This window comes from Bombina bombina, chromosome 1, assembly GCF_027579735.1.
Source record: "Bombina bombina isolate aBomBom1 chromosome 1, aBomBom1.pri, whole genome shotgun sequence".
Classification (NCBI taxonomy): domain Eukaryota; kingdom Metazoa; phylum Chordata; class Amphibia; order Anura; family Bombinatoridae; genus Bombina; species Bombina bombina.
Window position 1 is genome coordinate 1515991350 of NC_069499.1, and position 144179 is coordinate 1516135528.

The window sequence follows — 144179 nt, forward strand, 5'->3', positions numbered from 1 at the left end:
TGGGTTAATAGCTTAATTAGGTTTATTGTGTTGTGGGGGAATGACAGTTTAGGGGTTAATAGGTTAATTAGTTACTTTGCAATGTGGGGGTGGCGGATTAGGGGTTTATACATTTATTAGGTAGATTTGTAATGTGGGTGAATGGCGGATTAGGGGTTAATACATTTATTAGGTAGTTTGCGATGTGGGGGTTGGCGTATTTGGGGTTAATATATTTTATTAGTTATTACAGTGGGGATGGCGGTTTACAGGTAGATATTGCGCATGCGTTAGGTGTTTGTTAGTACTTTCAGGGAGTTACGGTGCTCACAAATTCAGCACAAGGCTTGCTGCGCCTGCCTATGTGTGGCGAGGTGAGAATGGAGTAAAATTTCTCAATTTTTACTGCGTAAGTTCTTGCACTGAATAGGTGATACCGACTTGTGACACGGTTCTATGTTAGTTTATGGGAGTAAAATTAACGGGCGACAGGTGAAATATACGTGCCACATTAATATGCGGCGCCGTATATGTGATATCAATACAGGACTAAAAACCAGCGTCGCCGGCATTTGCGTGCGACGCCCCATATGTAATCTCGCCCTTAGTTCTCAGGTATTCTATGACAGAAGTGCTGCACATTCACAGATTAGACATTTTGCTGACTTTTTGGCAGCTAAGTAGTGACAATGTTCTTGATGATGTGTTCACCAATGTAATGTCTTCAACTTGACTTATATATATATATTCCTTCCTAACTTTTAGTTTAAAGCAATTTAATATTAAAGAAAAAAATGGTGATATGTTTGGTACACACTCAAAAAGAAAAAAGAAAAAAAAACCAGGAACTGTTTTAACTCTTGTTAAAATCTAGATAGCGATTTTGGACTTGGACCTTTATGGGGAGATCTTTATTATATTAAAATAATGAAATAGAAATAGGGAAATAAGATATTTTAATAAATGTAAGTAAATAAATGCAGTCAGATGTTTAATTAATTCAATGCTTTCAGCAAATAGACCTTTGAGGTCATTAACACTAATACCGGCCTCACTAGATCTGAACAAGTCACAGTCAGAAATGAGATTAGAATCTGCAAAGAAAGTTCTCCTCTAAAGAAAGGCTCAGTGAGGCGTGATCTTCCCCTGTAATTAAACAAATTGTAATTGTAATTACTTTTCTAATGTGCCCCTATCTGAAAACAGATTATACATCCTGAAAAAGAGAACCAAGCATTGTAAGAATGAATATTGTCTGCAGGCATCACATTTCTTCATTCCTTTAGCTTACTATCTACGTTTAAATCAGGCATTTAGCATTCATCAAAATTGTATCCAAATATAATGTAATATTAGTTATAATACATAGCAAGAGTAACATTATTTACTTTTAGTTAGTTTAATTAATAATTAATATTACTCTTTCGTTGTATATTTAATGTTTCCATAATGTGCCATAAGATAACTAATTCTTCATGTGTGCTAACCCGACACTGTGTTAGTCATAAAGCACAAAACCTGAAGCGCATTACCCATATTTTACATTCCAATGTTTTTCACATGGATTTTTTTTATTTTTAAATATATATTTCTTTATGAATCAGATAATATTAATGTAATATATATATATATATATATATATATAGCTTCAAAACTTATTAGAAAAGATAATGTGCCACAGTAGAGCTATATGAGTTACTGTGTAAAGATGGGGGATTTCAGCACTCTATAGAACTTCATTATAACCAGGTAGGAGCTTGGCTTGAAGCTATTAGGAGACATATACACGGATGCACATAGGTTCAGATATCATGACAGGTTTATTTACAAAAGTAGCAAACATACTGAAAAGACATTTGCATCTTGTCTAGGTACTAAATAAATATATTACTACCACTGCAGTGGGATAATGAAACACATTATCTATCGTAACATATTGCTGGAGTAGCAACATTGAATCGATACATGCTAAGCAGGGAGAAATAGCTATTTACCAAACAGATTGACTATAATCATATATACAACCTGATTAAAAGTCCTCCTTATGGTTTCAGAGGAATGAAAAACCCCCACTGGTTCATAAGGAGTCCGTTTCTGCCTGGGCCCAGGCTCCAAATGAAGAAAAGAGTGTTTAGAGGAAATGTTTCAAAACTTTTTCTTTGCTTGTAATCCAGACCTTTGTAATAGGACTTGTGTGCTAGGGCTCGGAGGTAAGAACGTCCTCTCTAGCTAGCATGGATTGCGATACTTTGTTGCAGACTGTTGTTGCATATAGCCCACGACAAATGCAGCTTTCCAGGAAACTGCGGTAAGTAGCAGTCCGGGTATTTGCACCAATATTCTCCTCCGGATCTCTGCGATAAGTAGCGGTCCGGGTATCTGTATTAATGCTCACCTCCGGATCCTTTTTTCCACCGCAGTTGAAAACTTCAGTCTCTCGTTCGGGTATGGATACTGAGGTTACATGCAGAGTCGGGACAGGTACTTCCGACGTAAGACTGCTTGCACAAATAAATCTGTTTATAAAATCAGGTGGTGCTGCTTCTTTCCTGTGACTTTTGTATTTTTGGATACGGTGCAGTATCCTGGAAGCTTGCACACCTCCCTGTTCCCAGGTGCTGGAAATCCTTGTTACTTTGCTATAAGGTAACATATACAGAAATAGTCATCAGAAACACAGGCAGCTGTTAGTAGTGGTAACATATACAGAAATAGTCATAAGAAACACAGGCAGCTGTTAGTAGCGGTAACATATATAGAAATAGTCATTAGAAACACAGGCAGCTGTTACTAGCGGTAACATATACAGAAATAGTCATCAGAAACACAGGCAGCTGTTGGTAGTGGTAACATATACAAAAATATTCATCAGAAACACAGGCAGCTGTTACTAGCGGTAACATATATAGAAATAGTCATTAGAAACACAGGCAGCTGTTACTAGCGGTAACATATACAGAAATAGTCATCAGAAACACAGGCAGCTGTTACTAGCAGTAACATATACAGAAATAATCATCAGAAACACAGGCAACTGTTAGTAGTGGTAACATATAGAAATAGTCATTAGAAACACAAGCAGCTGTTACTAGTGGTAACATATACAGAAATAGTCATCAGGGACACAGGCAGCTGTTACTAGCAGTAACATATACAGAAATAATCATCAGAAACACAGGCAACTGTTAGTAGTGGTAACATATAGAAATAATCATTAGAAACACAAGCAGCTGTTACTAGCGGTAACATATACAGAAATAGTCATCAGAAACACAGGCAGCTATTACTAGCGGTAACTATATACAGAAATAGTCATCGAAAGACAGGCAGCTGTTTCTAGCAGTAACATATACAGAAATAATCATCAGAAACACAGGCAACTGTTAGTAGTGGTAACATATAGAAATAGTCATTAGAAACACAAGCAGCTGTTACTAGCGGTAACATATACAGAAATAGTCATCAGGGACACAGGCAGCTGTTAGTAGTGGTAACATATACATAAAAAGTCATGAGAAATACAGGCAGCTGTTACTAGCAGTAACATACAGGTGAAACTCGAAAAATTAGAATATTGTGCAAAAGTTAATTTATTTCACTAATGCAACTTAAAAGGTGAAACTAATATATGAGATAGACTCCTAACATGCAAAGCATGACAGTTCAAGCTGTGATTTGTCTAAATTGTGATGATTATGGCTTACAGCTCATGAAAACCCCAAATCCACAATCTCAGAAAATTAGAATGTTACATGCAATCAATAAAACAAGGATTGTACATACCTGTAAAACAATATCGGACCTCTGAAAAGTATAAGCATGCATACTGTATATACTCAGTACTTGGTTTGGGCCCCTTTTGCAGAAATTACTGCCTCAAAGCGGTGTGGCATGGAAGCTATCAGCCTATGGCACTGCTGAGGTGTTATGGAAGACCAGGATGCTTCAATAGCAGCCTTCAGCTCTTCTGCATTGTTCGGTATCATGTCTCTCATCTTTCTCTTTGCAATGCCCCATAGATTCTCTATGGGGTTCAGGTCAGGCGAGTTTGCTGGCCAATCAAATACAGTAATCCCATGGTCATTGAACCAGGTTTTGGTGCTTTTGGCAGTGTGGGCAGGTGCCAAGTCCTGCTGTAAAATGAAGTCAGCTTCCCTATAGAGCTTGTCTGCGGAAGGAAGCATTAAGTACTCTGAAATCTCCTGGTAGATGTCTGCATTGACCCTGGACTTAATGAAGCACAGTGGACCAACACCAGCAAATGACATGGCTCCCCAAATCAACACAGACTGCATCTTGCAGTGTGTGCCTCTCAATTCTTCCTCCATACTCTGGGTCTTTGGTTTCCAGATAAGATGCAAAAGTTGCTATCATCAGAATAGAGGACTTTGGTCAACTGAGGAACAGACCAGGTCTGTTTTTCTTTAGCCCAGGTAAAACGCTTCTGACGTTGTTTGCTGTTCAGGAGTGGCTTGACAAGAGGAATACAACATTTGAAGCCCATGTCCAGGATCCGTCTGTGTGTGATGGCTATTGTGAAAGTCCCGACACTTTTGAATGGCCTTTCCTGACAATCCTCTCCAGGCTGCGGTCATCCCTGCTGCTTGTGCACATTTTTCTTCCACACTTTTACTTTCCACATAACTTTCTATTAATGTGCTTTGATACAGCACTTTGGGAACATCCAACTTATTTTGCAATTACCTTTTGAGGCTTTCCCTCCTTATGGAGGGTCTCAATGATGGTTTTCTGCACAACTGTCAGGTCAGCAGTCTTTCCCATGATTGTGATTCCTACTGAACCAGACTGAGAGACCATTTAAAGGCTCAGGAACCCTTTGCAGGTGTTATGTATTAATTAGCTGATTAGAGTGGGACACTTTGAGTCTAGAATAGTGCATCTTTTCACAATATTCTAATTTTCTGAGATTGTAGATTTGGGGTTTCATGAGCTGTAAGCAATAATCATCCCAATTATGACAAATCACAGCTTGAACTATCTTGCTTTGCATGTAATGAGTCTATCTCATATATTAGTTTCACCTTTTAAGTTGCATTAGTGAAATAAATGAACTTTTGCACGATATTTTAATTTTTCGAGTTTCACCTGTATATAGAAATAGTCATCAGAAACACAGGCAGCTGTTAGTAGCGGTAACATATACAGAAATAGTCATCAGAAACACAGGCAGCTGTTAGTAGCGGTAACATATACAGAAATAGTCATCAGAAACACAGCTAGCTATTACTAGCGGTAACATATACAGAAATATTCATCAGAAACACAGGCAGCTGTTACTAGCAGTAACATATACAGAAATAATCATCAAAAACACTGGCACCTGTTACTAGCGGTAACTATATACAGAAATAGTCATCAGAAACAGGCAGCTGTTACTAGCTGTAACATATACAGAAATAGTCATCAGAAACACAGGCAGCTGTTAGTAGTGGTAACATACACAGAAATAGTCAGCAGGGACACAGGCAGCTGTTAGTAGTGGTAGCATATACAGAAATAGACATCAGAAACACAGGCACCCGTTAGTAGTGTTAACATATACATAAATAGTCATCAGAAACACAGGCAGCTGTTACTAGCGGTAACATATACAGAAATAGTCATCAGAAACACAGGCAGCTGTTACTAGTGGTAACATATATAGAAATAGTCAGCAGGCACACAGGCAGCTGCTAGTAGCGGTAACATATTCAGAAATAGTCAGCAGGCACACAGGCAGCTGTTAGTAGTGGTAAGATATACAGAAATATTCATCAGAAGCACAGGCAGCTGTTACTAGCGGTATCATATATAGAAATAGTCATCAGAAAAACAGGCAGCTGTTACTAGCAGTAACATATACAGAAATAATCATCAGAAACACAGGCAGCTGCTACTAGCGGTAACATATACAGAAATAGTCATCAGAAACACATGCAGCTGTTACTAGCTGTAACATATACAGAAATAGTCATCAGAAACACAGCCAGCTGTAAGTAGTGGTAACATATACAGAAATAATCATCAGAAACACAGGCAGCTGTTACTAGCGGTAACATATACAGAAATAGTCATCAGAAACACAGGCAGCTGTTACTAGCTGTAACATATACAGAAATAGTCATCAGAAACACAGGCAGCTGTAAGTAGTGGTAACATATACATAAATAGTCATCAGAAACACAGGCAGCTGATAGTAGCGGTAACATATACAGAAATAGTAATCAGAAACCCAGGCAGCTTTTAGTAGTGGTAACATATACAGAAATAGTCATCAGAAACACAGGCACCTGTTACTAGCGGTAACTATATACAGAAATAGTCATCGAAACACAGGCAGCTGTTAGTAGCGGTAACATATACATAAATAGTAATCAGAAACACAGGCACCTGTTACTAGCGGTAACTATATATAGAAATAGTCATCGAAACACAGGCAGCTGTTAGTAGCGGTAACATAGACAGAAGTAGTCATCAGAAACACAGGCACCTGTTACTAGCGGTAACTATATACAAAAATAGTCATCAGAAACACAAGCAGCTGTTACTAGCGGTAACATTTATAGAAATAGTCATTAGAAATACAGGCAGCTGTTACTAACGGTAACTATATACAGATATTATCATCAGAAACACAGGCAGCTGTTAGGAGGGGTAACATATACATAAATAGTCATCAGAAACACAGGCAGTTGTTAGTAGTGGTAACATATAAATAAATAGTCACCAGAAACACAGGCTGCTGTTACTAGTGGTAACATATACAGAAATAGTCATCAGAAACACAGGCACCTGTTACTAGCGGTAAATATATACAGAAATAGTCATCAGAAACACAGGCACCTGTTACTAGCGGTAACTATGTACAGAAATAGTAATCAGAAACACAGGCAGCTGTTAGTAGCGGTAACATATACAGAAGTAGTCATCAGAAACACAGGCACCTGTTACTAGCGGTAACTATATACAGAAATAGCCATCAGAAACACAGGCAGCTGTTAGTAGCGTTAACGTATACAGAAATAGTCATCAGAAACACAGGCAGCTGTTACTAGCGGTAACATATACAGAAATAGTCATTAGAAATACAGGCAGCTGTTAATAGTGGTAACTATATACAGAAATAGTCATCAGAAACACAGGCAGCTGTTACTAGCGGTAAATATATACAGAAATATTCATCAGAAACACAGGCAGCTGTTAGTAGCAGTAACATATAGAAATAGAGCTTGTTTCCATTGAGCCATAAATATTTTTGCACAAGGTTGTAAAACTAAATAAATGCTTTCAGGAGCCGTTAAGCTTATCAACAGTCTCCAATGGTGCTATTTACACAGTTACTGGCAGCTGGAGTCCCCACCATCATAAAAAAATGATGCATCCCATACAAAATAATAGAAGCCAAAAGTGCTCATTTTATACCAAGTTTCCACTGAATGCACAAAAAAGTTAAAAACGGTTGGAAGCTGTCGATAAAGTGTCTAACCTTTTGGCATGCTCAACTAGACGTGAAAAAGAGAGGGAAAAACGCTTTATAAGGGAATTTTTCCATTGAGATATTAAAGTTTTCAAACAATACAAGTGTTTCACTTTATACATTTATTGTTATTACTAATATTAATTGCTGGTCCGGGTATAAGACTAGTAGGAATTATGTTCCTATTTAAATAGGAATATGTATTTACATATAAAAATATAATCAAGCACATATCTCCATAATTCCATGTCGGCCTCTACCTAAGGCAGAACTAAATGTTACATATATCAATCTAAAATAATACCAAATAAATGTTTTGTGATTAAATAAAACATATTTCATTTCATTTTTTAAAGGAATTCAATGTATCTTTGTTTTTGTTTTTCTCAAGAGGTGATCACAGATAAGGAGCGAAAGCTTTAAACGTCAATTTTGTAGTGTAAGGTCGGCTTACCATAGCAATGATCTCTTATGTCTCGATTTTTTAGAAATCTGACGTTGGATGGAAGTGTTAACATATACAGAAATAGTCATCAGAAACACAGGCAGCTGTTACTAGCGGTAACATATACAGAAATAGTCATCAGAAACACAGGCAGCTGTTACTAGCGGTAACATATACAGAAATAGTCATAAGAAACACAGACAGCTGTTACTAGCGGTAACATATACAGAAATAGTCATCAGAAACAAAGGCAGCTGTTAGTAGTGGTAATATATAAAGAAATATTCATCAGAAACACAGGCAGCTGTAAGTAGCGGTAACATATACAGAAATAGTCATCAGAAACACAGGCAGCTGTTAGTAGTGGTAACATATACAGAAATAGTCATCAGAAACACAGGCAGCTGTAAGTAGCGGTAACATATACAGAAATAGTAATCAGAAACACAGACAGCTGTAAGTAGTGGTAACATATACAGAAATAGTCATCAGAAACACAGGCAGCTGTTAGTAGCGGTAACATATACAGAAATATTAACCAGAAACACAGGCACCTGTTACTAGTGGTAACTATACAGAAATAGTCATCAGAAACACAGGCAGCTGTAAGTAGTGGTAACATATACATAAATAGTCATCAGAAACACAGGCAGCTGATAGTAGCGGTAACATATACAGAAATAGTAATAAGAAACACAGGCAGCTGTTAGTAGTGGTAACATATACATAAATAGTCATCAGAAACACAGGCAGCTGTTACTAGTGGTAACATATACAGAAATAGTCATCAGAAACACATGCAGCTGTTACTAGTAATAACTATATACAGAAATAGTCATCAGAAACACAGGCACCTGTTACTAGTGGTAACTATATACAGAAATAATCATCAGACACACAGGCAGCTTTTAGTAGCGGTAACATATACAGAAATAGTCATCAGAAACACAGGCATCTGTTACTAGCGGTAACTATATACAGAAATAGTCATCGAAAGACAGGCAGCTGTTAGTAGCGGTAACATATACAGAAATAGTAATCAGAAACACAAGCAGCTGTTACTAGCGGTAACATTTATAGAAATAGTCATTAGAAATACAGGCAGCTGTTACTAGCGGTAACTATATACAGAAATAATCATCAGAAACACAGGCACCTGTTACTAACGGTAACTATATACAGAAATAGTCATCAGAAACACAGGCAGCTGTTAGTAGGGATAACATACACATAAATAGTCATAAGAAACACAGGCAGCTGTTAGTAGTGGTAACATATACATGAATAGTCACCAGAAACACAGGCACCTGTTACTAGCGGTAACTATATATAGAAATAGTCATCAGAAACACAGGCAGCTGTTATTAGCGGTAACATATACAGAAATAGTCATCAGAAACACAGGCACCTGTTACTAGCGGTAACTATATACAGAAATAGTCATCAGAAACACAGGCAGCTGTTAGTAGCGGTAACATATACAGAAATAGTCATCAGAAACACATGCAGCTGTTACTAGTAATAACTATATACAGAAATAGTCATCAGAAACACAGGCACCTGTTACTAGTGGTAACTATATACAGAAATAATCATCAGACACACAGGCAGCTGTTAGTAGCGGTAACATATACAGAAATAGTCATCAGAAACACAGGCATCTGTTACTAGCGGTAACTATATACAGAAATAGTCATCGAAAGACAGGCAGCTGTTAGTAGCAGTAACATATACAGAAATAGTAATCAGAAACACAAGCAGCTGTTACTAGCGGTAACATTTATAGAAATAGTCATTAGAAATACAGGCAGCTGTTACTAGCGGTAACTATATACAGAAATAATCATCAGAAACACAGGCACCTGTTACTAGCGGTAACATATACAGAAATAGTCGTCAGAAACACAGGCAGCTGTTACTAGCGGTAACATATACAGAAATAGTCATCAGAAACACAGGCAGCTGTAAGTAGTGGTAATATATACAGAAATATTCATCAGAAACACAGGCAGCTGTAAGTAGTGGTAACATATACAGAAATAGTCATCAGAAACACAGGCAGCTGTTAGTAGTGGTAACATATACAGAAATAGTCATCAGAAACACAGGCAGCTGTAAGTAGCGGTAACATATACAGAAATAGTAATCAGAAACACAGACAGCTGTAAGTAGTGGTAACATATACAGAAATAGTCATCAGAAACACAGGCAGCTGTAAGTAGTAGTAACATATACAGAAATAGTCATCAGAAACACAGGCAGCTGTTAGTAGCGGTAACATATACAGAAATATTAACCAGAAACACAGGCACCTGTTACTAGCGGTAACTATACAGAAATAGTCATCAGAAACACAGGCAGCTGTAAGTAGTGGTAACATATACATAAATAGTCATCAGAAACACAGGCAGCTGATAGTAGCGGTAACATATACAGAAATAGTAATAAGAAACACAGGCAGCTGTTAGTAGTGGTAACATATACATAAATAGTCATCAGAAACACAGGCAGCTGTTACTAGTGGTAACATATACAGAAATAGTCATCAGAAACACATGCAGCTGTTACTAGTAATAACTATAAACAGAAATAGTCATCAGAAACACAGGCACCTGTTACTAGTGGTAACTATATACAGAAATAATCATCAGACACACAGGCAGCTGTTAGTAGCGGTAACATATACAGAAATAGTCATCAGAAACACAGGCATCTGTTACTAGCGGTAATTATATACAGAAATAGTCATTGAAAGACAGGCAGCTGTTAGTAGCAGTAACATATACAGAAATAGTAATCAGAAACACAAGCAGCTGTTACTAGTGGTAACATTTATAGAAATAGTCATTAGAAATACAGGCAGCTGTTACTAGCGGTAACTATATACAGAAATAATCATCAGAAACACAGGCACCTTTTACTAATGGTAACTATATACAGAAATAGTCATCAGAAACACAGGCAGCTGTTAGTAGGGATAACATATACATAAATAGTCATCAGAAACACAGGCAGCTGTTAGTAGTGGTAACATATACATGAATAGTCACCAGAAACACAGGCAGCTGTTACTAGTGGTAACTTATACAGAAATAGTCATCAGAAACACAGGCACCTGTTACTAGCGGCAACTATATACAGAAATAGTCATCAGAAACACAGGCAGCTGTTATTAGCGGTAACATATACAGAAATAGTCATCAGAAACACAGGCACCTGTTACTAGCGGTAACTATATACAGAAATAGTCATCAGAAACACATGCAGCTGTTACTAGTAATAACTATATACAGAAATAGTCATCAGAAACACAGGCACCTGTTACTAGTGGTAACTATATACAGAAATAATCATCAGACACACAGGCAGCTGTTAGTAGCAGTAACATATACAGAAATAGTAATCAGAAACACAGGCATCTGTTACTAGCGGTAACTATATACAGAAATAGTCATCAGAAACACAGGCACCTGTTACTAGTGGTAACTATATACAGAAATAATCATCAGACACACAGGCAGCTGTTAGTAGCGGTAACATATACAGAAATAGTAATCAGAAACACAAGCAGCTGTTACTAGCGATAACATTTATAGAAATAGTCATTAGAAATACAGGCAGCTGTTACTAGCGGTAACTATATAAAGAAATAATCATCAGAAACACAGGCACCTGTTACTAACCCTAACTATATACAGAAATAGTCATCAGAAACACAGGCAGCTGTTAGTAGGGATAACATCTACATAAATAGTCATCAGAAACACAGGCAGCTATTAGTAGTGGTAACATATACATGAATAGTCACCAGAAACACAGGCAGCTGTTACTAGTGGTAACATATACAGAAATAGTCATCAGAAACACAGGCACCTGTTACTAGCGGTAACTATATACAGAAATAGTCATCAGAAACACAGGCAGCTGTTATTAGCGGTAACATATACAGAAATAGTCATCAGAAACACAGGCACCTGTTACTAGCGGTAACATATACAGAAATAGTCATTAGAAACACAGGCAGCTGTTACTAGCAGTAACATATATAGAAATAGTCATTAGAAATACAGGCAGCTGTTACTAGTGGTAACTATATACAGAAATAATCATCAGAAACACAGGCACCTGTTACTAGCGGTAACTATATACAGAAATAGTGATCAGAAACACAGGCAGCTGTTAGTGGTGGTAACATATACAGAAATAGTCATCAGAAACGCAGGCACCTGTTGCTAGTGGTAACTATATACAGAAATAGTCATCAGAAACACAGGCAGCTGTTAGTAGCGGTAACATATGCAGAAATAGTCATCAGAAACACAGGCAGCTGTAAGTAGCGGTAACATATACAGAAATAGTCATCAGAAACACAGGCACCTGTTACTAGCGGTAACTATATACAGAAATAGTGATCAGAAACACAGGCAGCTGTTAGTGGTGGTAACATATACAGAAATAGTCATCAGAAACACAGGCACCTGTTGCTAGTGGTAACTATATACAGAAATAGTGATCAGAAACACAGGCAGCTGTTAGTAGTGGTAACATATACAGAAATAGTCATCAGAAACACAGGCAGCTGTTAGTAGCAGTAACATATAGAAATAGAGCTCGTTTCCATTGAGCCATAAATATTTTTGCACAAGGTTGTAAAACAAAATAAATGCTTTCAGGAGCTGTTACGCTTATCACCAGTCTCCAATGGTGCTATTTACACAGTTACTGGCAGCTGGAGTCCCCACCATCAAAAAAATAATTATGCATCCCATACAAAATAATAAAAGCCGAAAGTGCTCATTTTATACCAAGTTTCCACTGAATGCACAAAAAAGTTTAAAACGGTTGGAAGCTGTCGATAAAGTGTCTAACCTTTTGGCATGCTCAACTAGACGTGAAAAAGAGAGGGAAAAACGCTTTATAAGGGAATTTTTCCATTGAGATATTAAAGTTTTCAAAAAATACAAGTGTTTCACTTTATACATTTATTGTTATTACTAATATTAATTGCTGGTCCGGGTATAAGACTAGTAGGAATTATGTTCCTATTTAAATAGTAATATGTATTTACATATAAAAATATAATCAAGCACATATCTCCATAATTCCATCTTGGCCTATACCTAAGGCAGCACTAAATATTACATATATCAATCTAAAATAATACCAAATAAATGTTTTTTGACTAAATAATACAAAATACAAAAGAGGGAAAGACTATGTATCTCACTGAAAAACAGCAAATAAGTGTATAGATATTGTAGTAATAGTCCTTACACTCGCAGCATAAGATAGATCCTCTGTGTAAATATATTGACACAAGCAAACAAAGTTTGTGGGTAGTGCGTGTGAGTAAGAAGCCAAGAAGATCATACCACTGTTGCCATAGCAAATATCCTTACCGGATTATCCTCAGGGACCTACGATACACGGCATCACAATACCTCTCCAAGTACTCGTCTCGTTCGGTGTTGTTTGCTAGGCGTCCTGGTAGGTATGATCAGCTGCTCCGACGTTCCAATTCCCCGCCTCCATTGGCAGACTGCCTCCCATAGGCCGGCTTTCTCCTGTCACTCACCCACAGTGAATCACCAATAGATCTCTTTCCGATACTCCTCCAACTGCTGCAGTGTATTAGCACACACCTCCCCACAGCACTGAATCCAGGTAAGACTTGCGTTAGATGCAAATAAGTAAGAAGAAAAAATTCCTGGATAGATCCATACGTTAAAAAGTTCCTTTATTGATACATATTAAAAAGAAGAAATGAATCAGGCACACAAGAAAATTAGCAGCCAGGTGTGGCACTGATGGCTTACGCGTTTCGGCTGGTAGCCGTAATCATAGCCTGTAGTGCTAAGTGTCACACCCCTATACATACTAGTCATCTAAAATCTGATTGGATAAAATGTAAATTAACACACCTGTGCGCTAAATAGACTTGTACTCTTGATTGAGCATAGAACCGATGCAGAATAATAGTATTAAAGGTGTATACACATTCCATATGGGGGCATATGCAGACATAAATCATATAACTAAATGATAGATAATATAAATGGGAGCATACTGAAAAATACAATACAATTAAAGAAAGAGATAAGACAAAAAATGCAAAAGAAAGAATGGAAAGCTAATATGAACAATTACCCAGTGAGAGATAAATACAGGAACAGATAAACCTCCATGATATGCGTAATATATATACAGAAATGTAAAAAACACACTGTCTAAGATAGTCACAGATATAAATAAAATGATAAATACATAACGTTAAAAAAAAATGGTAAATATATGTATAATACAACCCACATGAAGCTAACATGCATAGGAAAAAAGTGGATCATCAAACAGTAAATACAAATGATACAGAAATAGACATTTGGAAATTCCATAGGTTGAATTACAAGAGGTTCATAATATCATACTTGGAGTTGAGGCCACTGGGAATCCTGGGAATCCTGGTTTCCAGTGTGGAGATCCAAAAAGCTTCCCTCAACTCCAACATACGATCTATAGAACCACCCCTTTTCGGTTTGTGCACCTTCTCAATAGCACACCATGAGAAGCTGGCAAGATTACCACCATGGTATACCCAAAAATGTTGCACAACTGGAGTGCTAGACTTTGCTCTGGAAAATGAAGAGAGGTGCTCCCTAATTCTGGTATTGACATCCCTAGTGGTGAGCCCTATGTATTGAATTTTTCATTGTGAGCAGTTTAACAGATATATAACATCTTTGCAGGTGCAATTGAGACAGGTTTTGATGTTATAAGTTTTCCCTGTGACAGAACTAGAAAATGTATTCCCAATCCTAACATAGTCACAAGGTTTACACCTGTTGTGCCCACACTTATACATGCCCTGATGTCTCATCCAAGCACTGGGGTTACTAGTATTTGTAGGTAGCATAGTAGGTGATAAGAGAGAGCCCAAGGTTGGACCTTTTCTATAAGCACACCTAACTCCTTATTTTATATTGTTGACCAATTTGTCGTCTGCTTGGAGTATTTTAAAAGCTTTACGTACAATTGAGCATATATCTTTGTACTGGCCACTGTGTGTGGTTACAAAGGTGACCCTATTTGTTGATAGTGCAGTATTGTCATTTGGTTTTTCCTTGTTCTTTTTAAGAAGACTATCTCTAGTTATGCTAATTACAGACTGTTTTGCCCTATAAATAGCTTTTTTAGGGTACTTTCTCTGGTGAAGTCTAGTTTCAAGATCACTTGCTAGTTCCCTGAAATCATTCTCATCAGAACAATTTCTTTTAAGTCGGATCATTTCTCCTTTGGCAATAGCCTCTGGTACATGTTTCGGATGGCAGCTTGTACCATAAAGGACTGAATTCCCTGATATCAGTTTTCTGTAAGACACAGTCTTAACTCTCCCATCAGGAAGCCCCATAAGTGTCACATCCAAATAGTGGATAGTAGTCTCGTTAAATTCAAAGTGAATTTAAGGTTCATGTCATTGTGATTAAGGTATGAGCAGAATTCTTCAGCTTGTACCCGTGTCCCTGTCCATATAAAGATGAGATCGTCTATGTATCTCTTATACAGAGACACATAGACGCCCCCATCGCCGTTCCACATCTTTGGAGATAGTACACCCCCTCAAACATAAAATAGTTGTGGGTTAGAAGAAAGCCCACTACCTTAACAATGAAAATCTTGAAAGATTCTGAGTAGTCAGTGAAATTCTCTAAGAAGAAGCAAATGACTCAGAGAAACATGTACTGTCTAAGATAGTCACAGATATAAATAAAATGATAAATACATAACGTTGGTCAACACTGTAAAAGAAGGAGTTAGGTGTGCTTATAGAAAAGGTCCAACCTTGGGCTCTCTCTTATCACCTACTATGCTACCTACAAATACTAGTAACCCCAGTGCTTGGATGAGAAATCAGGGCATGTATAAGTGTGGGCACAACAGGTGTAAACCTTGTGACTATGTTAGGATTGGAAATACATTTTCTAGTTCTGTCACAGGGAAAACTTATAACATCAAAACCTGTCTCAATTGCACCTGCAAAGATGTTATATATCTGTTAAACCACTCACAATGCAAAATTCAATACATAGGGCTCACCACTAGGGATGTCAATACTAGAATTAGGGAGCGCCTCTCTTCATTTTCCAGAGCAAAGTCTAGCACTACAGTTGTGCAACATTTTGGGGTATACCATGGTGGTAATCTTGCCAGCTTCTCATGGTGTGCTATCGAGAAGGTGCACAAACCGAAAAGGGGTGGTTCTATAGATCGTATGTTGGAGTTGAGGGAAGCTTTTTGGATCTTCACACTGGAAACCAGGATTCCCAGTGGCCTCAACTCCAAGTATGATATTATGAACCTCTGGTAATTCAACCTATGGAATCTCCAAATGTCTATTTCTGTATCATTTGTATTTACTGTTTGATGATCCACTTTTTTCCTATGCATGTTAGCTTCATGTGGGTTGTATTATACATATATTTACCATTTTTTTTAACGTTATGTATTTATCATTTTATTTATATCTGTGACTATCTTAGACAGTACATGTTTCTCTGAGTCAGGATCCCTTTTTCTGTGACTATAAACTATGTGTTTTTTACATTTCTGTATATATATTACGCATATCATGGAGGTTTATCTGTTCCTATATTTATCTCTCACTGGGTAATTGTTCAAATTAGCTTTCCATTCTTTCTTTTGCATTTTTTGTCTTATTTCTTTCTTTAATTGTATTGTATTTTTCAGTATGCTCCCATTTATATTATCTATCATTTAGTTATATGATTTATGTCTGCATATGCCCCCATATGGAATGTGTATACACCTTTAATACTATTATTCTGCATCGGTTCTATGCTCAATCAAGAGTACAAGTCTATTTAGCGCACAGGTGTGTTAATTTACATTTTATCCAATCAGATTTAGATGACTAGTATGTATAGGGGTGTGACACTTAGCACTACAGGCTATGATTACGGCTACCAGTCGAAACGCGTAAGCCATCAGTGCCACACCTGGCTGCTAATTTTCTTGTGTGCCTGTTTCATTTCTTCTTTTTAATATGTATCAATAAAGGAACTTTTTAACGTATGGATGTATCCAGGCATTTTTTCTTCTTACTTATTTGCATCTAACGCCAGTCTTACCTGGATTCAGTGCTGTGGGGAGGTGTGTGCTAATACACTGCAGCAGTTGGAGGAGTATCGGAAAGAGATCTATTGGTGATTCGCTGTGGGTGAGTGACAGGAGCAAGCCGGCCTATGGGAGGCAGTCCGCCAATGGAGGCGGGGAATTGGAACGTCGGAGCAGCTGATCATACCTACCAGGATGCCTAGCAAACAACACCAGACGAGACGAGCACTTGGAGAGGTATTGTGATGCCCGTGTATCTTAGGTCCCTGAGGATAATCCGGTAAGGATATTTGGTATGGCAACAGTGGTATGATCTTCTTGGCTTCTTACTCACACGCACTACCCACGAACTTTGTTTGCTTGTGTCAATATATTTACACGGAGGATCTATCTTATGCTGCGAGTGTAAGGACTATTACTACAATATCTATACACTTATTTGCTGTTTTTCAGTGAGATACAGAGTATTTCCCTCTTTTGTATTTTGTATTATTTGAGTACCTTACTGGCGGTACTATCACTCTGTTCTCACATTTTTTGCACACACCCAGGGACTTATCGCTGACTCAACCCCCCACAGTAAAATGGAAGAAATGGCACTTTCACATATACAACCGACCAATCAGATGTTTTATTCCCTATTGCCCTATACAGCTAGACAAGAAGGGACTGTCAATTGTGATGTTCTATTTTCTGAAGACAAAAGTGTTTTGGCACTCAGCACACTCTTTGAAATGATGGAAAACTTGTTGGTTAAAGAATCAAAGATCCAATGGGACATTTGGACATTAGAGAAGTACAGATCACTAAAGATGATCCCTAGGGGTTTCCGCATTTTCAAATTTTCTACTTTTGATGTGGACTGTAATGAGAAAGATTTCATAGATGAGTGGAATCAAGTTTTGTCCAACTGCTCTTTGAATCTAATGTTACTTATGCTGCAGTTTAAGACCAAACAACTAGATAAAATTAAAGTAGAGATAGCTGAAATGCAGGCAGAACTTAACATACGTAGTTCAGCAGCAGAATTTGCAAAATTTGACAACATATTAAGGGGTATTCTAGCCACTAGCAGGTCTTCTATCATGGAGAGGAAACACACAAAATTTCTTATGGATAAACATGATTATATGACCAACTCCGTATACATTTGGAACAAAAAACAAAGGGGCTTACTCAGACCTAATCAACCCAGATTTGGGAGGAGAAGGGGTAACAGAAACCGACAGAGACAAAATACAAATTCCAAAAATGTGACCTTCACAGGCAGTGATACAGAGTATAGTACTGATGGTAGTGATGAGGCACTTAACTCGAGTGTGAGTAACAATATAAAAAGAGTAGACAAAAATTCTGTCCATACTGTGGAATCACAGGGTGCTTCTGTACATTCCAATACAATAAGTGCTCACAGCACTGCTGCGATGCACCCTGAGAAACCACAGCAGACGGTAAGAATGAAACAAAATTTCAATTATTCTAGTGATCACTCAGAGGCAACAATTAGTGCACCACAGTACCCTGTTACACAATATACAGGCAATCAGGGCCTCATGGAGCAGGATTTTCCCCAGGAACAAACAACACACAAAGGGGGGGGGGCACTATTGCCAAGACACAGGATCACAACAACCTGCAGGGGCAGCAAAGGTATCAATTAAGGCAGGTGAAACCAACCACAAAGTACAAATAGACACCACATACAGTAATGTGATTAATTTATCATCTACACCTTTAACTAGAGATCAGCTAAGAGTTCTCAGCTTGGGCCTAAACTTTGCCCCTACAAATGATTTTGATGTATTCAAGACTCTTTTAGATCTGAATAAATTTGTCAGAAATGTAACTTTGAAAAAGTATTTTGCTAATTCTTCAGAATATAGTCAAACTACATATGCAGATGTCACAGATACCCATACAGAATCTTTAACATTTTCTCAATCTTGTGATGTTGTTTCTTTACAACAATTACAAATGGAAACCATGAATGACACCCAGAGTACACTAAGTAGGGGTCCCACTATGAAAAACAAGTCTTCCTTTTACCCTATACACATTCGAGGTAATGTCATAGAAACGTTCTATAATAGGGTTGAAAGGGACTTGATTGCCTTAAAAAGTTCTAACAAAAGGCCCAAGAATAACCTAAGCTTCAGGGAAAGGACAGCAGTCAAAGAGTTAAAAGAGAACACAAGCATTACCATACGTAAAGCCGATAAAGGTGGTATGACAGTTGTCCTGGACCGGGAAGCTTATGTCACTGAGGCCATTAGACAATTAGGCAATAGTGAGGACTATTCCATCCTCAAGGGGGACCCTACCTCTATATTCAGGAGGGAACATGTGGACATTTTGGATGAGGGAGTTGAACAGGGGTACATAGATTCAGCTACTTTTTCATACTTGGTACCGGATTTTCCGAAAATTCCCCTGTTCCATCACTTTCCAAAGGTCCACAAGTCCCTCACTGAAGTCAAGGGGCGACCCATTGTTAGTGGAGTTGACTCCCTCCTTTGTAATCTATCTGAGTGGGTAGACTGCATTCTACAGCCACTTGTGACCTCACTACCATCATATTTGTGTGACACCAAGCATTTATTACAGCTTGCTGAAGAGGTAGTCTGGACACCACAATCCAAGTGGATTACTGTAGATGCAGCCTCATTGTACTCCTGTATACCGCACTGCAAAGGTCTTGAAGCCATTTGCTTCTTCTTAGAGAATTTCACTGACTACTCAGAATCTTTCAAAATTTTCATTGTTAAGGTAGTGGGCTTTCTTCTAACCCACAACTATTTTATGTTTGAGGGGGTGTACTATCTCCAAAGATGTGGAACGGCGATGGGGGCGTCTATGTGTCTCTGTATAAGAGACATAGACGATCTCATCTTTATATGGACAGGGACATGGGTACAAGCTGAAGAATTCTGCTCATACCTTAATCACAATGACATGAACCTTAAATTCACTTTTGAATTTAACGAGACTACTATCCACTATTTGGATGTGACACTTATGGGGCTTCCTGATGGGAGAGTTAAGACTGTGTCTTACAGAAAACCGATATCAGGGAATTCAGTCCTTTATGGTACAAGCTGCCATCCGAAACATGTACCAGAGGCTATTGCCAAAGGAGAAATGATCCGACTTAAAAGAAATTGTTCTGATGAGAATGATTTCAGGGAACTAGCAAGTGATCTTGAAACTAGAATTCACCAGAGAAAGTACCCTAAAAAAGCTATTTATAGGGCAAAACAGTCTGTAATTAGCATAACTAGAGATAGTCTTCTTAAACAGAACAAGGAAAAACCAAATGACAATACTGCACTATCAACAAATAGGGTCACCTTTGTAACCACACACAGTGGCCAGTACAAAGATATATGCTCAATTAGACGTAAACATTTTAAAATACTCCAAGCAGACGACAAATTGGTCAACACTGTAAAAGAAGGAGTTAGGTGTGCTTATAGAAAAGGTCCAACCTTGGGCTCTCTCTTATCACCTACTATGCTACCTACAAATACTAGTAACCCCAGTGCTTGGATGAGACATCAGGGCATGTATAAGTGTGGGCACAACAGGTGTAAACCTTGTGACTATGTTAGGATTGGGAATACATTTTCTAGTTCTGTCACAGGGAAAACTTATAACATCAAAACCTGTCTCAATTGCACCTGCAAAGATGTTATATATCTTTTAAACTGCTCACAATGCAAAATTCAATACATAGGGCTCACCACTAGGGATGTCAATACTAGAATTAGGGAGCACCTCTCTTCATTTTCCAGAGCAAAGTCTAGCACTCCAGTTGTGCAACATTTTGGGGTATACCATGGTGGTAATCTTGCCAGCTTCTCATGGTGTGCTATCGAGAAGGTGCACAAACCGAAAAGGGGTGGTTCTATAGATCGTATGTTGGAGTTGAGGGAAGCTTTTTGGATCTTCACACTGGAAACCAGGATTCCCAGTGGCCTCAACTCCAAGTATGATATTATGAACCTCTGGTAATTCAACCTATGAAATTTCCAAATGTCTATTTCTGTATCATTTGTATTTACTGTTTGATGATCCACTTTTTTCCTATGCATGTTAGCTTCATGTGGGTTGTATTATACATATATTTACCATTTTTTTTTTAACGTTATGTATTTATCATTTTATTTATATCTGTGACTATCTTAGACAGTACATGTTTCTCTGAGTCAGTATCCCATTTTCTGTGACTATAAACTATGTGTTTTTTACATTTCTGTATATATATTACGCATATCATGGAGGTTTATCTGTTCCTGTATTTATCTCTCACTGGGTAATTGTTCATATTAGTTTTCCATTCTTTCTTTTGCATTTTTTGTCTTATTTCTTTCTTTAATTGTATTGTATTTTTCAGTATGCTCCCATTTATATTATCTATCATTTAGTTATATGATTTATGTCTGCATATGCCCCCATATGGAATGTGTATACACCTTTAATACTATTATTCTGCATCGGTTCTATGCTCAATCAAGAGTACAAGTCTATTTAGCGCACAGGTGTGTTAATTTACATTTTATCCAATCAGATTTTAGATGACTAGTATGTATAGGGGTGTGACACTTAGCACTACAGGCTATGATTACGGCTACCAGTCGAAACGCGTAAGCCATCAGTGCCACACCTGGCTGCTAATTTTCTTGTGTGCCTGTTTCATTTCTTCTTTTTAATATGTATCAATAAAGGAACTTTTTAACGTATGGATGTATCCAGGAATTTTTTCTTCTTACTTATTTGCATCTAACGCCAGTCTTACCTGGATTCAGTGCTGTGGGGAGGTGTGTGCTAATACACTGCAGCAGTTGGAGGAGTATCGGAAAGAGATCTATTGGTGATTCGCTGTGGGTGAGTGACAGGAGCAAGCCGGCCTATGGGAGGCAGTCCGCCAATGGAGGCGGGGAATTGGAACGTTGGAGCAGCTGATCATACCTACCAGGACGCCTAGCAAACAACACCGGACGAGACGAGCACTTGGAGAGGTATTGTGATGCCCGTGTATCGTAGGTCCCTGAGGATAATCCGGTAAGGATATTTGCTATGGCAACAGTGGTATGATCTTCTTGGCTTCTTACTCACACGCACTACCCACGAACTTTGTTTGCTTGTGTCAATATATTTACACGGAGGATCTATCTTATGCTGCGAGTGTAAGGACTATTACTACAATATCTATACACTTATTTGCTGTTTTTCAGTGAGATACAGAGTATTTCCCTCTTTTGTATTTTGTATTATTTGAGTACCTTACTGGCGGTACTATCACTCTGTTCTCACATTTTTTGCACACACCCAGGGACTTATCGCTGACTCAACCCCCCACAGTAAAATGGAAGAAACGGCACTTTCACATATACAACCGACCAATCAGATGTTTTATTCCCTATTGCCCTATACAGCTAGACAAGAAGGGACTGTCAATTGTGATGTTCTATTTTCTGAAGACAAAAGTGTTTTGGCACTCAGCACACTCTTTGAAATGATGGAAAACTTGTTGGTTAAAGAATCAAAGATCCAATGGGACATTTGGACATTAGAGAAGTACAGATCACTAAAGATGATCCCTAGGGGTTTCTGCATTTTCAAATTTTCTACTTTTGATGTGGACTGTAATGAGAAAGATTTCATAGATGAGTGGAATCAAGTTTTGTCCAACTGCTCTTTGAATCTAATGTTACTTATGCTGCAGTTTAAGACCAAACAACTAGATAAAATTAAAGTAGAGATAGCTGAAATGCAGGCAGAACTTAACATACGTAGTTCAGCAGCAGAATTTGCAAAATTTGACAACATATTAAGGGGTATTCTAGCCACTAGCAGGTCTTCTATCATGGAGAGGAAACACACAAAATTTCTTATGGATAAACATGATTATATGACCAACTCCGTATACATTTGGAACAAAAAACAAAGGGGCTTACTCAGACCTAATCAACCCAGATTTGGGAGGAGAAGGGGTAACAGAAACCGACAGAGACAAAATACAAATTCCAAAAATGTGACCTTCACAGGCAGTGATACAGAGTATAGTACTGATGGTAGTGATGAGGCACTTAACTCGAGTGTGAGTAACAATATAAAAAGAGTAGACAAAAATTCTGTCCATACTGTGGAATCACAGGGTGCTTCTGTACATTCCAATACAATAAGTGCTCACAGCACTGCTGCGATGCACCCTGAGAAACCACAGCAGACGGTAAGAATGAAACAAAATTTCAATTATTCTAGTGATCACTCAGAGGCAACAATTAGTGCACCACAGTACCCTGTTACACAATATACAGGCAATCAGGGCCTCATGGAGCAGGTTTTTCCCCAGGAACAAACAACACACAAAGGGGGGGGGGGCACTATTGCCAAGACACAGGATCACAACAACCTGCAGGGGCAGCAAAGGTATCAATTAAGGCAGGTGAAACCAACCACAAAGTACAAATAGACACCACATACAGTAATGTGATTAATTTATCATCTACACCTTTAACTAGAGATCAGCTAAGAGTTCTCAGCTTGGGCCTAAACTTTGCCCCTACAAATGATTTTGATGTATTCAAGACTCTTTTAGATCTGAATAAATTTGTCAGAAATGTAACTTTGAAAAAGTATTTTGCTAATTCTTCAGAATATAGTCAAACTACATATGCAGATGTCACAGATACCCATACAGAATCTTTAACATTTTCTCAATCTTGTGATGTTGTTTCTTTACAACAATTACAAATGGAAACCATGAATGACACCCAGAGTACACTAAGTAGGGGTCCCACTATGAAAAACAAGTCTTCCTTTTACCCTATACACATTCGAGGTAATGTCATAGAAACGTTCTATAATAGGGTTGAAAGGGACTTGATTGCCTTAAAAAGTTCTAACAAAAGGCCCAAGAATAACCTAAGCTTCAGGGAAAGGACAGCAGTCAAAGAGTTAAAAGAGAACACAAGCATTACCATACGTAAAGCCGATAAAGGTGGTATGACAGTTGTCCTGGACCGGGAAGCTTATGTCACTGAGGCCATTAGACAATTAGGCAATAGTGAGGACTATTCCATCCTCAAGGGGGACCCTACCTCTATATTCAGGAGGGAACATGTGGACATTTTGGATGAGGGAGTTGAACAGGGGTACATAGATTCAGCTACTTTTTCATACTTGGTACCGGATTTTCCGAAAATTCCCCTGTTCCATCACTTTCCAAAGGTCCACAAGTCCCTCACTGAAGTCAAGGGGCGACCCATTGTTAGTGGAGTTGACTCCCTCCTTTGTAATCTATCTGAGTGGGTAGACTGCATTCTACAGCCACTTGTGACCTCACTACCATCATATTTGTGTGACACCAAGCATTTATTACAGCTTGCTGAAGAGGTAGTCTGGACACCACAATCCAAGTGGATTACTGTAGATGCAGCCTCATTGTACTCCTGTATACCGCACTGCAAAGGTCTTGAAGCCATTTGCTTCTTCTTAGAGAATTTCACTGACTACTCAGAATCTTTCAAAATTTTCATTGTTAAGGTAGTGGGCTTTCTTCTAACCCACAACTATTTTATGTTTGAGGGGGGTGTACTATCTCCAAAGATGTGGAACGGCGATGGGGGCGTCTATGTGTCTCTGTATAAGAGACATAGACGATCTCATCTTTATATGGACAGGGACATTGGTACAAGCTGAAGAATTCTGCTCATACCTTAATCACAATGACATGAACCTTAAATTCACTTTTGAATTTAACGAGACTACTATCCACTATTTGGATGTGACACTTATGGGGCTTCCTGATGGGAGAGTTAAGACTGTGTCTTACAGAAAACCGATATCAGGGAATTCAGTCCTTTATGGTACAAGCTGCCATCCGAAACATGTACCAGAGGCTATTGCCAAAGGAGAAATGATCCGACTTAAAAGAAATTGTTCTGATGAGAATGATTTCAGGGAACTAGCAAGTGATCTTGAAACTAGAATTCACCAGAGAAAGTACCCTAAAAAAGCTATTTATAGGGCAAAACAGTCTGTAATTAGCATAACTAGAGATAGTCTTCTTAAACAGAACAAGGAAAAACCAAATGACAATACTGCACTATCAACAAATAGGGTCACCTTTGTAACCACACACAGTGGCCAGTACAAAGATATATGCTCAATTAGACGTAAACATTTTAAAATACTCCAAGCAGACGACAAATTGGTCAACACTGTAAAAGAAGGAGTTAGGTGTGCTTATAGAAAAGGTCCAACCTTGGGCTCTCTCTTATCACCTACTATGCTACCTACAAATACTAGTAACCCCAGTGCTTGGATGAGACATCAGGGCATGTATAAGTGTGGGCACAACAGGTGTAAACCTTGTGACTATGTTAGGATTGGGAATACATTTTCTAGTTCTGTCACAGGGAAAACTTATAACATCAAAACCTGTCTCAATTGCACCTGCAAAGATGTTATATATCTTTTAAACTGCTCACAATGCAAAATTCAATACATAGGGCTCACCACTAGGGATGTCAATACTAGAATTAGGGAGCACCTCTCTTCATTTTCCAGAGCAAAGTCTAGCACTCCAGTTGTGCAACATTTTGGGGTATACCATGGTGGTAATCTTGCCAGCTTCTCATGGTGTGCTATCGAGAAGGTGCACAAACCGAAAAGGGGTGGTTCTATAGATCGTATGTTGGAGTTGAGGGAAGCTTTTTGGATCTTCACACTGGAAACCAGGATTCCCAGTGGCCTCAACTCCAAGTATGATATTATGAACCTCTGGTAATTCAACCTATGAAATTTCCAAATGTCTATTTCTGTATCATTTGTATTTACTGTTTGATGATCCACTTTTTTCCTATGCATGTTAGCTTCATGTGGGTTGTATTATACATATATTTACCATTTTTTTTTTAACGTTATGTATTTATCATTTGTTACGGTTGCCTCCAGGCTGGCTGGAAGTTGGAGCCGTAGAAAAGGATGCTCCTAGCGCTCACCAAAGGAGCAGCAGCACCGTAGACACTCTAACTGCTGCGTAGCCACCATAAGTAATGCAGACTCTATGAACCACCGCTGCTGGGCTGGTATCTCGCCGTCTGCTCTGCGCCCTGGACCTACGACCAGGCTCCAGTAGGCGAACCTCTTCCTTCTGTAGCAATCCCTGTAGCTAAGGGAGTATGAAAAACATAGCAATCCCTGTAGTGATTATAAGCTGTCCCCTACAAACATGAGTCAAAGCTGCAAGTTAGAGGGTCAAAAATAGGTCTGATGTGCTGGAGCACACAGCCTCCTTTTTATTGAGGTTACATGCAAACAGGACACTCTCTGGGGGAGGCATAAAATCCCCCATCACACATTTGATATTAGATAGAGAGACACTCCCTTTGACAGGCCACAACATTTACTTCAGCAGATAACATTACACACAATAAAACAATGCAGTCCACCTTATCAATACTAGTCTGATTAGACAATGTTAAAGTTGATCACTAAACCTAATTAGAGCTAATCCCAGCAGACTTGTATTTAGAATAGGTTTCTTGAAGCTGAACAAAATTTAACTCTTAATGGCACACAATGAAACTGAACCAAGTGGGAGAAAGCCAGGGACAAGTCATTTCACAGGTCTGGGGACATAGTCTTAAAGGGGGCATTGTTTACCAAAGTCACAATATGTCCCCAGACGGTTCCCAAAGGGCCACACACACCCAACAAAAGTCAATATACTCTCAGGGGCACAATCTTCCAGGGGCCATAGTCCATGAGGAAGGAGGCTGGCAAATAGGCTTCTCCAAAAATCCAGGGAAGCAGGGCAACCTTCCATTTAAAGGGCCAGTCACAAATAGCAGTTTGTAACATATCTCCCCTTTTGGAGGGAGACTAACAAGGCACCTGACCTTCTGTCGGTCAGTGCCTAAGTTAGTCTTGCAACCCACCCACAAATAAACACTAGCAGCAAAGCAGCCCCCCCACAACAAGTAGCACTGGCCTGTAGGTTCCAGGTTATAGGATGAAAGTGTAGCATCCTCTGCCTTCCTGGCGCAGCTGGGCAAATAGCTGATGGTACTTGGGGGGCAGAGGCCAGCGGCACTCTGCCCTGGTGCCAGCGCTTCTGCTGGGGTGAGGGGTTTGCAGGCCAGTCCTGTAACAAAGGGATCTGTAGGGCAGAGGCCAGCAGCGCTCTGTCCTGATGCCAGCTCTTCTGCTGGGGGAATTGGGGCATAGTCCTGCCCGGTGGCAAAGGGAACGTGGGGGTCAGTGGGGGTTAACATCTCCACTGTTAACCCTGGGCCCAAGTTAGGAGTTAGCTGGGGAGGGGGAGATTGGCTTACCTCCTCCTCCTGATACTCCGGCGGCCGTTGGGAAGGGAGGGTCGATGCTCTCCTCTTCCTGTGGAACATGCTGCGGCTGGGGAGAGAGACCGGTTGTCTCCTCTCCCTGGAAGGCACACTCCGGCTGGGGAGGGAGGTCGATGCTCTCCCCCTCCCTGTAGCTGGGTCTGTCGCTGGGGATCTGGGCCGCCTGCTCAGCATCCCTGTAGGGCCGGTAGAGAGACTGCGGTCCCATCTCCACCTGCCTGCTGGGGGTCCTCCCAGGACCAGGTCTATGAGGCCTGCTACCTCTGGTATCTCTGGTTGGGGTTGGGGGAAGGAGACCGGTTGTCTCTTCCCTCTGCACAGTATACTGCCGCTGGGGAGGGAGGTCGCTGCTCTCCTCTCCCTGTGGAACATGCTGCGGCTGGGGAGAGAGACCAGGTGTCCATACCCTCAAACTCCACAGTTGGCGCTCAAAGGCTCGTGCCGCTTTGTTCTCCGTATCCAATTCCCGGATGATGCGACTGACTACCTCCTGCGCAGGGTCTGGACCATATCGGACTAGCCGCCTCTTTACTTCTGGAACGAAATCCGCGCCCTCATAGCGACGGATCCGGTTGAGGTGCTCTTCACATGGTTCTGACCAGTATCTTGTCAGCTCCATGCTGCTGTAGGTAGGGACGCTACGCAGTGGCTAGCGTTGCCCTCAATTACTCTCCTACGATACCAGTGCTGTTGTGGTGCTGCTCCTTGCGCTAGGACGCCAATCCCACTGCTGCCGCCAAATGTTACGGTTGCCTCCAGGCTGGCTGGAAGTTGGACCGTAGAAAAGGATGCTCCTAGCGCTCACCAAAGGAGCAGCAGCACCGTAGACACTCTAACTGCTGCGTAGCCACCATAAGTAATGCAGACTCTATGAACCACCGCTGCTGGGCTGGTATCTCGCCGTCTGCTCTGCGCCCTGGACCTACGACCAGGCTCCAGTAGGCGAACCTCTTCCTTCTGTAGCAATCCCTGTAGCTAAGGGAGTATGAAAAACATAGCAATCCCTGTAGTGATTATAAGCTGTCCCCTACAAACATGAGTCAAAGCTGCAAGTTAGAGGGTCAAAAATAGGTCTGATGTGCTGGAGCACACAGCCTCCTTTTTATTGAGGTTACATGCAAACAGGACACTCTCAGGGGGAGGCATAAAATCCCCCATCACACATTTGATATTAGATAGAGAGACACTCCCTTTGACAGGCCACAACATTTACTTCAGCAGATAACATTACACACAATAAAACAATGCAGTCCACCTTATCAATACTAGTCTGATTAGACAATGGGAAAGTTGATCACTAAACCTAATTAGAGCTAATCCCAGCAGACTTGTATTTAGAATAGGTTTCTTGAAGCTGAACAAAATTTAACTCTTAATGGCACACAATGAAACTGAACCAAGTGGGAGAAAGCCAGGGACAAGTCATTTCACAGGTCTGGGGACATAGTCTTAAAGGGGGCATTGTTCACCAAAGTCACAATATGTCCCCAGACGGTTCCCAAAGGGCCACACACACCCAACAAAAGTCAATATACTCTCAGGGGCACAATCTTCCAGGGGCCATAGTCATGAGGAAGGAGGCTGGCAAATAGGCTTCTCCAAAATCCAGGGAAGCAGGGCAACCTTCTATTTAAAGGGCCAGTCACAAATAGCAGTTTGTAACATCATTTTATTTATATCTGTGACTATCTTAGACAGTACATGTTTCTCTGAGTCAGTATCCCATTTTCTGTGACTATAAACTATGTGTTTTTTACATTTCTGTATATATATTACGCATATCATGGAGGTTTATCTGTTCCTGTATTTATCTCTCACTGGGTAATTGTTCATATTAGCTTTCCATTCTTTCTTTTGCATTTTTTGTCTTATTTCTTTCTTTAATTGTATTGTATTTTTCAGTATGCTCCCATTTATATTATCTATCATTTAGTTATATGATTTATGTCTGCATATGCCCCCATATGGAATGTGTATACACCTTTAATACTATTATTCTGCATCAGTTCTATGCTCAATCAAGAGTACAAGTCTATTTAGCACACAGGTGTGTTAATTTACATTTTATCCAATCAGATTTTAGATGACTAGTATGTATAGGGGTGTGACACTTAGCACTACAGGCTATGATTACGGCTACCAGCCGAAACGCGTAAGCCATCAGTGCCACACCTGGCTGCTAATTTTCTTGTGTGCCTGTTTCATTTCTTCTTTTTAATATGTATCAATAAAGGAACTTTTTAACATATGGATGTATCCAGGAATTTTTTCTTCTTACTTTTTTGATTAAATAAAACATATTTCATTTCATTTTTTAAAGGAATTCAAAGTATCTTTTGTTTTTGTTTTTCTCAAGAGTTGATCACAGATAAGGAGCGCAGGCTTTAAACGTCAATTTTGTAGTGTAAGGTCGACTTACCATAGCAATTAATTCTTATGGCTCGATATTTTAAAAATCTGACGTCGGATGGAAGTGTTAACACAACGTTAACTTACACCTTCAGGAAAAGAGCGACTGCTCGCACTGCGCAAAATATTTAAATTGAAACCTGGTACTAAAATGAAGCCATACACTACTTTTAGCTGTCTGCAACTTAGGTAGCTCTAATTTTAACAACTCAATGGAAATGAGACCATCGTCAGTATTTGGAGGAACGTAGTTAGGGCTAATGGTAATACAGGAAAGCAGAACTTCAATTATTTTTTATATTAAAAATCCTAAAACACTGTCTATCTGAGCTAAATAGAGTACTGATCATTGTTATTTCTTTCTTATGCATAGCATTAGTAACTGCTCCTTTAACTGGCTATTGCTATTCAGTTTTCTTGTGAACTTTAATAACATTTATTATTTAATGTAATTAGTTAACAGATTTATTGAAGCAGTGTATAACCACTTTGTAATGGACTCGGTAAAACAATTTGCTTAGAAATAATGCTCTGGATTATTGTAGGATGACTGTATCAGTTCTATTAATATTTTTCTCTGATTCCTTGATGTCACAACATTGCAAGTAGAAAATTCTCCAATTCAAGTTGTAATACAAACACATGTGTGCTAGAATAACATCATTTTAGGTGAGATAAGAAATGCAATATTAACAATTGGTGCACTATTTAGCTACAATAAATGGTGGATTTGAAAGAAATATTGTATCATTTATTAAGTATTTCTAAATTGAAACCTGGTACTAAAATGAAGCCATACACTACTTTTAGCTGTCTGCAACTTAGGTAGCTCTAATTTTAACAACTCAATGGAAATGAGACCATCATCAGTATTTGGAGGAACGTAGTTAGGGCTAATGGTAATACAGGAAAGCAGAACTTCAATTATTTTTTATATTAAAAATCCTAAAACACTGTCTATCTGAGCTAAATAGAGTACTGATCATTGTTATTTCTTTCTTATGCATAGCATTAGTAACTGCTCCTTTAACTGGCTATTGCTATTCAGTTTTCTTGTGAACTTTAATAACATTTATTATTTAATGTAATTAGTTAACAGATTTATTGAAGCAGTGTATAACCACTTTGTAATGGACTCGGTAAAACAATTTGCTTAGAAATAATGCTCTGGATTATTGTAGGATGACTGTATCAGTTCTATTAATATTTTTCTCTGATTCCTTGATGTCACAACATTGCAAGTAGAAAATTCTCCAATTCAAGTTGTAATACAAACACGTGTGCTAGAATAACATCATTTTAGGTGAGATAAGAAATGCAATATTAACAATTGATGCACTATTTAGCTACAATAAATGGTGGATTTGAAAGAAATATTGTATCATTTATTAAGTATTTATACAATAATGAATTTTCACTTTCCAACATCTAAACCATTTGCATTACATAAAGGGATATTAGCCTTAGGTTTGATTCGATCACTTTATTATTGCTTAATAAATAAAATAACAGAATTGTTGCAATAACATGGAGGAATTAAATGACCATACTGTATATAGAGGTATATCATTGGGCTTTGCTCACAAAATACAATTGGCAACTACACTGTTAATGTTTTTATATTAAATACCATACAAGAGACTAAGCAGAACAAGAAAAACCCTTTCTTAAGATTCAAAAGTTATCCTTGTTTTTTAAAATGATTGACATCAAAAAGCAAATAAACAAAAAACAGTATTTGCCTCGAAAAATAAATTGAAGTTTCTAAAGACATTGGGGGATATTTATCAAAGCCTCAACTATGCTGCATTCGCCGGCACCAATACGCTCACCTAACATCGCCTAACATCGCGGCCGCAGACCTGAATACGCTCTCCATATTTATAAAAAATGCCAGCAAAAAAAACGCACACCAAGTACGGGACGATGAGCATCGGAACAGTTACCGATCTCGCGTCTATTCGGCTTTTTACCAACTTTATTTATACCCTGTCACTAAACGCCACTGCTACACTAAAATGTTTAACCCTTATCCCGCCGCTCCCGACCCTGCCGCAACCTAAATAAAGTTATTAACCCCTATCCCGCCGCTCCCAGCCCCCGCCGCCACTAAATAAACGTATTAACCCCTATCCCGCCGCTCCCGGACCCCGCCGCCACTCAATAAAATTATTAACCCCTAAACTTCTGTCCTCCCACATCCCTACCACCAACTAAATCTATTAACCCCTAAACCGCCAGCCCCCCACATCGCCATAAACTAAATTAAGCAATTAACCCCTAAACCTAACAACCTGCTAACTTTAAGTTAAAATTACAACATCCCTATCTTCAAATAAATTTAAACCTACCTTTAGAATTCAAAATAAACTATTTTAAACTAATTATTAACCTACCCTAACTATTATACTACAATTAAATTAAACTACCAATTAAAGTAAATTAAATGTTAAAAAACCCTAACCCTACTCAAATTAATTACCAAAAAAAATAAATGCTAAGTTACAAAAAATAAAAAACACTAAATTACGGAAAAAAAACACATTATCAAAAATAAAAAAGAATTACACCTAATCTAACAGCCCTATCAAAATAAAAAGCCCCCCCAAAATAAAAAAACCCTAGCCTACAATAAACTACCAATGGCCCTTAAAAGGGCCTTTTGTGGGGCATTGCCCCAAAGAAATCAGCTCTTTTACCTGTAAAAAAAATACAAACACCCCCCAACAGTAAAACCCACCACCCAACCAACCAACCCCCCCAAATAAAAACCCTATCTAAAATAACCTAAGCTCCCCATTGCCCTGAAAAGGGCATTTGTATGGGCATTGCCCTTAAATGTGCATTTAGCTCTTTTACCTGCCCAGACCCGACTCTAAAAATAAAACCCACCCATAAAACCCTTAAAAAACCTAACACTAACCCCCAACGATCCACTTACAGTTATTGAAGTCCCGCTTTATTGATCCATCCAGCTGGCAAGAAGTCTTTATCCAGACGGCATCTTCTATCTTCATCCATCCGGCACGGAGCGGGTCCATCCTGAAGACATTCAGCGCGGAGCTCCTCTTCAATATGGTTGCCGCCATAAACTGGAACTTGAATGCAAGTGACATCATCCAAGATGGTGTCCCTTGCATTCCTATTGGCTGAAAGGTTCCAATCAGCCAATAGGATTAGAGCTGCTAAAATCCTATTGGCTGTTCCAATCAGCCAATAGGATTTGAGCAGCTCTCATCCTATTGGCTGTTCCAATCAGCCAATTGAGCTCTCATCCTATTGGCTGATTGGAGCTTGCATTCAAGTTCCAGTTTACGGCAGCGGCCATATTGAAGAGGAGCTCCACGCTGGATGTCTGCAGGATGGACCCGCTCCGCATGGATGAAGATAGAAGATGACGTCTGGATGAAGACTTCGCTGGCTGGATGAAGATGGAAGAGGCCGCCCGGATGAAGACTTCTTGCTAGCTGGATGATACTTCAAGTAGGACTTCAATAACTGTAAGTGGATCGTCAGGGGTTAGTGTTAGGTTTTTTAAGGGTTTTTTGGGTGGGTTTTATTTTTAGAGTAGGGTCTGGGCAGGTAAAAGAGCTAAATGCCCTTTTAAGGGCAATTCCCATACAAATGCCCTTTTCAGGGCAATGGGGAGCTTAGGTTATTTTAGATATGGTTTATATTTTGGGGGTTGGTTGGTTGGGTGGTGGGTTTTACTGTTGGGAGGTGTTTGTATTTTTTTTTACAGGTAAAAGAGCTAATTTCTTTTGGGCAATGCTCCACAAATGGCACTTTTAAGGGAAATTGGTAGTTTATTGTATGCTAGGTTTTTTTTTTTTGTGGGGGGGGGGTTATTTTGATAGGGCTGTTAGATTAGGTGTAATTCTTTTTTATTTTTAATAATGTGTTGGTTTTTTTTGTAATTTAGTGTTTTTTATTTTTTGTAACTTAGCGTTTATTTTTTTGCAATTTAGTAAATTTTAATAAGGTTTAATAGTATATTTAATTAATTTGAGTAGGATTAGGGTTTTTTAATATGTAATTTAGTTCATTTAATTGGTAGTTTAATTTACTTGTAGTATAATAGTTAGGGTAGGTTAATTAATAGTTTAAAAATAGTTTATTTTAATTCTACAGGTAAGTTTTAATTTATATTAAGATAGGGATGTTGCAATTTTAATTTAAAGTTAGCGGGTTGTTAGGTTTAGGGGTTAATTGCTTAATTTAGTTTATGGCGATGTGGGGGGCTGGCGGTTTAGGGGTTAATAAGTTTATTTAGTGGCGGTGGGGTCCAGGAGCGGCTGGGTAGGGGTTAATGCTTTTATTTAGGTTGCGGCGGGGTCTGGGAGCGGTGGAATAGGGGTTAATAAATTTTATTTAGGTGGCAGCAGATTAGGGGTGTTTAGACTCAGGGTTTATGTTAGGGTGTTAGGTGTAAATGTTTTCTACCATATAAATCAATGGGATATCTGGCAGCATCGAACATAAGCTTTCGCTGCTTTCAGACTCCCATTGATTCCTATGGCATTCGCGGCCTCCAGGGTGGCAGATCGAAAACCGGGTACGCTGGGCCGGGAATAGCCGCAAGCGTACCTGTTAACTATTTGCTAACTTTGAAAAAGTGTCAAATAGAGCCAAATGTGTATTCTGAACATCTGTAATGACGTAAGCATCGATTTGCGTCGGATTGAGACTGGCGAATCGTATTTTCATGTCACAAATGTCAACATTTACCGGTCTGTAGGCTTTGATGACTAGGTAGGATGAAGCTCGCAACAATTACTCTGCGAAATTCCGGCGTATTTGCGGTTGACGGCTTGATAAATATCCCCCATTGGCTTAGATTAAACAAATCAAACTTAATAGCTCAAAACCAGGTGGTTTGAAAACCTCAGAAATGTAAAAGAAAAATGAAAGGACAGTTTACTTGAAAATATTTATTGTTTAAAAAGACAGATAATCCCTTTATTACCCATTCCCCAGTTTTGCATAACCAACACTGTTACATTAATACACTTTTAACCTCTGTGATTCCCTTGTATCTAAGCCTTTGCAGACTATCCCCTTATATTTTAGTTCTTTTGACAGACTTGCATTTCAGCCAATCAGTGCCCTCTCATAAGTAACTCCACAGGGTTGATCACAATTTTATTTATATAGCACACATGAACTAACGCCTTCTAGCTGTGAAAAACTGTAAAACTGCATTGAGTTAAGACAGTCTTTAAGGGCTTAGAAATTAGCATATAACCCAGGCAGGTTTAGCTTTTAACTAAGAATACCAAGAGAACAATGCATATTTGATGATAAAAGTGAATTGGAAAGTTATTTAAAATTGCATGCCCTATCTGAATCATGAAGTATAATTTTAACTTGACTCTCCCTTTAACTCACTATAAAATGAATCACTCACTGATAGCGGTAATGTTGCGTATTGGTCATGTTGTCAATGTTTTTGATTAGCTGTGGAGGCAATAGAGTTGCGATTTAAGGCAAAAAGAGGTTGAAAACGCTATTTTAGATTTGCACGGTTATTTTGCTAGGTGCACCGATTCTGGTGTTTGTTGATCGACATTCATTATTGGTAGTTCAGAGTGCTGGTATAGGAAAATAAAAAGTGATCCAGCTTGGCTGTTTTAGACATAGAAGGATTATGATTACTTTTCTAATTAAAAAGTCTGTTTCAATTTTTTCTGATATTGAAAAAAAAATTCAGATTTTTTTTTTAAAGATTGGAATCTACCGCAATATTTAATTCAAAAGTTATAGAAATCCTGCAAGAATTTTTTTAAAGCAGCCATAAATAAAAAGTTAACTCAGAAACAAGTATCAAGAGATTTATACATATAAGGGAAAGCTATTTGACATACAGAGACATAAATAACCACAAACATTCGTCACAAAATGATTTCCTATATCTGGACATGGGAATTAGTTTGATAACGAAAATCTATTTGTCAATTATTTCCTATGGGGAAGGTTTCCAGGACAGGCTTAAATAAAGTCATAATACTAGATAGTGCTAGTGCTACAAGACAGCAGCAACACAAATATCATTTTTGTTTACTTTTCTTTTGATGGGGTCAGGATTGTCAAAGAAAAAGTGATGCTTATAGTACTTATTGGCTGACATATGAATCAATCATGTGATGAGGACTGGATCTTTATTGAATTGTTTAAAACTGTGAATTTGAAGCATTTCCAACCTTCAAACAAGCCTTTCCCATCTTTAGAGAACATTTTTAAACCATTTTTTAGCCACTAAGCAATTTATCCTTAGGGATGAGTTATGCACAGACCGGCAATTCGATTTATTAAAAAAAAAACAAAAAAAACCCAACTATTTAAACAGCTTTAACGTCATATATTTTCATGTAAAAAAGACTAATTAGAACATAATTAAAAGGACATGACTGTCATAACTGAACTTTTATGATTCAGAATGAGCATGCAAGTTTAAGAGATTTTTCAAATACTTCTATTATCAAATTTTTTAGCTATATTGATATCCCTTTGCAGGTGAAAATTAAATAGGGGTCAATTTCAATCCTTCCAATTTCGTTTATCAACATTTTTTTGGCTCCTGATCCATGTTTTACAAGTTCTGAGATGTCACAATCCAAGCAATACCAACATTTCCATATTATATTGAGAAAAGTTCTGATCCTTTCCAAGCAGATAGTGGGAAAATTACCAATACAATGCATGGACAGCAATGGCTTCAGTGATCACAACCCTCCGGAGACAGTTTTTTGCACTTTATTTCAGCAATTTGAATTCAAGACACAAAGGGTATAGATAAAGTGTGAAACTGGACTTTTCTTCATGTTTCTGTGTATTCCAAGGCGATTTGGAATATTTATATTATTGTCTGCAGGTGCAATACACTATGGAACAGTCACAGATATAGCAGACGCCCCTCTTTATAATTTTTTGTTTTATTTCATACTTTGGTACTATAAAGTAAAGTATTCTTGTTTTTTAGAACGGGTTTCTCTTGGCAATCACACTCTCAATAAGTATTTGCCATTCAGTCTTGTTTGTTTAAAAGTGCTATCTTCTTACAGGTATAGAAATACGGCAAAGAAAAGCCCTGTTCTGTACAGCAGTGTTTCTTAAAGGGACACTGAACCCAACATTTTTCTGTTGTGATTCAGATAGAGCATGCAATTTTAAACAACTTTCGAATGTACTTCTATTATACATTTTTCTTTATTCTCTTTGTAGCTTTTGTTGAAAAACAGGGACGTATGCTTAGGAGCCGGCCCATTTCTGGAGCACTATATGGCAGCAGTTTTGCAAGAATGTTATCCATTTGCAGGAGCACTAGATGGCAGCACTATTTCCTGCCATGTAGTGCGCCAGATGCCTACCTAAGTATCTCTTCAACAAAGAATATCATGGGAACAAAGCAAATTTTTTGTGTGTTTCATATCCCTTTAATATACTGTACTGTTCTTCTTGATTTTAGATGATCATCTCTCCAAAATAAAAAGATATGCGGCTAGATTACGAGTTTTGCGTTAGAGGCTGTGCGGTGCTAACGAGCAGTTTATGCTCACTGCTCACTTACAGACAGCGCTGGTATTACGGGTTTTTACAAACCAGACAAGAAGTGAACATTGAGCAAAATTTTGCTCCTTACCGCACTCCAATACCAGCGCTGCTTACATTAGCGGTGAGCTGGTGTAACGTGCTTGTGCACGATTTCCCCATAGGAATCAACGGGGAGAGCCGGCTGAAAAAAACTCTAACACCTGCAAAAAAGCAGCGTAAAACTCCTTAACGCAGCCCCATTGATTCCTATGGGGAAATAAAATTTACGTTTACACCTAACACCCTAACATGAACCCCGAGTCTAAACACCCCTAATCTTACACTTATTAACCCCTAATCTGCCGCCCCCAACATCGGCGACACCTACATTATATTATTAACCCCAAATCTGCCGCTCCGGACATCGCCACCACCTACATTATAGTTATGAACCCCTAATTTGCCGCCCCCGACATCGCCGACAACTACATTATATTATTAACCCTAATCTGCCGCTCCGGACACCGCCGCCACCTACATTATAGTTATGAACCCCTAATCTGCTGCCCCCAACATTGCCGACACCTACCTAATATTTATTAACCCCTAATCTGCTGCCCCCAATGTTGCCGCCACCTACCTACACTTATTAACCCCTAATCTGCAGCCCCCAACGTCGCCGCCACTATATTAAATGTATTAACCCCTAAACCTAAGTCTAACCCTAACACCCCTAACTTAAATATAATTTAAATAAATCTAAATAACATTAGTTTTATTACCTAAATAATTCCTATTTAAAAATAAATACTTACCTGCAAAATAAACCCTAAGCTAGCTACAATATAACTAATAGTTACATTGTATCTAGCTTAGGGTTTATTTTTATTTTACAGTCAAGTTTGTATTTATTTTAACTAGGTACAATAGTTATTAAATAGTTATTAACTATTTAATAACTCCCTAGCTAAAATAAATACAAAAGTACCTGTAAAATAAAACCTGACCTAAGTTACAATTACACCTAACACTACACTATAATTAAATTAATTCCCTAAATTAAATACAATTAAATACAATTAAATAAAATTAGCTAAAATACAAAAACAAACAAACACTAAATTACAGAAAATAATAAACAAATTACAAGATTTTTAAACTAATTACACCTAATCTAATCCCCCTAACAAAATAAAAAAGCCCCCCAAAATAAGTAAAACCCTACCCTACACTAAATTACAAATAGCCCTTAAAAGGGCTTTTTGCAGGGCATTGCCCCAAAGTAATCAGCTCTTTTACCTGTGAAAAAAATTACAAATCCCCCCCAACATTAAAACCCACCACCCACAATTCGTTGAGGACTTCAGCCCGGTTGGATGAAGGATTCTCACAGTAAGGTGATCTTCAAGGGGTTAGTGTTAGGTTTTTTTAAGGGGGTATTGGGTGGGTTTTAGAGTAGGGTTGGTTGTGTGGGTGGTGGGTTTTAATGTTAGGGGGATTTGTAATTCTTTTTTACAGGTAAAAGAGCTGATTACTTTGGGGCAATGCCCCGCAAAAGGCCCTTTTAAGGGCTATTTGTAATTTAGTGTAGAGTAGGGCTTTTTTATTTTGGGGGGCTTTTTTATTTTGTTAGGGGGATTAGATTAGGTGTAATTAGTTTAAAAATCTTGTAATTTGTTTATTATTTTCTGTAATTTAGTGTTTGTTTTTTTTGTACTTTAGCTAATTGTATTTAATTTTATTTAATTGTATTTAATTTAGGGAATTAATTTAATTATAGTGTAGTGTTAAATGTAATTGTAACTTAGGTTAGGTTTTATTTTACAGGTACTTTTGTATATATTTTAGCTAGGGAGTTATTAAATAGTTAAAAAACTATTTAGGAACTATTCTACCTAGTTAAAATAAATACAAACTTGCCTGTAAAATAAAAATAAACCCTAAGCTAGATGCAATGTAACTATTAATTATATTGTAGCTAGCTTAGGGTTTATTTTATAGGTAAGTATTTAGTTTTAAATAGGAATAATTTAGTTAATGATAGGAATTTTATTTAGATTTATTGTAATTATATTTAAGTTAGGGGGTGTTAGGGTTAGACTTAGATTTAGGGGTTAATAACTTAAATATAGTGGGGGCGACATTGTGCAGCAGATTAGGGGTTAATAAACGTAGATAGGTGACGGCGATGTTAGGGACGGCAGATTAGGGGTTAATAATATTTAACTAATGTTTGCGAGGCGGGAGTGCAGCAGTTTAGGGGTTAATATATTTATTATAATGGCGACGATGTCCGGTTCAGCAGATTAGGGGTTAAACATTTTATTTTAGTGTTTGCAATGCGGGAGGGCCTCGGTTTAGGGGCTAATAGGTAGTTTATGGGTGTTAGTGTACTTTTTAGCACTTTAGTTAAGAGTTTTAAGTTACGGCGTTGTACCATAAAACTCTTAACTACTGACTTTAAAATGCGGTTCCAGTCTTGACAGGAGTTGCTCTACCGCTCACTTTTTGTCAGACCGGCGCTATGCAAGTCCCATTGAAAAAATAGGATACGCAATTTACGTAAGTGGATTTGCAGTATTTCCAAGTCTGGCCAAAAAAGTGAGCGATACACCTGTACCTGCAAGACTCATAATACCAGCGGGCGTTAAAAAGCAGCATTAGGACCGGCCAATGCTGCTTTTTAAGCCTAACTCAAAACTTGTAATCTAGCCGATGGTTTCTTAATAAAATTAAAACAAAAAAAATTTGAACATTAGCCCTTTTAACCCCTTTGTAATTTCAATGACCGACATTAATAGTCGGTAGTTCTGAGTGCAAGCAACAGCACATTAATACAATGCTCTAACACATCACAGCATTTTATTTTTGCTTGTTTATGCCTCTTTAATTCATTTTAAAATTAGTGCCGCCAAATTTGGGAAGGCCGGACCAAATGCCATATTGTTGCTTTTAAAATTATTTTTAGTAATTGACCTTATGAATGAAGTGCTTAATATGCATATTTATTAGGGATTTCCCACAATGTACATTTAGGCACATGCTGGATACCCTGGCATGTTAATAGTGAACTATTTGAATTATGTTCTCTCTTAAAGTGTAGCGATATTGTGTGAATTAGGGTCTTCTATTGCTCACAAGAAAAAGTGATCTTTGAGGGGTCTAGTAGTTAAACCTACATATTGTTTATAGCACCCTCTACAGGCCAAAAGGTTATTACAGAATTTGTATTGCAAGTAATATGCTGTCTAATATTATATGATTTTCCAATTACAAATATTGCATATGTACAGGATTTGCACCTAATTCTACCACATTTGTAAAAAACCTGTTTTTTCTTTTTTGCATTTTGGTAACATAGAAGGTGACCGTGACATGTTCCCTAAGGTTTTAGCCCTCCTTGTCATCTGTTTTAAGAATTGGCAAGGAATTACGAATTATATCACAAATCTGATTATATTCCTTACTAAAGGTAGTAATACATTTAGGTTTCTTTCTAGAATGATACTCCTTCCTTTTGTACTTAAAAACGTCTAGGTTGTCAACATACTTCCTGGTTTCATCTAATAACTTCCTTTGATATCCCCTATCCACAAACCTATCTGTCAATGCTCCTGCATGATAATCATATTTACTTGATCTTGTAAAATTCATTTTAACAAGCATATATTGACTTTTTTGATTGGCATTTATAGTGTGTTTGGGGTGACATGACTTGGCATTCAAAATCGTATTTCCAACTGTTTCTTTCTGAAATAATTTAACCTCAAAACATTCAGTAACTTTGTCTAAACTCAACTTGATATCCAGAAAGGAAAGGGATTATTTACTACAAATGTAAGTGAACCTCGGATTCATATCATTATCCTGTAAATATTCTAAAAAGTGGTAAATTTCTTCCTCAGGTCCTTTCCATATAAACCAAAAGTCATCAATGTAGCGACCAAAATACAAGATATGTTCATGGAAGAGATTTCCATCACCAAACACATAAAAAAACTTCCACCAACCTAAATATAGGTTGGCGTAGGAGGGAGCAAATCTGGCCCAAATAGCTGGAGAAAAGAAATCCCCATCGAATAGAAAAAAGTTATGAGTCAACAAATACTCAATAGATCTCAAAATGAATTGCTTTAACCCTTCATCATACAAAGAGTAGTTGTTCAGAATTTTTTTTATAACTTTAAGACCCTTATCATGTGGGATTGAAGTATATAGTGAAACCAGATCTACAGATAAGAAGGTGAAATCTTCCTTCCACCTAATTGCCTCAATTTGTCTGATAATATCACTAGTATCCTTAATGTAACTCATTAAATTTGCTCTGATTGGACGCCCAGGGGGATTAGTTCGATGTTTGTGTATCTTTGGTAAGTAAGGAAGTATTGCCACTTTGGTGTTAGTGTTTCACTAAAAAATCAAATTTTTTCTGTGTTATCAAACCATTCATATTTGCCTATTCACTATTCTATTTAAGGGGCATATTTATCAATGTGCGAGTAGACATGATACGAAGTAGCGTATCATGTCCGCCGCAAATTGATAAATGCTGACAGCATTCTTGTGAACTGCTAGTACAATGCCGCCCCCTGCAGATTCACGGCCAATCGGCCACTAGCAGGCAGTGTCAATCAACCCAATCGTATTCGATCGGGTTAATTTCTGTCTGCGGCCTCAGAGCAGGTGGACAAGTTATGGAGCAGCAGTCTTTAGACCGTTGCTTCATAACTTCTATTTCTGGTGAGCCTGAAGGCTTGCCGGAAACAAGGGGCATCAAGCTGCATACGGAGCTTGATAAATCAGCCCCTAAGACTCTTTTATACTGAAAAATGGGATTCCTAGGCAATTTACTGTAAACTTCCCTATCTGAAAGCTGCCTAGTAGCTTCTGTAAAATAATCACTTTGATTTAAAACAACTATATTACCACCTTTATCTTTGGCACAAATGACTAATTCATCATTTGATTGCAGCTGTTGAGCGGCAAAAATTAATCTTAAGTTAAATGATCTTTTCTGTGGTCTGACCAATCAATACCCTCATGTAATTTTTTTTTTTTCCAAAAATGTTTGAGAATTTCTTTTTTCTTTTCACAATTAAACAGATAATAATCAAATACTATTGTATACAAGATGTCAACTTGTAAATATTTGCATGGATACTTTTTGTTGTATCAAAACAATTACAATTAACTAATTGTATGTCACATTATCGATGGAATTCAGCAATATATCCAGTATGGGCATTTATATTGTGGATCTCGGTGATATTGAACATACGTACATAATACATTCTTTGTTTTCACAATAGCATATCAGTGTTAGGTCTGCTCTCAGATCATAGGGTAAGGGGTGGGTGGTAGGAGAAGAAACAGGAGGGAGAAGGGAGATAAGGAAAGAAAAAATGGAGGGGGGATAGGAGAGGAAAAAAAAAGGGAAGTAGAAAATCCTCCTTTCTACGTATAAAGAAAGACCAAAGCGGCAATTAAAAATCTTATTATTTGTGTAGACAGGTGTCCCATATTAGTCAATAAGTGTCCATCTGATCAATCGAGTAGAAAAAATATCTCTCCATGCTGGCCATGTAGTCAACCACTGTGCTAATTTCTGAAAGATGCGGGGGTTCAGGGGATTTCCACGCTCGGGCGATGCACAACTTAACTGCTGTGAATATGTATATCAGCAATCTCCTTGACATTTGCGGCGTAGTATTTTCTATTATACAGTATGTAACAAGGCTTTGGCAGGCGATAGTGTAGAGGTAAGTTTCAAGGAATTGCATAATCTCTCAATTTCACTCCTTAGTGGGAATAACCTCGGGCACTCCCACCAAATGTGCAGGTCTGTGCCCACTGCTCCGCATCCACGCCAGCACAAAGGCGAGGTCGTGGGGTACATTTTGGCAAGTCTGGCTGGGGTTCTATGCCATTTCAATAGTACTTTTATGTATACTTCTAGCATAGTGACACAATGAATGGTCTTTTTAGTTAGTGAAATAGCATCGTCCCTGTCTTGGTCAGAAAAATTTGTACCTATTTCCCTATTCCACGCTTTATGTTGCCACGGCACACCCTGGGTAAGATCTGACAAGATTAAATTGTAATGAATTGTAAGCGGTTTGGAGTGTTTGGACCCACTTCTCCAGCTGATCTCCCATGGAGTAGGCCTCCTGATAGAATTTGTGAGAAATCCCCAGGTCCTCAGAAAGCTAAGGACTGTGAAGGATTAAAAAGGTAGACAGGAAGGAGCTGGCTCGAACCTGGTAGGTACCAGGTTCTTTTCTCTTATCGAACCTGGTAGGCACCAGGTTCGTATTCAGTGTTAGGTTTTGGTCAAACAAATTCTCAATAGCCAAGAACCCCTTCAATCTCCATTCTCTCGAATCGATATTTTTAAGATCCCAAAATAAACCCGCCAAATAATGTACTGGCGAAGGGTGGGGAGCAATTAACAGTCAGCTCCTCAAGGATTGCCACATTGAAAGGTTGTTTTGCACTACAATATTGTGAAGATGAGGCATGAGCTTTCTTACATTGGGGACCCAGATTGAATCAGAAAGTCCTAAATTGTCTGGTATCCCCGCAGCTTCCAGAAGGTACCAGCCTGGTTTATCCTCTTTAAAACACCATGCTGTAACAAGAGATAGCCGTGCTGCTTCATAATGGGTAAAGATGTTAGGGGCCGCTATGCCCCCACAGGGTATGGCCTCTGCAGCGTGTTATAGGCTATTCTATGTGCTTTATTTTGCCATATATAGTTAGAAAATAGTTTGTGTATTTGAAAAAGGATAGAGTGCAGGACATTAAGCGGAATGCAGAAAAACAAGTATAGCACCTTCGGGATCAAGGACATTTTAACTGAGGCCACCCTCCCCAACCAGGAAAGTTCTTTAAAGTCCCATTTCTCCAGTAATTGCTTAAGATTGGAAATTAATGAGTCATAATTGTCACAAATTATCTGATCCGGTTTGACACTTAGGAGTATACCTAGGTGCTTAAGGTTCTGTGTTGACCAGGTAAACGGGAAGAGGGACTGGAGTCTTAGTAAAGTGGAATGTTCAATCTGGATGGGATATCCTTCTGTCTTTTTATAGTTAATTTTATAGAAGCTTATTTCACCAAACTGGCGAATCATGTTGAAGACTGCTGGCATGGAGGTCAGTGGTTCCGTTAGAAGCAAGGTAACATCATCCACGAATAGGACTATTTTCTCAAAGGGAGTTAAAAGAGGAACCCCAGTGATCAGATCGGATTGTCTGATCCCTTGGGCAAAAGGCTCCATCACTAGTGCGAAAATGAGTGGTGAAAGTAGACATCCCTGCCTAGTCCCAGAACTGAGTATAAGGTTTTAACTGCCAGGATAAAGGGTTCAGGGAACCCAAAAGAGCGAAGAACCTCCCAGATATAGTCCCATCTGACCCTGTCGATGGCCTTTTCAGAGTCCAACAACAGGGCCACCATAGGGATGTTCAGCTTTTGAGCTTCATTGAAGACTGAAATCAGTCTTCTGGTGTTATCCGGACCTTGTCTTCCCATCGTGAATCCAACTTTATCATAGTGTATTATTGTCGGTATCAGGTGGACAATCCTATTTGCTATAAGCTTTGAATAAAGCTTAGTATCTAGATTAATAAGAGATATGGGACGGTAATTACTACATTCAGTCTGATCTTTTCCTGGCTTTGGTCGGGGAATGATGTGGCCTCTAAAAATTCCTTACAAATCCTCCCTGTTTCCCTGATCTCATTAAAAAGGTTTCTCAATACTGTAACTATTTGCAGTTTCAGTTTCTTGTAAAACGTCCCTGTGAAGCCATCTAGCCAGGGGGCCTTGTTATTTTGAAATTGTTTCAGGACTTCCTCAACCTCTTCTAGTGAGAATGACTGCATTAGTGCCTATCCTCTCTCCTCTGATAACTGAGGTAAGTTCAAGGCTGTTAGGAAGTTTGAGATGTCCTGAGGTGATGCTGCCTTGGGGCGTTCATGCCTTTCAATATCATACAGCTTTGAATAGAATTCAGCAAACATTGTCCCAATATCTGCAGGAGTGTATGCAGTCCGTCCCTCATGTGATAAAGAGGGAATTCTTGCTGCTGCCGCTCTCTGCCTAAGTTTTTTTGCTAAAAGCGAATCTGCCTTGTTGCTTTTAGAATACATAAGCTGTTTAAACATTGTTGCGACCTCTTGGACTCTTTCAGTTTCTCTTTCCTTGATAATCACCTTTGTCTAAAAGAATTAGTGTAGGGTTAATTTTATTTTAGGAGTTCACACATCAAATTGCCTAAGGGTTGCTCGTCTATCTCTTTTGATCTTTGCCAGTTTACAGATGCAGAAACCCCGGATATAGGCCTTGAAAGCTGCCCATCTAGTTTGTTGGGAGGTTCCCTCTTCTGGATTATTTCGAAATAAATCAATGGTTGCCTCTTGAAGAGACCCTAGAAACAGGGGGGTCAGCCCAAAGGAATTGAGGGAATTTCCATCCCATTCTGGATGTTAATGCCGTGTTCCCAGGTAAGGTGATGGTTACTGCATTATGATCTGACCACGGACAAGAGAAGATTTAACAGTTTGGATGCCATTTAGAGTCCAAGAGTCGGTAAAAAAAATAGTCTATTCGGGAATAAGATCTATGTGTTGGAGATAGATATGAATAATCTCTATCTGTAGGATGTAAGGAACGACAAATGTCGAAGAGTTGGTACTGATACACCAAGTCCCGAAACTGGGGCAGATTAATTAATATATGCATCACTAGAGCCTGGTTTGGAGAATGTCTTGTCAAGATCTGGATCCCATATTAAGTTAAAATCTCCCCCTAGGAGGAGGGTTCCCTGTTTAATTTTATCAACCAGATCCAACCTTCATGTCATTTTTTCAGTTCTAACTCAACTGTTTTCTGAAACACTTCCACTGCACTAGAACGAGTCTGTACTGTGTAAAAATCTGATCTCCTTCTCAATCTTGCATTGTATACATTAGATACCAAAGCCTCAGCTCCAGAACCAACATTTTCCTTTTCTATGGATAATAAATCCAACTCCGCAAATTTATCAGAAAAATCCTAACCTGTATTTGTAGTCTGCTCCCCTTAATTTTCTGAAAGATATTCCTTGGTACTTTCTGAGCTCAAAAATGCTTTTAAAAACTAAAGATCTCACAGACCTATTCAGATCAATTATAGTATGAAAGAGATTAAAGTGTGTGGTAGGAGAAAGATTTAATCCTAGAGATAGAACTCAAACCTAAACATTTGTTAATTGGTAAACAGATACATTTATTACATTGCTCACATCTAGATGTATTTCTTTGGTTGAGTCATTTTCTTTCTCTGCAGATATCTGTGTGTTTTGTTTTGTTTTGTGCTGTTTGCTGTGTCCCATTTTTTTATGTGTGTTTACAACCTCCTCTATGTATTTTTTTTGGTTTGGTGGGCCCCTCTTCTATATGTGAGACAGATTCTCCTGAGGTATCTAGATCTAGAGTCATAATCATATTCAGTGTCTATATCCACAAACAACTTTTTTCATAGAATCACTCTCCCTTCTCCTGGAGAATCTACCTCTCCTCCTACCCTCTGAAACAGACCATCTATACACTTTAAAATGATCATAGTCCTGTTAAACCCTTAAAATTTACTTGCTCTTGTACTGCCATAGATTTTCTTTCAACTCTGTAATTACTTGCTTTATTTTATCATCCTAAAGCTTAAAGTCCGGTACATCTGATAAAGTGCTCAGGTAATCCTGCAGTCTCTGTTTATCCTTAGATTCAAACACAATTGTTTTTTATGCTCACTCAACAAATCAATAAGAGCTAATGAGCAATCAGTGAGAATAGTATTCCACTTTGCAATAAACTCAGAATCAGTCACAACAAATGAAGGAAATTTTCTTATCGGTAGACCTCTCGGTATCCATTTAGCCTTTTTTATATATTGAAAAAGTGTTTATGTGCAGTTCAAGTCTAGAGTCCTGTTTCAAAAGTTTATCCATCTTAAAAAAATAAACTATCCAGATTCCAATTTAAATTTCATCGCTATTAAATAAATCTTCACAGTCACTGTACTCTTCCACAATATTTTGAAAAATAAATCCTGAAGTTGCCATGTTAGTACATGTTCTTTATCATGCCATCAGAAACAAAGAGACTAATTAAGTACAATACTCAATTTCACAATAAGAAGTTGACTTGCAAGGCATAAGCTCTCTATTACTTGGCTAATTCATACAGTTTGCACAAAAGAACATACATCAAGCATCCATGCAGCTTACCCTGATAAGTGAAATCCAACAACAGTAAAGTAGCAAAGAGCAGCACTCAAAGATGATCACCTTGATTGGTATGATGCCAGGAGAGGTTAGACATCTTCATGCTGTCACTTACATACACTTGTGTGATATCCGTTTCTTCGATGATGATGTCACTATCCATGTCGGTAATAGAAAAAACTAGGTATGGCGCCTAGTAGTGACTCCTAGCTCCCTTACTAGCCAATCTTTCCCTAAGATTGACATCTTGTTAAAACAAAATACAGAAATATAAAAGTAAAGGAGCGCTATAAGCTCAGGGGTCTAGGAGGGCAATGATTCTTATTGACTCTTATTTTTTAAAAAACAGATGATATTTATTTAAGTTAAAAATATAAACAGTGTATCAATATAAAACTCAATATAAAAATCGGGACGTCTCCCTTGTATTAGTTGGGATAGCGCTAAATTGTATCAGTGAATAATTTGCAACAAATATATACTATTGCAACAAATATAAACTATTTTTCAATATGCATATGTCATAGATATATGGTTACAATAAATGCAACAATAAATAAAAACAATAAAACAAAGTGTATTCCACCTTCAAACCTCAGTTTTCTGGAAAGTTCATTTGCAAACTCTTTAGAGACCCAGAGTTCATAACTCTAATACAGTCATTGATAGCACGTGAAAAGTCTTTCTATGGAATTTAACATGTACTTCAATGTTCCAGGGTATATATATTTTCAATTTCAAGTCAGTGCGTCTGACCAATAAGACAATAAACACTTTTGTGCTTCTGGTGATAGTGAAAATAAGCTTACCGGGATCTTCAGACATGCTATCCATGTCGGACCAAGCACTCCACCCGTGCACAAAAAAAAATTTGTAACATCAACAGTGACTGCACTCAGCTCCAGATGAAATACCTATTGGCCAATATTGAAAACATCAACATTAATGTATTAAAGAAAGTCAATAAACGTACACATACAATCCAAATGGGTCAAACATGTTTCTTATGTAAATACTGTAATTCCTCAATGACACTTACTATTTTATTATTATTTTTATACTTTATTTATGAATTCCCAACATATTCAACAGTGCTGTCCATGGGTACAATTCACTTAAATACAACTATGATATCAAACTTCTAAAATGCAAGACAAAATTTTACAAGCACATACAGGAGGAATTGATGGCCTTATCCCCATGGGAACTTACAATCTAGTAGGGTAGGAGGTTGAGAAACAAGAGGTGAGGACTGCAAGATTGAGAAAGATGTTAATGCAGAGTTATTTGAGGGAAATGCTAGGTAATTAAAATTAATTTATTACTGAGTTGGGTGGTAGGCATCTCTGAAAAAAAAGTCTTCAGGGAGCAATTAAAGGAAGTAAGATTAGGGCAAAGCCTGACAGCACGAGGGAGAGTGTTCTAGAGGGTAGGTGCTGCATGACAGAAGTCCTGCAGTCTAGCATGGGAAGAGGTGATAGTCGAAGATGTAAGGAGCAGGTCATTGTTGGATCTTAGTGGGTGGGCTGGAGTATACTTGTTGATTAGAGAGAATAGGTAGTGGGGAACGGCGTTGGTTAGAGCTTTGTATGTAAGGGTGAGGATTTTGAATTTAATTCTGCTGTGAATGGGGAGCCAATGAAGGGACTCGCAGAGAGGTGCAGCAGATACAGAGCGACGGGAAAGGTGCATTAGCCTGGCAGAAGCATTTAGGATGGATTGAAGGAGAAGAGTAAGGCCAGTAAGTAGTATTGCAGTAGTCAAGTCTGGAAATAACAAGGGAGTGGATTATTTTCTTTGTGGTGTTAGCACTCAGAAAAGTGCGAATCTTGGAAATATTGCGTAGGTGGTTGTGGCAGGATGAAGAAACCAATTGGATGTGGGGGACAAAGGATAGATTTGAGTCAAGTGTGACTCTGAGGCAGTGCACTTGGGGTGATGGGGAGATGGTGATGCCGTCATCAGGGATAGAAAAGTCAGAAGTAACTGTAAAGCTTGAGGGGGGGATAAGAAGGAGCTAAGTCTTGGACATGTTCTTTAGGTGGTGAGAGGCCACCCAGGAAGAAATACCAGATAAGCAGTCACTGACATGAGAAAGGACAGAGGGAGAGAGATCAGGGGTGGAGAGGTAGATCTGGGTGTCATCAGCATAGAGGTGATATTTGAAGCTGTAACTGGTGATAAGTTTACCCAGTGAAGAAGTATAAATGGAGAAGAGTAGAGGACCCAGAACAGATCCTTGAGGTACTGCAACAGACAGAGGCATTAGAGAGGAGGAGTCACCAGCAAATGACACAGAAAAATACCAGTGAGAAAGATAATAGTGAAATAAAGAGCAGTGCCACAGAGGCCTAAAGAGCTAAGGGTCTGTAGGAGGAGGGAGTGGTCAACTGTGTCAAAGGCAGCAGAGAGTTCAAGTAAGATAAGTATAGAGTAGTGGCAATTACTTTTAGCAGAAATAAGATTGTTAGTAACCTTGGTAAGGGCGTGAGGAAGATAGTAACGAAGAAACTTCATTCTCAGTGGCTAGATAGATGATGCAGAGGGTAGCAGAGAAAGTAACTGGGCCTGTTGTAAGTTTGAAGGATGGTGTTGGGATGTTGCTTCGGATAGTATGTGTTTTGTTTAAAAAGTAGTCTGCCAGGTCTTGAGCACTAAAGACAGACCGGGGGTGGAGCAGGTGGGTAGAGAAAAGATTTAAAGGTGGATAAGTGTCAGGGTTGTTGGAAGTACTGTTCCTTTAATTAATTGTTGACCAATCACAAGCTTCTTACCCTCATAAATCACCTGTCCACTAAGCACTCATTGCTTAGTATTTTGTTATTCAGACCTAGAGTAACACTGAGCCTTGTTAATTCACTTTTGATTTCCTTGCTAACGCTATTCCTGCTCTACCTAGGATTCCTGCACAGCATCTAAGACTTTGTGACACCAACTTTACCCATTCTCTCAGTAAGACTTAATACCTTTGTGTTCTGGTATCCTGATACTTTGGAATAACATCTTAGGGGAGAGAGGACTCTGCGGATATCCAGTAGCGCTCCGGTTCTGACTTCCAGAGGATTCATGTAAGTGGCAGAGGTTACAAATCTTTCTATACCAAGGACTGATTTTTCAAGTTCGTGATGTGTTAATCTTATGCAAACATTTAATAACTTACTGTTTGTGATCCTATCCGGAGTTACCGGAGCAGGCATGACGTCACTCTGCTAGCTTGCTTGATCTCCTTCAGTGAGTCTCCTCCCCGCTTCCAGCAGTCTGAACCGGAACTGTCAGGATCTCTGTCAATCACGCACTCAGCGTGTCAAGGTACTTTTTCCCTGTCGACTGTTTAAACCACTCGTTCTTGAAGCACTCTCCTTTCTTTTGCAGTACAGGAGATATTGATGTTTTGAACTATTCTTATGCACATTGTTATATTTAAGTCTCATATTGGAAAGTTTCTCCACTCATTCTCTGTAAACCTACTGCGGATGGTTTCCAGCCTCACTACTAGTCTCATACTTCTGGAAAGTTTCACCACATACTCTTTTATATATAAGATACCTGTTTGCTTGCATTTCACATCTTTTGATTAATTTTGATAGTATCTTAGTACAGCATATATTAATGAAATTGCTACATATGCTCAACTCATTCTATCTCAAATTAATGCACAGCTTCCATTTGATTACACTAAAGAATTGTGTATTCACCAGAAGCAGTGCTACAAACCACATTTACTAATCTAGCACAGGTTGATTATATGCAAAGAATAAAGAGGATATAATAACACAGTTTATCCTAAGGCTAACTGTTACAATAAGAGTCGTTTAGGGTTTGAGGAAAGAGTAGATATGAGAGAAGAGAAGTAGGTTTGCTTGGCTAAGTGAAGGGCAGAAGTGTATGAACGACGAATAAACTTATAGTGGATGAAATCAGGTTCAGATTGAGTTTTCCTCCAGACACGCTTAGCAGTACGGGAGCATTTTCGCAAATAGCATGTTTGCTGTGAGTGCCAGGGCTGTAACTTACTGTGTGATGTTTTGCGCAGTTGGGTAGGGGCAAGTGTGTTTAGAGCAGAGGAGAGAGTTTTGTTATAGTGGGTTGTAGCGAGGTCAGGGCAGGTTATAATGAAAGTGTGAGGGAGGAGATCTTGAATGATTTTTGAAAATTGGAGTGGATCCATAGCGTGTAGATGGAGAAGTGGGTTTAGCTGTAGATATTATAGGTGACCAGGTGATCGTCTAAAATGGGAAAAGGGGTGCAGGTGAGGTCAGATATACAGCAGAGGTAGGAAAATACCAGGTCGATGGAGTGTCCATCACGGTGAGTAGGGAATTGGGTGGATTGTGAGACACTAAAGGAGGATGTGAGTGAAGGAAGTTTAGAGACAGCAGGGGCAGATGAGTTGTCAATGGGAATGTTGAAGTCCCCAAGAATTAGGGTTGCTAGGGGCCAAAGTTGTCAAGGAATTACTATGGCAACTTACTAGCAAATTAAAATATGTATGTATATGAAATATATATATTTATGTGTTTATATATCTATATATACACATATTAACATAAATATATATGTGTATAAGCATATACATTTATATTTACAGTGATAACACAGTCCCCATAGACTGCAACGTAAAGGCACTTTTCAGTGCCATTTATTTTTCTAACACCCCATATCCCCTCACTTAATTTATCCCCTTATAACTGTTTTGTGCAGTTTTTTGTTAATAAATGAAGATGCTCATATTTTTTTATTTTAATAAAGCAACTATCCACTTTATTTGGGGGGCTATTGGGGAACATTTTATTCAATTCACCAGAGGTCTGACCTCTGGTTAATTGTGCTAAGCGCAAAAGTTCTCCCAAAAGCTTGTGGGAGCATTAACCAGCTACTTGTAATGGCTAGTTATTTAGCGTGTGCCTGTAAATGGGCAAATGCTCCTTCATGGGTGCACGTTAAAATTTGTAATCTAGCTCTAAATAGGTTATTTTCTTAAAAGGGCTTTTTTTTTTACTGTGCATCAGAAATGTTATGCTTTCTTAGACCAATTATAAACCAACCATGTGGCTCTTAGTATACCAAATAAAAATAAATACCAAGTACAGACAAATTGGAAATTTTAACATTTCATATGATTTCAATTTTTATTAGGGAAAATTGGAGTAAGTTAAAAATAATCACATCTCTTGCACAGGCTATTAAACTGGCTATACGTTCTCTGTTAGTTTGATTAATTTTTACTATAATCACCCAATAAATATTTAAATGGGCCTATTGGCTATAAATGAAAAAGAAAAACCATGTTAATTTGTCATCTAAACACATTCATTTGATTTCGAGTTACTTAACCCCTTTATTGCAAAGGGGGTAAGCTACAACATATCTGGTATCAATGCAAACCAATGCCGCCTGCTTTGGCATTGAATGGGTTCATATTGCAACCATAAGCTAGCTTTCTGTACCTGCCAGCTACAGTCTGCCAGGAAAGCAACTGCACTACCTTATCCAAGACGGGACACAAGCTTTATGAAATGAATGAAACCATTGCTTCTAATTAAACCTGAGAGAGACTCAACAACCATTCTACAGTTTTGAGGCTGAAAAATATAAAAATAAAGACTTGTTCAAATTAGCAATGAGAAGTTAGAAACATTGACAGACTAACCAGCAGTTAAAAAAAATAATAATAATTTCTTGTCTATAGTAAGGTTATTTTAGTTTATAAACCTCTCCTATGTTAGCCACAGGAGGTCGCCTGTAAAATAAATTATACTAAGCTGTGTGTGATAATTAACTGCATTAGCAAATATCTTGGAACAGAGAACCTCTGTTTTCTCAGTATTTTGACTAATAAAAGCATGAATTTGTTCAACAAATGATCATTTAGGTTCTGGAATGCTGTGAATTTTGGAGGGACACTGAGTAAAAGAATATTGTAGGTTGGCTAACAGTTTCCTTACAAAAACAAGCTGTTTAACAGGTTGGCAATATATTACAATCTTATTCACAGTTTTTAAAAACTGCAGCTATTTGAAAACAAATACAATATTGATAATTTCAACTGTGCTCTTGTTATCTTTTTGAGGGGGGAAAAAACCCCTAAATGGTTTATCTTTAGTTAAGAAAACAGAGAAAAAACAACAGCATGATTCTGTCCAATGTTTCCACTATTGGATTGTGGGTACCAGTTGGATGAAAATGTTATTTATATTCAAAAAAAAATTACAGTCAATCTCTGATCAGTTAATCTGTTAAAAAATGCAGTAAATTCTTCAAAAGTATTTGTCAAAAATGTGGTTTAGTAAAAGCTCCTGCATAAAATACAAAAACATCAATTACTACTGATTGATATAATTAATATAATTATTTTTATTACAAATATAATAACTAAATAAATATTTAATTTTTTTTTAAATAAAGAGGTTTATGTGTTCAAAAGTATTTGTCAAAAATGTGGTTTAGTAAAAGCTCCTGCATAAAATACAAAAACATCAATTACTACTGATTGATATAATTAATATAATTATTTTTATTACAAATATAATAACTAAATAAATATTTAATTTTTTTTAAATAAAGAGGTTTATGTGTTGAATTGTGAATCATTAGTAGCACAAAATTGTTTTTTATTTTAACTTTTTTCTATTTATTTTTAGACAAATCATTAATGTAAATATTTTATGGTACGTTTAATTTAAGGGAAGCTATGACATTATAATGGAAGAGTGTAATTATGAGTAGATAATAATTATTTAGGGCCACATTATGAGTGGAGTGCAAAGCTATAATGGGCTTATCACAGGTTTTTTTGCTTGTTGGGTTTACCGCTGGTATTACAAGTTGAAAGTAAACGTGATCACAAGAACAACTGCGATTTACGCAAAAATGATTACCGCGACTTCAGAGCTCTGGTTAACTGTTTCACGAAAATAAAAAGTTGCACAAAACACATCAAAAAGACATTACAAAGTATAGTTACACTTATAATAACACTATCTAATAAAATTATTCAAATATTGCACACAAATGTTATAAGGCGCAAAGATATGAGATCTCAGGTGTTAGAAGAAAAAAGGCAGGTAAATGGCTTTAACATTGAAAAACATACATATACATCTCTAAAGATGTATATGTATGTATGTAAATATATATATATATTTATATATATATATATATATATATATATATACTGTATGTATTTATGTATTTATACTTGTATATATGTATTTACAGACATAAATACACATAAATGCATATGTACAAATATATAGATAAATATATATATATATATATATATATATATATATATTTAGAGAGAGAGCGAGAGAGAGAGCGAGAGAGAGACCGAGAGAGAGAGAGAGAGAGAGAGAGAGAGAGGTATAGATATATATTGTACCAAAAGGCTTCAGGTATATATAGAAATATTTATTTATGAATAAATAGAACATATTCTTCTATGTGAAAAAACATTAGATTGTGAAATATTCATATTTTCATGTCGGGTTAGTACACATGAGAATATACAATCAGGTTTAAGCAAGAGTGGGGTGTTTTTTCCCCAATATTTTTGCTATATTTACTTCTATGGGGGAGTATTTGAACGTGCATTTGTTGAGTTAGCAAAAACAGTTTACTTTTAGTGATGTAGCAAACTTAAAATTTTCCCTTCGCGAACAGCGAACACGAACGTCCGCAACTGTTCGCGAACGGGCGAACCGCCATTGACTTCAATAGGCAGGCGAACTTTAAAACCCACAGGGACTCTTTCTGGCCACAATAGTGATGGAAAATTTGTTTCAAGGGTACTAACACCTGGACTGTGGCATGCCGGAGGGGGATCCATGGCAAAACTCCCACGCAAAATTACATAGTTGATGCAGAGTCTGGTTTTAATCCATAAAGGGCATAAATCACCTAACATTGCTAAATTGTTTGGAATAACGTGCTTTAAAACATCAGGTATGATGTTGTATCGATCAGGTAGTGTAAGGGTTACGCCCGCTTCTCAATGACAGACCAAACTCCCCGTTTAACGCACCGCAAACAACCACAAACAGTCCATTTGCACAACCGCAAACTCCCCATTTGCACAAGGTTGGATACCAAGCTAGCCATGTCCCGTTCCTTGTCCTCACTGATGTCATTGAAGGTCTCTTCCTCCACCCAGCCACATACAACACCAAGTGTCCCCGAAAGGTGACAACAAGCCCCCTGCGACGCCTGCTGTGTTTGGTCTTCTACCTCCTCAAAGCCACCTTCCTCCTCTGACTCCTCTTCTTCAGACTCCTCTCTCTGCATTGCCTCTCTATGCATTATTATAAGGTGTGTTAAGTAGTACTATTCTTATTAGTTTAATCCCTGTTACGTCCTCTATCAGGGGACGTGTATATGGCATGGATTTTAGGAACCGGGAGATGGAAAAAGATGCTTGGTCGGTCCTCCTACTTCAAATTTGGGGCACTGCGCGTGCAATCGTGGCCGGACTTTTAGCCGACGGACATTTGGCAGACGGACATTTGGCCGAAACACAAGTGGCTGTCACAAAACAGTCCGGCCACGAGATGGATAGATTTGATAGATAGATAGATAGATAGATACATAGATTAGATAGATAGATCAATAGATGCAATATTCATTTGATAGATACGATAGATAGATAGATTTGATAGAAAAATAGATAGATTTGATAGATATATAATTTCCCATACAGAGAATTACAAGACGTGCGGTCTGGGACCCATGGTAAGGTTCCCAGAGGCAGTTGCGGCGCCAGGGGACGTGTATATGGCATGGATTTTAGGAACCGGGAGATGGAAAAAGATGATTGGTCGGTCCTCCTACTTCAAATTTGGGGCACTGCGCGTGCAATCTACTGTGCCACCAGATAAGAGTGGTGTGTTAAGTAGTACTATTCTGATCAGTTTAATACCTGTTACGCCCCCTATAGGGGGACGTGTATATGGCATGGATTTTTAGGAACCGGGAGATGGAAAAAGATGCTTAGTCGGTCCTCCTCCTTCACATTTGGGGCACTGCGCATGCAATCGTGGCAAGACTTTTAGCCGACGGACATTTGGCAGACGGACATTTGGTCGACGGACATTTGGCCGAAACACAAGTGGCTGTCACAAAACAGTCCGGCCACGAGATAGATAGATTTGATAGATAGATTAGATAGATCGATAGATGCAATATACATTTGATAGATACGATAGATAGATAGATAGATAGATTTGATAGATAGATAAATAGATAGATTTGATAGATATATAATTTCCCAGACAGAGAATTACAAGACGTGCGGTCTGGGACCCATGGTAAGGTTCCCAGAGGCAGTTGCGTCACCAGGGGACGTGTATATGGCATGGATTTTAGGAACCGGGAGATGGAAAAAGATGCTTGGTCGGTACTCCTACTTCAAATTTGGGGCACTGCGCATGCAATCTACTGTGCCACCAGATAAGAGTGGTGTGTTAAGTAGTACTATTCTTATCAGTTTAAAACCTGTTACACCCCCTATCAGGGGACGTGTATATGGCATGGATTTTAGGAACTGGGAGATGGAAAAGATGCTTGGTCGGTCCTCCTACTTAAAATTTGGGGCACTGCGCGTGCAGCGTGGCTGAAAATTTAGCCGACGGACATTTGGCAGACAGACATTTGGCCGATGGACATTTGGCCGAAACACAAGTGGCTGTCACAAAACAGTCCGGCCACGAGATAGATTTGATAGATAGATACATAGATTAGATAGATAGATCAATAGATGCAATATACATTTGATAGATATGATAGATAGATAGATAGATAGATAGATTTGATAGATAAATAGATAGATTTGATAGATATATAATTTCCCAGACAGATAATTACAAGACGTGCGGTCTGTGACCCATGGTAAGGTTCCCAGAGGCAGTTGCGGCGCCAGGGGACGTGTATATGGCATGGATTTTAGGAACTGGGAGATGGAAAAAGATGCTTGGTCGGTCCTCCTACTTCAAATTTGGGGCACTGCACGTGCAATCTACTGTGCCACCAGATAAGAGTGGTGTGTTAAGTAGTACTATTCTGATCAGTTTAATACCTGTTACGCCCCCTATCGGGGGACGTGTGTATGGCATGGATTTTAGGAACCGTGAGATGGAAAAAGATGCTTGGTCGGTCCTCCTACTTCACATTTGGTGCACTGCGCATGCAATCGTGGCCAGACTTTTAGCCAATGGACATTTGGCAGACAGACATTTGGCCGATGGACATTTGGCCGAAACACAAGTGGCTGTCACAAAACAGCCCGGCCACGAGATGGATAGATTTGATAGATAGATAGATAGATAGATAGATAGATAGATAGATAGATAGATAGATAGATAGATAGATAGATACATAGATTAGATAGATAGATCAATAGATGCAATATACATTTGATAGATACTATAGATAGATAGATTTGATAGATAAATAGATAGATTTGATAGATATATAATTTCCCAGACAGAGAATTACAAGACCTGCGGTCTGACACCCATGGTAAGGTTCCCAGAGGCAGTTGCAGCGCCAGGGGACGTGTATATGGCATGGATTTTAGGAACCGGGAGATGGAAAAAGATTATTGGTCGGTCCTCCTACTACAAATTTGGGGCACTGCGCGTGCAATCTACTGTGCCACCAGATAAGAATGGTGTGTTAAGTAGTACTATTCTGATCAGTTTAATACCTGTTACGCCCCCTATCGGGGGACGTGTATATGGCATGGATTTTAGGAACTGGGAGATGGAAAAAGATGCTTGGTCGGTCCTCCTACTTCACATTTGGGGCACTGCTCATGCAATCGTGGCAAGATTTTTAGCCGATGGACATTTGGCAGACAGACATTTGGTCGACGGACATTTGGCCGAAACACAAGTGGCTGTCACAAAACAGTCTGGCCACGAGATAGATAGATTTGATAGATAGATAGATACATAGATTAGATAGATCAATAGATACAATAGATACATTTGATAGATACGATAGATATATATATTTGATAGATAAATAGATAGATTTGATAGATAGATAATTTCCCAGACAGAGAATTACAAGACGTGCGGTCTGCGACCCATGGTAAGGTTCCCAGAGGCAGTTGCGGTGCCAGGGGATGTGTATATGGCATGGATTTTAGGAACCGGGAGATGGAAAAAGATGCTTGGTCGGTCCTCCTACTTCAAATTTGGGGCACTGCGCGTGCAATCTACTGTGCCACCAGATAAGAGTGGTGTGTTAAGTAGTACTATTCTGATCAGTTTAATAACTGTTACGCCCCCTATCAGAGGACGTGTATATGGCATGGATTTTAGGAACCGGGAGATGGAAAAAGATGCTTGGTCGGTCCTCCTACTTCAAATTTGGGGCACTGCGCGTGCAATCGTGGCAGTACTTTTAGCAGACGGACATTTTGCAGACGGACATTTGGCCGACGGACATTTGGCCGAAACAAAAGTGGCTGTCACAAAACAGTCCGGCCACGAGATAGATAGATTTGATAGATAGATAGATACAATAGATAGATACAATAGATAGATACATTTGATAGATAAATAGATTTGATAGATAGATAATTTCCCAGACAGAGAATTACAAGACGTGCGGTCTGTGACCTATGGTAAGGTTCCCAGAGGCAGTTGCGGTGCCAGGGGATGTGTATATGGCATGGATTTTAAGAACCGGGAGATGGAAAAAGATGCTTGGTCGGTCCTCCTACTTCAAATTTGGGGCACTGTGCGTGCAATCTACTGTGCCACCAGATAAGAGTGATGTGTTAAGTAGTACTATTCTGATCAGTTTAATACCTGTTACGCCCCCTATCAGGGGACGTGTATATGGCATGGATTTTAGGAACCGGGAGATGGAAAAAGATGCTTGGTCGGTCCTCCTACTTCAAATTTGGGGCACTGCGCGTGCAATCGTGGCAGGACTTTTAGCCGACGGACATTTGGCCGAAACACAAGTGGCTGTCACAAAACAGTCTGGCCATGAGATAGATTTGATAGATAGATACATAGATTAGATAGATAGATAGATAGATAGATAGATAGATAGATAGATAGATAGATCAATAGATGCAATATACATTTGATAGATATGATAGATAGATAGATTTGATAGATAAATAGATAGATTTGATAGATAGATAGATAGATAATTTCCCAGACAGAGAATTACAAGACGTGCGGTCTGGGACCCATGGTAAGGTTCCCAGAGGCAGTTGTGGCACCAGGGGACGTGTATATGGCATGGATTTTAGGAACTGGGAGATGGAAAAAGATGCTTGGTCGGTCCTCCTACTTCAAATTTGGGGCACTGCGCGTGCAATCTAATGTGCCACCAGATAGGAGTGGTGTGTTAAGTAGTACTATTCCTATCAGTTTAATCCCTGTTACGTGCCTTTTTTTTTGTTTGGTTTTTGAAGCCACAGTGCAGCACCAGAGGCCAGAAAAGTTTGGCATGTACACATGCCTGAAAAATTAGGTATTGTTGCAGCCGTTGCTGTAGCAGCGGCCAGAAACATTGATGTTTGTTTCCCAGGCAGAAAGTGCCCGAAAACATTGCGGCTTGAACCCTAGTTGGTGGCGGATAAGTCACACAAGTCATCCGGCATTCGAAGATAAAATACAGCAGTGTGTGGACCATTTTTAGCCCAAGGCAAATCATCTCATCAGGCCTTTTTTAGTCGAATGTGTCGCCCAATGTCAGTCCCTTCGGGATCCATCCCTCATTCATCTTAATAAAGGTGAGGTAATCTAGACTTTTTGACCTAGGCGACTTCTCTTCTTAGTGACAATACCTCCTGCTGCACTGAAGGTCCTTTCTGACAGGACACTTGAAGCGGGGCAGGCCAGAAGTTCTATCGCAAATTGGGATATCTCAGGCCACAGGTCAAGCCTGCACACCCAGTAGTCAAGGGGTTCATCGCTCCTCAGAGTGTCGCAATCTGCAGTTAAGTCGAAGTAGTCTGCTACCTGTCGGTCTAGTCATTCTCTGAGGGTGGACCCCGAAGGGCTGTGGCGATGCATAGGACTTAAAAAGCTCCGCATGTCCTCCATCAACAATACGTCTGTAAAGCATCCTGTCCTTGCCAGCGTGGTCGTGGGAGTCAGAGGATTTCTTTCACCTCTTCCCCTGTTAGCTTCACGTTGTGCTGTGACATCACCCTTATACGCTGTGTAAAGCATACTTTTTAATTTATTTTGGAACTGCTGCATCCTTTCCGACTTGCGGTAATTCGGTAACATTTCAGGCACTTTATGCTTATACCGGGGGTCTAGTAGCGTGGACACCCAGTACAGGTCGTTCTCCTTCAGTTTTTTTATATACGAGGGTCCCTCAACAAGCACGACAGCATGAAAGACCCCATTTGCACAAGGTTGGATGCCGAGCTACTCATGTCCCGTTCCTCATCCTCAGTGATCTCACTGAAGGTATCTTCTTCCCCCCAGCCACGTACAACACCACGGGTACCAGATAGGTGACAATGAGCACCCTGGGATGCCTGTTGTGGTTGGTCTACCTCCTCTTCCTCAAAGCCACATTCCTCCTCTGACTCCTCTTCCTCACAATCCTCTTCCAGTGTTGCCGCAGGTCCAGCAAGCGATGCTGATAAGGCTGTTTCTGGTGGTGATGGTGACCACAACTCTTCCTCTTCACGCTCATCTACGGCCTGATCCAGCACTCTTCGCAGGGCACACTCCAGGAAGAAAACAAATGGTATGATGTCGCTAATGGTGCCTTCGGTGCGACTGACAAGGTTTGTCACCTCCTCAAAAGGACGCATGAGCCTACAGGCATTGCACATGAGCACCCAGTAATGTGGCAAAAAAATCCCCAGCTCCGCAGAGGCTGTCCTAGCACCCCAGTCATACAAATACTCGTTAATGGCTTTTTCTTGTTGGAGCACACGGTCGAACATTAGGAGTGTTGAATTCCAATGTGTCGGGCTGTCGCAAATCAAGCGCCTCACTGGCATGTTGTTTCGCCGCTGGATATCTGAAAAGTGCGCCATGGCCGTGTAGGAACACCTCAAATGGCCACACACCTTCCTGGCCTGCTTCAGGACATCCTGTAAGCCTGGGTACTTATGCACAAAGCATTGTACGATCAGATTACACACATGTGCCATGCACGGCACATGTGTCAACTTGCCCAATTTCAATGCCGCCACCAAATTACTTCCGTTGTTAGAAACCACTTTGCCAATCTCCAGTTGGTGTGGAGTCAGCCACTGATCCACCTGTGCGTTCAGGGCAGACAGGAGTGCTGGTCCGGTGTGACTCTCTGCTTTCAGGCAAGTCAACCCCAAGACGACGTGACACTGCTGTATCCGGGATGTGGAATAGTACCTGTGGAGCTGGGGGTGTGCAGTTGATGTGGAGCAAGACGCAGCAGCAGAAGAGGACTCAGCCGAGGAGGTTATGGAAGAGGATGGAGTAGGAGGAGTAGAGGAGGTGGCAGCAGGCCTGCCTGAAAGTCGTGGCGGTGTCACCAACTCCTCTGCAGAGCCATGCAGTGTAGGTGATATACCTGCCCTGACCATGCTTTGCAGACCAGCTATCAGTGGTCAGATGGACCCTTGCCCCAACATTGTGTGCCAGACATGCCATTACTTCCTTTCGCACAATCGAGTACAGGTTGGGGATTGCCTTTTGTGCACAGAAATTTCGGCCGGGTACCTTCCACTGCGGTGTCCCAATAGCTACAAATTTTTTGAACGCCTCAGACTCCACCAGCTTGTATGGTAAAAGCTGGTGGGCTAAGAGTTTAGACAAGCCAGCGGTTAGACGCCGGGCAAGGGGGTGACTTTGTGACATTGGCTTCTTACACTCAAACATGTCCTTGACAGACACCTGACTATGGGCAGATAAGCAGGAACTGCTCCGGAAGAGAGACGGAGTGGCGGATGGTTGAGAGGGGGCAAGGAGGACAGCAGTGGTTGATGTGGCTGAAGATGCTGGACCAGGAGGAGGATGGCGGCTTTGAGTTTGTGTGCTGCTTCTACTCATGTGTTGATTCCATAGGTGTTTGTGATGTGCGATCATGTGCCTTCGCAAAGCAGTTGTACCTAGGTGGGTGTTGGACTTCCCACGACTCAGTTTCTTTTGGCACAGGTTGCAAATAGCATCACTGTTGTCAGAGGCAGACACACAAAAAAATACCACACTGCTGAGCTCTGCGATGACGGCATTCTGGTGGGGGCAACAGCATGCGTTGATTGGCGTGCTGTCTGGCAGACCCCGGGTGCCATTGCATGCTGTCTGACTGTGCCACTAGCTCCTTGCGACGACCTCCCCCAGCTTCCAACTCGTCTCCTCCTTCTCCTCTCTGTCTCCCCATCTGAACTTTCCCCCTGTTCTTCTCTTCTAGCGGGCACCCACGTGACATCCACGGACGCATCGTCATCATCAACCGCTTCACTTGTATCTGACAAATCAACAAAGGAAGCAGCAGCAGGTAAAACATCATCATCATCACAACGTACGTCCATGTCTGTAATGCTGCCTGACTGAGACATATCACTGTTATCTACATCCTCTGTCAATGATGGTTGCACATCACTCATTTCTTCCAACTGATGTGTAAATAACTCCTCTGACACATCAAGTGAAGCGGCTGTGGTGCTAGTGTTGGTGGTGGCGGCAGGCGGGCGAGTGGTAACTTGAGAGGTGACCAAAGATAAGCTGGAGGAGGATGGTGCGTCAAGGTTCGGAGCGGAAGCTATAGAAGATTGGGTGTCCTGTGTTAAAAAGTCAAATATGTCCTCCTCAGAACTTTTCCAGTTCATAGGACGTGGCCCCTGAACACTGGGCATTATTCTAGGGACAAAGGGAATCACAGCACCACGACCACGACGGCCCCAGCGGGGTGGCCTGCCACTGCCTGTCATTTTTTTTTTAAATGTACACTTACACTACTATTAAACAAGATATGAGTGGTGCCACTGGGCAAGTGGGCACAGTATACGCTGTGAGCCTGACACAAAAAAGCAGACTGATGTTTCACAGTCCAAGAAGTTTTTTGGTTTTTAAATGTACACTTACACTACTATTATACAAGATATGAGTGGTGGCACTGGGCAAGTGGGCACAGTATACGCTGTGAGCCTGACACAAAAAAGCAGACTGATGTTTCACAGTCCAAAAAGTTTTTATTTTTTTAAATGTACACTTACACTACTATTAAACAAGATATGAGTGGTGGCACTGGGCAAGTGGGCACAGTAGAAGCTGTGAGCCTGACACAAAAAAGCAGACTGATGTTTCACAGTCCAAAAAGTTTTTATTTTTTTAAATGTACTCTTACACTACTATTAAACAAGATATGAGTGGTGGCACTGGGCAAGTGGGCACATTATACGCTGTGAGCCTGACACAAAAAAGCAGACTGATGTTTCACAGTCCAAAAAGTTTTTATTTTTTTAAATGTACACTTACACTACTATTAAACAAGATATGAGTGGTGGCACTGGGCAAGTGGGACCAGTATAAGGTGTGAGCCTGACACAAAAAAGCAGACTGATGTTTCACAGTCCAAAAAGTTTTTTTGGTTTTTAAATGTACACTTACACTACTATTAAACAAGATATGAGTGGTGGCACTGGGCAAGTGGGCACAGTATACGCTGTGAGCCTGACACAAAAAAGCAGACTGATGTTTCACAGTCCAATTTTTTTTTTTTTTAAATTTACACTACTGTTACACCAGATATGAGTGGTGGCACTGGGCAAGTGGGCACAGTATACGCTGTGAGCCTGGCACACATGCTGGCAGGCAGGCAAATGCAATTAGATTACACAAGCAGACTGATGTTTCACAGTCAAAAAAGTTTTTTTTTTTTAATTTACACTACTGTTACAACAGATATGAGTGGTGGCACTGGGCAAGTGGGCTTGACACACACACTGGCATGCAGGCAACTGCAATTAGATTACACTAGCAGACTGATGTTTCACAGTCAAAAAGTTTTTGTTTTTTTAATTTACACTACTGTTACAACAGATATGAGTGGTGGCACTGGGCAAGTGGGCCTGGCACACACGCTGGCAGGCAGGCAACTGCAATTAGATTACACTAGCAGACTGATGTTTCACAGTGAAAAAAGTTATTTTTTTAATTTACACTACTGTTACACCAGATATGAGTGGTGACACTAGGCAAGTGGCTTGGCAGGCAAGCAACTGCAATTAGATTACACAGGGAAAAAAAAGATGTTCTAGCCCTAAAAAGGGCTTTTTGGGGTGCTGTCCTTAAAGCAGAGATCAGATGAGTCCTTCAGGACTGTAGTGGACACTGAATACACTAGCCTAGCTATCAATTTCCCTATTAAATCAGCAGCAGCTACACTGTCCCTCCTCTCACTAACAATGCAGCTTCTGAATGAATCTAAAATGGCTGCTGTCCAGGAGCTGGGAGGGTCTGCGAGGGAGGGTCTGCTGCTGATTGGCTGTAATGTGTCTGCAGACTGTGAGATACAGGGTCAAAGTTTACTCAATGATGACGAATAGGGGGCAGATCGAACATTGCATATGTTCGCCCACTGCGGCGAACGCGAACAAGCTATGTTCGCAAGGAACTATTCGTCGGCGAACAATTCACAACATCACTATTTACTTTCAACTCATAATACGAGCACAACCTGACAAGCACAAAAAGCTTACTTCTAGCGCAGGTAAAGCTCGATCAGGATTGTTAATTAGTGCTCCACTTGTAATCTGGCTCTTAGTTTATAAAAATAAACAGGCTTATGTGTTGGATCATTTGTAGGACACAATTGATTTTGATTTTAGCATTTATCTTTCTATTTATTTTTAGGCAAATAATAAATTTATTATGGTTCATTAAAGGGACATTGAGATTATAATGTATAATGATTGTAATGTATAGTATAATGTTTAATTAGGAGTTGTAAAATAAAAATATTTTGCCTTTTTCAAGTTATTTAACTTAAATTCTAATTTTATTCCAACTGTTACAAAAGAAACTGCACACTGCAGACTTTACAAGCCTATCCCTGTTATATACTGTATCTATCCTGGATAAGAATTAGCAGAAGCAATAAGATAAGAATTCTGTAAAACATTGCAAACAAAATGACAGAGTCACACCTTGCCTTAATTTGCTTTCAGATGCTCACAGTCAAAGCAGTGCCTTACTAAAGAAATCTACAGCCAGGCAAAGTATAGGTAATTAATATATTGTAAGTTACCAAATATTAAACTTATACAATGAAGAATGTAAGTAACAGGCATGATTATCAGATTTTTAACCACACTACAATATCATGGCTGCAACCAGGGCTTCATTATGACTATAGTGGGCTATGGGCACTTTTGCCTGTGTGGGTCCATTTCTCTCTCTCTCTCTCTCTCTCTCTCTCTCTCTCTCTCTCTCTCTCTCTCTCTCTCTCTCTCTCTCTCTCTCTCTCTCTCTCTCTCTCTCTCTCTCTCTCTCTCTCTATATATATATATATATATATATATATATATATATATATATATAATATTTTACACATGTGTTAACCAGGCTGGATAATATTCATCTTTATACTAATGCAGTTCTTGCTTATTGCAAGAAGTAAACAGCCCAAAAACTAAGTGGGCATCCTATCCGCCATCATTCAGTATGCACTTATGGGCGAGCACTGGCATCTGTAAAGGAGACTCAGGGGTTCATCGCCCCCACCTCCATAAAGGATTGCCTACCCTTTGGCACCCTTAAATAATCACCCTCCATGATCTGAGGATGAGACTGTGGTGCTGTGCACTCTGAAACTGCTGTAATAAAATAATGGGCATAGACAGACAGAGACAGTGTTTCAGGGGACGTATTATAATTAATTTAATATATTTAGATTATGTGGATGTGAGAAAAAAATAAAAACATTTCTTTTACTTTTTTTCTTAAAGAATATTGTACCCTTTGTGACTAATAGGTAATCTGGCATTTGCTGCAAAAATGCAAAAAAAAAAAAATGGTATTTCTGATGCCACAATATTACCCATGTAAATATATAATTGTGTCCTAGGGGTGCCAATTCATTTTACCTCCTTGCTTGCAGACCTTTTGGTATCCATAGAGTTAACCATGAAACTAATCCTTAACCCTAATCCTAAACTAAACCCTAACATTAATCAAGCCATATCCTTAACCCAGACAAGATGCTTTACTCAAGCAATTACTTTTTTCTAAAACCCACATGCTGACTCACTGTGAAAAATCCCAGCCACGCCTTAAGAAGACCCTGAAACACCCACTGTCAATGCCTTTATCGCATCTGCAAGATTGCCAATGCAAATGCCATTCCATACAGCAATACTACTTTTACATAAGAAGACATACAAATATTTTACTTGTATATTCATTGAATTATCCTGTTTTGCAAACATTTTTTCTAATTGTTGTGGTTGTATTTACCAATGACTAGGCTCCATTTATCAACTGTGAGATTCTGAAATGCTATTTAAGTAGCAGCAAACTTAAGACCACTGATACCTAACCTCACCACCACCTAAAGTGTCACGTATTTCAATCATCCTAATCAGATCCTATTGAGATGATATACCACCACCACTTGCGCGCAGCTAATCTGGGGCAGCAGATGCTGTTTACTCGCAGCAAGACTGGGCAGACGAAACTTGTCTGCCCGCCAATTGATGAATGGAGCCCTATGTGTGTAGCCACCAAGCACCCAGTAGTGCATTTTTGCTCCTGAGCCTACCTAAGTATGCTTTTCCACCAGTGATACCAAAAGATTTAAATACATTTGACAATAAAAATAAAATGAAAAGTATCTTTAACCTCTTAAGCTAAATGGTTGTGGGTACTACGTCACGTAGCACTTTGCCCAGAGTACTATGTCCAACACTCTGGCGAATGTTGTGCTCTCTGCACTCTGTGACACTGTCTTTATTGACTTGCGGTGATGCCTTGGGTTTTGTGGGAAGGAAGAATTGATGCAACTGGGCAGAACATTGTGGGAGGGCAGGAAGGAAAGGGAGGGTTCCCTACACTACAGCAAAAAGATTTGGGAAGGAAGGGGGAGGGATGGGCCCCTACGATTCATAAAAGTGCTATGACAGGGGAAAGGGGAGTGTTCCCTATGCTACAGCAAATAGAGTTGGTGAGGGAGTGGGAGAGATGGGCCACATGGCTACAGAAAAGTGTTATGATAGGGGTAAGGGGAGGGTTCCATACGCTACAGCAAAAAGATTTGGTGAGGGAAAGGGAGGGATGGGCCCCTAAGTTACAGACAAGTGTTATGACTGGGGGGAGGGGGTCCCTATTGATGATCCCTTGAAGGAGGGAGGAAAGGATGGTGAGGGGGGTATCCCTATACTTCCAGAAAGTTTATTACTAATTAAATGTTAAAAAATAATGACATTTCATTCTGGGTATAAATGGGTACTACTGGCAGACAGCTACCAGGCTGCTACTATTGAGAGGGAGGAGGGTTAGAGAGCTGTTTGGAAGGGATCAGATATACAGGGGTATAAGGAATGATCCCTACAGTGCATCTTTTTTTTTTTTTTTTTTAAAGTCCTAAAACTGCAAGTTGCTGTTGAGTCTGGTGAGCAGTGGGTGTGGGGGAACAGAGGGAAGAGAGCTGTTTGGGAGGACTCAGGTAGGGATTGGTTTGGTGGGTGGTGTAAGGTGGGAGGGTAATAACTACACAATAATACGTTTACCCTTGCTAGCTAACTAATTAACCCCTTTACTGCCAGGAATATTAGAAGTGTAATTCACAGCTGCAATTAGCAGCCACCTAATTACCAAAAAAGCAATGGCAAAGCCATGCATGTCTGCTATTTCTGAACAATGGGGGTTCCAGAGAAGCTTTTACAACCATTTGTGTTATGATTGCACAAGCAAACACAAATTTCAGTGAAAAAAACTAACGGCTAGATTTGGAGTTCGGCGGTAGATGGGTTGCTAACGCCACGCGTGTTTTATGTCTAACGCACGGCATTGTTTGACTCCAGTATTTAGAGTACAAAAAAGACCATCTAACGATGCTCCTAACGCGTGTATGTCACACGCGGAATACTGCCCGCGTTAGACAGTCTCCAATAGAGATCAATGGAAATGCAAAAAAATAGCTTTTTTCACCTAACACTCGATCTCGCGAGAAATACGCACGGCTCGGTCATATGACGCATACCACATCATGCACAACAATAACACGCCGCAAATGTCACAACAACAATCAATCAACAAAGCACACAAGCATTACACATTCACAAATGGGGGGATTTTTAATAAAATTTAATACGGGGAATACGCATATACTTTAAGATGCGGAAATTCGCAAAATAACAACAAGGAATAAAAAATATATACATACACTAGAAAAATAATCGCATTCAATATCACTATATATTAGGACAAACATACATATACAACACTTCACTAATAATACAGCATCGCAAATTCACATTTAAAAAGAATACTATTTGACAATGTTAGAGAAAACGACCACTATGACATCATCGCATTCTACACATTCCACAAATACTAACTCAAAATGAGCATGCGCAAATTCACACAACTAATACACATTGCACTAATATTAATTGCTAATAAAGCACACCTGAACACAATTTACAACGGAAATTGGTACATCATTAAACATTTACACAGGGTATATAAGCACCACACAAGCATGGCTTCTTTGACTGTGTTGCTGGTGGGTCTTTGGAGATTGGAGGTTTAAGATTAGAGAGTTGGTGCATTATTGTGAGTGAGTTAGTGTTAGCGTGAGAGAGTCAGTTGTTAGTGTTATCGTGAGTGAGTTAGTGGGAGTTAGTGGGAGTGGGAGAGAGTCTGTTAGTGGGAGCGTGAGTGAGTTAGTGGGAGTGGGAGTTGTTAGTGAGAGTTGTTAGTGGGAGCGTGAGTTAGTGGTAGTTAGTGAGAGTTAGTGGGAGTGTTTGGTAGTGAGAATTAGTAGTAGTGTGTTAGTGAGAATTAGTAGTAGTGTGAGTTAGCGAGCGAGTGATTTTTCTGTACACGTAACACATTTACACGCAAACACATTCAATACATACATACACTTATCAATAACACTACATACACTCCATACCCCCTACCCCCTCATACTACACTCCATACCCCATTCCCTGTAGTCCCATTCCCTTTCATCCCATTTACTCTTATCCCATACCCCATACCCATCCCATACCCATCCCCTAGTTACATTTAGTTTACATATCCTCCTTTTAGTCTTCTTCTTCTTTTGGTTTATTTAAATACTCCTTACCCTCTTTGTTTTTTTACATCCCTCTCACACTTTCAGCACTTTTTTTGTCTTTTTAGTTCTTTATTTTGACCCCCTTTCATTTCATCACACTCACTTTTTGTTTGATTATTTGGGGTTTAGTCTAGGGAACAGATGGAGGCCAGACAGGGGAGAGGTAGAGGGGGGAGGAGAGGGAGGGGGAGAGGAACAGGGCAGGAAGGGGGGCAGGAAGGGGGGCAGGAAGCGGGGGTGGAAGCAGTGGGTGGACCCAGCCACTTGGTTCAAGATGAACAAGTGGCTGGGCCCAGTGGCGGACAGAGTAGGGCTTCACAGTCCAGGAAACAGAGGGCATCGTCACAGGGGAAGGCCAAGGCGACTAGGGAGGCGAGGTTTTCGATGGAGGAGAAGGAGGCCCTCGTAGAGGCCTATATGGCCAGGTATAGGAGGCTGCAGCACCAGAAGACTACCCCGACTGACAAGAGGAGGCTCTGGAATGAGATAAGAAATGCAGTCAATGCAGTGGGTGGCCGGAACAGAGATCTGGATTCGATAAAACATCGCTACCGGGACTGTAAGATGGATCTCAAGAAAAAGTTAAGCCTGGAGGCCCGACATGCCGCAGGAACCGGTGGCGGACCTGCCCTGGAAATAGAGTACTGCCGATGGGAGGAAATGTTGCGGCCCAGCATCTCCGAGGTAGAAATAGTCGGTATCGGAGGAATTGATACCGGGAACCTGCCACTCTCATCTGACGGTAAGCTCATTGAACAATAAATTCACATACGAATGTATTTCAAGGGACACTATACGCAAACCTTTACTTTCATGATTGAGGTAGCGAATACAATTTGACAAAACATTCAAATGTACTTATATTACCTAATTTGAATCATTCTTGAGATATATTTTAATGAAGAAATAGCCATGCACACGGTGAAACAATCACAGGAGGCAGCTATATTCAGCTAACAATCAGCATCTTATAAGCATATTTAGATATGCTTTTCAGCAAAGAATAGCCATAGAATGAAGCTAATTAGATAAGAAAAGTACATTAGAAAGTTGATAATAAATGTATGCTTCTAAATCATGAAAGATAAAACATTGGGTTTCATGTCCCTTTAAGGATCAGATTAATGCTATAACGTTGTTTACACGCATTCAATTACTTTGCGGTTACGTTACATCAGTATCTAGGCTATAGGTTAGGTGTGCATTTAAACAGACTGAAAACAAACGCGAAAACATTCAGATTGACCAGAGATATCACAAACACGGTTTAGAAAATGCGGAAATCGCATTGATTGTTAGATTTCAAAGTGGATTAATGATTCTGCATTTGTAATTGTATCGTAAGCTAAGTCATTTAAAGCTTGATTTGCAAATATGCTAATATATACATTTTTTTTTTTTTTAAATATACAGAGTCTGGGGAGGAGGCAGCACAAGAAACACAGCCTCATCCATCTTCCCGGGATGAGAGTGGTGGGGAGGAATTTCCACTTCGGAGGGAAGAGGCCCCCCGTGCCGAAGAGCGCACGGAAGCTGATGAAGAGGCCCCGGAAGCAGAGGAGGAGCCCGCGGATCCAGAGGACCCTCAAGGACCCGCACACCGCCGTGCACGGGCACCCCGCCGTGCACGGGTACCCCGCCAAGCACAACAAGAGGAAATAGCGGAGGTGCGGGTTCTACTGGACTACATAGACCAGATGCGTAACTCCCGGATACAAAATATCAAAGGCCGAACTCGAATTATTGATGGACAAAATCAAATAATTGAAGGCCAAAAACAAATAATAAACATACTTAATAGAATCGAACAAGGCCAAAACAGAATCATTAATCTGCACCAAGAGATGTTAAATTTTTTTCCGGGAGGCGCATGCTGGTCTGCCTCCTGGTCCGCCTCCTGCTGCTGGGCCTCCTGCTGCTGGGCCTCATGCTGCTGGGCCTCATGCTGCTGGGCCTTTGCTGCTGGGCCTCCTGCTGCTGGCCCATCTCCTCCTGCCGGCCCATCTACTCCTCCTCAGCCATCTCCTCCTCTTCAGCCATCTCCTCCTCTTCAGCCATCTCCTCCTCTTCAGCCATCTCCTCCTCTTCAGCCATCTTCTCCTCCTCAGCCATCTTCTCCTCCTCAGCCATCTTCTCCTCCTCAGCCATCTTCTCCTCCTCACCTTGGTCGTCCCAGTACTCTTCCTTCCACTCTTCCCACAACATCTCCAAGGAGAACTCTTCGGAGTCGGCAGTTGCCCCTCCCAGAGCCTCAGCCCCGTGGGAAGAGGGGAAGGAAGAGGAAGTAAGTATTTATTTTCATCTTTAATGTTTTTTTTATTTAATGTGTAATGGATAGGTATGTGATGATGTGGTTTTCATACACTTGTGGACCACACTCTGTATATAATCTACTTCTATGGGACTGGGTCCATGGAGGCAGATTGTTTGCAGAGTGTGGGTTATAAGTGTGTGAAAACCACATCATCACATACCTATCCTTGTTCATGATATTGATTGGTTTCTGTGATGTGATGTCCAAACTGTTTCCCGAATCGCAAACAAAATTACCATTACAATTATCCATGATGGCATATTACTGTTTGAATGCCAATAACACAGCTTAAAGGGACAGTCAGAAAATTATTGATTACAAAGAAAACACTATATTACGCATTATCAAGTTGGAAACAACAAAACATGGAGAAATACGTGTGACTTATGTGCTTAACCTTGTATCTATGACTAGGAAAAATGACCACTTATTTGTTGTTCTGACATAACAACATTTTAGATATCAATGATCAATACATGGTAAATAATATGCTGTATGAGCACAAGGTTTTACATATACAAATGCTATCCAAATGCCCTCTAGTGGTCAAATTGTATAATGATTACATGCACTCTTCAAGCTCGAAGAAATGAGCACACGAACCTCATAGGTTTAGCTAGCAAATTTAAATAAACACAGACAAATGATTAATTGGTGAGAAACATTTGATATCATTGATATTACAAAATTGACTTTTAGAATAATGCAAAACATTATTTGTTTTCTAAACTGTCCCTTTAACAAAATTACATATGCTAACATATATTTGAAGCTTGTTGGTATATCTACATGTACTTGTTCAAACAATAAATATTGAAATCAGATTTATATTGACGTGTTAAATAAAGTCTATTTTCTTAAAGAGACATTATTGTGTTAATTTTTTTTTAGAAAGACATTTGTTTTAACAATGAATATGGTTTAAAGTCCTTTTAGGAGTGGGGGGTGAAAATATGCTAACAATAATATATTTGAAGATTAAACAATGTGGAACTCATACATGATACAAATATCAACATTTGCATTAAAGGGACAGTATACTATATTTTTAACAGAACTGTATGTAATAGACACTACTACAAACAACAAGATTAACATATACTGATATCAATATTACAAAGCTTCAAACACTTTCAAAGAAAATCGGGTTAGCTCTATTGAAAATATAGATGAACCCCCATTACAACCGTAAAACAAGACAATACACCATCATACACAAAACAGGAGAAAGCTGGAGATGGTACTCACATGAAACTTAGAGGCTTGGCGAGGAGTCTGATAATTAATTACATTTTATTTGAACAGAAGCAAAATGAAACGTATATTTGTTAAACAATGGACTATCTAACTAGAGACCAAATTAAAAGATTTCATTTATAATGTGAGTGTCTAATGAACCTTTAATAAAATATACAACGAAATTACATTTAGAAGAAGTCGGCATCATATATTTAGCATATGATAAAGCTAAATGCATATTGATTACTTTATTCTAACACAATAGCGCATATTTATTAATTAGATATCTTTAACATTAAACACAACAGTCATTTTTCTGAAAAAGGAACATATTGTTGACAAACATATTAAACAACATGGACTATAGAGATTTGCACTTGCCTCGAAATATCATATGCATGAAAACATTTTGCTTTAGTTTGTTTATTCAACCAGACATCCAGCAAAAGAGAATGTGGTGGTCTTTATCAGCTACGGGTCAACAATGTAACATGATGCAAATAATACATATTCGCAAGGTTTTTAAAATTGGCTGCAGTCACAAACGTGTTTAACGTGCACAAACAAATATTGCGGGACTACGTAATCCAATCAGACGTTTTTTTACCTTTGCATGTGACGTCTTAACATGGCGCTTCCTTGATCACGTAAGAACGCCATCCAATAAAAGGCACATTCTTGATCACGTAAGAACGCCCAAAAAAAAGGTGCATCCTTGATCGCGTCAAAACGCCATCCAATAAAAGGCACATTCTTGATCACGTAAGAACGTCAGTCAATACAAGGAATCATTGGACAGCCTGGCAGGTGACGTCTTAAGCAACATGGCGCATCCGAGATCGCTGAAAAACCGCAGCCAATACAAGGACTCAGTTGACAGCTTGGCATATCACTAAGAAACTTATTTATATTTTAGGAACTAGTATGTGTCTAGATTGCTATCTAGGAATGTCACCAAATCATGAATCATCTTTTCGGACTTGACTGTCCCTTGAACTATAGCTATGGTGTATATCTTTAACATTTAAAAGATACACATGAGAAATACATATGCCATTGATGTTTTAATATATGTTTTGATTGTTTTGGAATAACAATAATTATACATGGATTGATTAAACGTGTCATTTATTCAAGTTTAAATATGGTCAGCCTACCTATAGCCATATATGGGAGGAGAAGTATTTTGTTAACATATTTGTTAAAAAATATTCATCATCTAAAATATTTGCATTACACACAGAGATTTATTTGGTTACGCTTTTACAATAAGACAGAATTGAAAATGAAATACATGTGCTGTCAACATTACAATAAGATTGTTTATTAATAAGATTATATGTCCTTGTTCATGTAAAAAGGACAAAAACACTTTAGAAATGGAAATACATTCATTAACAATTGTGCTCACCATCACTTAAAGGGACATGATTATGTTTTTAAAAAGAGGATACACATAGACAATACTATTTCAATAAAATGAACACTTTACAGGGATTATATCATTGTATCAATCCTCAGATCATTTGTTAAAGGTGCATCAATTCATGCAGAGTTTCTAAATACACACATGGATGTGAAAATTGAAATATACATATATACACAAATAACAATCTATATATACATATATAAAACAATTACTATGCTAATCATAATCATGCAATGATAAAGCTAAGAGAAAAATATATAAAGACAAATAATAAGATTACATTGGAGATGTTAATCTTAAAGTCATTTACAATTGTCTTACATATATGATTTTTTATAAAAAAATATTTTTGGTAGGTCCCTTTAAGGATCAACAAGATAAACTAGAGCTTTCAAAAAATAACATGAAGAATGAGGACAAAGAATCGTGCAATGACATGTCTCTTATTAGTATGTAAGAAAACATCAACAACGTTGAGAAATAATCTTGTAAAAATAAGGAATATTTGAGCCATATGACAAGGTAACATAGTGCATCACAGTCCATGAAGAGAGTTGCCAAGGGCCACCATAGCCCCATTGGAGACATATGACAAGGTAACAGAGTGCATCACAGTCCATGAAGAGAGTTGCCAAGGGCCAGCATAGCCCCATTGGAGACATATGACAAGGTAACAGAGTGCATCACAGTCCATGAAGAGAGTTGCCAAGGGCCACCATAGCCCCATTGGAGACATATGACAAGGTAACAGAGTGCATCACAGTCCATGAAGAGAGTTGCCAAGGGCCACCATAGCCCCATTGGAGACATATGACAAGGTAACAGAGTGCATCACAGTCCATGAAGAGAGTTGCCAAGGGCCACCATAGCCCCATTGGAGACATATGACAAGGTAACAGAGTGCATCACAGTCCATGAAGAGAGTTGCCAAGGGCCACCATAGCCCCATTGGAGACATATGACAAGGTAACAGAGTGCATCACAGTCCATGAAGAGAGTTGCCAAGGGCCACCATAGCCCCATTGGAGACATATGACAAGGTAACAGAGTGCATCACAGTCCATGAAGAGAGTTGCCAAGGGCCAGCATAGCCCCATTGGAGACATATGACAAGGTAACAGAGTGCATCACAGTCCATGAAGAGAGTTGCCAAGGGCCACCATAGCCCCATTGGAGACATATAACAAGGTAACAGAGTGCATCACAGTCCATGAAGAGAGTTACCAAGGGCCAGCATAGCCCCATTGGAGACATATGACAAGGTAAAAGAGTGCATCACAGTCCATGAAGAGAGTTGCCAAGGGCCACCATAGCCCCATTGGAGACATATGACAAGGTAAAAGAGTGCAACAGGCACAACAATAAACTTTGAAAAAGGCCAAATGGCAACAATAAAAAAAAACCATCAACATGTGGACGGAGGATTCTTATCTGCGACCTTGGAGCATCTCCAGATCCTCCACTTACTGGTCATCCTCTTCATCGTCCTGTGCATGTCCAGCTCCAGATTCAGGCCTTGAACTTAATCGCATGATTTCACGCAGAGTCAAGTCCTGAACCCGGAGCTGGGCCTGCATGGTGTCGTTCATCCCTCTCAGGACAGCTGAGTTCCTCAACACGGCCTGCTCTACTCGTGCTATACCTTCTAGCATGAGCCATGCTGAGTCACAGCCTAAAATAAAGAATAAATTAAATATTAAGGATAATTACACAACGGACGAAAAAATAAGCAAAGATACATTGTCATCATAAAGACAAATCATTCTTTACATCAATTAGTTTAAATTGATTCTTTACACATGAAATATGTTATTCAGACAGACCGAAATCATTAAAGGGACAGTTTACTCAAACATGTTGTCCCCTTTAATTGGTTTTCGATGATCCACTTATACAGCTTGAGTGTATCAAATCTTGTTAAAGGATTTACATTGTACTTACATTAGCAATTTAAATATTTTAATTATACTGTGGTAGGCACACCTATCATTAAACATTTTGGCGTTGAGGACAAGCTGTGTAAACATAGCAACCTGAAGAAATTACATTCCCACTGGGTTAGACAAGAGATAATGTATAAACATTTGTACATAAATTGTTGGATCCAAGTAGTGGTGATTGGTATATGTAGTGATATCAAATTAAAGGGACACTGAACCTAAATATTTAATTGACTGATTCAGATAGAGCATGACATTACAAATATTTAAAAATTACACATATTCTTTAAATGTTAGAATTCTCTAGCTAGATTTTGAATGCAAGAATGTCGGTTTTTAGGGCAGACCATATTTGTTTATCAACTTTGTTTGTCCCTGCTGGTTGATGGATACATTCATCCAACAATAAAGAAATGATGTCCACAATTATTTTCTATTTAAAATTAATTCTAGGCATTTCTTTGTTTCAATAAAGATAGCAAGAGAATGAAGAATAATTCATAAGAGTAGTAAATTATAAATTTGATTAACATTGCATGCTCTATTTGAATCACAATAGAAAATATTTACCTTCAGTGTACCTTTAAGTATCTTATAATGTTGATTTTGAATGATACTTACAGCTGTGCCTGGGAAGGACAATCCGACACCCAGGACAATGAAGGTTGAGACAGGGGGGAGGGATGGGATTGGGTTGGGGAGGGATGGGATTGGCTTGGGGAGGGATGAGCTGCTGCTCCGGGGTAGGCCGTACAGCTGGGGAGTGGGGAGTTGGGGTCTGGGCAGCTGTACGGTCCATAATACGGGGAGAGCGGCGAAGGGGGTTGTAGGGGCGTTTTTTGGGAGGGGCAGGAAATGACAAATGGGAAGGGCCGGCAGGGGTCTGGGCATGGGCAGGAGTCTGGGCCTGGGCAGGGGTCTGAGCCTGGGCAGTGGTCTGGGCATGGGCAGGGGTCTGGGCCTGGGCAGTGGTCTGGGCATGGGCAGGGGTCTGGGCATGGGCAGGGGTCTGTGACTGGTCAGGGGACTGGGCAGGGGCGGAAACCAGATGACCAGAAGTGGCGGATCCATCTGAAAATTAAAAAAAAATATATTAACATCTCATACATCATGAAATCAAATCAACGCATTTCAAATTGATTATGTTTTCAATATACTTCGAAGTGTGTTTGAATTTGTAAACAATTATTAAATGAGGATATGGTATGCATATAGGCACTCAGATGAATATCAATTACTGTCTGTACAATTATAACATTATTATTGTGTTTTGGCCTGGAATATGCATGTGACATAATGATGGCATGAATTATACATTTTTAAAAAAAAATTATTTTCATGCTGCCTGATATAGAAAGGGGGCAGTAGTGTATTTGAACAGACAAATAATATTCCTTTTTAAAGTGCAAAAGCTGTAGACTTTGAATGTCTTCAATAAAATGATTTCAAATAAAGCAACATGTTGGAAACATGATAGATATATTTCACATACCATCAGACTCCAAGGCAGCCTCTTCCTCCTCCGTCACATATGTTAAATCAATCTCTGTAAAACATAACATGTTGTGTACACGTTAAGATCAGATATTATAACATATGTTATTGTTGTTCAAAGACACACATCAATGTTGCATTAAAGATATACACACCCAAAGTTATGATTTACATCATTTTGATGGAGCATACAAATTACATTAGATTTGTTATTCTCAATGATTCAGATTTTCGATGTATTGTTTGTATTAATTTAAAAATCATAAAAGCATAGTACATAGAACATTTAAGATTTCTCATGTGTGTATCACTTGATGACTGTTGTCAAAAATGAACATGGAAACAAACATATGCTATACATCTTCTGAATAACAAATGTGTAGACTAATAAAGTTGTAATAATTAATCTTTCAATATTCAAAGAAAATTAATATATAATCAGAAGAGAAAATTATATGTTTGTTTCAAATGTTATGCTTCATCAGAATCATGCTCATAATATTGATTACCAATACACCTTCAATGACATATAAATGAGTCAATGGACTTACCAGGAGACCCCAAAGGCGGCTCTGTGTCACTGCTGGATTCCTGTGGGCTCCCCACACCAACTCTCTCTATGAATGATATAGATATATATTAGTAAACACATTTGGGATATCACTAAATCACATCTGTATCGAATTTTAAGATTAATCAACTTGAAAATGTGAAGAAAAGAGCAGTCATTAAACCAAAAAATGCTTGATTGAATCAAGGGGATTCTGTTAAAAATGATGTATTGAACATATGTTTAATTTCAGACTATATTAGACATCAAACTCATCTCATACGATGCTATTGCATATCTAAATATACCCATTGATCAATGTTCTTAAAAGAATACACACAAACCACATTTTGAAGAACAGCTGTTGACAAATATAAACAAAGACATGTGGCACATTGAGCCATTTGTGCAATGTACAGTAATCTTGTTTAGGACACAACACATAATTATCACAATACAAAACCAAATTGATTAGTACAAATATGTAATCATGGTGCTGTTAGAGTATGCTGATATCTATAAAGTAACTCCAACAGTGAATATGTGAATTATATATCAATATTGTTTAATCCAAAGAATGTAAAGATGACTGAATCTATTGTTTATTAAAGGGACACTGACATGATGTATTTAAATAATTGATTTCACTGTTCAAACTGTTCAAAATGATTTAACATTGACTCCTATTATAATTTTAATGTTGCTACATTTTAATCTTAAAGGCAGATAAGCAATATTGGATTCAATAAATATTGTTTGTTGAAGGTATCCACCAATCATCAATAAAAACCCAGGTTGGTCCTCCAAAATTGAGATGCAGATAAACGTACATTCTTGATTTTAAAATACATTTAGCAATAGAATATTTCACATATGATTATAGTATTATATTTAAATGTTTATTAATATTGCATACTCTATCTGAATGACAACATTAATAATTGTAGCTCAGTATCCCTTTAATATAAAATTATATTGATTTGACAATGTTGGTGTTAATGAATTCTCTACTCCATATGTTGATGTAATGAATGGGATTGAGCATGCAATTCAAATCTAATATGTTATTTAAGGATATCCGAAGAATTATTTAATTTTCATCTATTAAAGGGACATTACATATAAATATTGAACAATGTGGATTTAGTATGTAATGTTCTGTCCATGTTTCTAAGACAAATGTCAATTAAAATGAGACATACCATACTGTGACAAGCCCTGCCTTAAGGATCCAGCAGCAACATCCATATCTGTAATATATTAAATGAGGATTGCATATCATTAATACAAATCATGCCATGTTTAAAATCTTTACATTATTAGCAAATCAATTTAAAACTATTAATCCTTTGGTAGTCCCATGAGTTAATTCTTTCCTCAATTCAATTCATGATAAATATATCCTGTACTCTTATTTTCAATCAGTTGTGTTGTTTACTGTAGCTTTAATTATTTTTTGGTGTTATTTCATTCTCATCAATTGATGGGCATATGTTATAATTTATTTGGATTCTTCTTTTTTTATTATGTATAATATTGAAAATAAGAATACTGTATTCTTCACATATATAATAATTCACATTTCATTTTGACCAACATGTATAAAGCAATGCCACTTACAGCAAAGCCATGTTAACGTGTATGCGCAATTCCATTTTCGAGATCATTGTGCAATGATTCAAAGCGGAATTACGCATCCGTCATTTGACCAACATGTATAAAGCAATGCCACTTACAGCAAAGCCATGTTAACGTGTATGCGCAATTCCATTTTCGCGATCATTGCGCAATGATTCAAAGCGGAATTACGCATCCGTCATTTGACCAACATGTATAAAGCAATGCCACTTACAGCAAAGCCATGTTAACGTGTATGCGAAATTCAATTTTCGCGATCATTGCGCAATGATTCAAAGCGGAATTACGTATCCGTCATTTGACCAACATGTATAAAGCAATGCCACTTACAGCAAAGCCATGTTAACGTGTATGCGCAATTCCATTTTCGCGATCATTGCGCAATGATTCAAAGCGGAATTACGCATCCGTCATTTGACCAACATGTATAAAGCAATGCCACTTACAGCAAAGCCATGTTAACGTGTATGCGAAATTCCATTTTCGCGATCATTGCGCAATGATTCAAAGCGGAATTACGCATCCGTCATTTGACCAACATGTATAAAGCAATGCCACTTACAGCAAAGCCATGTTAACGTGTATGCGAAATTCCATTTTCGCGATCATTGCGCAATGATTCAAAGCGGAATTACGCATCCGTCATTTGACCAACATGTATAAAGCAATGCCACTTACAGCAAACCCATGTTAACGTGTATGCGAAATTCCATTTTCGCTCTGTGACGCATATTCTGTAGAGCGCAAGACACATCATTCCTATTTCATGTGTCACTAATCTAAAATCAGATATCTAAACATCATATGTAGTGTATGTTGTGAGATCTGTATAGGTTTAGTATCTGACTATATACACATTTTTTGATAAAAAAACAAATATTAAGATATTATATGAAGTTGGATAATTACCTGGTTCAGATTCTCCATCTCCTCCCAGGCCACCGGACGGAGAAGCAGCTGCCCTGGCCCCCGCGTCAGGACTTTCAGATCCCGCAGCTGGGAGGGAAGAAGAGGAGGCCGAGGATGGTGAGGATCTGAATCTTTTGGGGACCCGGAGATTGAGGAGCTCGCATAAAGTCACCTCATAAGGGAGTAGGTACAGTTTCCGCGGGGCCTCTCTTTTGCCACCTCTTTTACGGGCTTGTTCCCAGTCCCTTATGAGGTTGACTTTTTTTGTTAACCGCAACCTCATATCTCCGAATCTCCTCATGATCTGATCCTGGGTCCTCTGGACGTCACACACCAATCTAACCGCATTGGTGATAGACTCCCAGAGGGCCTTCTTAACAGGCGCATCTGTCAACCTCCTCTTGTTCCCAAACAGCTGGGGATAAAAGTCCTTGACGGCGTGGACCAGTGCAGCGCTCTCCTCCTTGGTGAACCTGGGAGCTGACATGCCTGCTGGGTTGTAGAATTTATTTTGAAATAAATATCAGATATACTGCCTGCAGGCATTAGAGAACTGACAAAGATGGCAACGTGTAATGGACTTTTATATGGTGAAGTAAACATCAGATGCACCATGGGACAAGTTATCTGTACATCTGATTGGATAAAATTTTGAAATATTGTTAGAATGTCTGTGAGACCATCCTGACTCAAGTTGTGTTTGTGTGATGAACTCTGATTGGCCGTTCCTTAATGTTTCATATCTTAGTAACTTCCTTACACATACCTCATGGTGGTGCTGTTACTTCATTTTTCATGTAGACTTATGTGTAACTCATGGGCCTGTCATGCGGATATGTGTGACGCAGATTTAATATCCGTGATCCGTTAAATATTAATGATTAAATTCTCTTTAAAATCTAATACTGTCACATTATTAAATGTTGTAGACATTTCTCGGTTTAATAACGGTCTGTTTCTTTAATACAAATACACATTTAATATTGTATGTCTTTATTGTTCATAAAATCCATTTATTGAATTATTGTGAAGTATTGATATTGCTCTATTAAATGTATTTCATAATGCACATTGATTGTGTGCTATTGCGTGACATTAGACTCTAATGTTTAAAGATGCTAATCTGGTGTTTCAAGATACGTTTCCCACGCAATATTTCTAAATGTTCAAATTCAGGTTATAAGGTCAGTAACTTGGATAATCTGTTTATAAATGTTAAACTACAGGTTTGTTTGTTATTAGTAAATAAACCTCGAGCTTGTATTTGTCTGAAGTGCTCATATATGTTATTGTGCAATGGCGTCTTTATTTTTAAATAGACATTACAAACAAACAATTGTATCAAATGATCTGTAGAGATAGAAGATTGTTTAGACTTTAAAATGTAAATCAATTTATCTTAGTATTTAGATATCCTCAACAGAAGAAATTTAAATGCACATGGTTGAGACAATCACATAAGGCATCTCTGTGCATCCACCAATCTTCATCTACTGAGCCTATCTCGATATGGTTTTCAAGCAAAGTATGTCAAGATAGGAAGAGAAGTAAATACACTATTTAAATCTCTTAAAGGGACACTGTCCAAACAAATTTAGCGTTGGTGATTCAGATTGAGCATGAAATGTTAATCAACTTTATAATTTAATCAGATTCTCAAATGTTAACAATTATCTTGTTATGTTTCTTTGCAAATCAATAATGATATTTGAGATTACGGACAATTGTTTCAAAAAACCTGGGTTGTCCTTGATGATTGTTGGATAAATTAATCCACCACAAAAAACCAAGTTCAGTCCAGAGTACTGAAGCAAATAAATTATCTATTTAATGCCTTATTTTTAAAGTAATGATAGCAACATCACAAGGAGCATTCATAATATGAGACAATTTTTAAAGTTGCTTAAAATAGAATACTCATTCAGAATGTATAAATCATTAATTTTTTAACTGTCTCCCTTTAAGTATATTTTTAGTTCATGTCCCTTTAAATAAACATTTCACAATAATGCTTGAAATATCAGAAACCTAGGCACCTTCCTCTTGATAAATTAGTATAACATATGAGTAAATAAAATTTAGATTAACTTCTGGATTGTTTTACACACTGACTGAAATATATATTGTAAAGGAGGTATTTCGGAGTCTTCAGCTTAGAGGGACATTAAGCTATATGTTATGTATGCATTTTGGATAAGATTATAATATTTGAACAACTTAATATGTTTTGGTATTCAATCATTAGATTGTAATTATATATATTTTTGGATTAAATACATATCTACATAGGCTATTTTGATGCTGATTGTTGGTTGCACATAGATACCTTATGTAATTGACTAAGATATGTGCATTGATGTTTTTTTTTTTCAAAGTATATTTAAAGACTGAATGTAATTCTATAGTACTTTCTAAATATGTTTAAATTCTTTTATGAATTATTTAAAAATCAATACACAATATACTTTGTGAATGTCCCTTTAAGGACAAAAACATTTGTAATGTTGATTTAACATTGTCAAAATAAACTAAAGGGGAATGAAAATTATATATAGATATGTGATGTCTAACCCAAGAGGTAAGATTTTAAAAACTACATAATATTAATAACTATAGTTAAATGACTCCACTAGAAAATCAAATTTATTAACCTGCCATCCAATAACTAGCTTGTGAAAAATATCAAGTTAAATGACTTACCATTTATAAATGTAAAAATTAAAATAATTTAGCAAATAATGTTTTGAGATACCTAAGGAAGATACAAGATCTTATAAAATTAATTCTACATTCAACAACACTGTCACTTTAATGTAATTGAACCACTTCCCCTTCTTAAAAGTGAAAACAAATAATTTATGAGAAATTGACTACATATCCGAAATTATTTTAACATCTAAGAATTTCAAAAGAAAAGCATCGATGGATCTCACTCCCCAATGAATGTTAAAAAAGATAGTTTAATGTAATATTCTCAGAATCAGTGGATTTTCTACAATTAATGCATTATTTGATCTTATGCATGTGCTTGTCAAATAGACAACTACCAGTCATGGGAGTCAAATTGTTTTTTATTGACAGATTATATGGATATTTATTATAATCTGTTCCAAAGAGTGTATTTAATACTAAAATGTTTATTATTACCATTTTAAAAATTAATAGTTTCTGAACCAAAAAGAAAAAAATATTCCTGGAAGTCATCAGATGCCAATTTGAAATTAAAAAACAAAATTTTAACAAAGTTAATACACACGTAGTCAAAGATTCATAAAATACATTTACAATCATCTTGTGTCTATGCTCTAACTTTGTTCAACATTTTTTAAAGATATTTATTAATTAAATTTAAAAAAAAACAAGAAAAAAAACATTATATTGTGTAATAAAAAAAAAATCTGATTTTCTAATTATACATAATAATGTATATCACATTTCAATAATGTATATGTTGAACATAAATGTCATATTTCATGTCCATTCAAATACCTCTATATCAACTATAATATGTATTCCTTTTTCTGATTGTGATCCCTAAATATCTAATGATGAAATATGTATGACTAATGTATGTAAGCTACCAATAATCAACATTCTTCCTGTGATTCTTAACTAGCATGCATTGGTACACCAACCTGGAAAATGCATGGTCTTTGAAAGTCAATTCAGGGGTAAACAGTTGATCTTCAATAGGTGTCTTATTCATCATTTCAAAAATAGAGGACTGTGAAATCCCATCTAAAAATTAGAAATTCATCTAAGTGTCTGATTGTGATCCCTAAATATCTAATTAAGAACTAAATATGACTAATGTATGTAAGCTACTAATATTCAACATTCTTCCTGTGATTCTTAACTAGCATGCATTGGTACGCCAACCTGGATAATGCATGGTCTTTGAAAGTCAATTCAGGGGTAAACAGTTGATCTTCAATAGGTGTCTTATTCATCATTTCAAAAATAGAGGACTGTGAAATCCCATCTAAAAATTTGAAAATCATCTAAGTGTCTCCAATAGGATGCCTCAACAGCCTTATTCTATCAAATAGTTGGCACTTACCATGTGAACATGTCTTTGTATGGTTTTCAAGGTCAGCAGATTTGAAAGATAATGCCAGACATGATCCCATTGGTATACTTCAATTTCAATCTTGGCTTTTTCCACTGTCAGTCTGGGGAATCTTCACTGTCAGGCTTCTAATTCTTCCCTTTCAGTCTTTAGATTAAGTCAGCTCCCTAATGGCATAAAAAGTTTATTCAAAATTACTACAAGTGTGTGAATCATTTCTGTAGCCCTCTCCCACCCCCCATTTCATAAGAAATTTCTGTCACTAGCTTACTGTGTAGCATCTTGTGTTATGTTCTATCAAGTGTGAAGATGAGTCATATTGAGCAGAAGAAACCTCTAATGTGTGACATTGAACCATAGTCATGCTAGAGGATCCCTTTCTGAGTATTTACATTTTAAGTAATGTGTAAACTAAATACTAGTTTATAAAATGTATGCCATATGATGTATTTGTGTACAATTCATGCCAGCAACAGTCCAGACATTTATACTTACCAGCTGATGTCCTCTTTAAAAACCAGGTGGCAAAGACTCGCTACAGGGCCCAATGGCCAGAGCATCACCTATATTAATAAATGAAACACATTTTTAGCATTTGATGAACAATCCTAACATGTTTGCACAATTCTCTACTTGTCATTCCCCTAGAGTTCACATCTATTGATAATACTCCAGTCTAACTTCTATTCTTTACCGTCTAAAGTTGCGGTTGATCATGTCTGCTCTGACATTGAGCCCCTCGTCCCGGAATGGCCCCTCTAGAACAGGATCATCCTCCTCATCTCTGAGGAGGTTTCTGTCCGGCCGGACGGCCTGCAGCATCCCAGCCCGCTGTGCAATATTATGCAGGACGCTACAGGCTACAACGATCTTAGCCACCTTCTTTGGGTTGTACTGGAGGGCTCCTCCCGACCTGTCCAGGCACCTGAACCTCATCTTCAGGAGCCCGAACATCCGTTCAACCACCGCCCTGGTTCTCTTATGAGCCCTATTGTAGCGCTCCTCAGACACATCAGTCGGGCTACGCAAGGGGGTAATGAGCCAAGGCCGGCTCATGTACCCAGAATCACCTATAAATTATGAACAGAACATAATTTTAACAGAATCCTCAAAATAGTATTTGTAGTACAATAAAAAGTTTTGTACACGATAATCCATTAACAAATGTTTATTTTAAATTTAAAATATCTAGTTCAATATTATTCTCTTTCTTCCCATTTCAGCTAAGACATGCTACATATGCGTATTTCTCCTAAATCAAGCCTTGTGTAAAATGCTAACTACATGGTTACATTGCATTCTCTATCTGAGCATTTAAGGTAAGACATGCTACATATCTGCATTGAACTAAAAGACATTAGCGGAAAGAGACAATGACATGGTTAAATTGCATTAGCTAATATCTTCCCATTTCAGCTAAGACATGCTACATATGCGTATTTCTCCTAAATCAAGCCTTGTGTAAAATGCTAACTACATGGTTACATTACATTCTCTATCTGAGCATTTAAGGTAAGACATGCTACATATCTGCATTGAACTATAAGAGATTAGCGGAAAGAGACAATGACATGGTTAAATTGCATTAGCTAATATCTTCCCATTTCAGCTAAGACATGCTACATATGCGTATTTCTCCTAAATCAAGCCTTGTGTAAAATGCTAACTACATGGTTACATTGCATTCTCTATCTGAGCATTTAAGGTAAGACATGCTACATATCTGCATTGAACTAAAATACATTAGCGGAAAGAGACAATGACATGGTTAAATTGCATTAGCTAATATCTTCCCATTTCAGCTAAGACATGCTACATATGCGTATTTCTCCTAAATCAAGCCTTGTGTAAAATGCTAACTACATGGTTACATTGCATTCTCTATCTGAGAATTTAAGGTAAGACATGCTACATATCTGCATTGAACTAAAAGACATTAGCGGAAAGAGACAATGACATGGTTAAATTGCATTAGCTAATATCTTCCCATTTCAGCTAAGACATGCTACATATGCGTATTTCTCCTAAATCAAGCCTTGTGTAAAATGCTAACTACATGGTTACATTGCATTCTCTATCTGAGCATTTAAGGTAAGACATGCTACATATCTGCATTGAACTAAAAGACATTAGCGGAAAGAGACAATGACATGGTTAAATTGCATTAGCTAATATCTTCCCATTTCAGCTAAGACGTGCTACATATGCGTATTTCTCCTAAATCAAGCCTTGTGTAAAATGCTAACTACATGGTTACATTACATTCTCTATCTGAGCATTTAAGGTAAGACATGCTACATATCTGCATTGAACTAAAAGTAGACATTAGCGGGGGGGGAAATATATGGTTAAATTGCATCCTATAGCTGAACATTACGCTAACATTTTAAAACTACAGTGGCAATTGTCAAACTAATTAACCATGTTGTGCACAAATACTCACCAACGAGATAACCAGGGGGCATTTGTCTTTCCTCAAACGGTCTCCACAGGGACGACAGAGAGAGGATGCGGGCATCATGACAAGCCCCTCCAAAATTCGCACACACATGCATAATCCTCATCCGTGCATCACAAACATACTGCACGTTGAGGCTATGAAAATGTTTGCGATTTCTGAAGGGCGAGTCATCAATTGGAGCACGCAGCGCAATGTGGGTACAATCTATGGCTCCCAAGACATTGGGCAATTGAGCAATATCAAAGAATTCCCGCTTCAGGCGCCTCCAATCACCATCATTCTGTGGGAATCCTATGTATTGCTTACTGATACGTACCATGGCGTCCAGAAAGTTATCAAACACCCCAGAGAATGTACCTTGAGCCAGGCCATGCATGTACAGTTCTCCAGATTGAAATCTCCCGGAGGCCAGGACGTATAGACAGCTTAGCATCTTACTCATGGCGGGAACAGCAGTCCTTATTCTTATACGTGGCTCCAAATGAGGTTTAAGAAGATCGTAAAGGCCAATGAGCTGTTCGCGATTGAGCCGATACTTATCATAAACCTCAAAGTCGCTCATGTTTTCCAAGGTGGGTCTCACCCTGTAGACACGAGGACCTCGAACCAGATGACCCCTTCGTCTCAGTCTGAGCCGCCAAGGCTGCCTGATTCGACCAACAGCTAGTTCGCCAATAGCAGCACCAGCAGCGTCTACCATGTCATCGTCATCCATCTTTCAAAACAGCGTAACAAGGTAAGCACTTGATCTGATGTGGATCACAAGTGATGCATTGGCCATGTTGTTTGGGGGATTTATAGTACAATTAGTCCAATGGTAGTGAGTTTGTAATGATTGCTGATTGTATTCACTTGTTTGTATGTGAGCGGCGCGAATGCTTTCACCGTGGGCGTTTATTTGTTGTTTGCTGAAATGTTATTTTCCAACAATGAATCTCAATGTGAAAGTGTAAAATATCACACATACAGTGCATGTTTGTAATATTTGATCATATGCGTAATCAATATTTCTTAAACGCGATCTTATAGTAACAAGCACACGTCCAGGCTAACATGAATGAAAGTGCATAGTTGTGTATAATGTGCATCGAATGTGATCGATCAATGTTGCTGCAATATTGTTTGTAAACGATAAAGTAACATCTGCCATCTGTAGTATTGTATATATAAGTGATTGCCGAGATGTCAATATTGTATGCGTCCCTTTAAAATCGCACTAATGCTGAATAACTTCCGGCTGTCATCTGTAGTATTGTATATATAAGTGATTGCCGAGCTGTCAATATTATATGCGTCCCTTTCAAATTGCACTAATACTGAATAACTTCCGGCTGTCATCTGTAGTATTGTATATATAAGTGATTGCCGAGCTGTCAATATTGTATGCGTCCCTTTCAAATCTCAATAATACTGAATAACTTCCGTCTGTCATCTGTATTATTGTATATATAAGTGATTGCCGAGCTGTCAATATTGTATGCGTCCCTTTAAAATCGCAATAATAATTCAGAACTTCCCGTCTGCCATCTGTAGTATTGTATATAAGTGATTGCCGAGCTGTCAATATTGTATGCGTCCCTTTCAAATCGCAATAATAATTCCGAACTTCCCGTCTGCCATCTGTTGTATTGTATATATAAGTGATTGCCGAGCTGTCAATATTGTATGCGTCCCTTTCAAATCGCACTAATGCTGAATAACTTCTGGCTGTCATCTGTAGTATTGTATATATAAGTGATTGCCGAGATGTCAATATTGTATGCGTCCCTTTAAAATCGCACTAATGCTGAATAACTTCCGGCTGTCATCTGTAGTATTGTATATATAAGTGATTTGCGATCTGACAATATTTATTAATTGTCCCATTGAAATCGCCTTAATAATGCTGTTCCAAACTGTTGTTTACGTATATGTTGTATTGTAGTATTGAGTGTTAAAGTTCCGAAAGGGGCGGTACAGTGGTGAATCTGTGATGTGTATGGTTGAATCTTCTAATGACGTCATGATATTATTAACTTGCCTATGTAGTTCTGAAATCCTCATTGTGTTGTTGTATTGTGCTACATTGTTATTGTGTGCTGAATAAAATCTAAATGTGTGCTTTGTGGTTGCGTGATGGGTGATGCGTGTTATGTACATGTACGTATATATTGTGATTGTGTCCCACATATGCTGACTTGTATATAGCGGTCTGGCATTGTTGTTCCTTCCCATAAAGTGACATCTGTAATCTGGTGTACTGATGTTCTTGTTGTATGTAATTCCTAATGGTTTCTGGTGATGGAATCATGATGTTAAAAGTACAGTAAAATCCATATGTTGTGTTTTGTGATTCCTATAGAGAATGTAATGTGTTTTTCCCCCATCATTTGAATGCACATGTATGAGTGAATGTTAAAAGTAATGTATGTGCATCCATGACTGATCATGTGTTAAGCCTATGTAGATATGCTGTTGCTGTAAGCATATGAGTTGAATAACTGAAATACAATAATAAAGGTAAATGAGAATTGTTTCCCATTGTGTAGTGTTTGTGAATCCTGAAAAGTTGACATTATTTTTGTGTCCGTTTAAATGTAATATTTTTAAAACAAAAATTTTGTTACTAGTGATGTTGATTTGTAGTTGATGTAATATAAAAGTCTGAAACAATTTAATGGTGTTGTGAATATTCAAACAGTAAAATCCATAAATCCACCATAGGGAAATAGTCATTTCTTGATCTATTTATCATAGCTGGGTCTAATGCATGAAATCATGTCTTTTCTAGCGCTGGTATTTGGAGTTTTTCTGTCTACGCTATTTGCGTGCGTTAGGGAAATGAGGGTTTCGCGTGCACGAGCATGTCTTCCCAATAGAAGTCAATGGAGGCTCTAAAATTTGTTAATTATTTTTTTTCTAAGACTGGTTTTCCTCGTAAAGTGAATGACGTCATGAGCTTTTGTGAAAAAGTAACTAAATCGTGTTCTTTTTGTGATAAATAAATATTTTGGGTATGTCATGTGGTGTATATTGTTTGTATGCATCGATGAGTGTATGTTTGTGATAATGTTATTAGTTAGATGTAGGTATATGAGGGTCTTTTCCCGTGTGTCAATGTAAGTCAATGGGAAAATGGATTTGTGCTGTTTTTTTTTCTAACACCCGAGATCTCGCAACTTTAATCCTTTGTATTTTGATGAAAAATTATTAAATATGAAAAATAAATATAGTGTAGTGTTTGTATGAGTGTAAGTGTACTTTGTGTAATATTTGTTTTGTGATTCGTGGATGTTTTTTTTGTCGGTATATGTTTACTACTGGTTCCGAGGTGTCGGTAGAAATTTGAGCGTTAGGTGTTTTTTGAGTGTCGGTAACTGAACTCTAAATACCGGAGTCCGTAAGAAACCAGCGTTAGGTGCCTCTAACGCTGGTTTTCACGGCTAACGCCAAACTCCAAATCTAGGCCAAAGTTTGTAAAAAAGTTAACAATTTTTTTTAATATGATTGCATATGGCGGGGAAATGGTGTCATGAAATATACCAAAAAGGGCCTAGACTGATACTTTGTGTTGTCTAATAAAAAAAAATATATAGTTTTGATAGGTAAATATAATTTAAAAAAAACATTTCTGTTTAAATGGAGTGATAGCAAAAATGCTAAAAATTCTCTGGTATTTTGGTAGTTTTTCTCTGCAATTGCCAGTAGCGAAGGGGTTAAGGTGCATGTTCCAAATCTAAAAGTGTATGACCCATTAACAATGCTTTTCTTTCTTTAATATGGATTTTATAAGACCTTATATACTAATTCAAGAATATAAAATGCAGTTTTTTGGAGCTGATTGTTTTAGCTAAATTGGAAAATTTGGTTCTAGATGGGAATAGTAGTAACATTGTTAATTAACTGCCTTGTAAGAAGAACTTTAAAGGGACAGTCTAGGCCAAAATAAACTTTCATGATTCAGATAGAGCATGTCATTTTAAACAATTTTCCATTTTACTTTTATCACCAATTTTGCTTTGTTCTCTTGGTATTCTTAGTTGAAAGCTTAACCTAGGAGGTTCATATGCTAATTTCTTTGACCTTGAAGCCCACTTCTTTCAGATTGCATTTTAACAGTTTTCACCACTAGAGGGTGTTAGTTCACGTATTTCATATAGGTAACACTGTACTCGTGCACGAGAAGTTATCTGGGTGCAGGCACTGATTGGCTAGACTGCAAGTCTGTCAAAAGAACTGAAAAAAGGGGCAGTTTGCAGAGGCTTAGATACAAGATAATCACAGAGGTTAAACGTATATTATTATAACTTTGTTGGTTATGCAAAACTGGGGAATGGGTAGTAAAGGGATTATCTATCTTTTAAAACAATAAAAATTCTGGTGTAGACTGTCCCTTTAATATAACATTTTAAAAAAAGAACTGCTATATATTACTGGTGGGAAAGGAAAAAAATTTCATATATTTTTTGAAAACCACAAGGAATCTGATAATTCCCCAGAATGAAAGTCCTGTTTGCAAGTAGGAATGGACTACTAGAGTATCAGTGTGTATCTTTAAATGGAGAGTATATTTAATTTTTTATATAAGCACAGTATATGTCAACAATTATAAAAGTATATAAAAATATTTTTTTTTATAAGACTTAAAGGGACATTAAACTACTGGGCACAACTACAATTAATTGGCCTAGCCAGCATACAGCTAAATTATGAGTTTTGCGATATGAGTGAAAAAGCATTGTTATGCTTTTTCCCTAACGCTGCTATTACAAGTCTTGCAGGTATAGGTGTACCGCACACCTTTTTTGGCCGCCACGTAACGTCAGTACCGCACTTTTAAAAAAGTCCTTTTTCAATGGGACTTTCATAGCGCTGGTATTACAAGTTTGCCTGGGAGGCCAAAAGTGAGCGGTACACAATATACTGACATCTAAAGTCAGTAGTTATGAGTTTTAAGTTACAAAGCTGTAGCATAAAACTCATAACTGAAGGGTTACGATAAGGTTAGGTTTAGGGGTTAATATATTTATGTAGTGTTAGTGATGTTGGAGGCCAGAGGTTTAGGGGTTAACAACTTTAGTATAGTGGCGTCGACATTGGGGGCAGATTAGGGGCTAATAAGTGTAGGTAGGTAGCGGCGATGTTCTGGCCAGCAGATTAGGGGTTAATAACTGTAATGTAGGTGACTGAGATGTTAAGGGCAGCAGATTAGGGGTTAATAACATTATGTAGGTGGCTGTGATGTTAGGGGCAGCAGATTAGTGGCGTTTAGACATGTTTTTTTATGTTAGGGTGTTAGGTTTAAACATAACTTTTTCTTTCCCCATAGACATCAATGGGGCTCTTTTACGGAGCTTTTGTTTCTACAATCGCAGGTGTTAGGCTTTTTTTTAGCCGACTCTCCCCATTGATGTCTATGGGAAAATCGTGCACAAGCAAGTCAAAACACTGCTTCTATTTGGGTGAGGTATGGAGCTCAACATCACCATATCGCCCGTACAAGCCGGGTTTTACAAAACCTGTAATAGCAGCGCTATAGGGAGGTGAAATACCGCCGCTTTTGTTGCGGTCGTTAATTTCCCTATAGCGCTCAAAATTCGTAATCTAGCTGATATTAACTTATATATTAAAAAATATGGTAAAAACTATGTATGTTTCACCTTCTATCTTAAATATATAAATCCTTTCTGGGATAATAATATTCGTTACACATTTAAAGGTTAATCAAGCAATTTGTAAAATATGCACAGTATATCATTAGTAAAAGGGGCATTGTACTGTTCAGTTTTCTCTTTAATATGTTCTTAATGACCTATTATACCTGCTGGAGTGTATGAAATTGTTTACAAACCGCCCCTTTATCTGTATTATGACATTAAAATAGCTAGCCTTGTCTGTTGAAACCACCACCAATAATGAAAATTCAAATAATGCAGTACTGCAGTACTATTATCAGCTGCTTGACTTTGTATGTGTCCCTTTAAGTACAGTACATACATATCATTATCATTTAATTATGTTTATCTTAGTTTCTTTGCTTGGGCTAATTATTGGTTTATATAGACAAGACGCTGCTTTAAATAACCAATCACTGCGAGAATGTTTCCGGGTTAAGGTACTGCATTCAAAAATGCTTTTTAGCAAGTTCAAAAATATCTATTTTCAGAGCTGACTTAAAGGAAAAATGGGCAAAGTAAATAATGAAAGCACTTTGCAAAGTGTTGACATTTTGGGGTTGATTCCTATGTTGTCATTCATGTTTATCGCCTGTTTTTTGGCTCTCAATATGCCTTCTTCAACTTTCGAAAAATCACAATCTAAAAAACAATCTAAACAATGGTATTGGATAAAGATTGGGTTGAAATATATCAGACAATTCACCCATATGATGCATAGAGAGCATTGACTTCACCACAAGTAATCGCCAAAATAGCCACAACAAGATGGATGCATCAAATTCCACATAAAGGCAACACCCATAGATCAGTCAATAACACACATTGGGCACCCAAGATGCTGACAACAGGGAAGGCCTTTTTTATGAAGATTGAATCACAAAAAAAATACTAAATACACCATAATCAGCATCAATAAAAAGGTAAAAACACACAAAATATGTATTATACATTTTATATATCAGCAGTTGTGAAATACAGATATCAGTACCAATATTTACCTATCAATAAATTATATTAAAATATTTTTTATTATAAAAAAACATCCTATCCATTTGCAACACACTTTTGGGGCGGATTTTTTCTTTTTTTCTTTTTCTTTTATTTATAACCAACAATGCAGACATACACAAGTCACAGATTTCTACCACGCAGGGTAGGAATAAAACATTAATATATAAAACAAGATGCAAATTAAAATATTCAAAAATTCAGTAAGGCCTTGTGTGTACAATAATCGCAACCTGTTTTAGATCATACTCATGGCCCATTAACATTTTTCCTAAGCTTCTACACTGTTGGGATTTTTCTCATTATTCATGAATGAAAGTTTTGTTCCTGAGGTCCTGAAAATTCATACAACATAGGACAGGAGGGGTATTAACTGGGAATGATAATGAATCCACAGGGCTACTCATAAATTATGTAAATTACTGAAGTAGATAAGGGAGATATTGACATCATACTGCTATAATGAAAAAGTCACTATGAAAAGAATAGTTAGGGTTGCGATGTTGCTGCCAATATTGGCATCTGATAACTTAGAGGTGTAACTTATGAAGTAAAAAATGAAGGTGCGTTATAGACGAGACAAACCGCATATTTAAATCTCCTTATCAAGGAGGTATATTATGTATGTGGGGGGAGAGGAGGTGGTTACTTAAATATGGTAAACTAAAGTAAGCAGCCTCTACATAAAGAGAACGGAAAGTACTGTGCCTTAATTAAGGACCAATGGATATATATATTTAAGTTCAACCATGTAGCAATATCATGTGAAGGTAAAATCTTGTTACCCATTAATGCACTGGACATTTTAATTGCTAGGGTTACTAAAACAGCAGGTCACCTTATAGACTCCTATGTATTAGGTTATCACAATAAAAGTTCACCACATGGATCAGTATCAATTCAAACGCCCTAACAGATGTGTAGGATTTCCATACAAGAGACATGTAAGCAAAATAATCTTCAGTAGTCTGAGCCGTGATTGCATGAATATACAAATAGAAAATAAGTCTACTACAGGGCATGGGCCCTATGCCCTGCAGTATTAAACATAGAAACCCGACAGAGAGTTAAACACCCACATAATGACAACATTTTTCAAGGTAAGTATAGCATAGGAAGTGTGTCTGGGTTATACCTACTGATGCTAAAATATGCACTGGATCCTAGTTTTGAATACTGGAGTACTAAAGATCCTACCAACATTTATATATGTATATTTATAGCTATATTCAGCATGGGTATTCTAAAGGGTCAAGTAAATAACACTGTGGGGTTATGCTTCTGTGCCAGACTCAATATGCTATGGCAAGAATGATGAATTTTATACAGTAAGTAGTGGTGTCAAGCTAAGAAAAAATTAAAAACAAATAACAAGCTCAACCAACATGTAAACGTATGGGAAACTATAGTAAGAACATTACCCTCCAGCAACAGTGCTGGTTTTATGTCTCAAAAGTTCAACAAAGGTTCTGTTGCTAATTAATGAGACTATGGAAAGGTAGGCACATCTCTATCCCATTAAGCTGCTGTGTCTCAAAACTGAGAATTGCGTTAATACTAAACTCGACTTATACGGTAGCTTGAGTAGTCTTATGAGACTGACTGTCGATGTTAATAGAAATTAGACAGGCTTAGTGTGTAGCTGCAGTGTTCTACAGTATTGTCATTACTTGAGCAATGATGTCAGGATCTTAAAAAAAATGTGAGTATAGAATAGTTTGTTCCTAAACAGAGTCAATGTGCTCTGCGCTGTAAAGGATAGTGACCCTTTATTCCCATTTACCGCAATTTTTTCTTCTGTTGGGGGTGCTGCAGCAATGGCGACGTCTTTCATTTATCCCACTCCGCATTGGCAAGGGTAGTTGAGTTCCTCTGCTGAACCTATAGTAGTCTCCAGAGCTTATCCCCAAACAAATGCAAACTGGCTCATGTTGTATCATATTGTATGCTGCACCGCCAGGGTCCCAGCTAGCACGATCTTGCACTGAAGATTCTAAGATAGGCTCTAAGGCATGGTGTGGGACATGCGGGTTCATTGTTATGGTAAGTAGTTATGCGCTGTACAACATAAAGGTTCTGCCGGTGTGGCCATGCAGCAAGACTGATCTAAGCGCTCTAGGTGCGGTCATACTGACTTCAGGTATGGCTGTTAAAGTTTCGGAAACAGTCTCTAATCCTCCAGCTGTCGTGTAACCAAAATGAACCTCTGCAGCATCAGGAATGAGTGGCTGAGCAGTGTGGGTTATGATCGTTATTGCTGCCTGCTTAGGCTCCGTTGGAAAATGGTGTCCGAACAGGGCTCTGCACCTCTCCAAGAAGATATGTATTTGTTCCATAATACAATCCACTCCCTCCATTCTTAGATAGAGTAGTGGTTCCACAGCCTGAGGATTATAAAGTAATAGTCTGTAGACAAATTTTACTCACGGCTAGAGGTGCTGAGTAAGCCACAAGATGGCTGCTGCAGATAGCGTGTTCGGTGTTAAACACATCAGGGTTTTAGGGATCTATTGTAGTAATGATGCTCCCTTTCAAGGCATTGAGAGCAGCCGAGGCTTCAGATCTTCATTGGTAGTCAGATAGTTGAATATTTGAGCACAGACAATCGCTAATTTTAATTTTTATACACCATAGGGAAAGAGCTGTTGAATAGTGCGACCGTCTGGCTTCACAGTTGGCTCCGCCCTCCCCACTTTTGGGGCGGATTTAATAAGCAGCGACGCTGTTTAATCCGCCCAAAGTTTCCGACGATCCGGAATCATACGATCGGGATGATTGAGACCCCTTGTTAGCGGCCGATTGGCCTTGCATGTGCAGGGGGCAGCATTGTACAAGCATTTCTTGTGAAATGCTTGTACAATGTTTCATGCCAACAGCATATGCTGTTGCCATTTAGCAATGCAGGGCGGACATGATGCGCTATACCCGGGGTTTAATAAATTGACCCCATTGACTCCACAATGGAGATCGAATATCATGGAAGTTATATATTTTAGCTGTGTTTGAATTGGAAAGATTGTGATTATTTTGATATATAAAAAAGTCTGATCTATATATATACCCTTTAAATGGTATATCCTATTTAGGATGTGTGAATGTATTTTAAACCAGATTACTTCATGCTTATAAAGCTATACTTAAAAATATATAATGGTTCAAAAGCCATTTCAATCCATTTGAAGCAGTTGTCACGTTTTTCTAGTGGTCAAGTCCTCCAAAAAAAAAAAAATTGTGGGAACTCACCAAGACTTCCACCCTCCCTTGTATATATATATATATATATATATATATATATAATCTGGTTTTGGGATCCAAGGACTCACTGTACGTTGAGTTGCCTGGGTGCACTCTATGGTAGATAGGTAGAAACTTTTCATTTAGAGAAGAGGCACACACAGGTCTTAATTAGCATACATTTTATTAACTCATTAATTCAGTCAATGTTTCGGTCCTCACAGGGACCTTTGTCAAGACTGTTCTTGGTAATAGACTGTGCGAAGCAGTCAGCTAATTAAGACCTGTGTGTACCTCTTCTCTACATGAGAAGTTTCTATATATATATATATATATATATTGCAGGAAGTGTTACTGCCTATTACTAGAGGATCTCACTATCCCTCTAACCAGACTGCGGTCCAGCTCCTCCCACCAGCAGCAGCAGTGTTTACTGAAGTGTTTCTGTTCTCTGTCCAGGGGAACTTAGCTCCTCTTGCAAAAATAGTGCAGGAACTCCGTTCCCATGCGTTCCCGTCCGACTTGACCACTGTGTTAACTGTATAGTGAGACTGATTATTAGCACTATTCCAGTCCAACAGAAAATTCTTCTCAAGCACACCGGATTTTAGTTTTCATCTCTTGATATCACATTTTGCTCTTTTTTAAAAGGAATATCTTTATTTCTTTCAGATATTATTGAGGCGAGGTTACACACTTGCAATAGTGTGTAATGGTAAATGCAGTAGTGAATTGCTGCCTGCTAGAAACAACGCAGGGCTGACAGAGTTGAAGAAGTAAACCCCCGTTTGCCCAGTCTTTCTTAAATGTGGGCCATAGTGTGAGGGCAAATACAGTGCATATGTCATTTTTGTTCTAAATATTTAAACTGCATGAAAAAAACTCTTGCATTTTCTTTATCTTCCTTTTTCCAATTAGGAGCAGATATAAACTAGCGCCTACACATAGCAACCTTACAGCCTGCAATAGGGTTATGGTTCTGCATTCCAAGGAATGAATTCCAGTCGCACTGGAAGTAAAAATAATGAAATTTGAAAAGTTAAATTATAGATAAAATAAAAAATGAAAGTGCATTGTAAAATTTTAAATGCTACAGAATAAAATATTTTAGGGGAAATTAAATTTTTTGAGTTTGATGTCCTTTTAATATTTACAATACTTGTTATTAGTTCACTATTTAGGGCCCGATTACGAGTGGAGCGCTATTTAGCTCTTTTGCTCGCACATTGGGTTGCACTTGAATTACAAATTGAAAGTAAAAAGTTATTGCTTGTGCGCTAACTCAAAGTACTCAAAAAGACGAACTTAGAATATCACAAGCGCGATAAACTATTTCCCAAAGAAGACAATAAAGAAAAAAAAAGTGGGAAAAAAATAGCACCGTAATCTCACGCTAAACCGAACGCATATTCTCAAATTCACTAAACCCAACATGAAAATATGAATATTTCACATTCCAATGTTCTTCACATAGCAGAATATGTTCTTTTTATTCTTAAAGGGACACTGAACACACATTTTTCTTTCATGATTCAGATAGAGCATGCAATTTTAAGCAACTTTCTAAATTACTCCTATTATCAAATTTTCTTCATTCTCTTGGTATCTTTATTTGAAATGCAAGAATGTAAGTTTAGATGCCGGCCCATTTTTGGTGAACAACATGGGTTGTTCTTGCTGATAAATAATAATAAAAAAGTGTTGTCCAGAGTCTTTTTCAAATAAAGATTGCAAGAAAACAAAGAAAAATGTATAATAGGAGTAAATTACAAAGCTGAGTAAAATTGCATGCTCTATTTGAATCACAAAAGAAAAAATTTGGGTTCGGGTTTAAATATATATTTCTACATATATCTGATGGTATTTGGGTACTATATATATATATATATATATATATATATATATATATATATATATATATATATATATATATATATATATATATATATATATATAAAAAATATATATATATATATATATATATATATATATATATATATATATATATATATATATATATATATATATATATATATATATATATATATATATATATATATATATGATAATGATTATATATACAGGGAGTGCAGAATTATTAGGCAAGTTGTATTTTTGAGGATTCATTTTATTATTGAACAGCAACCATGTTCTCAATGAACCCAAAAAACTCATTAATATCAAAGCTGAATATTTTTGGAAGTAGTTTTTAGTTTGTTTTTAGTTTTAGCTATTTTAGGGGGATATCTGTGTGTGCAGGTGACTATTACTGTGCATAATTATTAGGCAACTTAACAAAAAACAAATATATACCCATTTCAATTATTTATTTTTACCAGTGAAACCAATATAACATCTCAACATTCACAAATATACATTTCTGACATTCAAAAACAAAACAAAAACAAATCAGTGACCAATATAGCCACCTTTCTTTGCAAGGACACTCAAAAGCCTGCCATCCATGGATTCTGTCAGTGTTTTGTTCACCATCAACATTGCGTGCAGCAGCAACCACAGCCTCCCAGACACTGTTCAGAGAGGTGTACTGTTTTCCCTCCTTGTAAATCTCACATTTGATGATGGACCACAGGTTCTCAATGGGGTTCAGATCAGGTGAACAAGGAGGCCATGTCATTAGATTTTCTTCTTTTATACCCTTTCTTGCCAGCCACGCTGTGGAGTACTTGGACACGTGTGATGGAGCATTGTCCTGCATGAAAATAATGTTTTTCTTGAAGGATGCAGACTTCTTCCTGTACCACTGCTTGAAGAAGGTGTCTTCCAAAAACTGGCAGTAGGACTGGGAGTTGAGCTTGACTCCATCCTCAACCCGAAAAGGCCCCACAAGCTCATCTTTGATGATACCAGCCCAAACCAGTACTCCACCTCCACCTTGCTGGCGTCTGAGTCGGACTGGAGCTCTCTGCCCTTTACCAATCCAGCCACGGGCCCATCCATCTGGCCCATCAAGACTCACTCTCATTTCATCAGTCCATAAAACCTTAGAAAAATCAGTCTGGACCCAGTCTTGACGTTTCAGCTTGTGTGTCTTGTTCAGTGGTGGTCGTCTTTCAGCCTTTCTTACCTTGGCCATGTCTCTGAGTATTGCACACCTTGTGCTTTTGGGCACTCCAGTGATGTTGCAGCTCTGAAATATGGCCAAACTGGTGGCAAGTGGCATCTTGGCAGCTGCACGCTTGACTTTTCTCAGTTCATGGGCAGTTATTTTGCGCCTTGGTTTTTCCACACGCTTCTTGCGACCCTGTTGACTATTTTGAATGAAACGCTTGATTGTTCGATGATCACGCTTCAGAAGCTTTGCAATTTTAAGAGTGCTGCATCCCTCTGCAAGATATCTCACTATTTTTGACTTTTCTGAGCCTGTCAAGTCCTTCTTTTGACCCATTTTGCCAAAGGAAAGGAAGTTGCCTAATAATTATGCACACCTGATATAGGGTGTTGATGTCATTAGACCACACCCCTTCTCATTACAGAGATGCACATCACCTAATATGCTTAATTGGTAGTAGGCTTTCGAGTCTATACAGCTTGGAGTAAGACAACATGCATAAAGAGGATGATGTGGTCAAAATACTAATTTGCCTAATAATTCTGCACTCCCTGTATATATATATATATATATATATATATATATATATATATATATATATATATATATATATATATATATATATATATATATATATATATATAGATAGATATAGATAGATATAGATATATATATATATATATATATATATATAGATAGATATAGATATAGATATATAGATATATAGATAGATATATAGATATATATAGGAATATCTATTTAGTAATGTAAAATATTTACAGTAAATACACAGTATAACACTTTACTATTAATGCATAAAAAAAGTATTTTCATGTTTTCATCTACTTGACAGCAATGGGTTACAATGCACTTATATTTGTGTCTATATATGTATACAAATGTATTTAAGTGTTTATATGTGTCTATATGTGGCTGCTGTTTTTTCCTTACTCCTGAGATCTCATATCTTTGTGTTCAATATTTTTCAAGAATTATTGTATTTTTGATGTATTTTTTGACACTTTTTACTTTCACAAAACAGTCAACCAGAGCTCTGAGGTCGCTGTAATCATTCTAGTGTAAATCGCGTTGGCGCTCGCGCGTTCACATTTACTTTCAACTTTTAATATGAGCGCAATTTATCGAAAGCCCAATATAGCTTGCACTCAAACGACATCGCTCCACTCATAATCTGGCCCCAAGTCGTTTATATGTGTTACTTTTAGACTGTCATACTGCTTATTATTTTCACATTTGTTTTTGTTTCAAGGTAATATGGCAAAATTGGGGTTATTTTAATGGAGAATGGTGTTTGACAAACGTTTAATATGGCATAGAGATCTATTCCACCAAATCAGAATTATCATGATATGTGCATTGTATGTTATTTTGTAGGGTGTTAGAATTCAAACCCAATCCAAATTATTCAAAAACTGTGTGTAACCCATTTATTTTTAGCATTTCAAATGCATTCATGCCAAATACCTCTACAGGGAGAATTCAACAGAACTGGTTCTATCTAAAAAAAAAAAACACTTTTCTGGCAGCCTTTCTTTGCTATTTACAAGTTTAACAACTTAGACCTCTTGAAAATACAATTCACTAAGGGCAAAACACTCAGCACACAAGGGCCTTGAACTCACCATTAACTAAGATTTCTCACCTTGCTCAAGCTCAAGATTCAAGACCCCTGGGCCCTGTAACCTGTAACCCAAGCCCAAGCATCCTGGGCCCTGTAACCCACAATCAAGACCCCTGGGTCTTTCAACCAAAGAACAGTACCCCTGGGTTCTCCAACCCATATCCAAGAACGCTTGGTTATAAGGACAATTATTGTACTGCCACTAAAACAATAAATATTGACTATGCTATATTGGGTAACAGGATGATTATTGATCTATATTTGATTAACTTCTCTAGTGTTATCAAATATCATTAACATAATATGTTATATTTAGACTTTTCTGGTATTTAATGAAAGTATCTCACTGAACATTATTTAGCATTCTCATTGAACTAGATAAAAAGTAAATAGGCTACATTACAAGATGGTGTCTTGGATCACTAATATAAAAATAGAAATTACCATTAAATAAAAAATAGTGATGATGTGATAAATAGATTTCTACTGTGCAAATAGCCAGGACTGAATTTATGTTTTCAATGCCCCCTAGGCACAGGTTTATTAGACAGTCCCTGGCTTTTTAATTCTGTAACATGTTCACTGACTATTACCACACATTAAAGGGACAGTCTACAATATAATTTTATTGTTTTAAAATATAGATCATCTCTTTATTAGCCATTCCCTAGTTTGGCATAACCAACACGGTTATATTAATATACGTTTTACCTCTGTGATTACCTTGTATCTAAGCATCTTCTGACAGCCCCCTGATCACATGACTTTTTATTTATTATCTGTTGACTTGCATTTAGTACTGTGTTAACTATTAAATAACTCTACGGGCGTGAACACATGGTTATCTATATGGCCCACATGAACTAGCAGTCTCCTGTTGTGAAAAGCAAATAAAAAAGCATGTGATAAGAGGCTGTCTGTAGTGGCTTAGAAACAGGCAGAAATGTAGAGGTTTAAATGTTATAAAGTATATTAATATAACAATGTTGGTTGTGCAAAGCTAGGGAATGGGTAGTAAAGGTTTTACCTTTTTTTTTAAACAATAACAATTTTAGGGTAGACTGTCCCTTTAAGTATATCTGCTTTAAAATAAAAGAAGCCTTTATATACACATCTTATCTGTTTAGACCACTGGTTTTAAACCCTGTCCGAAGGCCTCCCCAACAGGCCAGGTTTTCAGGATTACCTTGAGTGAGAGCAGGTAAAATAACCATGGTTACTAATCAGCTGATTATTTCACCTGTGCTCCAGTTCAGATATCCTCAAAGTGTGACCTGTCAGGGAGACCTCAAGGACTGGTTTGAAAACCATTTGTTTAGCCCAAATGTATGGGACAAGAAATGCAATATGATATGAAGTGCAATTCAAAGATAAATCATTTATCCTGACAGGAGGATATCATTCTAATAGAAAAAAAAAAACCTGTTCAATTATTTTCATAATTTCAGTTAGTGCTGCGCCCTCAGCACCTTCCACATCGTCTTTGCTGTGAATTTCCATGTTTGATTTTATTTGAACCAAGAATAAAGGATTTATTTTATGCTACTGGGACTTCCTTTCTTTGATCTTTTCACTTTCCAGTACACCGGTAGCATTGGCTGATTATGGGACATTGATCATATGTTTGGAGCAAGTATGATGACCATCTGTGTTTAGCCTTATTCTTACGATCCTGATGACCGCTGTTTTCTACACTAAGTCTCACCGTGTTACGGAGCGGAGCCAGGGGGGGAGGAGCAACTCACACAATACAAGGAAGTACTGCGGCTGGGATAAGTTGAGGCGGTAGAGGTACACCGCTTCGTCCCGGCGCCTTCCGGTGAATTTGCCTTGTTCCTGATTGGAGCCTTACCTGCACGGAGTGTGGCGGATGTGAAGCGGCTGAGTTCTGCCATAAGTACCCCCAATCCGCACAACACGGGTGAGTGAAGGTTTACGTAAATGTTTTATTTGGTTTGCCTAAGAGTGCCGGTTACCTGCTACAAGCATTGCAATTGTTTATTACACACAGTATTATTAGCCTGTTCAGAGCAATTACCTGGGGCAGCTCGCGACCAATAGACATTTCTCATCTTTCTGTTTTCACATATTGGCAACACATTTGGTGCACATACTTTGATTTTTTTGGAAACAGTTTTAAGTCTGAACGGCTGGCACAATAATAAGGGTTTCTCTTTATTTATAAGTTTATTCATTTGGGTGTATACTGGATATACCAACACTCTTTATTGTGATATTGCAGCCCTTAGTCTCCTGCCATTTTCAGCATGAACATGGAAGAACCACAGCCTACCTTTTACTCACTGATGTCTGTTACTGCACGCACAACTACTTCCACAGACTGTGAATTAATTTTCTCAGAAGACAAGGGGGTTCTTACATTAGGTACCCTCTTTGAGCAAATGGAGAACCTTTTATTAAAAGAGTCTAAAATCCAGTGGGATGTATGGGCACTGGAAAAATACCTTAATTTGAACATGATACCCAGAGGCCTGAGATTATACAAGTTTCCTACTTTTGAGGTGGACACTCAGGATAAAGATTTTGTAGAAGCTTGGAATGCTGTACTTACTGACTGTTCAATGAGACTCATGAAGTTGCTCATACAATATAAAAATAAATTGTTGGAAATTACTAGAAAGGATATAGATTGTTTACAAGTTGAAATGAATAGGAGAAGCAATAATACGGATTTTGCAAGATTTGATAAGACCCTAAGAGAGCTAGTGGCTAAGGGTAGATCCAACATTATGGAAACTAAACACACTAAATTCATTAGAGACAAATTTGACTACACGAATAATTCAGTATATATTTGGAACAAAGTTAACAGGGGCATATTCAGAGCCAACCAACCTAGGTTTGGTAGGAGGAGGAGAGGCAACAGAAACAGAAGTAGGAATAGGAACCATGGTAGTCAAGGGAATGCTGCTAGAAATGTTACTTTCTCAGGGAGTGAATCTGAGGGGTCTAGCGAGGGGGAAACATTAGATGCACATATACCATCTGCATCCACTACCCAGGATATTGTGCAGACTTCCATGCAAGCCCCACTTATGGATTTTTCTACAGGCAATAGAGAAGGTGCAACAGTACAGGGAGCAAATCCAGCACGTAGTGTATATACAGAATCAGTCCCTGCCATACGTGTACAAAATCAGGCAGATCCCTTTACCCTAAATCAGGTTTTTCCCCAGGCACGGGTTGCACCCACAGGAGGGGGGAGACGGACAACCCACCATGGCACACACTACAATTACAATCAAGACAGGTATCAGCTCAGAGAGCCAAGGCCACAAACACGTTACAAGTAGAGGATTCTAGGATAGTGGGGAATGTAGTAAACTTGTCCACACAACAACTTAGTAAGACACAATACAATGTACTAAATAGAGGCTTAAATTTTGCACCAACAAATGACTTTGATCTTTTTAAAACAATTCTTGATGTCAATAAACTCGTTCGAAATTTAACCTTGAAAAAACACTTTAGCTATTCTGATGGTAATGACTGTACTATGACACAGACCCAAACTTTGACCCAGACTGGCGACATCAATATTGAGAACCACGATTTCAAACATATATGTGATGTGGTCTCATTACAACAGCTCCAGCATGAGGCAATAAGAGCCTCTGATGGAGTCAGCAGGGGTCCCAGCTTTAAGAAAAAATCTAAATTCTACCCTATCCACAATCGTGGCAATGTTATAGAAACTTTCTATAATAGAGTGGAGAAAGATCTCCTGACACTTAAAAACAACCAACCCAAACACAATTTCAATCTATCTCTTGCTGAGAAAGAAGCCTTGGTATCATTAAGAGACAATAATTCTCTGGTTATTAAAAATTCGGATAAAGGCGGCATGGTAGTAGTGATGGATAAGGAACAATATATACAGGAAGGCTTAAGGCAACTACAAAAAGAGACTGACTATTTTGTTCTGAAAGGAGATCCAACTGTGCAGTTCCAGATGGAACTTAAACAGCTATTGGATGATGGCCTTGAACTAGGTATATTGGACAAGACCACTGTGGAATTTCTTTCAGTTGATTTCCCCAAAATCCCTTTGTTCCATCACCTACCAAAGACCCATAAAACCCTTGACAATGTCCAAGGGAGACCCATAGTGAGTGGGGTTGACTCACTTTTGGGTAACTTGTCTGAGTGGTTGGATTCCATTCTCCAACCCATAGTCATGTCTCTCCATTCTTATGTGAAAGATACCAAACACATTTTGAATTTAATTGAGAGGATTGAATGGAAAGATGGATTTAATTGGCTCACTGTGGATGCTGTTTCATTGTACTCTAGCATCCCACACAAGGTGGGAGTACAAGCCATAGCGTTTTTTCTTGAACACGAGTCAGAATATAATGAGACCTTTATCGAGTATGTGATTAGAGTAACTACTTTTCTACTTACACACAACTTTTTCAAGTTTGAGGATGTTTACTATCTCCAAAGATGTGGCACTGCCATGGGAGCTAAATTTGCACCATCATTCGCGAATCTTTTCTTAGGATGGTGGGAGCTTTGCCATATCTTTGGGGATAGTAATCCTTACAGAGATTGTATCTCCTTTTATAGGAGGTACATCGATGACCTCCTCTTTGTGTGGACAGGGGACCTAACGAGTATTTCTCTGTTTATAAATTTTCTTAACAACAATGAGTTTGGCCTCAGATTCACTTATGAACTTGATGACAAACTCATTAATTATCTTGACCTTACTTTAGAGGCCACAGACAATGGCACAGTCAAATCGACTATCTATCGTAAACCCATTTCGGGTAATTCTCTACTTTTGGGTACCAGTTGCCACCCGAAACATGTCCCTTTTGCCATAGCTAAGGGTGAATACACTAGGCTAAAGAGGAACTGTACTCTGCACACTGATTTCCAGAGAGAATCCAGAGGACTGGACAAGAGACTTAGGGATAGGAATTATCCTCCCAAGGCCATAAGAAAAGCCAGGGAACAGGTTCTAACCATTCCCAGGGGAAAGTTGCTGGGAACGAAACAGGACACCAGGCAAAGAAGGCAGGGGGTTACTTTTGTCACCACTCATAGTGTCCAATATCCATTGATATGCGACATTGTTCGCAAACATTTCCCATTGCTTTTGGCTGAGGATAAATTAGTGGATACTGTGAAATCAGGTCTAAGATGTGCTTTTAGGAAAAGCCCCACTTTAGGCTCCATTCTTTCACCCACACTATTAAAGTCTGATAAATCTAAGCAAAGTGCCTGGCTTAAATACCCAGGCATGTACAAATGTGGACATCGGAAATGTAAACCCTGTGATTTTGTCAAAATCACTAAAGGCTTTGCAAGTGAAGCAACCAAAAAAGAATATCAGATCAGATCCTGCATGAACTGCAAGACAGAATCTGTGATTTACTTGATCGAGTGCACTTTATGTAAAATCCAGTATGTTGGACTCACGTCACGTGATCTAAACACCAGGATCAGAGAGCATTTGTCCTCATTTAACACCAAGAGAGCATCAACCCCTATTGTTCAACACTTTGGGGTGTATCATGACAATAATCTCCAGGGCTTCACCTGGTGTGCTATTGAAAAAGTTAATAGACCTACCAGGGGAGGGGATATTGATACTCTCCTCGCCAGACGAGAAGCCTTTTGGATTTTCACACTCGGAACACGAGTACCTGTAGGACTCAACTCCAGATATGATGTTTTAAATCTCTGGGAGTAATTCTCATGAACATAGATTATGTTGCCCTCTACACTTACTAGGTGCATAGTCCTTACTACATCTTAATTATCATTCCTTCACCACTGTATCTATATATATATATGAATTATTATTTATATATATATTTTCCACATTGTATTATTTTTTACTATTATTAGACTAGTGCCATACCTTATAACTTGGCATCCCAGTATTCCAACTGTCTAGTGCAACATTACCATCAATAACGCGGCAGTAGGCCTTGGCAACAGACTTTACACGCAATACTAGCAACACATATATATATATATATTTATTTATTTATTTATTTTTGAATACATTCTCCCAAGTGATTGTTTCCAATATATAATGAGAGAATTAAAGTGCTTTGTTGTTGTAAAATTGTAGCCTGATAGTATAGTGGGTGGTAGTGGACCCGAATGGTCATGTATCTTACACGTCTATATATTTATTAGATACTGTTTACAGTTTACACCTAGGTAGTTATATTATAGGGTATATTAGAATAGAATTAGCCATGGGCAGTTTACTCCCCAGCATGTAAGTTCTGGCATAGATTAATAATCTTGCCATCTTTCAAACTATTATCTATTCTTATCTTACCAAGTATCAGGCAAGTGTCAGCTTTGACTATTATTTACTGCCCACTTACACTGTCCAATTTTCCCTATGGTATCTTGTACCCATAATGACTAATATATCTTAGTCTTGTCTAACCAGGATTCTCTCTTATATGGGTTTGTTCACAATTGCAGGCTTGGTGTTTAGCTTACATCTAGTTCAGTGGAACGTATCTACTAATTATCTGCATTTTACACATGACACGTTTATAGGTGAGATCTAGGCACACATATGCAGTCCCGGATCTAATCACTTAGCAGTATTCCGCTTAAAGTTTAAAGTTTAAAGTTTAAAGTTTTTTGTCCATTTATGTATTTACTATTGCCATTTTTCTACTATCGACATTATATCCTTTCAGTATGCTAATTAGTGTGAGCAGTACAGGCAGTCAGTTACTATTCAGGTGTGCCCAGGTTTAGTTTGAGGGCGTTGTTGTATTTTTTAACCTATCACATTTGTTTGAAGTGTTTTTAAACAGGTGTGGGGCTCAGCACTACAGGCTATGACTACGGATCATTTCCGAAACATGTAAGCCAGTTAGTGCTGCGCCCTCAGCACCTTCCACATCGTCTTTGCTGTGAATTTCCATGTTTGATTTTATTTGAACCAAGAATAAAGGATTTATTTTATGCTACTGGGACTTCCTTTCTTTGATCTTTTCACTTTCCAGTACACCGGTAGCATTGGCTGATTATGGGACATTGATCATATGTTTGGAGCAAGTATGATGACCATCTGTGTTTAGCCTTATTCTTACGATCCTGATGACCGCTGTTTTCTACACTAAGTCTCACCGTGTTACGGAGCGGAGCCAGGGGGGGAGGAGCAACTCACACAATACAAGGAAGTACTGCGGCTGGGATAAGTTGAGGCGGTAGAGGTACACCGCTTCGTCCCGGCGCCTTCCGGTGAATTTGCCTTGTTCCTGATTGGAGCCTTACCTGCACGGAGTGTGGCGGATGTGAAGCGGCTGAGTTCTGCCATAAGTACCCCCAATCCGCACAACACGGGTGAGTGAAGGTTTACGTAAATGTTTTATTTGGTTTGCCTAAGAGTGCCGGTTACCTGCTACAAGCATTGCAATTGTTTATTACACACAGTATTATTAGCCTGTTCAGAGCAATTACCTGGGGCAGCTCGCGACCAATAGACATTTCTCATCTTTCTGTTTTCACATATTGGCAACACATTTGGTGCACATACTTTGATTTTTTTGGAAACAGTTTTAAGTCTGAACGGCTGGCACAATAATAAGGGTTTCTCTTTATTTATAAGTTCAATTATTTTCATTACCAAATCAGAAATTTAGCCCTGAACATTATCTACTTATTTCTCAACATAAATGTATCTCTGAGGCAACTGAGAGGAAGAAAACATTTAATAATTCCTGCGTACCTGATGAGTTATTAAGTCATTATTCAGAGTGCACACATACAGTGTACCTGTTTTTTTGAATGCAGAAAATCATGAAAACATTTGCAACATCTGTGCCAGCAAACATTAAAAACAAATAAATAAAAGCCACCCAAAATGTTTAAATAAATGCTTCTTTGTGCACCTCCAATTCCCTGGTGCATTTTATAGAGCTTACTTAACATTGTGGGTTGTTCATGTGTAATTCCTCAGCAGGCTTTTTTTTTTTTGACAATCAGTTCTTTATTTGCTTAGGGGACTGGATGATGTAGACAGTCTCTTATTGTGGGTCCAGTTTGTCTCTCGCCTGTTTTCTTTTTTTTTTTTTATTCACACAGCCAAAGTAAACAGGAACTCTTTAGTATATCGGAAAAGAAAGAGTTAGCTGTGCTCTGGTATAATGGCAGGTTGTGAGACATGGTTGTCACAGACATGTCCTTACAGGTGCAAATCTACTGCTTCTGTAGTATGACATTCACTAACAGAGAGAACTTGCTGCATATTTTCTATCAGGTGTAAAAGGAGAAAATTGCAGAAAGATAATTGAGGGTATAACTTCCATTCAAATTTTCTTAATAAATTTTACTTCTAAGTAGAGGTCCCTAAATTAGTTGTTTTTATTAATATAAAAGAAAACGTAAAAGGTACACCGGAATTGTTATTGTTTAAAAAGACAGATAATCCCTTTATTACCCATTTCCCAGTTTTGCATAACCAACACTGTTATATTAATATACTTTTTACCTCTGTGATTACCTAGTATCTAAGCCTCTGCAGATTGCCCCCTTATTTCAGTTGCTTTGACAGACTTGCAGTTTAGCCAATCAGCTGACTCCTAGGTAACTCCACTGGCGTGAGCACAATGTTTTCAATGTGGCAAACATGAACTAATGCCCTCTATTTGTGAAAAAACATTCAAAATGCATTCAGAAATGAGGCAGCCTTCAAGGGCTAAGAAATTAGCATATTAGCATCGCATATGAGCATCCTTGGTTTAGCTGTCAACTAAGAATATGGGCGCCATGTACTAAGGCGTCAATTTTTTCGCACAGACCGTATCGAAATAACCCACCGGCATTCGCACCATGCGGATGGCACTTCGATACATGAATGTACTAAAAACCAAGCCGTAAAATTTTGCGTCTATTGTGTGTCGAAGACAATCGGATTATTGATAACTTTGAAGCTTCGTTCGGCGCGAAAGAGCAAAGTTAAGAAGCAGTCTGCGACCTGATTGGTTTAGTTCTTTACCCACGTGACGATCTAGGTGTCATAATCGCCAGACAAGCGGCAACGTCTGGCTGCTGACATGTATAAGAATGTGCATTTTCCCAGAAATCTTAGAATATTGTTTATTTACTTTTCGGTATTCACTTTGACAAGATGGCTTGCTCCGGAGATTCTGCTACTTCTAAGAAGACTCGCAACCCTAACTTCTCGCATCAACAGAATGTTGTACTTGTTGATCTAGTACTCGAATATTATGACAATATTTATGGTAGTCGAGTCAAGCAAACCCCAGGCGCTCGTAAGAAGATTATTTGGGAGAAAATTAGTGACGCAGTGAGTGCTCAAGGACCCACTAAAAAAGATATCGAGTCCTGCAAAAAAAGGTTCAACGATATCAAGTGTCAAACTAAATCCAAAATTGCCATGTGTAAAAGTGTCTCCATCTTCATTCACTGATCCAAAAACCAATAATGCTACAATAGTAGTCTAGTCCTTTCACTTAAGTACTTCTACCTGGCGTCAGGTTGATACCCCCTATAGTTTTCTATTGTATTCGCTACCTAAATGGTCGCAAAGCAAATCACGCGAAGTTACAGTGAAAGTTGGAGCGGGCGGATTAGTTGTAACATTCATAATTTCCGATTACAGCGAATTTACGTGCGATCGAACATGTAGTAAGTGGAAAAAGGCTTCGGAACGATGAATTGAGTAAAATTACGATCGCTGATGAAAATAGTGGTTTTTCGAGCAGATCGCAGATTGATACATACGAGAAGCAGATCGTGAGCGAATTTTGACGCGGAAATACAGACGGACGGTCACTTCGAAGCTTAGTACATGGCGCCCTATGAAGGGAACAAAGCAAATTTGATGATAAAAGTTAATTAGAAAGTTGTTTAACATGGCATACCCTATCTGAATCATCAAAGTTTATTATTGACTAGACTGTCCCTTTAAAGGTATATTTTGATGACATGCTCTAATTTATTTTTGTATGAGTAACCCCGGATAACCATTTGGTGCCATTTATTAACCATTGGCGGTCAAGATTTCAAGGAAGGGAACTTTTTCAACTTTTTTCAGGCGCTTGAGAAGTAGCAACATTGTGCAAGCGCCTGCTTGTGAAGACCCTCCCTCTTCTCTCACACAATCTCTCAATCTGAGATGATTTAACTGTGCAACTCCTTATCTGATGGAGAGTTTAGGAAGTTGCAGGTTTTAAGTCCCTTTTTAAATTTCAAGTTTTCCCACACATGACCAGCTTAATAAATGGAGCAACTGCCAAGCAGGAAACTGCTAGTAAGCCAATCAGGAGTAATAGTTGCACTTTCTTACATGTAACAGGTGGTTCCCTACTCAACAGCTTCCATACTGCTCAACATTACCTATGTATTTCACTCCTTGCCTTCGGCCAGTAGCGCAAACATTACATGCATCTAGTTTTTGTGCTGCCCTAGAGACTGTGAAATCTGCTGCCTCCAAAAGCCCCCAACAATGTTATCTTATATTTGCTTCATATTTGTCTCACAACCGGAAGGATTATTTGATTTGCAAAAATATAATAAAAGAAATGTGGACAATACAGGAGTGGAAAGGCTTCAAGCTATAGAGATATTGGCCTCTATTTATCAAGCCGTCGACTTTCTTGCATTCGACGGCACCAATACGCTCGCCTAAGATCGCCTAAAATCGCTGCCGCAGACCTGAATACGTTCGCCAAAATTATCAAGAAAGCTGTCAAAAAGCCGCGCACCAAGTACGGAGTGATGAGCAGAGGACTGTTGTTAACTAACAGTCATCGATCTCGCTGCTCATCGGCTTTCTTGCTACCCTGTCACTAAGCACCCACACTATACTATACTGTTTTACCCCCTATAAAGCCGCTCCCGGAGCCCAACACACCTAAATAAAGTTATTAACCCCTAAACTGCCGCTCCCGGAGCCCACCGCCACCTAAATTATATGTATTAACCCCTAAACCACCGCTCTCAGACCCTGCCGCAACAAAATAAAATGTTTAAACCCTAAACTGCCGCTCACGGACCCCGCCACCACCTACATTAAATTTATTAACCCCTAATCTGACCCCCCTATACCGCCGCCACCTACATTAAATTTATTAACCCCTAATGTGACCCCCGTACACCGCCGCCACCTACATTACATTTATTAACCACTAAACCAAAGTCTAACCCTAACCCTAACACCCCCTAATTTAAAGATAATTTAAAATAATCTAAATAAATATTCCTATCATGAAATAAATTATTCCTATTTAAAACTAAATACTTACCTATAAAATAAACCCTAAGCTAGCTACAATATAATTAATAGTTACATTGCATCTAGCTTAGGGTTTATTTTTAATTTACAGGCAAGTTTGTATTTATTTTAACTAGGTACAATAGTTATTAAATAGTTAACTATTTAATAACTACCTAGCTAAAATAAATACAAAAGTACCTGTAAAATAAAACCAAACCTAAGTTACAATTACACCTAACACTACAATATAATTAAATTAATTACCTAAATTAAAATAAATTAATTACAATTAAATAAAATTAACTAAAGTACAAAAAAAAACACTAAATTACAGAAAATAATAAAATAATTACAAGTTTTTTAAACTAATTACACCTAATCTAATCCCCCTAATAAAATAAAAAAGCCCCCCAAAATAATAAAAAGCCCTACCCTATACTAAATTACAAATAGCCCTTAAAAGGGCCTTTTGTGGGGCATTGCCCCAAAGTAATCAGCTCTATTACCTGTAAAAAAAAATACAATAACCCCCAACATTACAACCCACCACCCACACACCCAACCCTACTCTAAAACCCACCCAATCCCCCCTTAATAAAACCTAACACTACCCCCTTGAAGATCACCCTACCTTGAGACGTCTTCACCCAGCCGGGCACAAGTGGTCCTCCAGAGGGGCAGAAGTCTTCATCCGATCCGGGCAGAAGAGGACCGCCAGACGGGCAGAAGTTTTCATCCAGACGGCATCTTCTATCTTCATCCATCCGGCAAGGAGCGGCTCCATCTTGAAGACATTCGACGCGAAGCATCCATCCAGACCGACGACTACCCGACGAATGAATATTCCTTTAAATGACGTCATCCAAGATGGCATCCCTTGAATTCCGATTGGCTGATAGAAATCTATCAGCCAATCGAAATTAAGGTAGGAAAAATCCTATTGGCTGATGCAATCAGCAAATAGGATTGAAGTTCAATCCTATTGGCTGATCCAATCAGCCAATAGGATTGACCTCGCATTCTATTGGCTGATTGGAACAGCCAATAGAATGCAAGCTCAATCCTATTGACTGATTGCATCAGCCAAAATGATTTTTCCTACCTTAATTCCGATTGGCTGATAGAATTCTATCAGCCAATCGGAATTCAAGGGACGCCATCTTGGATGACGTCATTTAAAGGAATATTCATTTATCGGGTAGTCGTCGGTCTGGATGGATGCTCCGCGTCGGATGTCTTCAAGATGGAGCCGCTCCTCGCCGAATGGATGAAGATAGAAGATGCCGCCTGGATGAAGACTTCTGCCCATCTGGAGGTCCTCTTCTGCCCGGATCAGATGAAGACTTCTGCCCCTCTGGAGAACCACTTGTGCCCAGCTGGATGAAGACTTCTCAAGGTAGGGTGATCTTCAAGGTGGTAGTGTTAGGTTTTATTAAGGGGGGATTGGGTGGGTTTTAGAGTAGGGTTGGGTGTGTGGGTGGTGGGTTGTAATGTTGGGGGGGTATTGTATGTTTTTTTTACAGGTAATAGAGCTGATTACTTTGGGGCAATGCCCCGCAAAAGGCCCTTTTAAGGGCTATTTGTAATTTAGTGTAGGGTAGGGATTTTTTTTATTTTGGGGTCCATTTTTAGTTTATTAGGGGGATTAGATTAGGTGTAATTAGTTTAAAATTCTTGTAATTATTTTATTATTTTCTGTAATTTAGTGTTTGGGTTTTTTGTACTTTAGTTAATTTTATTTAATTGTAATTAATTTATTTTAATTTAGGTAATTAATTTAATTATAGTGTAGTGTTAGGTGACATTGTAACTTAGGTTAGGATTTATTTTACAGGTACTTTTGTATTTATTTTAACTAGGTAGTTATTAAATAGTTAATAACTATTTAATAACTATTGTACCTAGTTAAAATAAATACAAACTTGCCTGTAAAATAAAAATAAACCCTAAAATAGCTACAATGTAACAATTAGTTATATTGTAGCTATCTTAGGGTTTATTTTATAGGTAAGTATTTAGTTTTAAATAGGAATAATTTATTTCATGATAGGAATATTTATTTAGATTTATTTAAATTATCTTTAAGTTAGGGGGTGTTAGGGTTAGTGTTAGACTTAGGTTTAGGGGTTAATAAATTTAATATAGTGGCAGCGACATTGGGCGCGGGATATTAGGGGTTAATAAGTATAATGTAGGTGACTGCGGGCTCCGGGAGAGGCGGTTTAGGAGTTAAACACTTTATTTAGTTGTGGTGGTGTAGGGGGGGCAGATTAGGGGTGTTTAGACTCGGGGTACATGTTAGGGTGTTAGGTGTAGAAACTACCATAGGAATCAATGGAATATCGGGCAGCAGCAAACATGTGCTTTCACTGCTGTCAGACTCCCATTGATTCCTATGGCATCCACCACCTCTAGGGCGGCGGATTGAAAACCAGGTGCGCTGGGTCAAAATAGTGGCAAGCGTACCTGGTAGTTTTTTGATAACTTCCAAAAGTAGTCAGATTGTGCCAAACTTGCGTTTGGAACATCTGTAGTGACGTAGCCATCGATCTGTGTCGGACTGAGTCCGGCGGATCGTATGTTACGTCACTATATTCTAGATTCATAACGGTCAACAAAAATAATCTCCCTTATAGAAAGACAAAAGTCCCATCCAGTTTGTGTCGTTAAAACGTAACTTTTATTAAGTATTTAGTAAAAAACAAAATTGTACAGACCTGGATCGAGTTCTAATAGTTACTGTGTACTATAGTAAATACCTCCGACTCCCACTGTTGGGTCACTAGACGCGTTTCGCTGAAGCTTTCTCAATAGTGACGTAAACGTAGAGAGAGGCATTAAAAACTTTTAAGGTACCGCTTAAAAACTTCTTATCTACGTACTCTATGCCTACACTGCATCTCAGCAGGTTATTTATATGTGAATTCTATTCTGAATTTTAGTACTCTATTTTTTGAACTATTGGACGTCCAATTTTAGTTTTACCCCATTTCCATTTTATAAGCAACTGTATATGTATATTTTATAAGTGTTTGTGTAGATTTTTTTGTATAATAAATGTTATTTATCAATCACTTACAGTTTGTTATATAGATTGGTATACGTTTGAGATTAACCCTATTCTCCAACACTTTTGTAACCTGTTTATATCGAGCTAGTCTCAAGTGATAGGGAGCTTTAGTCATCTAAGAATTTAACATATAAGTGTTTTACCAATCCACACAACTGATTAATACACATGAGCTTATAGCTATATTGAATTATCTCAGTACAATTTATATTTATTGTCTCCTTTACCGAACCTAAAAAGGGTCCTCTGAGAATATATTAATGTACTTTATATTGATCTAATCAATACTCATAATCACTTTATGAAATCATTTTTTCCTTGATATAACTATCTAAAGGTCCTTATTTATATTGAGAATATTTATGATTTATTAATTATTACAAAAGCAATACTCATTAACACTTAGGCTTCCAAGCGCCAGTACTACATTGCCGAATCTGTCCTCACTAACCCCTGGATCTTTGTATGAGGGATCCTTTTCATACTTGGCATATAAGGGGTCCTTAGCACCACTTCTTTTCCTACTTCGCTACATTACTCACCCTCATACTATTAGTAGGCTGCTTTGGACAGAGTAACTCTTACAGATAACCTGTGGTCAGTTTTTCTAAATTTGATTATTATCACACATTTATTAATATCCTTAATAAAACGATAAATATGGATCTCTTCACAACAAGGAATCATTTTCTAACAGAAATTGATACAGACACTACTAGTAATATAACAGCTAGCGATGATAGCAACAGCAGTACTATTGAACTTATGGATGAATTAGAAAAAATCATGATAAGAGAGCTCAAACAAAAAACAGAAATGAAGTTTTTGGATAAATATATATCGCTAAATATCATCCTAAGAGGTCTGAGATTAGAAAAGAATTGCACATTTGACCTTAATAAAGATCTTCAAGAAGAATGGTTCATATCTTTGGAGAAAGCATCTTTTGTATTAATAAATATTATAAAAAAAAGCAAGAACCATTAGTCTTGAAGAACTTGATAAAAGAATCAATGACATTAAATTAACCCTAGAGAACAGAAAAGACTCTAACATTTATAAAGAGAGACAAACAGAAATCATAAGAGCACTGAATAACACAAACATAGAACTGCAGAGGGTTAAAAAGAAAAAACTTAAGAGGGACCAAGACGACTATATGGGTAATCTAGACACGGTGGACAATACACAAAATAAAGCCGCAGAGAATACCATTAGAACTGAGGCCCCTACAACTTCCACATTAAGTAGGAAAAACCACAACATTGATAAGACATGGGGAAAGAATACACACAACCAAAGAACTAATAGGCCATTATTATCTAATAGAAACAGGGAACAACAGACAGCACTACCACACAATAATGGTAGAACATGGTATAATGACAACATGACATATAAGGGTAGAGAATACTATGAACCAAATATGTATCACCAAAACGAAACATCAGATAACTATCCTCGATCCAATCAGGTTGATGATCGGAATAATTTCCCCCGTAATAGAGCATATGAAAGAGATGGATATCATGACAATAGAACAAACATAAATAGAGATTATTCTGACGGTAGATCACACAATGATTGGTATGAATACAAACAAACAGCGAAAAATAGCAATTACAGAGAAAGAGACTATCCCCAAAACAAATACGTTGATCACAATAGATATGACTACCATAAGAGACCATACTGGCCTATACAAAGAGAGGAAGAAAATTGGAGGGTCCCCAACATCAATAGATCACAATATCCCACGCAAAGCGAACAACCAAGTAACAGTGGGACTAATAGCCAACAGCCAACGCGCTCCCATTTTTTAGGCGATGCCCCCTTAGTAGAAAAAGAAAGGGGGGAAATCATGGAAAGAGTACATCTGGCGCCTCTTATGAACCTAAGAAAGCGCACACTAGAGGACAGAGGGGAGGAAGAGGTAGAAAACCCCAAAAAACCACGAGAAAGGAGGGACAAGAGGTAGGAATGGTCACAGAAACTAACGGTATATTTAACATTAGTAAACACACGTTAAAAGAGGAAGAAAGAAAGGTCTTAAGCCTAGGACTTTCTTTTGCACCAACTTCCCATTTGAATAAATTTGAAACCCATATACACATACAGCAGTTCATTAGGAAACTAACATTAAAAAGGTATTTCCTCAAAAACCCAATTGAAGTTAACAGAAACCCGCCCACTACTGATACCTTTATACACACTGACCTTAAGAATAAATCAAAATTCTATCCAACAAATGATAAAGTAAAGAACGTTGAAACCTTCGAAAAACTGGTCCTAAAAGATCTAGAGAGATTTGATAATAAGAAACGAGTGTTTACTAATCTAAATAAGGCTGAGAATAGAGCCCTGAAACAACTTAGAGAAAACGATGATATAACCATAAAACCGGCTGACAAAGGGGACGGGGTAGTGATAATGGAAACATCATACTATCTGTCCGAAGCCAATAGACTCCTCAGTGATGACAAACTTACAAAGTACTAGCCAGAGACCCAACTAGGGTAGACATACTCTTATTACGAAACATGTTAGATAAAGCACACACGCAGCGCATTCTTAATGGAAAAGAGTACAACTATCTAAATCCACAATACCCAAAAACATCCATCTTTTATTTCCTCCCTAAAATACATAAAGACCTAAATAAACCCCCTGGTAGACCAATCAAATCAGGAATAAACTCAATCACATCAAATCTGTACCAATATATAGATCTACAAAAATATGTTAAGAAACTACCATCGTATCTAAGAGATTCCACACAGGTTCTTCAAATACTTGAAAATATTAAAATTGAAGGTGACATCATACTTGCCACGTGTGATGTCACATCTTTATACACCACGATTGAACATACGTTAGGGTTGGAAGCAGTATCAAGCTATTTAAGACAAGACAAAGAGATAGACACAGATCAAAGGAATTTTATCCTTGATAGTATAAGGTTCATTTTGGATAATAATATATTCTCTTTTAATGGAAAAATGTATGCTCAAATCAAAGGAACAGCTATGGGCACCAGATTTGCACTAAGCTACGCCAATCTCTTTATGGGCCACTGGGAAACAGAATTTCTAGGAGGGAGTAGCTTGGTGCAACATCTGGTGTCCTACAAGAGATATATAGATGACATTTTGATCATCTGGAAAGGGAGTGAAGGGGACCTACTTAATTTCTTTGAAGATATAAACAATAATAGCAAAGGGTTGAAATTTACCTATGAACTTAGTAAAACGAATATATCATTTTTAGACTTAGACATAAATATAGATTCCAGTACTGTTAATACAAAAACCTTTTTTTTAAAAGTGGACTCAAATAATTTTATACAGGCAAAAAGTTGCCACCTAACAAAATGGAAGGATAACATACCAAAGTCACAGTTTCTTAGAATCAGAAAAAACTGTTCAAGACTAGTGGACTATGAGGAACAAGCACTAATACTCAGCAAAAGGTTTTCAGAAAGAGGTTATGATGAAAGAACCATCAACAAAAACAGAGAAGAAGCTAAAGTTATAGAAAGAACAATCCTCACAAAATATAAAGAAAAACCACTCCCCGTCACCACACATAACACAACAGAGAATGACTTGATTGTCCCATTTATCACAAATTATAATGGACAACGTAAGGTAGTGGAAAAAATAATATAGAAACACTGGCATATTGTCAGGGAAGATCCCATCATAGGAGACAAATTACCCATTAAACCAAAGTTCATTTACAGACGCTCCGATAATCTCAAAACCATACGAGCACCTAGTGAATTCAAAAATAAGAATACACAGACCGTACAGAGAGACCTAATGGGTAACAAAGTGAATGGTTTTTTCCCTTGCAACTGCTGTTCCCTTGCCACTATAGTTCGAAAACTAAAGAATATACATCTAGCAGCACGAATGAGCAATTTCAGATCAAAGACACTATAAGGTGTACAGACAAAGGAATAATTTACCTTATACAGTGCAGTTGCAATAAACAATATCTAGGGGAAACAACAAGAACACTCAGGGAAAGAATAAGAGAGCAACTTTGGCAGATTGAAAAAGGGAACAAAGAAACACATCTATATCAACACTTTAGAGAAATACATAATAACCGATTAAAAGACTTCACTTTTTGGGGCATATTAAAAGTAAAACCTAACTGGAGGGGAGGAAATTACGAAAATAAAATACTCAAGAAAGAAGCATAACTAATCTATAGGATGAAAACACTCCACCCCTTGGGTCTCAACTCAGAAATAGATGTAACCCCTTTCATGTACGATTGAGTTCACTTGCCATCTCAATCTATGGATACTCATCAATTATACTCTTTCCTATGCCTAGACATGCATATCCCAAAAAATCAATTACCACCTGTTTTAACTCTCATATTCACATACGCCTTATTTACTTTTATATGAATAATTAGAATTTGATATGGAACTATTATACTTCTATATCGGCCACAGTAAAAATACAAGAATATGAAGTTGCAACAACAAAAAATACCTAAACAAATTGTGTTTCTACTATGTGCTTAACAATTATAAAACTAAAATTATGATAAGTTCCTTTCTATATTTCCTAACTTTACGAAAGGGAAATAGACATTTACAAAAACTTTAGATTTACATGAAGGACCTTTCCGTTTTGACTATGTGTTTAACTTTTTGAAAACATACAATTATGCTTTCATGCTGTAATATTATGTGAAATATGCACATAAGAGTGTAAATATGTGTTGCATTTAAAAATATTAAGTGATTTATAAGGAACACTTAACATGTTCTTAACTATGTGCTTAACAATTCTAAAACCAAAATTATGATTATAAGTTCCTCTTACACTTCCTTACTGTGCGAAAGGGAAATAGACATTTACAAAAACTGTAGATTTACATGAAGGACCTTTCCGTTTTAACTATGTGTTTAACTTTTTGACTATGTGTTTAACTTTTTAAAACATTATAATCATGCCATTATGCTGTAATATGCAAAATAGACATTTACACAAACTGTAGATTTACATGAAGAACCTTTCCGTTTTGACTATGTGTTTAACTTTTTGACTATGTGTTTAACTTTTTAAAACATTATAATCATGCCATCATGCTGAAATAAGCAAAAACAGAATTTATGTTTACCTGATAAATTACTTTCTCCAACGGTGTGTCCGGTCCACGGCGTCATCCTTACTTGTGGGATATTCTCTTCCCCAACAGGAAATGGCAAAGAGCCCAGCAAAGCTGGTCACATGATCCCTCCTAGGCTCCGCCTACCCCAGTCATTCGACCGACGTAAAGGAGGAATATTTGCATAGGAGAAACCATATGATACCGTGGTGACTGTAGTTAAAGAAAATAAATTATCAGACCTGATTAAAAAACCAGGGCGGGCCGTGGACCGGACACACCGTTGGAGAAAGTAATTTATCAGGTAAACATAAATTCTGTTTTCTCCAACATAGGTGTGTCCAGTCCACGGCGTCATCCTTACTTGTGGGAACCAATACCAAAGCTTTAGGACACGGATGAAGGGAGGGAGCAAATCAGGTCACCTAAATGGAAGGCACCACGGCTTGCAAAACCTTTCTCCCAAAAATAGCCTCAGAAGAAGCAAAAGTATCAAACTTGTAAAATTTGGTAAAAGTGTGCAGTGAAGACCAAGTCGCTGCCCGACATATCTGATCAACAGAAGCCTCGTTCTTGAAGGCCCATGTGGAAGCCACAGCCCTAGTGGAATGAGCTGTGATTCTTTCAGGAGGCTGCCGTCCGGCAGTCTCATAAGCCAATCTGATGATGCTTTTAATCCAAAAAGAGAGAGAGGTAGAAGTTGCTTTTTGACCTCTCCTTTTACCAGAATAAACAACAAACAAGGAAGATGTTTGTCTAAAATCCTTTGTAGCATCTAAATAGAATTTTAGAGCGCGAACAACATCCAAATTGTGCAACAAACGTTCCTTCTTTGAAACTGGATTCGGACACAAAGAAGGCACGACTATCTCCTGGTTAATGTTTTTGTTAGAAACAACTTTCGGAAGAAAACCAGGTTTAGTACGTAAAACCACCTTATCTGCATGGAACACCAGATAAGGAGGAGAACACTGCAGAGCAGATAATTCTGAAACTCTTCTAGCAGAAGAAATTGCAACCAAAAACAAAACTTTCCAAGATAATAACTTAATATCAACGGAATGTAAGGGTTCAAACGGAACCCCCTGAAGAACTGAAAGAACTAAGTTGAGACTCCAAGGAGGAGTCAAAGGTTTGTAAACAGGCTTGATTCTAACCAGAGCCTGAACAAAGGCTTGAACATCTGGCACAGCGGCCAGCTTTTTGTGAAGTAACACAGACAAGGCAGAAATCTGTCCCTTCAAGGAACTTGCAGATAATCCTTTCTCCAATCCTTCTTGAAGAAAGGATAAAATCTTAGGAATTTTTACCTTGTCCCAAGGGAATCCTTTAGATTCACACCAACAGATATATTTTTTCCATATTTTGTGGTAAATTTTTCTAGTTACAGGCTTTCTGGCCTGAACAAGAGTATCAATAACAGAATCTGAGAACCCTCGTTTTGATAAGATCAAGCGTTCAATCTCCAAGCAGTCAGTTGGAGTGAGACCAGATTCGGATGTTCGAACGGACCTTGAACAAGAAGGTCTCGTCTCAAAGGTAGCTTCCATGGTGGAGCCGATGACATATTCACCAGATCTGCATACCAAGTCCTGCGTGGCCACGCAGGAGCTATCAAGATCACCGATGCCCTCTCCTGATTGATCCTGGCTACCAGCCTGGGGATGAGAGGAAACGGCGGGAATACATAAGCTAGTTTGAAGGTCCAAGGTGCTACTAGTGCATCTACTAGAGTCGCCTTGGGATCCCTGGATCTGGACCCGTAGCAAGGAACCTTGAAGTTCTGACGAGAGGCCATCAGATCCATGTCTGGAATGCCCCACAGTTGAGTAATTTGGGCAAAGATTTCCGGATGGAGTTCCCACTCCCCCGGATGTAATGTCTGACGACTCAGAAAATCCGCTTCCCAATTTTCCACTCCTGGGATGTGGATTGCAGACAGGTGGCAGGAGTGAGTCTCCGCCCATTGAATGATTTTGGTCACTTCTTCCATCGCCAGGGAACTCCTTGTTCCCCCCTGATGGTTGATGTACGCAACAGTCGTCATGTTGTCTGATTGAAACCGTATGAACTTGGCCTTTGCTAGCTGAGGCCAAGCCTTGAGAGCATTGAGTATCGCTCTCAGTTCCAGAATATTTATCGGTAGAAGAGATTCTTCCCGAGACCAAAGACCCTGAGCTTTCAGGGGTCCCCAGACCACGCCCCAGCCCATCAGACTGGCGTCGGTCGTGACAATGACCCACTCTGGCCTGCGGAAGTTCATCCCTTGTGACAGGTTGTCCAGGGACAGCCACCAACGGAGTGAATCTCTGGTCCTCTGATTTACTTGTATCGTCGGAGACAAGTCTGTATAGTCCCCATTCCACTGACTGAGCATGCACAGTTGTAATGGTCTTAGATGAATGCGCGCAAAAGGAACTATGTCCATTGCCGCTACCATCAAACCTATTACTTCCATGCACTGCGCTATGGAAGGAAGAGGAACGGAATGAAGTATTTGACAAGAGTTTAGAAGTTTTGTTTTTCTGGCTTCTGTCAGAAAAATCCTCATTTCTAAGGAGTCTATTATTGTTCCCAAGAAGGGAACCCTTGTTGACGGAGATAGAGAACTCTTTTCTACGTTCACTTTCCATCCGTGAGATCTGAGAAAGGCCAGGACTATGTCCGTGTGAGCCTTTGCTTGAGGAAGGGACGACGCTTGAATCAGAATGTCGTCCAAGTAAGGTACTACTGCAATGCCCCTTGGTCTTAGCACCGCTAGAAGGGACCCTAGTACCTTTGTGAAAATCCTTGGAGCAGTGGCTAATCCGAAAGGAAGTGCCACGAACTGGTAATGCTTGTCCAGGAATGCGAACCTTAGGAACCGATGATGTTCCTTGTGGATAGGAATATGTAGATACGCATCCTTTAAATCCACCGTGGTCATGAATTGACCTTCCTGGATGGAAGGAAGAATTGTTCGAATGGTTTCCATTTTGAACGATGGAACCTTGAGAAACTTGTTTAGGATCTTGAGATCTAAGATTGGTCTGAACGTTCCCTCTTTTTTGGGAACTACGAACAGATTGGAGTAGAACCCCATCCCTTGTTCCCCTAATGGAACAGGATGAATCACTCCCATTTTTAACAGGTCTTCTACACAATGTAAGAATGCCTGTTTTTTTATGTGGTCTGAAGACAATTGAGACCTGTGGAACCTCCCCCTTGGGGGAAGCCCCTTGAATTCCAGAAGATAACCTTGGGAGACTATTTCTAGTGCCCAAGGATCCAGAACATCTCTTGCCCAAGCCTGAGCGAAGAGAGAGAGTCTGCCCCCCACCAGATCCGGTCCCGGATCGGGGGCCAACATTTCATGCTGTCCTGGTAGCAGTGGCAGGTTTCTTGGCCTGCTTTCCCTTGTTCCAGCCTTGCATTGGTCTCCAGGCTGGCTTGGCTTGAGAAGTATTACCCTCTTGCTTAGAGGACGTAGCACTTGGGGCTGGTCCGTTTCTACGAAAGGGACGAAAATTAGGTTTATTTTTGGCCTTGAAAGACCTATCCTGAGGAAGGGCGTGGCCCTTACCCCCAGTGATATCAGAGATAATCTCTTTCAAGTCAGGGCCAAACAGCGTTTTCCCCTTGAAAGGAATGTTAAGCAATTTGTTCTTGGAAGACGCATCCGCTGACCAAGATTTCAACCAAAGCGCTCTGCGCGCCACAATAGCAAACCCAGAATTTTTCGCCGCTAACCTAGCCAATTGCAAAGTGGCGTCTAGGGTGAAAGAATTAGCCAATTTGAGAGCACGGATTCTGTCCATAATCTCCTCATAAGGAGGAGAATCACTAGTGATCGCCTTTTCTAGCTCATCGAACCAGAAACACGCGGCTGTAGTGACAGGGACAATGCATGAAATTGGTTGTAGAAGGTAACCTTGCTGAACAAACATCTTTTTAAGCAAACCTTCTAATTTTTTATCCATAGGATCTTTGAAAGCACAACTATCTTCTATGGGTATAGTGGTGCGTTTGTTTAAAGTAGAAACCGCCCCCTCGACCTTGGGGACTGTCTGCCATAAGTCCTTTCTGGGGTCGACCATAGGAAACAATTTTTTAAATATGGGGGGAGGGACGAAAGGTATACCGGGCCTTTCCCATTCTTTATTTACAATGTCCGCCACCCGCTTGGGTATAGGAAAAGCTTCTGGGGGCCCCGGGACCTCTAGGAACTTGTCCATTTTACATAGTTTCTCTGGGATGATCAAATTCTCACAATCATCCAGAGTGGATAACACCTCCTTAAGCAGAGCGCGGAGATGTTCCAACTTAAATTTAAATGTAATCACATCAGGTTCAGCTTGTTGAGAAATTTTCCCTGAATCTGAAATTTCTCCCTCAGACAAAACCTCCCTGGCCCCCTCAGACTGGTGTAGGGGCCCTTCAGAAACAATATCATCAGCGTCCTCATGCTCTTCAGTATTATCTAAAACAGAGCAGTCGCGCTTACGCTGATAAGTGGGCATTTTGGCTAAAATGTTTTTGATAGAATTATCCATTACAGCCGTTAATTGTTGCATAGTAAGGAGTATTGGCGCGCTAGATGTACTAGGGGCCTCCTGAGTGGGCAAGACTGGTGTAGACGAAGGAGGGGATGATGCAGTACCATGCTTACTCCCCTCACTTGAGGAATCATCTTGGGCATCATTTTCTCTAAATTTTGTGTCACATAAATCACATCTATTTAAATGAGAAGGAACCTTGGCTTCCCCACATTCAGAACACAGTCTATCTGGTAGTTCAGACATGTTAAACAGGCATAAACTTGATAACAAAGTACAAAAAACGTTTTAAAATAAAACCGTTACTGTCACTTTAAATTTTAAACTGAACACACTTTATTACTGCAATTGCGAAAAAGTATGAAGGAATTGTTCAAAATTCACCAAAATTTCACCACAGTGTCTTAAAGCCTTAAAAGTATTGCACACCAAATTTGGAAGCTTTAACCCTTAAAATAACGGAACCGGAGCCGTTTTTATCTTTAACCCCTTTACAGTCCCTGGTATCTGCTTTGCTGAGACCCAACCAAGCCCAAAGGGGAATACGATACCAAATGACGCCTTCAGAAAGTCTTTTCTATGTATCAGAGCTCCTCACACATGCGACTGCATGTCATGCTTCTCAAAAACAAGTGCGCAATACCGGCGCGAAAATGAGACTCTGCCTATGATTAGGGAAAGCCCCTAGAGAATAAGGTGTCCAAAACAGTGCCTGCCGATATTATTTTACAAAATACCCAGATTAAAATGATTCCTCAAGGCTAAATATGTTTATATATGAATCGATTTAGCCCAGAAAATGTCTACAGTCTTAAAAAGCCCTTGTGAAGCCCTTATTTATTGTCTGTAATAAAAATGGCTTACCGGATCCCATAGGGAAAATGACAGCTTCCAGCATTACATCGTCTTGTTAGAATGTGTCATACCTCAAGCAGTAAAATTCTGCTCACTGTTCCCTCAACTGAAGTTAATTCCTCTCAACAGTCCTGTGTGGAACAGCCATCGATTTTAGTAACGGTTGCTAAAATCATTTTCCTCTTACAAACAGAAATCTTCATCTCTTTTCTGTTTCAGAGTAAATAGTACATACCAGCACTATTTTAAAATAACAAACTCTTGATTGAATAATAAAAACTACAGTCAAACACTAAAAAACTCTAAGCCATCTCCGTGGAGATGTTGCCTGTACAACGGCAAAGAGAATGACTGGGGTAGGCGGAGCCTAGGAGGGATCATGTGACCAGCTTTGCTGGGCTCTTTGCCATTTCCTGTTGGGGAAGAGAATATCCCACAAGTAAGGATGACGCCGTGGACCGGACACACCTATGTTGGAGAAATAGACATTTACACAAACTGTAGATTTACATGAAGAACCTTTCCGTTTTGACTATGTGTTTAACTTTTTGACTATGTGTTTAACTTTTTAAAACATTATAAGTATGCTTTCATGCTGGTATTACTATGTGAAATATTCACATAAGAGTGTAAATATAAGTTGCATTAAAGATATTAAGTGATGTTAAGGAATACTTAACATTTACAAACCAATAACATCTAACATAATGAAGGATCATAAATTATAGGATATATTACGGTACAGAAAAATAACATAGCGAATTAAGTGGCATGAAGCTAATACTTATATATAAGAAGACACTATAATGGGGGCGGAGCCTAGCCACACAGGGTGATGGCTGCTTAAATTCTGGCTCTGATGCCCTACACCTGATCAGTACTTAAACAAAGGGACTTTTCGTTCACAGACCAGGGAAGCAACATTGGGTATACTTTGCCTATCACACCGCAGCTTTGCTTGTGACCTGAACAGACCTCTGGGCGAAAACGGCACTCGGTTTTTCCCATCAGACTACCTGAGGCTTGCTCCGGAGCTGCTCGACGCCGCACCATCTAAAAGTGAACAACCGCACAGCAGGGAGGACTCCCTCGCTTAACAGATTGTTGGCGCATAGTGGGCAGCGCAGACACACCTGACAAAGGAGGGTAATCAGTTCTTACTGGAGCGGCAGCAGTCTACTAATGCTGTAAGGGGCGGCTGGGCCGCAGACGGAAGGAACCGGGAGACTGCACTAGAAGCGCACCGGAGATAGACCGCAGCACCGGGTGATGTACACTCTGCTGGGAGCAAATAGAGGCTGTGATTGCGGCTAATCTGAGACAGTCAGCTACCTGGTGAGCAACTATATTTATTATATATCCCCGGTATAGGCACTTACCGTGCATAAAGCATAGGGAGTACTCTGCATACCAAAGTGGCCCTCAGGGACTCATAAACAAAGGCTTTTGAGGTGGCAGAGGCTTGGCATTTGTACCCTGAATAGCCCACGTCCTTCTGGCAAACGCAAACTTACGGCTGATATAACAGCCAGAGTACAGCTTGTATGACGCAGTTCTAAATATTTATACATCCCAGGCCTAGGCCACAAGCAATATTTTACCTATAATAGTCCTAATATAAAAAAAAGGCATCAGCAGACTGATATTAACCCTTGGCCAAACATAACAATATGTCCCACAGGAAAAACAACAAGCTAGAGAGAGGCCTCAAATTTTCCAGCTTAACTAACTTTCTTAAAGCTGTTCCACCTAATACAGACATACCAGAGAGCAGACTCCCTTCTCCCTCTCAAGAAGCCATGGAATTGACTGGCTCTACATCCCAGCAGCCCCAAGAATACTTAACAAGAAGTGACCTTAACACTATATCATCCAAAGAGGATATTAATAAAGTCCTAGCCGAAATGAGGTCTTTTTTTGTTGACCTGAAGAGGGATATAAACCAAGTCACGCAGCAACAGTGGCGTCACTAGGGTTGGTGTCACCCGGTGCGGTAAGTTATGGTGTCACCCCCCCCCCAGAAAGCAGACACACACAAAAACACAGGCACACACACATACAAACACTCAGACACACTTAAAAACATACTCAGATGCACACACAAACACTCGGAAACACACTTAGACACACACACAAAAACACTGAGACACACACACACACAAAAACTCAGACACTCACACTTACAAAATATGTAAACTGCACTGCATTAATTATAAAGCGCATGCCTAGAGCTGCTCCCTGGCTCAGCAGAGCATCAAATGAAAGATAAACAGAGCACTCTAAAAATAAATCACTAAAGAAAAGGTTTAGGCGCAAACTATGAAAATTCTGCTCTCTGACTCTGTTCCAAGCCTGTCAGGGCACAGCGCCGGGCCGCGTGCCTACCGCTTCTTATGGCCAATCACCTCTGCACTCTGCCCACCCCCAGACCCCTGCCCGCCCTCCTACCTGTTCAATGTGCACTTAGTGTACCGTAACCGTAATGGTCTGGTAGGCATCATATGTGGCTCCTTCACTTTAAAGACAGTGTCAAACAGTCATGCGGTCAGGTGCCAGGCATCCCCTCATGATTTGCCAGTTCCGTTTAGAGAACACAGCAGTGAGTGACTCCACTGCTCCACATGTCACTGAGCAGTGAGCACAGATAGGCAGGCAGGTTTAGGCTAGCAGCGCAACTTTGCAAGCCCCACGGCATGCCCACAACATTCATAGCGAAATTGGGCAGGGGAGAAGCAAAGTACAAACAAGCAAAAGCAGCCGGGAAAACTATTTGTTGAAATTGCAGCACTGGCTCAAGGGGCAAAAAAAATGTTCACAAATGCCAGCCCCTCTAATAAAAAAAAAATCTATGCATCTCAACATTGTATTTTTTTGAATTTCAATAAAATTTAAAAAAAAAAAAAAAAAAAAAAAAATATTTTTTTTTTTTTTTTTTGGTGTCACCCCCTGGAGGGTGTCACCCGGGTGCGGCCCGCCCCCCCCGCCCCCCCCTAGTGACGCCACTGCGCAGCAAGTTCACATCCTTGAAAATAAACATGCCAACCTCAATGCCAAAGTGAAGGCTAACTCACACTACATTAGAGAACATGAGGAGCACATACAGTTTCTGCTTTCCAGAGTGGAGGATCTAGACAATAGGGGGCGACGAAATAATGTCAGGATTCGCGGAGTCCCTGAATCTGTCTCTAACACTGCACTAGAGGGATATTTACAGGATTTGTTCCGCACTTTGAAATGTACACCGAGTTCCATTGATATACCCATAGAGAGGGCCCACAGGGCTCTTAGGCCCAGACCCCCGCCTAAGGCCCCACCTAGGGACATAATAATCAAGTTCCATAGTTACAAGGACAAAGAAATTATTATGCAGAGAGCAAGGAACCTTCAGAATGTAACACATGCGGGGATCTCCCTTCAAATCTTTTCAGACCTGAGTTTAACTACCTCACAAAAGAGAAGGGACCTCAAATTCATAACGTCTGAACTACAAGCCCAGAAAATACAATACAAATGGCGATTTCCTGTAAGCCTGATAGCTTCAAAAAATGGCACACAAGCAGTCTACAGATCATCGGCCGACCTCCCTGAGTACTGCAGGATACTTGGTATCAGCATAACATCACCAGACCAGATGGAAAGTACTCAACAGGACCTTCCTCCTTGGGAAGCAGAGGACTCTGCCTAGACTCCTGACACTTGAAAGACAACTCCTGCCTTAAGACTTTACCTTGATATGCAACACGGGGACTCTTATAAGTATATAACTCTAATGTTGTGTCTCCTGTGTTAGCACCAGACTAATCTTTATAGACTAGAAGTTCAGGACATGGTAAATTGTTTCGTTTTTTTTTTTTTTTTCCAGCTTCTTAATGCACTATTTATACCTTCTGATTGTTTTTCTAGGTTAACTGTTAAATGATGCTACCTGTTTTTAATGAAGGCTGCCGTATTTAAACGGGCCCCTACCACCTAGTGCATATACATGCAGCCCAAAATGTAGATATGTCAATAGTAAGCGGCAAGCCTTACATTGCCCTGTATGAAGGTACCAGAGGGTCTCTAGTGGCTTAGCCTCTACCAAGCAGGGAGCTGTCTTAGTTTTACAACATTCTATGAGATATAGGCTGCATAATGGTCTATAATGCAGAAGCACCCTGCTTTATCAAGGTCCATTACATATCCTTAAGGGGGCAGCAGACAACTAGGGCATAAGCACTGGTAACGAGACATATTAGACATTCGGGAGCCCTAGGGTTGATTCCAGTAGTTTAACTGTTTAATCTCTTCAATATAGTTTAAAATAAACCTACTTTATTACTTGAAATATATATATTATTTACCAAATGTTTGTTTATATGTGTTGCCTTGAAATTTCTCTGTTCCACAATGTTACTTTTTTCTTTCATTGCAATTGACTAATGGAAGCCTCACTACAAGCTAACCATGTGGCTGAACTTTACTTAGAAACACAGTAATCTACATAATATGTTACATATGAGCAAATAGCATATTTTGTACTGTACTGGTTTGGGACGGATTGTTCCTAAAATTTTGAATTCTAACATTTTTTTTTTCTATTGCTGATTAGGTGTGGGGATACTGACCCCGCACTTGCTTTCTTATTTCTTGTTTTTACCTTCTACGCACAAGAAGGACTATATAAATACCTTTCTAACTCTCTTACTACCTCCAGCGTACTGCTGGAACTCCTACTACTACTCTACTGATCTTTGCTTTACTATTTCAACTTTTTCTTTTCCCCTCTTCCATACCCGTCCCCCTTTTTTCCCTTTTTTTTCCTCCCTCTCTTCCCCTCTCCTCCCTCCCTTCTCCCCACGTCCCTATACTCATCCCATCACTAAACACCTAATATGATGGAATCCAGGAACAGACGGAGTTTGACAGTACTGACACTGAACGTAAAGGGCCTCAATACACCAGAAAAGAGATCTCATTTGATAAAGGAAGTAACTAGACTAAATTGTGACATTGTATATTTGCAAGAGACCCATTTTAAAAAGGGGAGGGAACCAAAATGGCCGAATCCCAAATTCCCAACTATGTTTTTTGCTTCTAGCCCCTCTAAGAAAAACGGGGTGAGAATTATTATAAAACATTCTACACCCTTTAGCTTGATACAAGAGGTTAAAGACCCAGAGGGCCGCTACCTGATAATAATAGGCATCTTGTACAACAGACCTGTCACATTGATTAACGCATACTTCCCAAACACCAGGCAACACAAATTTATGACAGCTCTCACTAACAAAATACTTGAAACGCAAAAAGGAGCTTTGCTCCTTGCAGGGGATTTCAACCTACCCCTGGAACCATTGTTGGATACCTCCAGGGGGTCAGCCTCCATCCCACAAAAGTTCATTAAGCAATGTAACACTAGATTAGAAGAACTGGCAGTGCATGACATTTGGAGAACACAATACCCCACAAGACGGGACTACACCTTCTTCTCCCACCTTCACGACCTGTACACGAGAATTGACTATATTTTCACTGACCAAGCTACGCTGGCTGCTGTAGAGAAAGTACAAATCCTCCCCATGACCTGGTCAGATCACGCCCCAGTACTATGTAAATTACGATGGCCGACCATGCCAGACCTCCCATTCATATGGTGATTCGACGATTTCCTACTTAATAACCAGTTGCTCAGGGGGAAAATAGAAACTACACTCACTGACTATTTCACCATTAATGACACGACCGAGACCTCCAAACACATACTTTGGGTGCACATAAATGTGTGCTCCGTGGCGAACTTATGAAACAGAAGGCCATCTTGGCAAAATAAACTAGAATACGGTTCTCCTCACTTCTAACTAGCATACGTGAATTAGAAACAAAACATAAAAAACAGCCATCGGACACCTTAGTGCTTTCTGAACTCAGTAAGGCTAGGAGAGAAATTCAGGACATCCACACACTTGATTACCAGAAAATGGCGCTGCTTAACCAACAGAAATTCTACGAATTTGGGGATAAACCTGGTAAACTTTTAGCCAGGGCTCTTAAAAGAAAACAGTTAAAAACACACATTCACGCATTGATAGACAAAAACGGTTTAACGCACGCAGACCGTCCAGCAATTGCGGAAACACTAAGAGCATACTATCACGATTTGTATAATCTACAGACCCCCTCACACACCTCCCGGGACAGGGGGGAGAGATCACCTTCTCCAACCCTGAGTTCCTATCTGGACTCAATCAGACATCCCTCTTTGTCCCAAACAGACATAGAGGCCTTGAACGCTCCTATAACCCCAGAGGAGGTAATGCCCACCATAGAAAACCTGCCGGCTGTCAAAAGCCCGGGCCCTGACGGCTTTAGTGCCAAATATTATAAGCTATATAAAGAAATCCTGTCCCCTCAGTTAGCCTGCTTATTTAACACCCTAGACACTTCCCAAGGACTCCCTTCTTGTTAACAGCCCACATTACAACTATCCCTAAACCAGGCAAGCCAACAAATCGGCCTGAAAATTTTCGACCAATATCACTTCTCAATGTCGACATAAAGATATATGCCAAAATCCTTTCCAACAGACTGAACAAATTTTTACCTAATCTGATCTCCCCAGATCAAGTAGGATTTGTCCCTGGTCGAGAGGCCAGGGACAATACTATAAAAGCTACCCTACTGAGTAATTACGCCAAGTGAACAGGGTCCCTATGATCCTGGTCTCTACCGATGCCGAAAAGGCCTTCGACAGGATTAGCTGGAAGTTCTTGAAGGCAGTCCTGTCGAAGATGGGGTTTGGACAGGCTTTCACACAAAATATTTTTTCTCTCTATAAGGCCCCCTCAGCTCAAGTCAGGATTAACAACATACTATCCAAACCCTTCAACATCTCAAATGGCACCAGACAAGGGTGCCCACTATCCCCGTTGTTGTTTGCCTTGGTTATGGAGGTTTTAGCTCAAAGAATTAGCGACAACGGGAAGATTAAAGGTTTAAAGATAGGGGATCAGGAGCATAAGTTGTCCATGTACGTGGATGACGTCTTACTTTCATTAACAGACCCATTGACCTCACTCCCTGAAGCACTAAGAGAATTTGAGATATATGGTAGGTTCTCGAACTTTCACCTGAACAAAACTAAATTGTTAATATTAAATGTCACTCTCCCCCAGGCAGATATTTGCCAACTCTCTTCTCTGTGCCCATTACGCATACAAACTCGCACTCTCAGATATTTGGGGATCAACCTTCCCCCCTTCCCCAGACACATTACACGAGGCCAATTACTCAAACCTACTTACTGAAATCACAGGAGACCTCTCTTCTTGGAGAAACAAGCCGGTCTCCTGGTTAGGGAGAATCGGTATTATAAAAATGAATATTTTACCCAGGATACTGTATTATCTCCAGACCCTCCCGATCCCTTTACCCACACACTACCTACACAGACTACAGGGAGTTATAGAAGAATTTATTTGGAAAGGGGTTAAACTGTAAACCGCAAGGAAAACCCTTTACTTACCAAAGGAGGGGGGAGGATTGGGAGTCCCTAACCTGTCTAACTACAAGAAAGCCCTTAATCTTCAACACCAAGTTGAATGGTGTCATAATTCTAAGGATAAAACCTGGGTGCAAATATGTAGGACAATCATAGGAACACAGAACATGGGGACCCTGGGATGGATGTCCATTAAATCTAGGCCCAAAATACTGGAGAGTTACCCCTTTGTTAAAGAATTCTTTGCTCGGTGGGATAGATCTTTGGTGGAACATCTGTACATCACCTCCAATCCTTCACCACTCATGCCATTTATCGACAATCCAGATATACCCTTTACTTGTACGCAACGGCTACCGATAGACAAAACTTCATTTACACAGGTGACCTTCCACCGCCTCTTAACAAATAAAAAAATTAAGAGCAGAGCAGACCTTGAACGCACTGGCCTTGAAATTTCCTGGTTTTATCATACACAACTCCAACATTTCCTATCAACATATAAGAGATCAAACAACATGACTAGACAATTGACTACTTTGGAATCTCTATGCCTACTTCCGAGCACACTGAAGCATTTGATTTCCATAGCTTACCGTTTGATCCTCTCACCAAAGGAATCCCCTTTTCCTGAATATGTGAGACGATGGAACAGGGATCTCAACCCACCTCCGACTGACAAAGACTGGCATAAATTGTTAAATGCCCATGTGAGAGCCTCGGTCTCAACGAGAATGTTCGAATCTAATTACAAATTTCTGTCGGGGTGGTATCTCACACCAGACAGAATTCAGAAAATATATAAACAGACTGATGGTAAATGCTGGCGTGGGTGTGGAGAGCATGGCACCCTCCTCCACATCTGGTGGGGTTGTGATATTCTTAGGCCTTATTGGCAGTCAATTCTTAGCATCGTGGAAACCACACTTAACATAAACTTAGCTAGAACACCCAGCCTTTTGCTGTTCCATGGTCTCCCTAAGTTCAAAGACAAACCTTCAAAACAGCTCTTTTATATAATGCTTAACAGTGCCAAGTCCCTCATCCCCAAGAAATGGAAACAGGCGGCCATCCCAACAGTGACTGACTGGGCATCCCAGGTAGACAGACTACTACAACTTGAAAGATTTAGATATTTAAGGGATGACAAAATAGAAGTTCATGAATATATGCTAGAAATTTGGAAACTGGTGATCTCTGACCTGAGTAACAGCTCTTAGTACAGCGACAGACGAGGAGGGCTTGCTGGCTCTGGCTGGCCTGGGGACCTGCTCTGGATCCTCCTTGACAAGATAATATCTGGTGATCCACTGCTACTTCCTCTCCCTCTCACCTTTCCCATCCCCCCTTTTTTTTTTTTTTCTCTCCCTCTCTCCTCCTCGTACCCTTTCCCTCTTATCTTTATTTCTTTCCTTCACTCATTTCTCTAACTGATTACTCTTGGTGTGGGAATTTGTGTTAAAATCCACGCCGAGTCTATCTTATCTCCCAGAGTGCATATATACGATATAATATTTTTGTTTCTTGTTATCAGCCTGCACACATACTTCAGAGACTATATAACAACTTATGGACACTATGTTTAAAATATGATCATTAAACTACCAGGTACAACGGGACTCACTGTCTAGCCACAATACCTAGACCTGGGAAATTATGGACTCTCCAGCAAGTATTGGAAAATGTTAAAATTCCTAATGTGACTTAAGTCTTCTGAAGTGTGTATTGTTACTATTTTATCTTAATAAAGTTTTGAAAATGAAAAAAAAAGAAGACACTATAATGAAGTTTTAATGAAGTTTTATTGATGGACTATGAATTATACCTTTAACAAAAAACCGGATACCACCTTAAAAGAATTAACTTCTAAGGATTATACCACCTTAAGACCTGAATGGACAAGGTAACACCCACCTTAACAATTAACCTATGAACATGTACCTCCACCCTATTTAAAGCAGCATACTAGCCTAGCAATTCATTCTTGAAAAAGCCCCGAGTGAGGGGCGAAACATGTCGAACTGAATTGCTAAATTTTCTACTCAATGCCAACAACTGACGAGCAGCTGTGAAATAATACAGTGCACCTTACGGATTTACAGACCCTCAATCCGGATTGATCATAAAGAGGGATATAACCGGTGGAAACCAGCCCATCCTAAAGTTGGACACAGCCTATAAAAACTTGCTACCAGGCAAAAAGGGCCAACAACTAAAAAGCTTGACGTTAGGACTTACGTCACAAGAAGAAGACAGTGGCTCACCACTAAAAACCGCCCTCTGCTACATACAACAGGCGGATCAGATCTGCAACACTGGAATACAACAAAGGCGTGATTTTAGAATATAGACCGCATCACCGAAGCAGTAACACCTCGACGCCGGAAGACTACCTGGGCCCAGGAAAAGTTTCAGAGACTTTGAATCTGCAAAGTACCAGTACAGTGACAGCGTGATATTCCAAGCACAATTTAATGAGAACTGGATCCATTCGTATTAACACTGTGGCACATTAATATCCTCTCTCTAGACGTAGAGAGAGGCATTAAAAACTTTTAAGGTACCGCTTAAAAACTTCTTATCTACGTACTCTATGCCTACACTGCATCTCAGCAGGTTATTTATATGTGATTTCTAATCTGAATTTTAGTACTCTATTTTTTTAACTATTGGACGTCCAATTTTAGTTTTACCCCATTTCCATTTTATAAGCAACTGTATATGTATATTGTATAAGTGTTTGTGTAGATTTTTTGTATAATAAATGTTATTTATCAATCACTTACAGTCTATTATATAGATTGGTATACATTTGAGATTTACCCTATTCTCCTACACTTTTGTAACCTGCTTATATCGAGCTAGTCTCAAGTGATAGGGAGCTTTAGTCATCTAAGAATTTAACATATAAGTGTTATACCGATCCACACAACTGATTAATACACATGAGCTTATAACTATATTGAATTATCTCAGTACAACTTATATTTATTGTCTCCTTTACCGAACCTAAAAAGGGTCCTCTGAGAATATATTAATGTACTTTATATTGGTCTAATCATATATTGAGAATATTTATGATTTATTAATTATTACAAAAACAATACTCATTAACCCTTAGGCTTCCAAGCGCCAGTACTACCTTGCCTAATCTGTCCTCACTAACCCCTGGATCTTTGTATGAGGGATCCTTTTCGTACTTGGCATATAAGGGGTCCTTGGCGCCACTTCTTTCCCTACTTCGCTATATACTAATTTAGAAATGTATATGTATGTTTTTCTATGTTAAAGCCCTTTGCAGTCCTTTTTTTTTCTAACACCTGAGACTCTGGGGTATATTTATCAAGCAGCGGATGCTGCTTTTTATGCCTGAGTCATAAGACTGCTGTTCCTTAACTTGTCCGCCACATCTTAGATACGATCGGATTGATTAACATCCCCTGCTAGCAAATATGCAGGGGGCGGCATTTCACAAGAAATGCTTGTGCAATGATAAATGCCGACAGCGTATGTTGTCGTCATTTAGCGATGTCGGGCAGACATGATTTGCTACAGCGAATCATGTCCACCGGCCATTTGATAAATCTACCCCTTTATATCTTTAAGCCCTTTTAACTTTTTTTATGCAATTTTTTTATATTAATTGTTTTTAGTCAGTGTTATTATGAGTGTAACTGTACATTTAAATGACAACTTGATATGTTTTGTGCAACTCTTTTGCCTCGTGTGACAGTTAACCAGAGCTCTGAAGATGCGATACCCTTGATGTGCGTTAAATTGAATTCTGCTCCAGTGAGCATGTCTACTTTCAACTTGTAATATGCACACTACTTACAACATGTGCAAAGAACCATGAAAATCTACTTTTCGCTCACATGCAACAGTTAGCGCCACTCGTAATCTAGCTCTATATTACAAATCTGTTCCATGATAACTTTCACTTTTTTGAGAATGCACGTGTAAAATTTCCTCCAATCAAAACCAAAATATACAGAATGCTATATTTAGCATATCATGTCCCTTTAAAACTCTAAATAAAGGAAACAACTATGTTAAAGGGACATTAAACACCAGCTACATTTTATAAACTTATTATTGAGGTAATTTCCCACCTCAGTCATGGGTGCTACCATTTTGAAATCTATCTTTCACAACATTCCAGTGATGATGTGATTGCACATGTGCAGCAACTCTCCATCAGATAGCTGCAGTAAAACATTGGTTCCAAAATGGCGGCACACATAATTACAGGTGGTGCATGATTTCTATTGTCCCTTTAAGTGCTTATATATATATTATTATACTTTATTTATGAAGCGCCAACATATTCCGCAGCGCTGTCCATGGATACAATTTGTTTAAATAAAACAATATAAGACTTGTAAGAGACAGGACAAAATTTACAAACACATACAGGAGGGATTGAGGGCCCTATTCCCGTGGAAATTTACAATCTAGAAGGGTAGGAGGTTGAGAAACAGGAGGTGAGGACTGCAAGATTGAAAAATATGTTAATACAGAGTTAGATGAGGGAAATGTTAGGTAAGTGAAATTAATTTATTATTGAGTTGGGTAGTAGGCTTCCTTGAGCAGAAAAGATTTCAGGGAACATTTAAAGGAAAAAAGATAGTAGGCTTCCTTGAACAGAAAAGTCTTCAGGGAACATTTAAAGGAAAAAAGATTAGGGCAGAGCCTGACAGCACAAGGGAGAGTGTTCCAGAGGGTAGGTGCTGCACGACAGAAGTCCTGCAGTCTAGCATAAGACAGAGGGTTTCAATTAATGGAGTACATTCAAATGAGGCATCAGTTACTATCAGTTACTACAATTCCCCAAGGGTCAGTTCTTGGGCCTGTTTTGTTTAACATGTTCATAAGTGATATTGGAAGTGGGCTTAAGGGGAAGGTTTGGAAGTGGGCTTAAGGGGAAGGTTTGCTTGTTTGCTGATGATACAAAAATTTGTAACAGGGTAGATGTTCCAGGAGGAGTTGATCAAATGAACTGTGATATTAATAAACTAGAGGACTGGTCAAATAAATGGGATCTGAAACTTAATATTACCAAGAGCAAAATTATGCATATAGGATCCAAAAACCCAAAGACCAATTATAGTCTCAATGGTACATTACTGACTTTAATTAAAGAAGAAAGGGATTTGGGAATTATTATTTCAGATTATTTAAAATGCCGCAGTGCAGCCAGCAAGGCCAGTCAAATGCTTGGTTGCATTGGAAGAGGTTTTAGTAGCAGAAATAGCAAGGTTCTTATGCCACTTTACAGATCATTAGTTAGACCAAATATGGAATACTGTGTACAGTTTTGGAGACCATATCTTCAGAAAGATATAAATAAACTAGAACCTGTCCAAAGGAGGGCTACTAAAATGGTACATGGTCTAAAATATAAAACGTACAAAGAAAGACTCTATGATCTAAATATGTATAATTTAGAGGATAGAAGGGAAAGAGGTGACATGATAGAAACCTTCAAATATATGAAGGGACTTAATAAAATAGAAGCTGAAAGCATTTTTCACAAAAAAATAAATGCCAAAACAAGGGGTCACAATCTAAAGTTAGAGGGTAGTAGATTCAGGAGAAATTTGAGGAAGCATTTTTTTACAGAAAGGGTGGTGGGTTCATTCATGGAATAAACTTCCATTTGAGGAGGTAAACACAAAGACTGTAAAGGAATTTAAAAATGCCTGGGACATGCATAAGGCTATCCTAAGGAAAAAGTAACATGTAATATGGGTAGACTTGATGGGACATGCATAAGGCTATCCTAATGAAAAAGTAACATGTAATATGGGTAGACTTGATGGGCCTTTTTGGTTCTTATCTACCTTCAAATTCTATGTTTCTATGTTTCTATAAGAGGAGGTGATAGTCGCGGATGCAAGGAGCAGGTCATTGTGGAATCTTAGTGGGCAGGCTGGAGTATACTTGTTGATTAGAGAGGATAGGTATAGGGGAGCAGTGTTGGTGAGCGCTTTGTATGCAAGGGTGAGAGTTTTGAATTTAATTCTGCTGTGAATGGGGAGCCAATGAAGGGACTCGCAGAAAGGTGCAGCAGATACAGAGTGATGGGAAAGGTAGATCAGTCTGGCAGAGGCATTTAGGATGGATTGAAGGGGGGAGAGGCGGGAAAAAGGAAGGCCAGTGAGTAGGTTATTGCAGTAGTCAAGTCAGGAAATAACAAGGGAGTGGATTATTTGCTTTGTGGTGTCAGCGCTCAGATAAGGGTGAATCTTGGAAATATTGCATAGATGGTTGCGGCAGGAAGTAGAAAGTGATTGGATATGGGGGACGAAGGATAGATTTTACTCAAATGTAACTCCAAAGCAGCGGACTTGGTGCGATGGGGAAATGGGGATGCCGTCAACAGGGATAGAGAAGTCAGAAGTCAGCGTAGAGCTTGAGGGGGGATAAGAAGGAGCTCAGTCTTGGACATGTTAATTTGTAGGTGGTGAGAGGCCATCCAGGAAGAAATACCAGATAAGCAGTCGCTATGGTATTGTGAGAATAGGTGGCGCAAATGGATGCTATTCTTCAATGTGTAATATATTGTGTTAGTTTCAATATAGTAAGTTTAGCGTGTCGCTATGTCTTAATTTTAAAATATGTTCTTGTGTATGCTCCGCTTATATCGCTGTATGTGATAGAATACTTTTTATTTGTAAATACAACCAAAGGACTGGGTTATAATTTATACAATTTTATTAAATCATAAAAAATATATATATATTGGCATAAGATTAAATTGACACCGGTGTCTACTTGTAATCAGTAAAATACTTTTAAAACAGATCAAATTTGTTAAAATCTTAATTATCACAGGTTATGTTGATGACTTATCTAAGATGCACTTATATAAAAGATACTTTGTATATAGTTCAGATTTATAATTTCTGATTTCTTGCTTTGGCTTTGATTTACCATACAATTGGGCAAGGTATAGGTGATATCTGTCACACTAAATAAATGTGTGCGAAATAGTACCATATAGTGTATCTGTTTGATGACACTTTATTAACAATCCCAAATAGGAACCTCCATAATCTAGAACCAGTTATTATATAGGACCCAAATAGGAACCTCCATAATCCAAAACTAGTTATATATATATTTAGGACCATCATCCAGTCCAATAATAAACATACTGGTAGAAAATAATCAGGTAGTAATACCACTGAGTGGACATTGAAGGGAACTCTAGGATCCATTTCAAATTTCCTAATTTACACATAAGGCATTCACAATGCAATAATCAGTAGAAATGTAGTAATATATTTTAAGTTGATATGGAGCGAAATTAGATCAACTTATGCACACACTGGGTAAAATGTATTAATGAACAAAGATTGGAAGCTTCTTTTTAAAAAAAAACACTACAAAAAATATAACAACAATATAGTTGTTAAAAGAATCAAACTCAAAATACATTTACAATTTAATGTTTGCACACGAGAATTGGCTTACTCCTTATAGTCACGATGTATATATGTATTCTTATAAATGTGTTTTTCAACTATGAGAAATTAATGTTGCACTCCAAACTAACCTCAATAAATACATGATGAACTTTAATGCTTCACATCCACAAGCAAGGAATGTATCTAAATTAAAGTGAAAATCATATACAATGGACAGAAAACAAAACTGGCACTTAAAGTATTAACCCAAATAGGTATAAATAGCAGGTTAATCTATCCATCAGGTATCTTGACAAAGGCTTTGAAGCCGAAACGCGTAGATACCAGAGCAACAATACACGGATTTGAGAGACACGAGAGGAGCGCTTCTAACTACATATCAAAAAAAGGTATTTTCAGCTGAATCCATCTGAAAATACAAACATCTATTTTGGGGCATGTATTTAACCGCACTAAACATCAAAACGTTACAGTGGAAACTTCTACAACGTCTTTGTAGCTGCACACTTTGAAACTACAGCAGCCAGATCGGTCACTGACCTACAAAGAAAAAACAAAGACACGAAACAGCCTACCGAAGCGGCATAGGAATCCTCACCTGACGGTTGAAATATAACCGCATTAAAGATAACATCAGGAAACATCAACCCTTAAGAAGTTTGATCGGTCACTGACCGACAAAGGAAAAAGATACAGAGCGGTCACGGGAACCGCACATCAAGGTTAAGCCCAAAACAACCAAGAAGAAAACACCAACCTATATTCATTTCAGAAGGCTGATCACCAACCACAGAAAGGATCATCCAGCGGCATATATTTAACCGCTTGTGCAATTCAACACCGAAAAAACCCTAAAGCTACTAAAGCAAGTGAAGTCATTAAAGGAATCCAAAATCAGTGGCATTTATTTAACCGCACTATCCTTCAACTAATAAAGTGTCATCAAACAGATACACTATAAGGTACTATTTCACACACATTTATTTAGTGTGACAGATATCGCCTATACCTTGCCCAATTGTATGGTAAATCAAAGCCAAAGCAAGAAATCAGAAATTATAAATCTGAACTATATACAAAGTATCGTTTATATAAGTGCATCTTAGATAATGTCATCAACATAACCTGTGATAATTAAGATTTTAACAAATTTTATCTGTTTTAAAAGTATTTTACTGATTACAAGTAGACACCGGTGTCAATTTAATCTTATGCCAATATATATATATATATATATTTTTATGATTTAATAAAATTGTATAAATTATAACCCAGCCCTTTGGTCGTATTTACAAATAAAAAGTATTCTATCACATACAGCGATATAAGCGGAGCATATACAAGAACATATTTTAAAATTAAGACATATTGACACGCTAAACTTACTATATTGAAACTAACACAATATATTACACATTGAAGAATAGCATCCATTTGTGCCATATAGCATTCATATCGATACTCGCTAAAACATACCAAATTGAATTTAGGAAATTGAATCATCAGTAACAATAAATCCTAACCAATACAATTCATTATACATAGGGGAATAGCATTCATTTGTGCCACCTATTCTCACAATACCATATTTCTAAAAAACATTGGGATAAAGTTTTTTCAAAGGTGTGCTAGAATTCCCCATCCTAACTTACAGTCTAAACATATCTTCACGTATTTTTAACCTTTTTATCCCTAGACTGTTAAGAAAGGTGTATCAAGGCTATTAACTTATTTTTGAGATTATGGACATATTTGACACCAGAAACAGTATTCTGGATGATATTCAGAATAAAATTGACCCCTCAGACTCAAATTTTAATAAAAAAGACTATATAAATGAAAAAGACACATTTAGTGAGTTAGAGAACATTCTATTTAAGGAAATAAAACATAAATTAGAGCTGGCTT